General features: G+C 41.5%; 1 protein-coding gene across 3 annotated transcripts; it reads right to left on the bottom strand.

The window, feature by feature from the left end:
- Positions 1-61,298: 61,298 nt before the first annotated feature.
- CERK (ceramide kinase) lies at positions 61,299-136,716 on the bottom strand. 3 transcript variants are annotated; one of them, XM_067564394.1, is made up of 13 exons: positions 136,465-136,716; positions 119,191-119,304; positions 117,878-118,000; positions 113,353-113,478; positions 112,447-112,510; positions 98,248-98,393; positions 85,223-85,297; positions 84,093-84,245; positions 75,553-75,658; positions 73,455-73,525; positions 68,095-68,306; positions 65,511-65,719; positions 61,299-64,064 (listed from the first exon to the last, which is right to left on the bottom strand). In XM_067564394.1, the coding sequence occupies exons 1-13, from the start codon at positions 136,604-136,606 to the stop codon at positions 63,965-63,967; spliced, it is 1,641 nt and encodes a 546-aa protein (XP_067420495.1). In that variant the 5' UTR covers positions 136,607-136,716; the 3' UTR covers positions 61,299-63,964. The 3 variants fall into 3 exon arrangements, with proteins under 3 accessions (XP_067420495.1, XP_067420496.1, XP_067420497.1); XM_067564395.1 differs by having other exon boundaries at positions 73,461-73,525; XM_067564396.1 differs by lacking the exon at positions 61,299-64,064 and having other exon boundaries at positions 65,581-66,035.
- Between the last annotated feature and the right edge of the window lie 7,463 nt (positions 136,717-144,179).

Raw genomic sequence — 144,179 nt, 5'->3', positions numbered from 1 at the left:
TTTTTGTGGGTAAAGAATCTGAAGTTTGTTTGCAAAAAGAATATAGTACTGCATGCCACGAGGATTAACACTCAAGACAGCAAAAATAGTGAGTTGGAGGCATTTGCTGCCAGTTGAACTGTAGGAAATGAAAGCTTTGAGTAAGGGCCCCTGGCATGGGTAACTTGATATGTAATCCAGCTGCCATTTGATATTAGCAAACAAAAGTCATTGTTTGTCATTATTCTTCCTCTTTATTTTGAGTAGGTTTTATTTAGAATTTATCTTTCACCAGCAACGCAGCTGCTTTTATCCTTATATCTTGCAAAATCAAAACATTTTTATTTTCTCTTATTCTGATGAGAACAACAAGCACTCAAATAGCAGTTCCTGATGGCGAGACACACAAACTGTATTCAAGCCCCCAATTCTCTAATAAGACTAAGGAGAGGAATATGTAGCATGTCTCATTCATGATGTCAAATTAGGAAGATCCTCAGCTGGGGGATCTGTCCCAACATGCTTTACAAAGTGGGTAAACAGAAAGTGACCATACATCTTTCGTGTATGATGTCCCCAGGAGCTTCTTTTAGGACACCTGAGATGTCCTGGGTTTTTAAATTATTATTATTATTATTATTATTATTTCATAACTATACAATGTTTGGGTTTTTTTTTTCCAAGCTATATTATTATGTTGGGTAGAATTTGTTCTGTGCTCACCATGAACGATCAGTCAGGTAAAATGAGTGTTCACTCTGATGAACAATGGTGGGAGTGAAAAGTTGAATGAATGTAAACAATAACTAAGCTGTTCTTTTGCTTGGTATGAGTTTTAACAATGCTTGTTCAGTGTTTCATGGAAAAACTCATTCAGAACACAGTCACTGGAAACATATTCTCCATTATGAGAAATATCCATGTGTCACTACTAAGTCAGATGCTGACAGTAATGTCACCTGCACACTTCTTAAAAAACATTTTGCTTTTCTCTGACTTTTTGATCACCTTAAGAATTGCCTCCATAAAAGTGTCCTGGTTCTTGATTTTGAAAATCTTAAAGTAAGTTTTTTTTTCTATTCCATTTTAGAGGTAAAAAGAGGCACAGGCGGGTTAAGTGATTTGGCAACAGTCACAAAACTAGAGGTTGACAGAGGTAGGAGTAGAACTTGGGAGTCCTATCTGACATGGTAGCTTTATGCTGCAATTAAATACCCAGGCCTGTCCCACATCAGCTGACTTGGGCCAGCCCCAGGTATTTAATTGCAGTGTCGCCATATCCACAGTCTGGTTGCCTCTCCAGAAGACCATATCACTTGTGTTTTCTTTTAACATGAAAAATAACAATCTTCCTCTTTGCTCCTGAGCTCACAGCTAGTGCCCGTGGCCAGAACTAATCTTAAATTTTCATCTGGCAAAAATACCATAGTGATCGGTGCTATAAAAAAATCCAAGACAGTTAGAAGAGATTTGCACTGTTTTCTCTGACACATTCCCACCATGGTTATACACGTCTTCTACTGGAAAATTAGACAATTGCAGTGCCACCTGGCTGGTGCTAACTTGGAGGGACACTCAAATGCTTCAACTACTGCAGAATCTTTACCCATCTTTTAAGTAGGGTGGATACCAAGAGCATAATAAACCAGTACTCTCTACCATTGCCTATACACTTCTAAAGATGCTGGTTAAGGTTCTAGTTATCCCCAAAGATTGCTTCTTTGCCTGTTCCCAGCCACATCACATGTTTAAGTCAGGAATGCTTTGGGTGTCTGTTCTGAGGATAAAGCTAAGTCCCAGTAACAAGCTGTGACCTCTAGTTAATTCCTGTCAGACACACATCAGAGCCTGAACATTCCTAGGCCCTCATCCTGCAAGCTGCTCTGTGCACGTCCCCTTCAGTCACACAAGTCAGTATAGCTCTCTGTGGGCAGTGGGGTCAGGGGTGTGTGACAGGGAGGCAAACAGGGGCATAGGCCCCCCCAATCGAAGGGGGCACACAGCTCCTCCGGGACTGGGGCACACAGCTCCTCTGGGGCTGGGGACACAGGGGGAGAACCAGTTTCACCAGCTGTGGGGCGGGGGGGTGGACGGGGAAGTGAGTTCCATTGGCCCTGGGGCTGTGCAGGGGGAGGGGAGCTCCTCCGGCTGTGGAGGGCACAGAAAGTGCCCCTACAAAAACATCCAATTTTTTATTCCTGTGCATGCCTCTGGGTCAGCTCATATGAACCGTAACTTAGGGTCATGGCTGTAGAATTCACTGTAAAATGCCTCTCTTTTTCTAGGTCCTAGAACCTCCTGGAACTGAACCTACTGGTGACTCTATCTCAAGTCTCTGTTAATGTGGCCTCATTTGCTGCTGTGTTTAGAGCTGAAATTATAGATCTGCATTCCATGAAGCAACAGCCATAATCCTGCCCAGATCCCAAAGGGGTGAAAAATGAAGGCACAAACAAGCACTGTCTGATCACAAACAGGTATATTCCCGCTGTGTCTTGCACCCAGCATTTCCCTACTCCTGATGTTGACAATTGCTCTCGCAGGTCACCTTCCGATTGATTAGAACAAATTCATTATTTTAAAAATATAAAATAATCAAAAGATATGTTTGTTTTATGAGGAACTGTAATGCTAATAAGGATGTAATTAAAAAAATAAAACTAAGAAAATGCCATAAGGAAAGAGAAAAATATTTGAAGGTAGAAGATGTTTTTTCCTAATTAAAAAAATTAGCATTCAGGTAATGAGATCTTGGTTGCTTCCTCAGTGAGTTGTGCTAGTAGGAAACACTTGAGAATTTCTAATAAAATTATTCATTTGGGGCCGTTAACTGCTCATATTTTAAACTCCATTGTGAAGGTTACTTTTTATCATAAATAGCTAGGTACTGTGTAAAATGATTATTAAAAACCCAGAATGCAAAGCAGCTTAGAAAATATTCTGTTCTTAATAAAGTCTCCTCTTGTCTATAATGCCAAATTAAACAGACCAAAAAAATTGCAAAAAACACCAACCAACACCTCAAAAAAATTGCCTACAAAATCAGGATAATACTAAACCAAAAACCTCCCTGACTAAAATGGCCTTGCAGTATGAGTTAAACTTTTGCAAATTCAAACTCCCCTCCATTTTCTAAAAAGTATCATAGAATATTAGGGTTGGAAGAGACCTCAGGAGGTCATCTAGTCCAACCCCCTGCTCAAATCAGGACTAACCTCAGCTAAATCATCCCAGCCAGGGCTTTGTCAAGCCTCAGCTTAAAAACCAGTAAAGATGGAGATTCCACCACCTCCCTAGGTAACCCAGTCCAGTGCTTCACCACCCTCCTAGTGAAAAATGTTTTCCTAATATCCAACCTAAACTTTCCCCCACTGCAACTTGAGACCATTGCTCCTTGTTCTGTCTTCTACTGCCATTGAGAACAGCCTAGCTCCATCCTCTCTGGAACCCCCTTTCAGGTAGTTAAAGGCTGCTATCAAATCCCCTCTCATTCTTCTCTTTTGCAGACTAAACAAGTCTAGTTCCCTCAGCCTCTTCTCATAAGTCTTGTGTTCCAGCCCCCTAATATTTTTGTTGCCCTCTGCTGGACTCTCTCCAACTTGTCCACATCCTTTTTGTAGTGGGTGCCCCACAACTGGACACACTACTCCAAATGTGGCCTCACCGATGCCGAATAGAGGGGAATAATCACTTCCCTTGATTTGCTGGCAATGCTCCAACTAATGCAGCCTTCTTGGCAATCAGGGCACATTGCTAACTCATAACCAGCTTCTTATCCACTGTAATCCCCAAGTCCTTTTATGCAGAACTGCTGCCTAGCCCGTCAGTCCCCAGTCTGTAGCTGTGCATGGGATTCTTCTGTCCTAAGTGCAGGACTCTGCACTTGTCCTTGCTGAACCTCATCAGATTTCTTTTGGTTCAATCCTCCAATTTGTCTAGGTCACTCTGTATCCTATCCCTACCTTCCAGGGTATCTACCATTCCCCCTATCTTAGTATCATCTGCAAACTTGCTGAGTGTGCAATCTACCCCATCCTCTAGATCATTAATGAAGATGTTGAACAAAATTGGCCCCAGGACCGACCCCTGGGTCACTCTGCTTGTCACCGGCTGCCAGCTACACATCGAGCCATTGATCACTACGCATTGAGCCTGGTGATCTAGCCAGTTCTCTATCCATTTTATAGTCCATTCATCCAACCCATACTTCTTTAACTTGCTGATAAGTATCAAAAGTTTTGCTAAAGTCAAGGTATATCAGGTCCACCACTTTCCCCACATCCACAGAGCCAGTCACCTCTTAATAGAAGGCAATCAGGTTGGTAAGGCCTGACTTGCCCTTGGTGAATCCATGTTGACTGTTCCTGATCACCTTCCTCTCTTCCAAGTGCCTTAAAATGGATTCCTTGAAGACCTGCTCCATGATTTTTCCAGGGATTGAGGTGAGGCTGACTGGTCTGTAGTTCCCTGGCCTTCTTTCTTCTCTTTCCTAAAGATGGGCATTAGATTTGCCTTTTTCCAATCATCAGTGACCTCCCCCAATTGCCACGAGCTTTCAAAGATAATAGCCAATGGCTCTGAAATCACATCAGCCAACTCCCTCAGCACCCTTGGATGCATTACATCTGACCCCATGGACTTGTGTATGTCCAATATTTCTAAATTGCCCTGAACCTGTTCCTTCAGCACTGAGGGATGTTTACCTCCTCCCCATTCTGTGCTGCCCAGTGCAGTAGTCTGGGAGCTGACCTTATCTGCAATGAAAGAGGCAAAAAAGGCATTGAGTACCTCAGCTTCCTCCACATCCTCTGTCACTAGGTTGCCTCCCCCATTCTGTAAGGGGCCCACACTTTCCCTGGGATCGAATGAAGGCACCCTGAGTCCAAAGGTCTTCAAGGGCCGGGAGCTCCTCCTGCTCCTCCTGGCATGCTCCGCAGAGAGATGGATCCTCGGGTCTGGCAGCCAGATGCCTCTCCAGCTCTAAGACTTCCCGCTCCAGCTGCTCTATCCCCACATCCCTCCGCTGGCTGGCCCCCCGAGTATAGTCATGGCGGAAGAGCAGGGCATTCACCTTCCCCATGTCCCACCAGCGCCGCGCCGAGGGAAAGGCACACCTCCACCCTCTCCAGGCCAGCCGGAACTCCCAGAAGGATGCCACAAAGCCTACATCCTCCAGAAAATGGTTGTTAAAAGGCTAGTAGGCTGCCCCAGCCTCTCCGCCATGAAAGAGTCCATCACAGTCACCATATGGTGATCCAAGAACTGGGCCAGCAGGACGCTGGAGGAGTGGGCCCATGAAAGATGGTGACGTGATAAATAGATGTGGTCCAACTGGGAGTGGCACGGCCGATCGTTCCCCACCCGGACAAAGGTGAAAGTAGTGATGTCATCTGGGTGGTGGTCGCATCAGATGTCCACCAGAGAGTGGTGATTGATGATCTCCAGAGGACGTCTGCGGCAGCCTGGCTGTGCTTGGTTCCCGTGCGGTCCCGTTCCTCGAGGGTGGTGTTAAAGTCCCTGCCCAGGACCAGGCATTCATGAGGATCCAAGATGCCAAGGAAGGCAGACACCTGCAGAAAGAAACGCACCTGCTCCGGGCCTGAGTTCGGGGCATAGACATTGACCAAATTCAGTGCTAGCCCCTCCCTACAGACCTGGAGGTACAGTAGGCGACCCGGCAAGACCTCAGCAAGCCTCAGCACCTTGGGCTGTAGGTTGGGGGAGAACAGCGTGGTCACTCCCACCACACGGGTGGAGAGATGGCTAAAATACACCCTGTTCCCCCACTACATCTGGCCTTGGCAGCTGGATCCGTATGGGTCTCCTGCAGGAACACCACAGAGTACCCTCCTTCCTGAAAGAAAGAGAGCACCTGGCACCTCCTGGAGGAAGGAGAGAACCTGGCACCTGCAGAGACCCATCCTACAGCCCTGGGAGTTTAAGGTGGCAAAGGTGGTTGGGGCCATGAGGAGGGCTGGGGAGGATTTTCACAAGCAGGAGCACCAGCGGCCTCCGTCGGGCCCCACAGCAATCCATGACCAACCCCAAAGGTCATCAGGGAGTCACGGAAGCTGCTGGCCCGCTGGTAGGCTGCAGCGTCCTGTCACCCAGTCCCTTTGCCCTCTCTCAGTATAGCCCTCGTGATCCAGAAGAGGAGGAGATGGAAGTCCCCCCCAGCAGTGCAAGGTGAGCTGCACCCTGTGCCTGGCCCCTCAGGAGTCAGCCAGGAAAGCGCACAGCTCGTCCTGCAGAACAAGGGGGTCAGAGGTTGAAGAATCATAGAATCATAGAATATTAGAGTTGGAAGGGACCTCAGGAGGTCATCTAGTCCAACCCCCTGCTCAAAGCAGGACTAACCTCAGCTATATCATCCCAACCAGGGCTTTGTCAAGCCTTACCTTAAAAACCTCTAAGGATGGAGATTCCACCACCTCCCTAGGTAATCCATTCCAGTGCTTCACCACCCTCCTAGTAAAAAACTTTTTCCTAATGTCCAACTTAGACCTCCCACCCTGCAACTTGAGACCGTTGCTCCTTGTTCGGTCATCTGCCACCACCGAGAACAGCCTAGCCCCATCCTCCCTGGAACCCCCTTTCAGGTAGTTAAAGGCCGCTATCAAATCCCCCCTCACTCTTCTCTTTTGCAGACTAAACAAGCCCAGTTCCCTCAGCCTCTCCTCATAAGTCCTGTGCTCCAGCCCCCTAATCATTTTGGTTGCCCTCCGCTGCACTCTCTCCAACTTGTCCACATCCTTTTTGTAGTGGGGGGCCCAAAACTGGACACAATATTCTAAATGCGGCCTCACCAATGCCGAATAGAGGGGAATAATCACTTCCCGTGACCTGCTGGCAATGCCCCTCCTAATGCAGCCCAATATGCCATTATCCTTCTTGACAACCAGGGCACACTGCTGACTCATATCCAGCTTTTTATCCACCGTTACCCCCAGGTCCTTTTCTGCAGAGCTGCTGCCCAGCTCGTCGGTCCCCAGTCTATAGCTGTGCATGGGATTCTTCCTTCCTAAGTGGAGGACTCTGCACTTGTCCTTGTTGAACCTCATTAGATTTCTTTTGGCCCAATCCTCCAGTTTGTTTAGGTCACTCTGTATCCTATCCCTACCCTCCAGGGTATCTACCACTCCCCCCAGCTTAGTGTCGTCCGCAAACTTGCTGAGGGTGCAATCTACCCCATCCTCCAGATCATTAATAAAGATGTTGAACAAAACCGGCCCCAGGACTGACCCCTGGGGCACTCCGCTTGTGACCGGTTGCCAGCTAGACATGGAGCCATTGATCACTACTCGTTGAGCCCTATGCTCTAGCCAGTTCTCTATCCATTTTATAGTCCGTTCATCCAACCCATACTTCTTTAACTTGCTGATAAGAATACTGTGTGAGACAGTATCAAAAGCTTTGCTAAAGTCAAGGTATATCACATCCACGGCCTTCCCTACATCCACAGAGCCAGTCACCTCATCATAGAAAGCAATCAGGTTGGTCAGGCATGACTTTCCCTTAGTGAATCCGTGTTGACTGTTCCTGATCACCTTCCTCTCCTCCAAGTGCCTTAAAATGGATTCCTTAAGGACCTGCTCCATGATTTTTCCAGGGATTGAGGTGAGGCTGACCGGTCTGTAGTTCCCTGGATCCTCTTTCCTCCCTTTTTTGAAGATGGGCACTATATTTGCTTTTTTCCAGTCGTCAGGGACCTCCCCCTGTTCCCACGAGCTTTCAAAGATAATAGCCAACGGCTCTGAAATCACCTCAGCCAACTCCCTCAGCACCCTCGGGTGCATTGCATCCGGCCCCATGGACTTGTGAATGTCCAATCCTTCTAAATAGTCTTGGACCCGTTCCTTCAGCACTGTGGGATGTTCGCCTCCTTCCCATTCTGTGCCACCCAGTGCAGCAGTCTGAGAGCTGATCTTGTCTGTGAAGACAGAGGCAAAAAAGACATTGAGTACCTCAGCTTTCTCCACATCCTCCGTCACTAGGTCGCCTCCCTCATTCTCTAAGGGGCCCACACTTTCTCTAATCTTCCTCTTGTTGGCAACATGCCTGTAGAAACCCTTCTTGTTCCCCTTCATGTCCCTTGCTAGCTGCAACTCCAATTGTGCTTTGGCCTTCCTGATTTCATTCCTGCACGTTCGAGCAGTGTTTATATAATCCTCCCTGGTCATCTGACCAAGCTTCCACTTCTTAAACGCAAAAAAGAAGCTTACAAGTTCGCCAAGGACATCTTTGTTAAGCCAAGCTGGACGCCTACCATATTTGCTATTCTTTCTGCACATCGGGATGGTTTGCTCTTGTGCCCTCAATAAGGTCTCTTTAAAATACAGCCAGCTCTCTTGGGTTCCTTTCCCCCTCATATTAGCCTCCCAGGGAATCCTGCCCATCAGTTCCCTGAGGGAGTCACAGTCCGCTTTTGTGAAGTCCATGGTCCGTATCCTGCTGCTCTCCTTTCTTCCTTTTGTCAGGATCCTGAACTCGACCATCTCATGGTCACTGCTGCCTAGGTTGCCACCCACTTGTACTTCCCCTACCAAATCTTCCCTGTTTGTGAGCAGCAGGTCAAGAAAAGCACGGCCCCTAGTTGGTTGCTCCAGCACTTGCACCAGGAAATTGTCTGCAACACTCTCCAAAAACTTCCTGGATTGTTTGTGCTCTGCTGTATTGCTCTTCCAGCAGATGTCAGGGTGATTGAAGTCTCCCATGAGAATCAGGCCCTGTGAACTGGAAACTTTCCCTAGATGAGTAAAGAAAGCCTCATCCACCTCCCGGCTGTCCTCTGGCAAGGTCTCTGTGGTGGCCCCGCAGCCAGCCAAGATGGGCAGACGGGGGGCTGATCTGCAATGCGGTGCCAATGTAGTGGGTGCTGCGCTGTCCGGCTTGACCCCTGGCACAAGGGATGGCAGTGGAGAGAAAACAGTAGCCCCTCGTGGAAGGGGGAACTTGAATACCGCTTCCTGGGAGTTGGCAGATGTGAGGGGGAAGGAACTGGAGTGATATCAAGGGTGGGGTGGTATCAGGGATGGTGACGGGAATAGAGGCAGGGGAAGGGCTGGGATCAGGGGCCCCAGCGGCCGAGCTACCAGGATGCCCGCTCCACTTCACCCTGCACAGGGATCTAGGGCGTGTGTTCAAGGGAAGGGACCTCACTGATGCTGGCAACAGTTGGGAGGTGATTTAGGTCAGGGGCCCTGGGAGTGGATAGAGGCAGCTCTCCTGCCGCAGATGTGGCCCCAGAGCCTGGCTGCTCAGCGCCGGCCATCGCCTTGAAAGGCTCGGTGGCTGCAGGTGGAATGCCATCTGCAGCTGGGCAGGTGGAAGGGTCCAGGGATGACTCAAACGCAAAGGCGAGGACATCAGTTTGGGGAAGGGGAGAGGGGAGGAGGATGAGGGGGCGGTGTGAGGCAACCCCGATTGAGGCCCACTGGCAGACCCAGGGACTCGATCTCCGCAAAAATGGAGCCAAAGTCTTCCTCCACCACCCTGGGGTGCCACCCCCTCCAGAAGCCGAGGTGGCTATAGTCTCGGCACCAACGGGGGACACAGATGACAAGTGGCAGGGGCAGCTCCTTCCAAGGCCTCCCCAGGGAGGGAATGCAAAAGGGCCTCCAAAAGGGGGTCTGTGCTGCCTCTCCTTGCTGCTGCAGCTTCCTCCTCGACAAGCACCGCCTGGTGGATCTCGTCGAGGGGTGTGGCAGAGGGCTCATCAATGGCAGCCCCCCTAAAGACTTTTGGGGGGCTTCATCCCTGTCTGAGGTGGTGGGGAGGTTCTGAGCCTTTTTCTGCTTGCCATGCTTCCCCTCAATGAGCACCCAGCCCTCCAAGGTGTTAGAGGAGGGCTGGCCAGCGGGAGTGGGGCCAGCCGGCAAGGGTGATGGTGTTGGAGGTTGAGGGTGCAGGGACAGGGTGGCAAAGGGACGAGTAACCTCCCCCTGGGGTAAGCCATCTCCCAAACTCGGGGCCAGTCCAGCCACCCTCTCCCCCATGGGCCCTGCCCCAGAAATTGCTGTGGCAGTGACGGGGCCCAGCTGCTCACCTGGACATGAGGGGGGGCTGCCCACTTGTCCCACGCATAGGTGGAAGCAAGCGCAGGCGAAGGAGGAGAGGCGGTCACAGAGGCTGGGCAGTTAGGGTCGCTGGCGGTGACAGGGCCGGTGCCCACTGGGACCTCGGGGGGCCCGAGTGCTCCTCTGTGCCGGGCCAGGGGGCAGTCCTTCCAGACGTGCCCTGTCGCCCAGCAGAGGAAGCATCGGACCTCACCCGAGAAATAATGAATCTGGTATTGGGCCCCTTGATGGGGCACCAAGAAGGACCCCTCGAGGACATCCCCATCACGCACCGCTGCCGGCAGCAGATGGCTCTGGACCTTCCAGTAGAAGGATAAAACATGACGGAGGGCGAGGTTCTTGCAGTCCAGCAGGACCGGGCTGATGACAGAAATGGGTTTCCCCAGGTGGAGAGAAAGGTGAGCAGGACGGTGTTAAGGAGGAAGGGCGGGATGGAGGTAAAAAGTGATGCCACTGATTTCAGTGATCGCAAAAGTGGGCCCAAATGATAGACAGAGAAAGGCAACAGCACCATAGAAATGTAGACTGCTGCTTTTCATAAACAAGATGAGACCATTGTTTTTGACATGTCAAAGTCGTTACTCAGGCAAAAATCTCACCTGTATGCAAACAAATGCAGTTGCCACTCACATAAGCTATGTGCTCTGGAGTCCAGAACTCTTCTTTTAAACATTTAGGGCTAAATGATAGCTGCTTAACTGTAGAACACTGACAGAGGGGCATTCATGCACCCAGAGCAGAGCAGAAGGAAACATTAAGGTTTCTGCTATCAAAGGACCAGTTGCCTAACTGCATTTTTAGGCACCTAAATAATTTTTCAAATCTGGCCTAGAGTGCTTCCAGGCTGGCTTGTGTGCTGAGTACAGTGCCTTTTGCTACACCTGTCAGAAAGGGTGTATACTCTATGCTCAGTCTCATGCTACCAAGCAGATGCTTGCAGATGTGCTATTAAGAGTAGTGTCTCCCCTACATGGCTTCTGCCCTGTGTGCTGAGGACAGGGCAAGGTCTCGCAGCATCCTCTCCCTTTCCGATCACACCCATGCAGAGCTGGACATAACATGGCCTTTAAACTCCCTAATCAACATTCTTTTCTATTGTCTCACCAACTTACTTGGGTATTTCCTAGTGAATGATGCACATTTAATTTCATTCAATTAATTGAGACCCATGTGCCATGTATTTATTTATCTATTTGCCCACAGTATATTAAAATAGCCACCTTTATTTGTATTGGCATGTCCTACCCCTTTTAACAATGTGACACCAACCAGTAAATAACAATAGAGAAATCTTTAGTATTTTCCTCCCATCCTTGTTAATATCCAAAAAAGCTACAGTCAAATTCAAATAGCATGTTAACAAAAGAATAGTACTGTAAGCTCTTCAGGGTAGGGACTGTCTCTTAGTCTGCTTGTATGGCCCCTAGCACACTGTTACTCTGTTCTCCTATGTAAGGAAACAAGTTATATACAGCCTTATAGAAACAGCTTTTGATGCCAGTTAGACCAGCCTTTTGGAAATTTTTACATATGACGATGCAGCAGACTTTTTGCATTGTTTTTCATTTAAAAATAAATAAACATCATTTGTACATTTGAATGAAGCTAGTGTTTTGTTATCAGCTACCTTTCTCTCCTTTTCGTGATATGTTCCCTGCAGACCTGGAAAGTTATTGTGCAAAGAGAGAAAAGGAATATGAAATATTAAAAGCAGTCACTATACAGGTACCTGTTCTCTATCTCTCATTTTCTCTCTGAGTAAACTCTATAGCAAAGCATGAAGAAAGATAGGAAATTAAAAAGTGAGTTGATCTTAAAATGACTATGTAACAGACTTATTAATAATTCCTTCAACATCAGATGGAAAAAATACAGGTCTTGGTTTTGCTAAGTACATTGCTGATCAGGCCCAACTGAGTAATTACTATTTCTAATTGCAAAAATTAAAAATGCAGGCATCCTTTATAGTTTTTTTAACATAGTTTTAAGTCTTTTATCATCAGCAGGCACGGAATTTGGATGAAAGTTGATTAAACCATAGTGGTTAGAGCAGTGGACTAAGAATTTAGGCCAGATTCTCAGCTGGCATACGTTATCTTCAGTGAAGCTGCATTGATTTACTCTAGTTGATTATATCACCCTCTGAATCCTGGATTCTTTTCCTGACTCAGCATCTGATTCTCTGGCTGACCTGGGGCAAGTCACTTAACTTCTCAGGGGTTGTCTACAATGGAATGCTTTTTCCAAATATTCATCAGTGGCAGCAGTATATATTGACAAAGTAGCATCAGTGGCCACTAGTGTTTTAATCACTATACCATCTAGATTGCCCAATCCTGCTCAGAGCCAATGTGGATATGAATAATACTCATATTATGCACTGAACTACCATTATCTTCACACCCCCATTGAGTGTTGGCAGCATGTGTGGTTCTCCTGGGTTTTTATGCTGACTGTGTGCACCATTCAAAAGCCCTTGGCTAAGTTAATAAAATTAAGTGCAGTTTCTGAAATCATAGTTTAACAGCTTGTTCTTGCCTATACTTTCAGCTAAACTGTGTTTAGCAATGGTTCATCTGCATCATTGTTCAACCTATTGACAGCAACAATACATTTTCATAATGCAGACAAGGCATTCAAGAGAAAACTATTACGTGTAATCAGAAGATTCTACTAACTCATTCACTTTTCTGCTGTCCCTCACCTTTCTTTGTGTCCACCTATTGAAAGACCTAGCGTACGAATTTGTGCTCCTCTGTGTTCTTGCTATGACGTGTCTTGGACTCTCATCCAGCCTTGCCTCTGGTCATCTCCATTCACCTGAGTTGTCAGCATCAGCATGTACAGAGGTTTGCTGTGGCTCTAGGCCCTCATAAGGCAAATTAAAGTTGCTGGAAAGCTGCTTTAGAATTTCCACATCTCTAGTCTAGGCAGGCCATTCATCTGGTTTTAAGCCTGACAGTGTTGCTTTTCTAAGGTTTGTCCCCCATCCGGCACTGAGATAAAACTAGACATTGTATTGGATGGGAGACACCATTCTGAAGAATGCACTGCCTCACCCTCTCTGGTGTGGCACAGTGTATTCGAGGTCACACTGGCGGGGGCGGGGTGGCACACTCTCCAAAATGGTGTCTCCTGTGCAGCATCACCTCACATGCACTGTGCATGCGAGGTCACACTGCCGGAAGTGGGGGTCACACCATTTCAGAAACAGCAGACTCTCCAGTATTCTGGGGATGAGTGAGTGGCCACTCTGTATCTACTCAAGTTTTCATGCCATGCCTGTCACCCCGGTATCAGTAAGTGAATAAACTAGTTTCAGCCACATAAGGTTTTCCTTCCCTCTCTCTCTCCCTCTCACTTTTTACTTGTTTCAAGGTAGCCAGTTTATTGCGGCTGCATGTGATTTCAGTGTTTTCTGGATGAGCTCCCTCTCATTTATACAGATTACCACCTTCTGAGATGGGATGATATATCTGCATTTTGCCATAAGTTGGAGCCTGACAGAATTCTCCTTGAACAGTTTTGGAGTGTATTTCCAAATTACCCAGCTTGACAGGGCAGTATATACCAGTGTATTTCTTTACACCACAGGTTGGACCAAGGCTGAATCAAGTCTGTTTTCTTGAGAAGCATCTCACACAAAAATCAAATGTAATAGTCTACACAATGAGAAAGACAGGAAAGCTCTGTGGGCTGGAAACTGACCAGACCATAGAAATTTAGTTTGAGAAACTACATGAGGAAAAACCCTTGTGGTGTTTGCTACCTTAGTGGTGTTTACAGCTGCAACAACAGGCACTATAGAAATTGTAAGTAAAAGTTGATTGGGATAATTTACTAATTCTATGATTTTGTCCAGCCATTTCTTTCTAAAAAATAGAATAAAACACTTCTGAGTGTACCGGGCTGCTTTGAATCACTACAGTAATTGTGACATCAAGGGCACAGTGCATATCTAAGACTTTAGTGCAAATGTAGGAGGAATGATTATTCATATGACATGAGACACATTTTACTTTCAACCATCCATTCATATACTGAAGCCTGAAATTCATCACTGGGCAAAATCCATCCATTCTTGAACTGAAGTGTGCAGTGACCCTGTACTGGCCACGGCACATGGCTGAATTTCACCCAATGCACATACGTTCATAATACTCCACTTGTAAACTAATGAAATTTGGAATTTATTTTCAATCAAAATACATTTAGGAAAAATACTCTAAAAAATGTAAGAGCAATGTATTAAGGCATTTATCAGCTTGACATAGCTGAATGGCTAGTCAAAGTTCAGAGTCCTGGGAATGCTCCAGTTGGGGGTAGAAATTCACGATAGTGTATGATATTTGATCGGATGAATTCCTGTTTATTTTCAAGGTGTGACATTAAGCCAGAAAGAGTTATGCCTAGCAGGCTCAATGATCCAAACTCGACCTTCAAAAACATGTTGAAAGGAAATACAAATGTTAATTAGGACCATTCACTGCAAGTAATTAAAACTTTGAACTTATATTGTTAGGAGTTTTGGAAGTAAATAGTGGCTATATATGACTGTATTCACCTACAATCTTGTTAGTGATTATCAATGTAACCAAATAACTCCTGTCTGACATTATATTCTGTTAATTTAGGAATCAAAAGAAGATATTAACTTTTAGATGAGACTTGTTTGTAGTAACGTTGTTTTTATTTCACTTTGAAGTTTAAGTAGTGACTACCTGTAAATGGTAGCACCTTGTGCTAATATAGCTTGTTACCAGTGTTCATAGGAAATAGGGGGTTTTTACTTCAAAAGCCACAGTAATCCACTATTAATTTTTCAAGGAGATGCCAATATGCCTACCAGAGATCTAAGAAAGGTCTTTATGGCCCCAAAACTGTTCATTTTAGGATTGCTTAAGACTTAATAGGGAAGGTTTGAGGTGCAGGTCTCAGATCCCAGCTTGTCTGGATTACTCTGATGCTACTAATGGAAGAAATTATACAGGAGCTATATACTGTCTACCTATTGGACTATAACCCGTTAAACTGATCCTGAAAGAACACAATTTATCATCTCTACTATGAAATTGACCTATGGACTTTATCCTCATCAGTATGTACAATAATCTTTTAACAAATATTCTTTCCTTTTTTTAAAAAAAAAATTAGTTTAGTTAATAGGTATTGGCTAGAAGCATGTATTTGGGTGAGATCTGAAATATTCATTGACCTGACTGATAATGTGCCTGATCCTTTAAGATTAGTAGAACTCTTTTTTACATATGATGGACAAAGATTTTCAGGAATCTCCATCATATTTGACTTGGCTGTCTGGGTGGAAGCCAGAGGACTGGATGGCTTTAAAGGAACTATGGTTTTGACTTCAGGATGACCAATCAGATAATCAGAAGTTGTTTGTTGCTGGCTTGGTGAATCTCAGTTGTAGAAATAGCCACCAGTATTTTGGGGTTTGCCTGCCCCTTTCTTTGCTTAATTAAGGCAAACCTGCAATCTCAGCGTGCCTCCTCTAGAGGCCAATGTCACACAAAGGATGAAAAAAGTCCTGCTTCTGTAATCAAAAGAGGCAATTACTTACCTTGCAGGCACAAGCTTCTTTCAGTCAGTACCCCTGATCTTTCTCTAAGCTTCTCCCAGGGACATCTCATACTAAAGCTGAGTGCCTGGGTCAATTGACTCATACTCCTGGTGTGAAAGTCTGCAGAGCTAGAACCTGGGACCCTGGAGGTTATGGGCTGCTGAATATCACCACAGAAGGCTTAGAGGGGACTGGCACTGATACTTAAGCCAGAAAGCCATGACAGGAAGTTGTTTCAAGAGGGTGATGGTGCAGGTGGGGTGGTGCTGGGTCATCACCCACACCAGCCCCTACTCAGTTGGGGCCACCTCCTACCTGCATCATGCGGCTGCAGCTCCCAGCCCTGACTCCACAGGCAAATCTCTCCTGACATGGGTGGAGGGGGGGCGAGCGGGAGCAAGGGAGAAGAGGAGCGAATGTGGGGCAGGGCCTTGAGGGAAGCAGTGGTGCAGGGGCAGGGTCTTGGAGAATAGACTGAGCAAGGCAGAGCATCAGGGAGAAGAGGTGAGGTGAGGTGAGGTGGGGTGGGGGAGGGTTCTGGCACTCCTGCACTGTTTTAAAATATTATAAAGCTGACAACCCTATACAGACTGCCTGCCTGTCTTGCGTCAGACCCTGTGCATGAGTGATCCTGAACTCCAGCTTCTGACCCTGCCTGCCTCCTGATGCCTTACTCTTAGTTTACCCTCTGGCCTATCTTGTACTCAGACCTCCCGGTAACTGGACCTGCCTGCCTACTGACGCCTGACTTTTGTTTTGCCCTCTGATCTGTCCCAGACTCTGACCTTGTGGTACCCCACTTGGCCTGTTCCTGCTCTGACCACTAGGTCTGACTGTCCATGACCCAATTGTGATACATGGAGCTTTGGCTAAAAACAGCAGTGTAGACATTCCCACTTGGACTGGAGCCTGGGTTCTGAAATCCAGCAATGGGGGGAGGGTCTCAGAGCTCAGGTTGCAATCTGAGTGGGAACATCTACACTACTATTTTTAGTCCCATAGCTCAAGCCGTGAACTGTGAACCTGAACCACCTCAGCTGACCTGGGCTCTGAGACTTGGTGCCAGAGGGTTTTCTTTGCAGGTAGATATACCCTTTATGCTGTGTTTTAGGTGTGGCCCCTTAACTTCTCTTACAGCAATCCTGAGTGATGGGGGTGCATTCACACATCAGTTTCAATGAGGTTTTAACTCAACACATTACAAAGTTTAACCAAGCTCATAATTATAGTTTAGACATAGTAAGTAATAGTTTAGGCAGATGGGACTTCCTCAAAGTAAGCAAATTCATTCACGCTATCCTAAATGGGATCCAAGCACAACTGCTAGGCCCCAAATTCAGCAAATCTCTTAAGCATGTGCTTAACTGTAAACGTGTTTAAGTCTATTTTTATTCAATAAAGCACAACTTCAAGGGTATGTTTAAGTCCCAATGACTTCAGTATGACTTAGGCACATGTTTAAATGCTTTGTTGAATCCGGGCCTTAATAGCCATCCTCTATGAACTTTTATAAACAAACGCAAACAAAACATCAGACTGATTTTATATATATTGTATTTTATATATATATAAAGACAAAGGTGATAGTGATAACTTAATGGAGTTCTGGTTTTTTTTTGTTTTTTGGTATGAACTGGGTTTTTTAAAATTGTCTCTGAAGTGAAAATACAAACAGTGAAGGATGCATAACTTTTCTATCTGCAAAGGAGATCAGCACTTCCTGAATATCAGGCTCTTTTAAGGTGTCTCAGATTGAATACTGAAAAACTGAGATACGCAAAATCACAAATCCCTTTGGAAAAGTATGGATCAATTACTGTATCATTGGTGATCTTTGCTATACCTGCATAAGAATAAGTGGCCTGATTAAAGAGAGAGTAAATTTGGTAATTTCTCTGCAGTTTAAACTGCTATCCTGGGTAGTCCCAAAAATCAATCCTTCTGTATACCAATGGAGTTACAAGTGATGATGAATTTGAGAAGCAATAATAAGAATATTGTCTTATTGTCTATCTTGATACATTGGGTTCTAACCTCAATGGGAGACCAAAGTAGTAACTGCAATTATTCCTAACAGAATGGTAGAGATTTTCCTGCTCTAATACCTACTGCCACAATAATAGCCCAGAGATGATAATGTCAGCGAATTATAGTTTTTGCTCAAATGTTATTAGACTGGTCTTTGGCTTCAGAAAATTGCACTTTTTATGTAATAGATGATGAAAATATCAAAAAAGCATGCATTCTAAATAAAGTCAATTATTAACTGGCTGCCTGCACTTGCCTTTAATATCTGAGGCAATTCTAGTCAAGTAACATCATGGTTCATTTAATAGAGACGTCATAGCAAAAAAGTACTGTGTGTGTTTGTCTAATCTTTTTCCAACTTTTCTCATTTACTTGGATAAGACATAAGTTGCCTGGTTTTTGTTTTTGAGTTATTTAGTTTGGCAAATAACTTGAGTTATTTTCAGAATTAAAGTATAAGTGAGCAAGGTAGCCCTGTACCATGCTATTATATCTACAGAGACTGGGAGTTCTGTACTCTTTCTTTGTGAAACAAGAGTTTTTTAGTTGAACATTCATAGCTAAGTAAAGGTCATCTCTTCCTTTTTTGATGTGTAATTGACTTGTTTGCTTATGCTCTTTGCCAAACAGGACCTTAATTAAATTCACAGATTGTGTTAACCTGGCAAAACCCAGTGTGGATGGCAAAATAATAAAAAGGGAGCAAAAGAGTTTAGAGATGCGGGCAGGTAAGAAAATGAGGTTCAACCTGGAAAAAAATGTAAACCGGGAAAAAGAAACCAAAATATTTCCAGATATTCCACAGGAGCAAGCTACATGGCAATCAGTAATGCTGATAAAAACCCTAAGGAACACAGTAAATTAGATATGAATTTATAAATTGTGGCAGCCACTCCAAAAAGTCCCCCGTGATTCTGGGCTGTAGAAGCAGATCAATCACAGAGGAGACCATGTCTACATATCTCTTCTATGAGGTGACCAGCACAGCTTTGGATTCAGTACAAATACATTCATAATTAGCTATTCCTTGGAACTTAACATCACATATACATGGCTATTTTTATTATTTATAATATTAGTATTTATTGCATCACGCATTGTTATGGTGCTTCACACACAAAAAAAGGAATGTTCCCTGTACAGAAGAGCTTGCAATCTAAATAAGAAAGATACCAGAAATGATGTCAAGGAAGTGTGAAGGCTCCAAAAATAATGAATATGCAAAGTGAATGAGGAGGAATACAAGCACCGGAGCCAATATCAACAGTGGAAAGCTAGCTGGAGTTGTAGGCTTTAAAAAGAAGTTAGAAGAGATTCGGGAAGAGGATGATTTGGGGGTGAAATCCTCTCGTGTGCAGAACACCAGGAAAAGGCCTAGGCACCATTTAAGTTTCACCTCAGTCCTTTTGTAATTATGAACTTAAATGGGACTTAAATGTTCGCACAGACCCCGTGCTGGGTCTCTGCACAAGGTGAATTTCTCCCTGGAAAAGTCAGAGAGGTTCCAGACAGAAGCTTTCAGCATGAGAAGAAGCCTGGAGGGTGAAGGAGACAAAAAGCAGCAAGGATAGGAGAGTGGGCAGCACATAGGGAATGAGGAGGGGTGTTAGTAGAAACAGGACTGAGATGTAGATAGGGCAAAGATGTGCAACATCCTGTAAGTGCAGATGAAACATTTGCATTTGATGTGGAAAGAGATGAGGAGCTAATGAAGGCATTTGACAATACATACCTGGGCAACACGACTATAGCTGGCAAATCTAGAATGTAGTATTTGTACATGTGGAAGTTCAAAACTTGGTGGCCATTAAATAACTTAGTGCTGTTCTGCTGCTACAACTTTGGTATCCAATCATAGTCATGCATACAAAAGTAACTAAAAGTGTCGCCTTTGTTGATCTATGTTACGTTAAAATTTTGCCATGAGAAAATTTTTTCTCTTGTATTTTGAATTTGAATCATCCAAGTCAGCAGAAATAGAATAATATTTCTTATCTAATAGGTAATAAACACTAGCCAATGGAGAAGAATCTCTGTATACATTCCAAACATATCAACTAAGCAAATTTTAAGGATTACTTGAGGATCTTGTCCTACGTGTGAGAAAGCATAGTCTACATAGATTATTGTCTTTTGCCAGCTTGTTGTTTTTGTACATAGATAAATATCCCTGTAATTGTCTGAAAGGAATTGTCTTTAAACCTGTTCATATTCAATTTCACCAAGCAGTTTAGCATTCTGACCAATTTTATCCAAGCTCTGCTCTTTTTTAATAAAAGATTGCAATAAATTCATCTTTCAGGAAAAACTCATTTTTATTTGCTACATGCTCCAACACAACATATTAGTATGTAATTTTCTCTTCTGCTGTATAATCTGCTGATCAGATATATGGGTTTTCATTATATTTCCAAGGGCCTTGCTGCCTAAAGCATGGATCCACAGTGTATGGAACACTGGGACCTAAGTGTGGCTGGCAAACCTTCTCTCTACCATGTTCGACTTGTTAATGTCAGTAGAGGATGCATTCGCTTATGCTGTTTTTCATCAGCTTTCTTCCATGTTTGTACTGGAGATTCCTCTCGGTCATGCCTGCTTTTGGCCTAACAGAACCCCTCCTTTTACTTATGAACTTGCACAGTACCCATAAAGTTACAGAGCAGAAACCACCACACACACATCCTGATACGAGCCTTCTAGTCTTCTCTGCAGCCTTTCTTTTCAACTCTGTTATGTCTTTGTTTGCACTGTGCCTGAGCAGCACTTGGGAACAGAGGAGCCTCAGTAATGCCAATTTTGTCTTAAATTTTCTTATATTTTTACTTACTTTTCTTTAAAACCAGGCAGGAGTGAGCGGCGCTGCTGAGTTTTACAGCATTAAACAAACTGAAGGACAACCTTTTAGTGTTTCTAAATCAAAATGGATTTCCCTCTTAGAAACTGTTTAAATGTGTCAAAAGCTGAAGTAGTGTAGTAGATCCTACTTAGATAATTGTGAAATGATCAATCCCTTTTGCACTATCTGGTTTGTGTCATTAAAATATTTATTAATAATAAATACATACATGGAGACCTTATTCCCAAAGGTCCTTGGGTTCCTTAACAAAAGATAACATAGTAAAAATTTATCAGAAGCCAAAAAGAATGTGATTAAGTAACTATATAAATAAAATATCTCTGCAGGTGAAGGAACAAAACCCCAAACTTCCTCACCCACAGAGTCTCCTGACGTAGGCCAGGTTCAGACCAATTTTAATTTTGGTCAAATTTTTTCAGTTTTCAATGTTTTCAGTTTCTAAAAATTGAAATTAAAGGAGGTTTGGTTTCATTTTGAAGTGAAATAAAATGATTTTTTTTTGTTTAATTTAGTAAAACCAAAAAAATTCATTACATCATGACGGACACATTGAGCAGATCTTTTTCTCGAGAACACAAATAAGAACTAGACATCAGAGTACTATGACCCATATTCCAACAATAGGGCTATCCTACCATAGACCTTTTGACACCCAACAGAACATCCGTTGCCCACAGTTTTGCTCCAGAGCAGGACTGGGACACGGGATCAATGGGGAATGTTTTCCTTATGATTTGGACCGAACCGTTGCTTTATGCATTTCCCCCCTTTTCTTCTCCTCTTCCGAGTCTTGCATAACATTCAGGATCAATCCCACATTATACTAATATCTCCAACCTGGCCTCAACAAGTATGGTACACCTATCTGCTTCGGAAGTCACTAGGCTGACCCATCATCCTTCCTCCGACACACTGGCTCCTCTCACAGGACCATGGAAGTGTACATCACCACAATCCACAAATGCTGCACCTGAAATCATGGCTCCTTTTTGGTTCAGGGATCCAGAAATAAAATGCTCTGATCAACTAAAATATATTCTACTACATTGCAGATGTAACACTATCTGATGCATGTACACTCACAAATGGAATAGATTCCAATACGGGTGCATCCCAAAGTGTATAGAGACAGTTCATGCTCCATTATCTAATCCACTCATTCTTGACTAGATCCTCCAGTTCAAACAGAATGGACTAGCTAACAGCTCGGTTAGAGTACACTTGGCCGCTATCACCACCTTTCACTTTCCTATCAACGGGTACTTATATTCACACATTCCCTTGTTAAACATTTCATAAAGGGCATTCAAAATCTCTACATACAGATATGATCTTCCCCCTCCTAGCACCCAAATCAAGTCCTATGATCTTAGATGAGGTCCTCTTTTGAACCTATGGATACACGCTTGCTCCTACATCTAGCTGTGAAAACTGCCTTCCTTGTTGCCCTCACCTTGTCCCGATGTGGAGAAATCTCAGACCTCATGGCTCCTCCTCCCTATACCATGTTTTTGAAAGGACAAAATAATGCTCCGCTCACATCCCAAATTTCTTCCTAAAGTCATAACACTTTTTCATCTAAACCAACCCATTAACTTTTGCATTTTTTTTCCCAAACATCATAGCAACCAACGAGATGTAGCTCTCCACACACTTGACTTACGATGTGCACTTGCTTTCTACCTCAATAGAACAAAACCATTCAGGAAATCACTGCATCAATTCCTATCCGCCACTGAGAGGTCCAAGGGCGAATATTGAAACAATGCTTTTCTAAATGGATCTCACAATGCACACGTCTCTCATACGAGCTTCATAATGAACAAACTCGTACCTCAATAAGGACACATTCCACAGGCGCACTGTCTACCTTCACTGCGTTCCTGATTAATGTTCCAATTACTAATATATGTAAGGTAGCCAGATGGGCGTCCTCAGATACATTCACCCAACATTATGTCATTATGCATGATTTCGCTGCAGACACTACCCTTGGATGCACACTCCTGTTCTCAGCTATACACGCCACGCCGAAGCCCCAACTTTCCCACTAGGGCACTGCTTTGTAGTCACCTACAGGGGAGCGCCCATTGTGACATCACTCGAAGAAGAAGAGGAGAGAGTTACTCACCTTGTGCAGTAACTGAGGTTCTCTGAGATGTGTCCCCCCATGGGTGCTTCACTACCTGCCCTCCTCCCCTCTGCTTCGGAGTATAACATATAGTTTCTGCGGTAGAGAAGGAACTGAGAATAGCTGGACCACACAGCATTATATATACTTCCCACGCACCTTATGAGGCAGGGGAGGTGCACATGTGCAGTCGGACGGGCACTGCTATTGAAGATCTCTGAGTCCAGAGGCAAAGGCGCTGCAGCATCTACAGTGGCGCATTCATGAGGACACACATATCGAACCTCAGTTACTGCACAAGGTGAGTAACCCTCTCTTACCAGACTTGGTTAATCTTAGCAGGTGATCCCAACACCCTAGTCACCAGTCTTGAGCCTTCCCAAATCTGTGCGCTCTGCAATGTCTAGGCCTCTCCTGCAACATCATAATACAGTCTATTTGTTCCTTTAAAGTGACAAAACCTAACAGCTTGGCACATTAACTGGTGTTAACATTCCCTTTAATTCACTGTCAGTTTAGATTAATAGTAAAACAAGTTCATTAACAAAAGAAGATAGGATTTTAAGTGAATTCAGGTATAAGAGCTAAAGTTAGAAATGGTTACAAGCAAATAAACATGAAAATATGCATTGAAAAGTTTAAAACTTAATCTAGCAAGGTACAGGCTTTGTTCAAGCTGGCTTTTCTCACCCACAGTCTTCCAGCAAGATGGTGACTGATCCCTCCCCACATCAGGATCTCTTCCAGAAACCCAAAGTGCTGGTTCCTTTGTCTTCTTAGGTAAAAGAGAACTCAGGGTTTTCTGCCCCTTTCTTTTATAGTTCTTTGAAGTGGATTCTTCTGAAAGTTATCCTCAAATTAAAGTTTATTCATGATAGACCTGCTTAACAACTCCCCCTGACATGCTTGCTTTAAACACACTTTAGTCATAATTCCAATATATATCCAAAACTCTTAATACACACCATGTACATACATTATGCAAGACTATTGATGATCAATGAATTATTAGTTTTCAGATGATACCTCACAAGGCATATTTTGTACAAAGATTATTACAATAGTGTGTAGGGTGTGAATACAGGGGTGCTTAGGGGCACACAGTGAACAGTGATTTATAATGCAGTCATTTTGGAATATGCATACTGACACATCAGCATAGTTTTGAGGCAGAGCAGCCTTAGTTTAAAGAAACAGCAAGTTAAATTCCCCCTCGAGATGTGGACTGGATTTGTTCATTTTTTAAATGACAGAGCTTGTTCAACAAGTAAGTGTAATCTATCTACATCATCCACTAATCAGATGTACAATGTTTCTACCGAGAAGATTCAAGTTGACTTTAAAGCTATCTTACCAGGGCTTGTGTCCTTGAGTCTACAATTAAAGACATATGATAGGGAATAACGTGGACCTTTGAGACAACATCATTTATGACAATGATGACAGCCGGTGTAGGAATTGCTGTTTTGTAAAGCACATTAATTGTCCTCCAGGGCAAGATGTGGCAGAAGTCACATAACGTAATCCTGTTAAATATACCAGTGGCACAAAAAGGATTAACATTTAGGAGAGACAGAAAGCCTGGGCAAAACAGCAGTTTAGTAGGGGGACAGTGTGATAGAAATAAGCCCATATATTATTGGGTTGATTATAATAGAACTCTGCTTAGGTTCCTACACTTATGCAATACACTGTTAACAGGTGCAGCATAATTAGATCTTTAAATAAACTCCTGAATTTTACATCTAAGGGTGTAGCCCTATTGCCTTTGAAATTAATGGCAAAATTCCTAATGACTTCATAGGCCTTGACTCAACAAAGCTTAAGCACAAGAGTAATTCCATTGTAATTAATGGGATACTTGTGTGCTTGAAGTCAAGCTTGTGCTTACGTGCTTTGCTGGGCCAGGACCATATGGAGCATGAGTTTGCTCAAAGAGTTGTAGGGTTTCCTAGTTTTACAACTCTACTGACTTTAATGGATGTCATAGAGGGTCAGCCTTGTTCAATGCTGCGATTGATCAATATGTAACTGATCCTAGCTTCCTTTGACAAGGGTGACATTATGAGTTGTTTGGGCAGCCTTTTCTGTAGTTTTATGACAGAGCTTTTATCTACAGCAGCTTCCTTCCTGGAGTAGAGAGGTTACATTCAGAAGATGGCAAATTATTAACAAAGAATAACCTGCAATATACAGGCTTTATTTCAGGTTACTTGATTTTCAGGAGGTTACTGGCTTCAGTGCCTTACTATTTCAGTTCAGCGTATCCCTCCTTATTAGAGATGACCACATTATCTGTCAAGTATCCCTAATTGCTGTACTGAGAAGCTTGTGTGTGTTCTTCATTAAATTGCTTCTAAGGCTGATGGTCATTTTCTCTTTATAGGCAAATGTAGTTCCAAAAGGACCAATTGTTTAAATTTGTGCTAGATATTTAAAGCATTCAGTGGCTGCTTTGAGGATCTGCCTAGTAGCAGGCTAGCTGTAGTCCATCTATTGACTTCCCTTGCATCTACTGAAGAAATGAGTAAATGTATAGTTTTTATAAATGCCATCTGCCCATAGATGTTACCTTTTGGCTAGAAATTTAGTGTGCTGTGCAGGCCTTAAATTCATCTGGAGCTGTCCAGAGCAGAGCTCTGGTAACTATTTTCAGACCTGCAGGGCAGGCCCCAGGGCCTCCTGGGGGCTGAAGCCCTGAGACCCTGCCGCCCCGCAGCTGAAGCCTGGTGCTCTGAATATGGGAGGACATGGGAGGCTCCAGGAAATAGTATATGAGAATGTATATTCTGGTGCTATGTATCTGAAGTGTATTGTCTGTATGATTTAGGGCTAGGTCCTGCTCCCAATGATATTGTTAAGCTCCCATTATCTGCAATGGAAGTAGCATCTGACCCTTTGGTTGTGAATGCTATGAACACTGACAGGGAGCAATATATAATATCAAATTAATTGTGATGATAACATTTCTATTCATATATGTTTAAGCATAGTTGTTACTAGCATAGTTTCAACTCCTGTGTCAACAAGACCTTGATGTGCATGGTTCAAAGGGAGCTGTATTAGGAGAGATGGGAAAACAATTTAGTCTTGTTTCCTGGAATGTATCTGTTCCTTGAGCTCATCAAAGTTCTGAATCCTGCAACTTGGTACAGAATACCTGTAGTATGTACTAAAAATGCTATAATTGCTTTTGCTCTAAACTGTACTCTAAGGCAACTGAGTGAAATATGATTAGGAAATTTTAGTGACAGAAGAATTTTTTTTTGTGTGCAAAAATATACATGAAGGCAATGGGGAATGAGGTAGGGAGTGAAAGTGTCAACTAACGATAGCTTGGGGGTTAAGATGCTAGTATACAGGTTAATTTATTTCTTGAGTTTATGCAAGCCCAGTTTATATATGGACCAGGAAATCTTCCCCTGCCACTCAATTGTTCTGTGGACAAGAACTAATGGACTTAAGCTATATCAAGAAGAATGTAAATTATGTATTAAGAGAAATCTTTTAAAGTATCAGAACAGTTTAATCACAGTTCTCTCCTATAGATTCCCGTTACCATGGCTTGCTAAGCGCTCAATTCTAGTTGACTTGGCAGAGATAAACTGTCCTTTCTAAGGGACAGAAGTGAAGGTGCAGCTTTTCCTGTGTTTGTCTATTTTATTAGGTGGCCAGCTGACAATTGCTTGATTTACTAGCCTATAAGATCTAATAATGTCCGGCTCTTCTGTAATGCATTTAATCTGTATATCTAAAGTTCTTTACAAGGCAGGTAAGTGTCTTTAACCCCATTTTACAGACGATGAAACTGAGGCACAAGGCGATAACGTGACTTGTCTAAGGTAATACAGCAGGCCAGTGATGAAGTCAGGAGTAGAATCCAGGCCTCCAAATTCTCAATACAATACTCAGTCCACTGGCACAAATTGTCACAGACATCTCAGACTGAATGGAAATATTCCACTCTATCTGAAAGTACATGACATTTTTTGCAAGTTTCTTTGCATCTGTGCATTGATGGTAAACAGTTCTCTGTAATTTCTTCTTTATTCGAGAAGTGCTGGTTGATTGTGATTGGTCAAATAAGTCACATGGTATTAGTTATGATCCTTGACTGGATGAGTGTGGAAGCACTTTCAACATAAATACTCTTTCATGCAAATTTAAAGGTTGGTTTCCAAGAATATGAGTTCATGTGACTTTGAAACTAATATTCTAGTCTGAGCACAATCTAAAGTCAGGCCAGGACATTGAACTGAATCCACTTTAGTGTTACTGATTCATGATTTTCCACTGCTAATGGATAGAGGGCAGATATCCATTCTCATTCTTCTGGTTCTCTCTTCAGCATTCAGTGCTGTCAACCATAAGATATTGCTGTCTCACCTGAGAGAAGGTGCAGAGGTCCAGGATAATGCACTAAAATGGTTGGAGTCCTTCCTGGAAGTATGTACCCCATGAGTAGTGATCGGAAACTGCACCTTCACCACCAGCTCCCTAATTTGTGCAGTCCCACAATGATCAATTTGCTCTCCAGTCCTCATCAATAACTACATGCAGCTACTAGATGAACTGGTCAGACAACATGGAATCAAGAGCCAGCAATATGCGCATGACACACAGTTTGGCCTATCCATCACCACATTCTACCATATCACTCCCACTGTGATGGCCCAAGGTCAGCTCAGAGATGAAGAACAGCTGGTTGAAGCTGAAACTGAACAAGCTATCTCTTTATCATTAAATAAACTTGTTTTATTCTTTAATTAAAACTGATCCAGTGTTGGAACAAAGCTGGATAACTTTATTTGAGGTAGCAGACTGTTGTATGTTGATCCTCTTAGAGGGCCTAATATATCTGGATTGTCCAGGAGAGGGCTGGACAGTGTAGAACACATGTTTTTTGGGTGGGAGGGAGAGATCAGTGACTGGGAGAGAGTTGGGGTCACTCTGCAAGAAGTAACCAAGGATACTGGAAGCCACAATGTGGCTGGTATTTGCTGACAGCAGAGTTGCTGGACCAGGGCCGTAGCTATACACAGACATTGAGGGTGTACCTGCATGTTGTTTGTGAGGAGTCCAAGTGGGAACTACAGCAGCAGAGCGTTGTGAGGCACGCGAGAGAGGGTGACCATACGTCCTGTTTTGGCTGGGACACTCCCTTTTTCAAGCCCTGTCCTGGATGTCCTGACTTTTTGGCGAATACTGGGCATTTGTCCCATTTGCCCTCCTGTGGGGTGTGTGAAGGAAAATTCGGGGGGGAAGGGGCAAGCAGCAGTGCTGGGCAGTGGGGCTCAGGCTGTCAGCCCCAGTCCCAGACAACAGGGTAAGTGGCGATGCCAGGCAGCTCAGGCCAGCCCGGCGTGGGAGTGGGGAATGGTCTCAGGCCAGCCCTGTGTTGGGGTTGGGAGAGGGTCAAGCTTCCTCCCGAGCTCCCGCAATGTGTCCTGTTTTCACTTTGGGAAATCTGGTCACCCTAACCCCGATTGCAGAGCAGGGGTGACACAGCCCCTCATTAGTCTGGACTGCACTCCTGAATGTCAGACCCGCCAAAAGACTAGGAAGGGAAATGCTCTCATTTCAAAAACAAGCTTTTGCTTTAAAAGTAATTCTCACCTCTCGTCCTCAGGTAGCCTGATGTCTAAATGCCTTCTCGGCAGCCCGGTGCACCATGTTCTAAGAGAAGGCAGCAGAATGAAGACAAAAGGTTTGTCTGTGCTTTAATCGGATTGTCTCCTGACATCACAGTCTTTATTCATCTTGTTATAGGAGCAGCTTTTACCTTCTACCCTTGACTAGACTGGTGATAAATCACAATGTGGGCCGTAGTCAGCTCCCATTGTGTAATACATGGTTAATTCAAGAAGCAGCTGAAGAAATCTTCACTCTGGGGTCTGGCTGGTGTTCCTCTCTGACCTACCTTATTTGGATGAAAAAGGGCCTGTGTAAAAGGGGGGAAGGTGCACGGAATTAAGACAGATCAGTAACTCTGAGTGGGCTGGAATTTTCAGAAAGGATTTTAGATTAGGGACGTCAATCATTAGCAGCACCTCAATAAGACAGACTCCAGACGGCAGAAAATGAATATTGAGGAGACTGGAATTGTATTGAAAAGGTCAGCGGTTCAAACATTTTCAAGTTATTACCTCTTTCTACTGTACTTGAGAATGTTTTAAAGAGATGGCTTTTCAAAAGTTTGATTCTACCATGCTATTCATAAAAGATCTCATCTGGGATTTCATATTTTTCCCTCACATGCTTGTTCATCTTTTTTTAACTCAAAGTATTGAATGGGGGGAGTAGATGGATGTGATGCCAGCTGTGCTTAAAGCCGTTCAAAAATACTGCTTGCCCAAAGGAAAAAAAATAGCTATGCTAGTTCCTGATAGAAATGTAATATGAGAATCACTTCGGTAACATGGTCCTGTGTGTGACAATAATATGTATGTACAGGACAATGGGGCCCTGCTCCCAGGATAGAATGCTATATTAGTATTGTATATTTTTCAGTCTTATGTTTATATTAGTAGTAACTACCATTAATAATATTTAAAGAGGGGCTTAGTCTGCAAACTTGGCATCTAGATCCTGATTTGGACCATTCCAGAGTCCAGGAGGGTTCAGTCCTAGAGAAAAAATTGCAAAATTTGGCTCTGAATCTCCATGCAGATTTTGAACACATCCTTCCATATTTCAAGGGTGTTTGCATTCAATATTATAGCCCAGGCCCATCTCAAATCCACATGAGTGACTGATATCAGTGCAGATATGTAGATTTTCAGAGAAACAGTACCATTTACAGATTCTGCACCAGACAGACACTGCTACCAAAATGTTATAACCAATGACATCTATAAACCCTTCACACATCCTGTTACAAGGAAATGCCTCCTACAATGCAATGACACCTAATGTCAGGTATATTAGCAGATAGCATTCTGCTTGTGACATCTGACTGACACGTTGTCATGAGGAAACTTTAGTTGGCAATATGAATCTGTGTATGTAGTTTATTTTAGGAAGTGGGATGACATTTTTATATTTCTGCCCGGTATTGTAAAATGAATAACACTGTGCTTTTTTTTTTTTTTTTTTAAGATCCCATCTAAGATTTCTTCTGTTTTTTAAGCAAAATTAAAAAATTGCCACCGATATGCTGTAGATACCCAGAAAATCTTTTAACCTTGCAAATCTTACAGTGCTGTACATTGAAGTGTCAGACACTAAAATAATTAAACTGAAAAGCTGCTCACTTCTCTCATTCTACACACACACACACAGACACACACACAAACAAACAAAATGGCTCTGAATGGAATTTAAAACTATATGCAACCTAGGAGCAATATGAAATCTTTGATGTATAAATTCCAGACTACATATAGTTCTGGACACCTAGCTATTAGAACAATGATGACAAATTACAGGAAATTCAGTGAACAATAAAAAATAACTGAGGGGCTGATGGATTTATAGCAGGGGTTCTCAAACTTTTTGCTTGGACCCCTTGAAAATATTTCAGGCTGTGACAACCCTCCCCCCCCCCCAAAAAAAGTGATGACCCCCCTCTTAATGGCATGTGCAGGGGCTGACAGCTTGCAACCTGCCCCGCCCAAATAACCTCACGATCTCCTGAGGGGTTACAACCCCTAGTGTCAGAACCCCTGATTTATAGGGCAAGATTAAAAGAGCTAAATATTTTAAACTGCCCCAAACAATGTCTAAGGAGCTATAACTCTACAAGTATTTGAACAATGTAAACAGCAAGGAGGCAAAGAGACTGTTTAGAGTTCTAAGAGGTATAATTAGGAATAATAGTATGATATTGAGCAAAGGGAGATTAAAGTTGATGAAATATCTAACAGTTAGGTCTAACAGGCTGTGAAATAGCTTCCCAGGGAAAGTGATGAAAGCCCCATCTCTTGAATGATTTGAAAACAGGCTGGACATAATACTTTCAAACATGTGTGGGGAATAGAAAAAATGACCCAGTATATCTTTTCTATCTCTAGTTTACATAATCCTCCAATTTTTTGACAGTGTGGACCACCTCCTCTCCCATTTGTGATTACGTGGATCATGTAACCTCCCATTGGCTATTGAATAACATCCCTGTGCAACTAACATGGACAATTAGCATAAGGAAAGATGTAATGCATTGTTAGCATGTAGAAAAAGGAGGAGGAGCCATCAGTATGTGTCAAATCAGCTACCATACTTCAGAACTTCTACTGAAGCTTCTATTTAGTTTCTCCTTCTGAATCCTACAGCCCGTAAAATGACTGCAAAAATTCTGAAAACAAAGAGGAGAAAGAAGAAAAATAAAGCTATCATCCCATGGACGTTCATTTGAAATGTCTAATGAATATGCTGTGTTTGCTCCCTTTTTGTGTTCTGTTTCTGCACACACTCAGATAGAGTCACTGGCACACATGCTTGGCAAAACAGGACATTTTAAGTACATATTGCAGAATGCACATTTTGTATTTGTCATTCTCCCCCAAATCCTGGTTATATTAAGCCTGTTCTGGGAGGCTTAATATAACCAGGCACTTTCCATTGATATCAACATGATGACTGGCACCAGTAAGCACTATACATTGGGTCCTTCAAGAAGAAAGGTGTTACAAGCCTTAAGGCGGTAGTAGTCCTTAGTGATAGTGCCGTACTGAAAGCCGTGTGAAATTATAGTGTTGTGGCTAAAATACAAAACCAGGAGACTGGCTTCTACTCCTGGCTCAGCCACAGGTTTTCCTTTGTGGCCTTTAACAAGTAGATAAATCTCTCTCTGAGCCTGAGTGCATTCATCTGTAAAATGGGGATAATGTCTAACTCCAAAGAGGGGTGTTGTGAGGCTCAGTTGATTAATGCTTTCCCTGAAGTTAGATCCAAATAGTTAATGTTAGCTGGGATAACTATTACATTACAAAATTCTTTAAGATCCTCAGGTGAGAAATGCTATGGAAGTGAAGAGGATTATTTAATGTCTCTTTTACAGCCTATTAGGCCGGCTGCTATGTGGCAAGATCCCTTTTGGTACCTATAAAGAGATGAATCACCTTGCTTGTTAGTAGTAGCGTAATGTTAGACCAGACAGATCATGCTGGGAAGCAAATCTTGGTCCTTGGCAGCAGCAGGATGCTCTAGGCAAGTGATGTCCTTGACCATAGCAACAAGAGCTGGCTGAGAGTTAGATGTTGTACATCTGAAAACAAAAAGAAAAAAATGAAAAAGTGATTAGCCTTAAAGCCTTAAAACAATCTTTGCAAGGTAAAAACAGTTATCTCATCTGACACTAACTACTTGGATCTAAATACAGGCAAAGCAGGCTGTACCTATTTAAAAAAAGAGAACAGTCAAGTAAAGCAATGGCAGCAATTCTGAAGGATAGACAACATCATTACTTTATGTTACTAAACTGCAACCACAGAGAATAATGAATTAGTGTTGGAAAAACAGAAATACAAAACAAGGTTTGAGTCCTCACTACACCAATCAACCTTCTGCAAGCCAAAAAAGAGAGAGACTGCTTAGGCGATCTCTACAAGTGAGCAATACTTGGACTCCATTTAATAAATATTCCGTAACATTGGAAATACATGTCTAAGCTGCAAGATGCTGCTATCCACTGGAAACATGAGCCATTGGAAATGTAGGCCTGTCAAAGAGCAAATTGGGGAGGTTCTTGCAATTACGTGTTTAATTTTTTTTTTTAAGTAGAGGCAGTAAAGTCTGTCTGGGAAGCAAGTCAGAAGAGAAGAGATGCCTAATAAAGATTCTGATGATGGATGAATGTTATTTTTCTACCTGCATTCCATCATCACCACCACCAGCACATAGTGCCAGATTATTGCTGCTGAAGTCCACGTGTCTTAGAGAGCCTCCTTCTTCCCAAATATTTCCAACAGGGGGACTCTCCAGTGCTGCTGCATTGCTCAGTGAACCACAGGGGGTATTTCTGATTGAGATGGCATATAAGCATAGCCTCCCACCACCACTAGATAATAAACAGCACCTTGAAAGCTGTCCTGGGGAGAACACACACTACATGTATTCAAAAGGTTAGTTAAAGACCTTCTAAAACAATACCAGCCTGGCTCAAGCTCTAGGAAACTTTGAGGCAGTTTTTTTCTGTTCAGTTCCACTCACTTTGCACAGCTAAGGTGCAGGGCGATTGCTGGGGCAGAGAGGGGGAGCATGGTGGTTGGTGACTATAGATAGCTGGCACAAGCTAGAGCAACACCCAAGCTGTTTTAAACTAGGCCAGGGCCATGGCTGGGGCAAAGGCCCAGGAAGCTATTACCAGGTCTCTGGGATTCCTCTTCTTGCTATCCCCCTCAGCACTGCATTGTGCTGATATTGCTTTTGGGGAACTTCTCTGTGTATTAGGGCTTGTCTAGATGGACTCTTAGTTTGCAGCAAGCTGGGGTATAAATTTACTATTCCTGTTTCAAAGTGAGGTAAATTAAAGTGCATTACAGAACTTTTAGTGTGTGGCAGCAGGGTCCACATGGACACTCAGTGTGCAGCAGGCTAGTGCAAGGTAGATTTACAACCCAGATTGCCATGTCTATCTAAACAAACCCTGGCCTTTGCTCTGTCTTCTAGTGTAATAAACACCATGGTTTTGAGAAAAGGCTCTCCATCGCAGTCCTTCCTTATCCCATTACTTCTGTGATAGGCAGGGCCATTTTGATAGCCCACTGGGGACTGTACTGCAAAGGCAACAGGGATTTGCCAAGTCCTCGTCTAAGAGAACTTTACCATCAGCCTCAGAGTGCACCAGCTGAGCAGCCAAAACCAAGAACATCCCTGATACCCTGGGGCTGTGGGGCACATACGCACCTAGATAAGACCCGTCAGGGCCTTTCTTGCTTCATCATCTTGTCTCTGACAGGAACCCAGGTGCTTCTGAGGTGATCAGGATCCGGTGATCCCTCTGTCCTGGAGTTTTCCTAAGGCCACTGCAGGCAGTACCACTCAGAAAGGAGCTCGCTGAATGTTTTTGTAAGGACTCATGGTGAGACCTCAGTTCCCCTCAGGATTTCCTGCCTGACTACCTCACTCAGGGCAGCCAGTCCTTGACTTTCCTCCAGGACTCTATCGTTTCCCATCAGGGAAGAGTCCTTGGTTTTTGATTAGTTCAAAAAGTGTCCTTTCCAATTCTCCAGAGCAGAGCTGGTGCTAGGTATAAACAGACTAAGCAATTGCTTAGGGCACTGAGCAGCTCAAGGGGGCACCCCATTAATTTTTAGTCTGTTTAAAACATTTGTTTTAGGGGGAGGGAGACATATTCTTGCTTAGGGCCTCCAATGGGCTAGCACTGGCACTGCTGAAAAGGATACTTTTTGAAGACACAGGCTGTGGCTGATAAAGCAATTGGATCCCAAATCCAGAACTCTAATTAGAAAAATTGTGGAGGCTGTTTCTGCGCTGGGGTCACCATTTTACAAGAGATGGTCTTTACTCGCAGAATCTCCTGGCTCTGCAAGGAGAAATTGTCAGGGCTGACAAACGAACCTCCAGAAGTTACCAACAGCTATATATGCACTGCGTATGTTGAGGTGATGTCGCTGTAAGAAATTGCAGAGGCATATAACTGAATTTATAACGCACCTTTGCCCACTTCATCTTCCCATCTCTCCATCTCACTTTATTATGCCAACATTCCAAACCTGAGCATCTGCAAATAGCCAACATTTCCTCTCTCACCCTGCAAATATGGAATTTCCCTCCTAAAATTACACCTGCATGAGACCCTGGATGGGCAAGAGTCAATTCTGCAACAGGGATAGGTTATCAAAATATTATGCAGCTGCATGATCAGAAATGGGAGCTTTTATACTAGTGGATAGGAGAAATTCTCAGTCTCCCAGCATATTCTTCTAATTCTGACTGCTCAATCTGACATATTTTACAGTCCAGAAAACCTATTTTAGGTCATCTTTTGAGCTGTTATGGCTAATTCTGAGTCATGGACATACGGACTTGCAGTCACTATAGCAACTGTCTTGGATTGGTGGTTGGATATGAAACATATACTCAGTCAAATGTTATGAAACGCTAAAAAACTTACCTAAAATAGTTTTTCAGTGATAAGCCCAAGGCCTGCATCAGTATAAAAAGTCACAGGATTAAAACTAAGCCAAAACTTCTAGATTTGGCCATCAGCACTTAAACAGGAAATGATGTTATATAGACTTGAAATTGCCTCTAGCAGAGAGAGGAGAAATCTATTGAGATGTTCTCCTACATCTCCCAATCTTAACTTCATACAAACTAGGACAAATAGAAACCCACAATGAGAAAAGTTTGCGCATGACAACTGTAAAACTTCACTTAAACTTTCTTGTGACAAACTTCTACTTGTTCTGAAGGTCTTCATGCATTGGTTATTATTTGCAGTATGATGACAATATATATATATACATCTATTGGGGGAAGTGGAAATATTTCATGTTATGGTATGTTAACGGGTACCACTGATGCCTTAGCTTTATTAATGAATTGAGGAGAGATTATTTGGAACCTCAGAACATTGTGTTTTCATAAATTTCTAGTTCTTTTCAATAGAAACTCCTTATCACTATTTGGCTATTCTTTATCCTCAAGATATTATTTTCTGAAGCAGGAAGATACTTCCAGTAACTTTGCAAAATGTTTCTTTCCACATTATGAATGAGAAGAAGCCAACAGAATATCTCTGCTTTCCTTGCACATGAGAGCGAGAGTAAAAAATTAGGTCAGTTCCTTCTATACATTGAAGGTAAACTAATGCAAACTTTAAAAAAAATCCTTAAACAAAACAAACATAAAAAATGTATACTCGCATTTTGACAGATTGTTATGTTGTGATTTATCAAAAACAGAAAAAGTTGAACCAGTGTACCTTGAAGGATCATATCACAGCAGTCATCAGATCATCTTGGCTGCTTCAGCTACTTAATCAAGCATGAGTCCATGAAACCACCCGGGTGGTTAAGAAATGTAAGTGACTATGTGAAGATTAAAGGAGCACATCAACACTAAAACAGTTGGACAGTGATGCATCCTGATACTTTTTCGAATATGACCCCCAACTACCACAGCTGCAGAACCCGTCATGTTGCCTTAGTGACAAGTATCTACCTAATGTAATTTTTCACTTTTGAAGGTAGTCTGCAGTGACAGGCAGAGGCTGTTTATTGTGGCACTTCTGCTGCACATTGTTACACTTTACATGTCTTGCTACATATTTTTGATGTCCCAACTGACAGATGCATGTCTTAATAAGTTCTACCAGGGGCAGGAATTAATAGATAAGAGAGCTTGAAGCAGTGGAAGCATCTGGTAGAAAGAAAAAATGTCTTGTATTCTGTATTCTGTCAAGTGTAACTAGAGTTGCCAGTTGTCATTGCTGCCAGCACTTAGCTAAATAAGTTACTCTGATGTTATCTATCTGACAAAAGTCAACACGTCTATAAACTCAAAAAGAAAGATCATCACAAAAAATGTTAATAGTTAGTCTAATTATTTACTGCCTCACAAGTTAATTGGTGAATAGATAAGTTTAGTGAGTTGCAAAAGAGTTTTAATAAGTGTGCTTTCAAAAAAATGTTACAGTCAGCAACAGATACATTAGTGGTAAGAGGATTGGGTCAAAGATATTCTTTGCCCCAGCTAAGAAGTATAAAATATGTTGTAATATATCTAATTTAATTTCTTTTAGAATATAATATACATGATATAAAGGAACATGTGTATCCCACAGCCCCAGAATTTATTGTAGATCCTCCTTTATAACAGAACTGTGCTTCAGATACTAAAGCTTTAATTTCAAACCATGTTATATTTGGTTATGAAGAAAGCCCTTTTTATATGAACTAAGCATAAAACCAGTGCAGTTCCATGCAATACAGTCTTTCAGATCTGCAGACAATCTGATACAATAGCTCTGACAGTGGAGAGCTGCTCGCTCATCTTCATGGGACTCATGAAGACAATATAAGAGTCAACACTGCTACTGCTGATCAGCTTGACATTCACTCCAAGCTTTCTGGAACCTGAGAGGAATGCAGCAGGAAGGGGCACCCTCATGGTGGGGAGCTGGCTAGAATGACTTCATGTCACCCAAAAGGAATATTTGTTAGAATAGTAATATTTGACAGCCACCCGATAAGCCTTGCTTGATGAAACTGATTAGAGTCAGTAATTTCACTCATTTTATTAAAACCACTGAAAGTAACACATCCTAGATGGTGCAAAAGAGGCTCACTCTGTAATACGGTTACACAGAGCTATATAATTATTATATTACTGCACAATGGTTCTCTAAATAAAAAGATTACACACTGTTGTAATGAAAATTGTTTTGTTTCTGATATTTACATGGTAATGATTTGTAAACCTGTTTAAACTTTCTAAATAAATAAATAGTGATTAAGAAAGAAAGAAAGAAAGAAAGAAAGAAAGAAAGAAAGAAAGGATAGCTAGTAGTGGGTGAGTAGTGCTGAGTCCTCCTCTGAGCACAAGGACATTTGGCACATATTGTTGCAGTAAACAAATAATTTGGTTTTGTTTTGTTTTTCACCTTTAATGTAATCATCACATCTTCACAGAATCATAGAAGATGAGGGTTGGAAGGGACCTCAGGGCCAACCCTCTGCTCAAAGCAGGACCAACCCCAACTAAATCATCCCAACCAGGGCTTTGTCAAGCTGGGATTTAAAAAACCTCTAAGGATGGAGACTCTACCACCTCCCTAGGTAACCCATTCCAGTGCTTCACCACCCTCCTAGTGAAAAAGTTTTTCCTAATACCCAACCTAGACCTCCCACACTGCAACTTGAGACCATTGCTTCTTTTTCTGTAATCTACCACCACTGAGAACAGTCTAGCTCCATCCTCTTTGGAACCCCCCTTCAAGTCATTGAAGGCTTCTATCAATTCCCCCCCTCACTCTTCTCTTCTGCAGACTACATAAGTCCTGTTCCCTCAACCTCTCCTTGTAAGTCATGTGCCCCAATCCCCTAATCATTTTTGTTGTCCTCCACTGGAATCTCTCCAACTGTCCACATCCTTTCTATGGTGGGGGGGGGACCCAAAACTGGACACAATACTCCAGATGTGGCCTCACCAGTGCCGAATAGAGGGAAATAATCACTTCCCTCCATCTTCTGAACTGTCCTTTTAAAACATGGATGAGTTTTTAGAGTGATTCATGAGCAGCAATTGCACACAAAAATTGAGCCTGGTACAAGCAGAGCAGCTCCTATTGAGGTCAATGGGAGTTAGCCCTGCTTCTGCTAGGGTTGAATTAGGCCCTTCATTCCTTCTGTTGCACTGAGCTTGTTCTTGTCAGTAGTTTCTCCATCATTCCTAATTGGCTATTAATGAGCTGTCAGTAATGTGTGATCATTAGGTGGCAGCACATATTGAAAGGTTGCTGTAACTAGACTTAAAGTTTATCTGAAATATTACAGAATAAATGTCAAACTGATAACAGTCATTAACCTTTTGTCCTGATGTATGGTACACATATTATGCGATCGACCCGATAGCTGAGGTGACTCTAAGTGCCTTTAAATATATTTAAAGACGTGAACAAGGATTTATAATTCATATAAATGCTGTTCCAAAACGCTGTTTTGATATACGTTACAGTACAGTTTTGTATAATCCTGTATTAACAAAATGATATAAAGTATCTCTTGTGGCCATTTATTATTTAATACCAAGAAATTGGCCAAATGATAGTGTATTGGCTGAGAGGCAGACAAATGTGTACTTCTTAAAAAAAGGATTAGATAGATGATAGATAGATACTCCACCCTTCCTCTGTTCCTTATCTTCTTAGATTGTCAGTTCTTCAGAGTAAGGGACCAAGTCTCCCTAAATTTTTGTTCAATGGAAGCCTGATCCTGGTTGGTGCCTTTGAAGCTACTGCAATATATTAATGAACAATTAATAATTACAAAGTTCCATCATTGTCAAAGGGAAGATATAGAATCCAGACTAAAAGCCAGGAAGGGGACAGTTCATTCTCAAGAAACAACTCACATTTTGAGCAAGTTTGAGATTAAATGTGCCATAAAGCAAGATAGCAATCATTTACAAAGGCCCTTTTCCAGATGATAGGAAAATCTTGAAGATTTCCAGAAGACAAGAAAAAAATCCTATTGTCATACACTAGAAGAGACCCAAAAGCGAGGTGCTGAACCACTTGTAGTTATTAAAGGTTCCATGGCACTTTCGCTGTGGACATGCAGGAAGAAAGACAAGATATAAGGGATGTGACTTAATTAGACCTCAGCTTTAACTTAACTCAACTGGGAGGGCCCCATTTGGAGGGACAGGGTTTATTTACCCTTATTCAGAGTCACAGGGGCCAATAGCTTATCTTCAGCCAGCCCAGCAGCTCGGATGATGCCTCCTCCTTCATCCAGTCACCCTCCAACTGCCCACCCAAGTGTTGTGGGGAACCCTTAAAGTAGCCACAACCCCTCTCTTCCTGCTGACTGGAAAAAGAGCCCCTTCCCCCTCTCCCCCCCCTCCCCCCCAACACACACACACATAGAGGTTGCAGGGAATCTTTTTTCAAGAATGAGGATGTTGGACTGGGTGCCCTGGCAAGATTTCAGATCAGATAATGATGCGCTGACCTGCCCAAGTTTTTCCTGTGCATTCACTTTCTATCCTAACCTGATGTTTAGTGTTGCTGGACAGGCAGAGGAAAGGGTTTGTGGAAAAACTCATGTATGCTCTAGGGTTGTATAAAACAGCAATAAATAAAGTAGGAATAAAAGAGGCTTATGGGGATAAGCAAGGATGATCCTGGTATGATGTTTGAGGAACATGATTGGCTTATTAAACAATACAGAGATCAAGGCAAGGACATGATGAAAAAGAACCTGGGCAAAAATTATTAAAGCATACAAAATTAATAAATGGTAAAGTAGCAAATGCAGTACAACTAGCAAAGAGAGTAAAGACAAACAGTAGTGTCTTTAAATACACGCTATTGGCTGGCTCAGTGCCTGTGCACAGGAGTTTTGGGCTCTGAAACAACTTCAGTTCTTTTGCTAGAGCTTGGAAAGTCTTTGGAGAGGGCAAGATGAAGACACAGTAATTATCATTTTTTCAGCAATCCCTTCCCTCCCCCCAGCTACTGGATAGCAATGTCGGCTGGTGAACATTTCTTGTCTGCCAGATACAGAGTAAAGTGAAGCTATCATAGCTAACGTGGTAGATACTATTTAAGGATGTGATTTAAAAATGATGATATGGAAAAAATGTTAATGTAGAGAAAAAGTTGGAGGTGAAAGGCTTTGGTTTACAATGCAACTGGCAAAAATGTAGCAGTCTAGTCATTCCGCTGGGAAAATGGTGGTTCCCTTCAGCAGTTATCCCTTGCCAGGATCAGTAGGAGTGGGACGCTCAGCACACTGAGATGTGAGCCTCAGGAACAGGTTAAAATAGTTATTTCAGTACATGCATAAACACAGTAGGGCAAAAGCTGAAAGTTAATGAGAGATGAATGATACTGATGAGGGCTAGGGAGGGAACAGTGGTTCAGCGAGTAAGATACAGGCCTGAGAATTGGGAGACATGAGTGCTAAGTGGTTGTGGCGTTTGTTACAATATTTAAAAGCTTCATTAGCATTTTACTAAAACCCAAGGAGGTGCTACTGTGACAATAAAACCAGCTCCCCTGCTTTGTATGTCTCCCCTTCCATCCCGAGAGCTACAGCGGCAATCTGTTTAGCTGCAGGGGATGAAAGAATAATCTTGTCTGTTTCAAAAGACCCTGCTTTGGTTGATTCAGGAATGGGACTTCAAGCTCTGGAGAGAACCATGTCCAGCCTTCCAAAGCCTTTGAGAGTTGGGAGTCACTTTGGGGTTCTAAGAGAAGCTTGTGACACACTGCACCACCATGTACACCTTTATGGTTTATCATTCATGTTCACCCTTATAGTGTAATCCTGTATTTAATGCAAAGTATGTCATGTAAGATGTTTTTGGAATGATCATGGCATACTGATTATTGTTATAGTGATATGTTTGTTGGAAGGTCATGTGTATGGTTATGAGGCTTCACTATGTAATATTCCCAGATATGTGTCTCATGGCTTGAGACAGATCTAGGCAAAACTCTACAGAGCTGAGTAGCTCATTAGGACTTTTATAGAACAACCCAGCTCAGCATTCCAGGAACAAAGGACTGGCCCAGATGTCAACAAACAAATCCACAAAGGATCACAGTGACTCAGGACATGAAGGGAACCATACATGGACACTGTTTGTCACCTGACCCTGACCGGGGGGGGAGGGGACGGGGGGGGGGGGGGAGGGGGAGGAAGGTGGGGGACGGCAAGGCCCGAGTGGGGAGAAGAAACATTTTAGAAAGGAAAGACAGTTTGCAAGCTCTCTCTCTTCCACCTCCGTCTACAAACATCATTAAGTAACTGAAGTGCTGATCACAGGGTAAAAGTCTGACTGAAGGAATCCAGCCAGCCTGTGAATCTGACTTGTTTTCCTCTGACTTATAATCACCTAAAATCCTTCTGTAGTTTAATAACTTTGTTTGTTTACTTTACCTAAAGCAGTGCATTTGTTTTAAGATGTGTTAGAGACTCCATTTGAAGTGACAAGGCTGGTACATATCAATTTCTCTGATAAATTGACGAACATATGAGCTTGCATTGTTCAGTGGGCAGCACTAAAATGGCAATTCCTAGGGTTGCAATTGGGACTGGGGATAGTGGTTGGTGGCCATACCATTGCATAATCCCATGAGTGGCTGGCTAGAGGTACTCATTCACTGAGTTGGGAGCAACTCACTTGCTATACATTGTGCATGAGCTGCCCAAAAGTGGGTATTCTCACAGCAAAGCAGGGTAAGACAGGCTCCAAGAGTGAGAGATCTGGGGTGACACAGCAATTCACTAGTCCAAATTGCAGAGGGGAATGTCACAAAGCTCAAAAGACTCTCTTCAAAGGGAGGAAAAGTTGTCTTTGATCACTCCAGGAGACACCGTTTCTAGGGCTGCTGATTCAGCACATAAGCAAAAAGCTTTATTCAGCCCCAAACATCCGTAGAGCTAAGACACAGAGACCCTTCAAAATCATCAAGAAAAAACACACACAGAAAAGGAATGGAAAGACAAGGGAGACATATCTTGCTTATTTTCTATTACAAAATGCAACAGGCTAATAGCTAATGGGCTATTTTTTTTTATATCCAATAGGTCATGTGTCTTCATTTTCGAAAACTGGACCGAGTAACAGCTGGGAGATGATAAACACAAAAGGGCAACTATTTTGGTCACAGTATTCTAGGCAGGCAGAACATCTCAAAAAATGGGGTGTTTGGGGAATGAGAGCTGCAGAGAAAACAATCCATTAGCCAGACATGAGCTATAGCTCAGATACTGAGGGTACCTTTCTTACATAAAATACACGTGTACTGTAGCTGTTGACAACATTACGGGGAACAACATACATAACAATCACTGCTTTACTGGGTCAAAACACCCTTAAGAAAGGATCTTATGAAGCATTGTTTTGGGACAGGAACAGAATAATGCAAATAAGTGATATAAAATGGCACCCAGTTTCAAAACAAGGAGTGCAATCCTAACCTCCCTGTACTCCCATTGACTTCAGTCAGGCCAGGATTCAACCTAAGAGATCACAGCCTGCAGTAGAGAGAGAAGAATTTCATTAACTTGAAGTCATTTGAAAAACCTGTCGGAGACACTCAAAGTACCCAATGTTTGTCAGACGAAGTTTGAGCGAACATAATTTTACTATCTTCCTCTTAAGAAACCTCTGTGTTCATACAGCTTGTGCTGAAGCAGTCTGGGGTTAAACACTTGGAATGAGGTATTAGTCTTGTTTTTAAAAAGTATTTTTTTAATTTTACACCCACACATTTTGGGTGCTCACACCAGTTTTTTTAGTTAGCCATCTAATTGCCTTTGTGCTTTTAGCTTTAGGATGTTATGTACATTCATCTTTAACAAAAGCTGCATGAAGTTTAATAACTTAACTGGTTCATCACTCTGAGTGGTCTGGTTGGTCTAGCTTTCTTTTTTATGAGGCTGAAGCAAGAGATCTGGCAAAATATCCATTTCCAGAACAAAAGCACAATGTGTGTAAAAACCTTCCAAATGAGTAAGCTTGGATTTAAACGTTCTTGCAAAGAAAACCGATCTTTTTTTTTAAAAGTGTTGCTGAAAAGTAATTGAAGAGCTTGTTTTAAAAAAAAAAAAAGCCAGCAAGCGCTTGTGCAGTAGGGTGAAACTGTGTAGAAGAAGAAAGGCAGTTTGAGGAGAGTAGCCATTCAATCCCTCCGGATTTTTTTTCTTCTGTAAGTGTACATGCTAACAAGCTAATGCAGGATTTTGACTGACCGTACTAAAGCTGCTGGCATTCAGTATCAAGATAGAATGGACTGATTAAACTGTCTAAAGAGTGGAGCAGCTGTGCTAAAGCTTATTCAGAGAGACTATAGCGCCAAGGCTAATTGGCAGTTACATTTATCTGTCTATGTTGCTGTGTTGAATGAACGTTTAAGAACTGAAATTTCCCAGCAGGTAGATCCCCCTGTTGCCCCTTTAATTAAAACTCTCATCTGCACTGCCTTGGATATAGAAAATAAACGTCGGACCTGTTATTGAATGGTGCTGTAGAGGACATTGGTTATTTTTGTTTCACAACAGCCTGGCTTCCACTTATATTCTGTAGCCATTGGAGATAATTTCTGGGAGAAATGAGGAAAGAATAGGACTAGAAGACAGGAGACCTGGACCCCAATCCTGGCCTTGGCATAATATTCCTCTGTGTCCTAGACCAAGTCACACAGGCCAATTTGTTTCAGACTTGGGTGGCTAATGTCAGGCATCTAAATCCACATTAGGCAATGAAATTGAGCGGCCTGGTTTTCCAGATGCGCTGAGCACTCACAGCTGCCACTGAAATCAAGTTTGAAACAATGGGCCCTAATCGCTCAAGGTAACTTGTGTTTTCACACAGAAGCTCCTTGCAGTCTATATGTGACATAAGCCCCAAACGTGGGGCTGTGAATTCTGACCTCTAGGCTTCATTTTCTTTTCCTCTGTAAATGTAGATAATTGTGCTTTATTCTCTGGATAAACTGACTAACATTTATAAAACAATGGCGATTCCCTGATGGAAGGTGATACAAAATATTATAGCCTGTCTGTGAGCATCAAGACACATCAGCAGGTCTGGTAGTAATGGTAAGGGAAGAACAGACAGTTCACTTCCTTGTAACAATGAACGCCACTAGGATAAGGGAGTGAGCATTATCCCTAAAATGCTTATGTCTCGTCACCTACTTCACAGGTAGGTTCTTGCTCAGAACCTTCCAAAGCCTGCCTCCCACCTGGCTTCCAGCTATAGATTTAAAGAAAGCATACTCAGAACCTCACACACACTGTAGTAGTTAACTATCAATGTACACGTGATAGAGTGAAATGGAATTAAACGCATCATATTCACAACTCCCCAAACACAACATTTAAATAAGGATAGAACTGGGGAAAAACTACAAAGGAAAAAAAAAAGTCAGAGTCATTCTTAGACCTACGTAGCTGCATAGTCACCTGTGCGTGCACACACACACACACAGCTCCAACAGTCAGAGCACCATCTTAATTCTCTGTCTAAATTCAGAGGCAATGGACTATGGTAGAGAATGACCTTTGCTTTCCTGGTCTTGAGCAGCACTCTTATGTAACACAGATGCATCACTAGCAACCATGACATCTCAATCAGGTGAAGAGCTGGGAGGACCGGTTGCTACAGCACAGTTGCCAACTCTTGCCATATGTGGTATTTTGTTTAAAATTCCTAGAGATGTGTGATTAGGTGAGAATCTCAGCTTTCACTTTAAACAAGTGTAAAGTTTTTTTTGCCCTCATGGTTGCGGAGCAAACTTGAAAATGTAACCCAGGGGAACTGTAAAGATCCCAAAACCAGCCCTCAAATGGAAAGAAGCCCACATTTTATATTATTATTTTAAAATCTCATGCTTTTTATGCTATTGTCATGATTTTTATGGGTCCTGACTCATGATTTTTGTATTCTGCTTAGTGCCCCAAAGAGATCGTGGTCTCACTGTACACACACATAGTAAAAGACAGTCCTTGTCCCAGAGAGCTTACAATTTAATAGGCATGACAGACAAAGGGCTGGAGGGGAACAGAGGCAGAGAACAGTGAAGTGTCCTGCTCAAGGTCACACAGCATCCTGTATTAGGTCTTTTTGGACTTAATATTTACAGTTTAGTAGTGGACTGATATGCTATCCCAGGCAGAGACCGATTTATAGTTCAGTGATGGTCTGACATGCTATCCCAGGAAGAGCTTGATCCGGGAGGATTCAGAAAAAGGCAGAAAATACCCCCCAATTAATCTAATTTTGCAAGACTATATGCAGTTCATGGTGGGTGGAAACAATGGAGGACAGCTTTTGAGCATTTAGGTCAAAATTACTATGCTTTGTTGTGGTTGTTGTTTAGATCCTGTCACTTCATCACCATGCAGTTAACTTTGTTATGTATAGTTCATTACTTTACTGAATAATTATTGCTTTACTGAATAATTAGTACCCCCTTTTGATAGATAAGGGGAAATAATGTACATGTGATATATTACAAGAGTGAGATAGATAGATTTGTTTGTTTTTATAAGTTGAACTTTTATACATTCTCTCAGCGGATTGTGTAGACCATATACACTCTGATTCATAATAAGCAGACTCAAGCTAATACCACAGGCTCACACTGTCTCATTTTTGACAGGGTGTTGTGTCTTCAATGCTGTGTATTAAAGTTCTGTTTTTTTCTTGGTCACAAAAGATGACAATATTAAGGAAACTACCTATTACTGCACAGTAGTTATGTCTATGTGCAGTGTTCCTGCTCGCATTCTTAGCACCCTGCCATCTAAGCTGACTCAGAGAAGGCCAAGATGACACAATGGTACAAATGGTGGTAGCTACTCTACACATGCAGAACATCCAGTGTGTGTATGGGTGTGGTAGTGGTGGTGAGGGAGTTAGGGGTACATATTCCCCATCTCCAACTTTTTTAGTCCTGTACTGATGTCTCTCTCAATTAGCCTGTACTTCCAAAAACAGCAGGCCACTTAATTGGGGGTGTTGAATAGGGACTTAAGTGCCTAACTTTACACACCCAAGTTTGAAAATGTTGATTCCCTGCTCGGTGCAGTTGCTGGTCTCCTGCATTCTTATCCCCCCTTCCTCCAAAATTAATAAGGATATCAGGGATGCTTGCTCTCTCTATATATAAGTATCAGGGAAATGAATTAGTTTATGCCTGCATGGGTATACATTTGATTTTATGGCTTTCCTTTTGTATGTCACTTGCCTTCTTAGAGTCTAAGGTCTTCTAAGCAGAGACTGTGTCTTGCTACATGTTTATACAAGTCTTAATACAATGGATCCCTGATTCTGATTAGTGTCAGTATTAAATAAGAGCACTAGTGCTACTTCTAAATATTTGCACTCCTGCAGCAGCCAGTTGCAAGCACAATAAGCATTGCAACAAATCAAGCTCACAAAAAAGGAGGCCATGATTTTGAAAACATCACTCACAATATCTATAAAAATTGCCATGTTGGTGAAGGGTTATCCATATGCATGAGCACATTCAACCAGGCAAAAACAGGGCTGTATTAATCTCCCATGCTGATTCTGAGCTCAGGTTGTTAGTATGAGCATAAACTTGTTAGGGGTCTGTACAGTTAATTCATTTCTCCACAAACAGTAAATAGGTAGTGGGACACTGGACAGGTGTTGGATGATGAAATTCCTTAACTCTGAAATTGTGCCAGTGGGCTGGGGAGGGGCAGAAGAGCTGGGGAGGCATCCCCAGTAGAAAGGCATTTCTTGGACTGACGAAGCCATGCAGACTTCTAAACACCAGGTGCTTGTTGCACCTGTAAGTAATTGCTGTGCTGCTGAAAAACAGAATTGCTCTTTGGCGATGCAAGTGTTCTTTACTCTGAACCCTGGGAAAATAAATGGTTTCTTTCTCTAAAAAACCCAAAGTGTCATTTAGAGCTCAGCAATCAGTCTTAAAAGGTGGCACTTGTCTGACACAGCTACAGAAGTGGCATTCTCCTCAGGAAGGAGTTTGCATTGTTATTATCATAATTCTTGCAGGTCCAGCTGGCTGGCTGGCAGAATGCAGTGCAGCTTTAATCACAGTTTTAAACAAAAGTGGCAGAAATTTATGATAGGAACGACAGTGGTGTCAGCTGTGTTGGATGCTGTTAAAAACTAACAGTCAGCTGTCAGATATGCTGACAAAATGAAAAAAAAGCAGGCCCATTTTAAAATGCTGAGGTAATTTAAAAAAAAACCATAAAGAACACAATTAAATGTAATCAAAGGTTTGCACTTATAAACGACTACCATGGAGGCTTCCTGGGGCTTTGATAAACACGTTCATATTGTCAAGTGTGTCTGCAGGAAGATTAGATGGAGAAGTATTGTAATGATAAGGGAACGGAGGAAAAGGTAGGTACCTTCTCCTGCAATACTTACTCTGCCCTCATCCCATCAGACGGGTATACTCCCCAATTCTGTAATATATGAATTATATCCCTTGGCTGCTCACTGCTACCTCTCTCCCTTGTGCTGATCGATAATCAAAGACACTTGGTACTGCAAAAAGGAGACAAACAGCCAGAAACAGTGAGAAGTCCTCTACCATTTTGCTCTAATGAGTCAGGTCCTAAAAATAACCTCTGAGTAATTATCAGCTGGTATTGAACATCCTTCTACAGTCTCTCAAGGTGGTAGCAATGCGCTATTGCACCTTGTCGGCATTTTCTTCTTGCTCTGACTCTCACTCCATTGTCCTGATTCTGCTGGACTGTGACCACCAGTAGCAGAGTTTCTTGTCAATCACTGACAGGAACAGCTGTCTCCTGAAGGGCAAGTTTCACATGGCAAGGTAGTTCAAGAGTTCACAGGGAAACTGATTACAATATAATATGTCTTCTTAAGTAAATAAGAATATGTATCAATAACAGATAAGACTTGAAGGTTCTTTTTCTAAGTAAACAAGCAGCCTGGCTAATACTGGCTAAGCAATAATCATCTAATGTAAGAACCCCGCACCTTTTAGAGGCCAGAAAATGAATGTCAAATGCAGAAAGAATTTTAGAAGCACTGAAAGCATGCTGCTGGTGGGATGGAATTTAACCCCCCAGTGTTCGTTACAGTCATGTGGAGCACTCCTTGAATCATCCACACATATTGTAAGTTTATGGATTGTCACAAGCCCTTTCCCCTCATGCTTTTTTTCACTGTGGTGGCCACATTCCATACCTTCAGATCTCCCCATAGTCTCACCTCCCAAACCTAAGACCACTAAATAGGCTACTACTTCACTGTAGATGTTCTCTTTTAGGGGCTAATCCTGCCCTGTGCCAAGGCCAGGTATAGAGGATCAGGGTAAGCGAACAATCCTGCAGCTGGAGAGAAGGAATTCTCTCTCCAAGGCTCCACTGCTGAACTCTTAGGGCTGCATTGGCTTCCACATTCCTGAGCCATCCAGCCAGGGTGGGAAATGGCTGGTGGATCCGCACAGTCATGGGGCCACTGGTCCTGCCCATACTTTTTCACCACAACCCCATCCCCAGTTCAGTAGTGTAGGAGAAGTCACAAGCTGAGTTCAACAGGCAGACTCCCAGAATACTTTTACCACTTTCCTAAGTCCTCCTTTCCCCTCCCTCTCCCCTCTCATGTAGCAGCACCACAGGGTATGTCTACACTGCATCTGGAAGTGAGCATCCTAGCCTGAATAGACAGACTCACAATAGCAGGCCTCAAGCTAGTATGCTAAAAATAGCAGTGTGGATGCTGCGGCTTTGGCAGAGACTCAGGCTAGCCACATGAGCTCAGGCCCAGGCAGACTTGGGAGTCTAATCTGCAGCATCCACATTGCTATTTTTAGCACACTAGGCTTGAGCCCAGCTAACAGGAGTCTGCCTACCTGGGCTGGGAGGCTCGCTCCCAGCTGCAGTGTAGACATAACCCCACCACATCCTCCATAGCAGTGGTGTGGGGCTGGATTTTGAGCAGGGCTGTTCTTTGTTCTGGGTGTGAACAAGTAGCACCATAGGGACATAATAATAGTATCCACAATATAGTAATAACAGGGAGAACAAGCTGTAGGGAAATAATCTGATTAATTTAAAAAAAGAACCACACTTTTCACTCTTTCTGTATAGTTTTTTTAAATAATACAGAGGAAGCAGAAAATGAAGTGGGCTGGCTACTTGCTGCCCTGCGGGTTACTCTGGAGAATGCAGTATGTGGAAGCGAGCAAATATTGTTGTTTCAAAAAGAAAGATTCAATGCAGCAGAATAAAACTCTTTAGAAAATCATTTGTATCTTACTGCTGAGAAAACAACTAAAACTGTTTGTCCTAGTTCATGTCCCTCTGTATTTTTTCAGCCTCAGACCTGTTAACTCCTCAACTCACCCCTAGCATTGAAAGTTGAGATATGCCCACCCCTTAGCTTTTGATCTTGGGCGTGGTCTACATTGTCGGTGGATTTCGGTGGCAGTCAACAGGTGATACGCAAGCTACATAGAGCATTACTTTTTTTGCGGGGGGTGGATTAATGCCGTCGACTTCCAGATCAATTGAGTGGGTCTCCACTGCCAATCAATTGATCCCGCAGAATCAATCTGGCAGCGCCGACAGTACTGCTGTCAATTTAGACATACCCTGGGTTAAATATTAATGCCACAATCTAGCTCTTTCTACACCTTAACCTTTCATGCATCTTCTGGGGACATCTAATTTCCCTCGGTGTAACCCTCAACATTTATTTCTTCCTATTGGTGATATAGTTAAGTACACACACTTCACTGAGTTACAAGCAAGAATAACAACAATAGAATAATAACAGGGAATTTATCTTTGTCAGTTCTACACAGGTAATTAAATAGTCTCCTTCAGTCTCTTCTGAGCAAATAGGACCCTTTAAACAGATATGCTGCTTTAACATAATGTCAATAAATTCTCTTCTGCTTTCCTCTGTTGAGATGAGTTTGTGTATTCCCCAGAAAATGGAGATATACCTAGCCCAAGACGGGCCTGGGGATTAAATTAATATTTCCATTAGACTATAAAGTGTCATTGACAGGATATCAAGACAGAAGTGAAAAGTTAGTTCTCAGCTAAAGTTAACAGAAAACAATTCTATGTGTAATACAGTAGATACAAATGACAGTTACACAAATCAATTCTGGTGAAAAGTGGTTTGAAAAAATCACTTGGGTTAGATGCATATTGGCCAAAACAGATTGCGCCAAATTCTTAGCTGGTGTAAACTGACGTATCACCATTAAAATCAAAGGAGCTATTCTGATTTACATCTGCTGAGAATGTGGCCCTTAATGCTCACTTGTTTTTGTCCATGGCATCTACAAAGGAAGAGAATAGCAGGTTGCTTGCAGTACCACCAACATTTAAGTGGCCTGACGAGGCTGTGTTAAGATTTCCTTGGATTTCAAAACTTTTATGTAAGATTGTTAAACTGGAGTGGTCATATGCCGAAGGCTTCAAAGCACAGTCAGCTTGGATTTTATTATCAACATGCCATGGGCCAAGCCTTCAATGCAAATCTGAGTAAACTCAGAGAGGCCTTGCCTTTGACTGGCAGTTTTTTTGCGTTGTATATCTTTATTCTACTGTCCCCCCCAGGGCAGAAGGAAAGGTTCTCCTCGCTATCTTTTTGATGGCCTCGCTCATCATTTCTGATACAGATCTGAAGGACCTTAGTACTACCAAATTTAATAATGTCCATGCTCAGCAAAATGTCCATACTCAAAAGTCCTTCCGGCAGTATAAACAGCTATTTTCCTATTTACAGGCATTTCCTATTCCATTTATAGATGGTCTCTGACAAACCCCAGATACAAACATTAGGATGCTCTTCAGTCAAGTGTTGTGTAAATTAGGAATCCCATTGTAAACAAGCCACCCCACGGCAATAAATGTTAGGAACATTTGCATTGTAATCACTCTATGCTATTTTCTACAAAATCGCTTTTATGAATATATCATTGCTTTCCTATACAGGAAACAATATATAGAGCATGAAAATTGACATTTATATTATCCATACATTTAGACATGCTAAAGAAACTGTGATTTTTAAAAGTTCCAGAGGGGTAGCCGTGTTAGTCTGTATACAGCAAAAACAACGAGAGGCCTATAGCACTTTAACGACTAACAAATTTAATTTCTGCAGGCATAAGCTTTTGTGGACTGCAACCCACTTCGTCAGATACACGACGAAGTGGGTTGCAGCCCACAAAAACGTATGCCTGCAGAAATTAAATTTGTTAGTCTTTAAAGTGCTACAGGCCTCTCATTGTTTTTGCTGTGATTTTTAAAGGCTTTAAATAAAGACTGGCTGTGGGAAGGTTAAGTAGAGTGGTAAGAAACATCTTAACAGTATAGTATAGTACTTCTGTTTCCTTGGAGACGCGCTTAGATGTAAAAAAAAAAATAAGGAAAAATTATTGTTCACAGTATAAGAATCAGTTTCCTTTAACCCTCTCTTACTGCACATTAGGTAGATGCAATGCAGGTATGACAATGCCCCTGTGTTACCAAAGATACCTATTGTTCTGTACATCTGTACCAGATATGAACTGACTACAAAGCTTGTTTATACACACCAGACGTGTTCATCATAAGATCCTTTACTGCTCTTCCAGGTATGGCTCATATTACCTTAAACAAGGTATTTTACACACAGTGCCACCTAGTGGCTGAACAGCATAATAAATTCCACTACAGTAATGTTGCGTAATTTTATGACATGGCGCGGGACAGTTCAATATTCTGGTATTTAAATATTCTCAAATATAGCACCTACCACCTTGTCTATTGAACTCCTTACACCTCATATTGTTTTCACATTATCATGTTAACTCAGATGCTGTGCCCTCAAGATATCTATCTGACAAAGGGTTTTCAAAAGAAAATTGTATAAATATACAGCAATACAGGTCATAGTTACAAATAAAAACCTGGTCTGTGTGACTTGTTTTATGGCTTCTATTTTAATTGTTGTTTAGATAGAACAATGTACCATAACATAAAAGATTCCTTTCTCACAGGGACACTTCCAGAGGCCAAACAATTATAATACCCCTTCTCTGGCATATCAGAGAATACCCTTTGTACCAAATTCAGGTCCATCAGAACTTGGAGTATCTTTATCATCGGAAGGTCAAGAAGAAAATATATGGAATAAAGGGAGCACAGTGAAGGACTAGAAAGACTGTCTGCTAGAGTGGCAGAGAACTGGGCCACAGGAATAACAAAGGAGGGACAAAAGAATAAGGGTGGTAAAGACAATTCTATAACATCCAGATTAAAACTCAAGGAGGGACCACTGGAGGAGGGCAAGTGAAGAAGTAAAAGGTCAGGATAGCATGAAGTAAAGCAAGAAGAGAAAGGCTCAGAGAAAAGCCAGACAGAAAAGCAGGGGACAGATGTGGCACAGAAGAAGGCTGGACAAGCACTAGGAAAAGCTAAGGCAGAACAGTAGAGCTCAGAAATGATTCCCGGCATACAAGAGCCCAAGAGGGCTGGGCGTAGAATGCCAGGAATTTACATAGAGAGGAAAACAAGAGTTTCACTTTCGGGAATTCCTGATTTCAAACTGGCAGGTTTCACACAAGTTTGCCAAAGTGACTTCAGATGAAAAGCTAACAAGTGAGGGAGTGATTTTATGATGGGTTTCCTGAAAGGTGCTGGAGTGAGAGAACTAGAAACTAATCTTCAGTATTAACTCACATTCTGCCAGTGTGCCTCAGGATGAACTACCATCAGGGATGAAACAGTAGCCCAGCTTCAGAGACTGTTCAGTTCTTACCCTCTCTGTTGAGACTGCCAACAAAAGTGCTAATTAGGACTGGTGATGGGGGTTCCAGTACGTGGACACTTGGCAAATATGAATTGGACTGAGATCACAGGCTCATTTCACACAGGTAATTGCAGAGTACTGTGCACTGCTGTGGACAAGAAGCTGCCCTAACCAACTTGTGGATTGGCAGCTGAATCAGACCATGAGAATCATCATAGGAACTTTAAAATCAACACCTCTGCTGTGGCTTTCTGTATTACCAAACATCAAACTTCCAGCTGTCTGTTGAGGTACAGACATAGCACATAAACTTAAACACTCCGAAGACTACCCAGAACTTCTCAAGTTATGGATAACGTACCCCAACAATACCTGAAATCGTGAAAGCCACTATAGACCACATGTGACTACCTCATGTGTCTGGATCCAGCCAGAGAATAGCAAAGTGTCTGGACCTCCACTACCATTCCAAACAAGCACATTATTAGTGACCCAACAAGCCACCCTCCTGGTTTCACCCTACCATGCAGATTTAGAACCACACTGAACTGCATCTGAACAGACCATGGAAGATGTGGCTACTTGAAACAAAAGAGGAAAATCTAAGAACATCCAAGCCATCTAACTCATCATAACACAGTGCCCTAAGTATGGATTCAAAGGTGAATTGGATGATATCCACAGCATCACAGAGGAGGCCTTGAAGTGGTGGACCTACAGCTGAATCTATAGAATGTTGCTCTGCAGATGCCATATGTGTGAGACAGATTGAACAGCAATTGCTGTAAAATAGCAAATGCTGTAAATAAGCATTTATATTAGCTTGATGCAGGTTTTGTAGAATTATTATACCAGGTATTATTAGGTTTATGATCAGATAAATGATTTTTAATGCTTGAGTATCTTTAAGACTTGGAGGTAACAGAGAACCCACATGTATATATGACCTATGATATATAGGCATCATGTAATGACATCACATTGAAACTGATGAAAGTGTCCCTCCCACATTTTGTAGGGACAGATTTGGGGTATAAATGTGTTGCTAGGGAACAGGAATATTTAATTTATGTATGTATTTCATGATTTATAAGATAAGATATTCAGGGCAATTTTTACAAAGATAATATAGATGCCTAAATTGTGCCTGCAAAATTTGTGCAGAGTCAAACTGTAATTGCAGGCTGCAAATATGGATATTCAAACCAGCTAATATGCACATCAAAGGATATACATAGAAGTATCCATGCTGCACACATGGGTTTATAGCTGTGTGTGCAATTAATTGCTTGTGTTCAAATGCACGGATTTTTGTAGGTGCAATTTCCTATAGATGTCAAATACAATCTACATTTCTCTGAGTTTTTTAAATTATATTTTCCCACTGTTGCTGTTGGCACAGCTCCACCACTGCTAGCAATATGTCAATTAGCCAGCTTGCTTAGACCAACTGTCAACATTTTACCATTGTGCAGCCAGCCCTAGTGTTAGAGAGCCTTGTCTGCCAAAGTGCTTTAGGGAATATCAAAAGCCAAGGCTGTGGCACATGCTTGTTCAGAGGAAGATGAGGTTAAAGCAAAATACCCAGTTTCCCACATATCAGAACACATCCAAACATATGTTCAATCTAGTTATCTGCGTGGCGATTGATCTGTTTGCCCTTTTCTGCTATACGGCTGCAGAAAGACACTTTAAAGAATTAGCTCAACTGAGCTTTTTGTTAAATTACGGGTTTTACCTTTTGTCAAATTAGTGAACAAAAAAATGAAGAGATGGGCAATTCCATCCATCTCTCCCTTTGGGGGGTATCAGACAGAGACTCTGGGGAGAAATATGAACAGACAGATCTGAAATGCTGGCTGACTGAAAGGGTGAAGGGAAAGGAGCAAGATTTCCCATTATGGCTTCACCAACACTGTTACCTGCAACCTTGGATCTTCTTCATCCTAATCCTGGCAATGTCATGATCAGCCCAGGCCAGAGAGCACGAGCCAGATGACACCGCAACTTCCACTGATAGCAAAATCCCAAACACCACCTGGGATGTGACATTTTGTCACACACACACCAGTGTGTATTTTTCCTTCCCCACCTTATTACTTCTCTTTCCTATCGCTCCTTTTCCTTGCTCTCTAATAAGAGTCTGATTTAGCGGGCCAAGACTATAGTTTGCAACACTGCTGTAAGCCTGTGACCAGAAAGCCAGCTACATGGAATACCCTAAGCAGCACCAGCACTGGTACAAATTGGCCAAGTCATGGAGTGGCTGATAAATCTGGGTACTGTGCCTGAGTTTTTCCAGCAGGGAGGCTGCAAGTGAGAGTCAAGACCAGAGACAGGAGTTGGATTTCTATCTTTGCTGTTCTTTTCCTTTCCCCTTTTGTGTGTGTATTTGTTTTGTTTTGCCTTCTAGGCCTGGGCTTTAACAACAGCAACAACCACAGGCCCATCCCATCTCAACTTACTTTTCTTTTCACCAAAAGGGCAGTTAGTACCATCTTTAATTCCAACTAAGAGACTGCCCAATCAGGGGGTTTCTTTCTAAAAACACTCTCCAGCTAATGGACAAGGGAACTAGGACACTGTTAAAATGAAAGCCTTACTTAACACTTTACATTATAAATGCTCTAACTGGTTTTCCTTCTTTTCTGTATCTTTGATAAAGGTTAAAAGATTTTTAATGGTGTGTTTGCCATGGAACTACATAGGCTGCAGTCTCTGTACCCCAAACCTTGTATAAAATGCTTGTCATGTTGGACAATTTTAGGTTCATGTTAACATCTTTAACTTTTGGTTCCCATATGTTCCTCTAAATCAGTGATGCTCAGACTGAGGCTGGTGAGCTGCAAGAGGCTCTCTAATGTGTCTCCTGCAGCTCTTTGCAGTGCATGATACTAAAACACTGTGTGATTTAATTATTAACCAGACTAAGCTATTAACCAATCAGGATGCTTGTACTATGTTTTTAACCAACTGTAGTTGATAAAATAATAATACTTGGTAAGTCATTTTGCTGTGAGAATTATATATATATATATATGTATATACATATATAAAAACTAAATATTTCCCATCATACTGTTTAAATATGAATATAGCACTATAGTGAATGAAACAATGAAGTCACACTACTGTGGCTCTTTTGGGTAATGTTGATTGCTAATTTGGCTCCTGAATCACTGAGGTATGAGTATCCCTGCTCTAAATTAATACAGCAGGACTCTGGGAGGCATTTAACTGAGGAACAGAAAGGAAGGAAAGGTCAAACCTGAGACGGGCAGAAGGGGTTTTGTTTGTAGTGTGATATAGCAAGGGCAGAAAGCTGTAGGAAAGTGATCCTATTTACAAACCATGACGCCCGCCCACCGCTCAAGGCCCCTCCCCCAGCCTAAGGGGAGGAGCCACTAGACCTAGAATGTAACTAATTGCTTGGGACAAAAAATGTAAAAACAGGAAAGGGCGTGAGGGTCAGAGGTATAAACGAAGGGAACCGGAAGGGGACACCGAGCAGAGAGCCTCGGACAGCGCCCACTGCTCCCGGATAGGAAAGTGATTTACGGCAGATACTTAAGCCTCAGAATGCTCAGAGCTCTGTTCCCTGCAGATTAGCTGAGTCTCGTTAGGGGGCAATTAGGAGCAGCTGAGCCAATTAGGGACCAGCCAGGTGCTCCATAAAAGCCCCCCCCCCCTCCCCCCCCCCCACAACAGACAGGGCATGAGCTAGGAGGAGTAGGAGTGCTGTGCTGCGCTGCGAGGAGGACCAGACCAGACCAGACCAGACCAGACCAGACCAGACCGAGTGCAGAGATTCTGTGGAGGAACAGGCTGGAGGAAGGTACCAGGCTCAAGAAGCCAGAAGGAGGGGGAACATTAGCCCAGGGGAAGAGAAGTACAGTTGGGAACACAGTGCCAGCAGCACCTAGTTGTTTCTCATAGGGCCCCTGGGCTGGGACCCGGAGGAGTGGGTGGGCCCGGGTCCCTACTCCCTCCTCGGGGAAGATGGGGTGACTAGAGATGCCCTGGCCCACTACAAGCAACCAGCGTGTGAGACCTGCTAGGGGGAAGTTGGCTGCCTGCCACAGTAGGTTTGGGATTTTGTTGGGGGATTCCAGCGGAGCACCCTTGAGGCCTGGCCCTGAGAGAAGGGTGTGAGAACCATGGAGCCCAGTGTCAGGGCTGAAGACCTGTTATAAGGATATTGGACTATTTATTTGTTGCATTTTCTGTCACCCTTGAAGAGGAGAAATGTTTAATGTGACCTGGCCAGAGAGCTAAACTTTGGGAAGGGCACAGGGCAGAAGCAGCTGTGGGTAAGGGGTGCCAGACTGAGACAGAGCCTCTTATGCTATGCCCAGCCATGCAGGGGCACTCCAGCAGTAAGCCCGCTTCTACACCCTGGAGTGGAACTCAACCTGCTAGCCAAGCTAAAAGCTGAGTTGCCCTGTCTTTACTGCTATTTTAACCCCAGTTACTTGACATGGATTAGCTAACCCAAGTTAAGAACATGCCTCTTTTTTTGCAGCGTAGACCTACCCTGAGACTAACAATGGTGGGGGCCTTAGTGGAGGCTGGAAGCCAGATAGTCACCACCATCTTGTCTAGAGCGGCTCTGGTGTTTCAGCAATACATTGTCAGATTATCCAGTTATGATGATAGGCTGAATTAAACATTCAATGACTGTTACGCCTTTCCAGCACTGAGGGGGTAGGGTGGTGTTGACCATCTGTTGGGAGCTCCGGCAGGCATCATGTCTGATGAAGGCATCCTGGAGCTCTAAGGAGAGTCTAGCCCAAAATGCTGCCATTTTGAAGGGTGCAGCATCCATTCCCTTCACACCCAACCAGCTCCAATAAGGAAAGAGTCAGGAACCATGGCTCTGCTCTCTCACCAGCCTTTCCTAGGCCCTTCGGAGAAGTGAACACAAGCAGGACTAGCCTCACATAGATCTTGTACTTGAAGTGCAGGGGCTGTTGTTGTGCCTGACTCCCACACAACTACACAGTGGGGGATGAGGGCGCTTCCTTGCCTCCTTACCACCTCCCATTCCCTCCTCACAAGCCCAGGCAGAGGCTAGCACTATCTAGTCCTAGAGAAGTTACTGGCGTTTACTCAGAGCAGGTGCAATTCACCCGATTCCACAAAGCACCAGTGATTGGTTAAGCCTGGAGCAATCGGGCTGTCTGCAGCAAATTAAACAGGGGCAGTGTGTAATGGAGTTGCCCCCACATTCATGGGCAAATGGCAGGGCTGCAACTCAACCTCTCTGTGACTGCTACAAATTGGAATAGTAGCTACAACACCTCTTGCGCACTGGCTTAGTCAGAACTGGCAAGGAACTCCTTTCTCAATGCACTGGGGAAGTGCAAAACTGTAGCCCAGCCACTCTCCTTTTGGGTCCCTGTGACACCCTATGTCTGAAAACAACACCCCAAAACCCCCATATTCACCAATGTCATATAATTATGATATGTTCTGTACAAAGTATACCTTGTTTGGTATTATTTTAAAAGTCTTGAGCTGCTAAACATTAATATCCTGTTGGATTGTATGTGCTACTGAAGTATGCAAAGTTATAAAATATTGTTGAACATGAACATGTAGAACATGTGAGGTAGGCACCACCTGAACCAGCTTTTCAGATACAGCAATGAAGTGGCCAGACATGCAATGATCTATCAAAAAAAGATTCCACTATCTGGGATTGCATACAGTGAAGGGTTCACTGTAGGATGCATATTCACAATGGGGTTGTTTGACCAACGGGAAACAGTTGCCTTGTCACATGCATGGACTGTTCTAGTAAGCTGAAACAGACTGTAAAAGGGGGAGCATGACATCATCACTTAGCTCCACTCCCATTCAGCTGAACACATGACGGGTCATCTGGAAGGAAAAAGGACTTTGAAAGTGGAAAGGGGAGTCCCAAGCAGGGAAGGCTGCCCAACCTGCGTTTAAGAAACTGCTTGTACCGAGAAATTGCTAATCCAAATCGTTAGTATGTAGATCTTAGCCTGTGATTTTGTTTATTTCTTTTGTTAATTACTTTTAATCTCTTTATACTTGCAATTTATAATCACTAAAAATCTATTTTTCTCTAGTTAATAAACTTGTTTAATGTTTTATCTTAACCAGTGTGTTTTTGAGGGAAGTGTTTAGACAAACTTTACTCAGTAACAAAAGCTGGTGCATGTTCGTTCCACTTTGAGGGAAAGGCAGATTGGATAATAATCTTCACTGGTGAGGCTTTTTGACCAGGCTAGAAGGTATAGTCCTGGGATGGGACTATTGTTGGTTCGTGAATGGCTAGGGAAAATGTTCATTGAACTAAGTTGTGTCTGGCGTCACCTGCTGTCAGGCTGGGTGAAAACAGGGTCTGGAGGGATGCCTGTGTGTCAGCAGCCACAGCCTGGTGGAGAGTTCACCCCAAGCTAAATATCTGATAAAGGGTACACAGTGGTTCCACAGCACACAGACAGTACCCCAGGGGTTCTGCATACCATCACAGTCCCCCTTATACAGCCTCATGATGAAGTTGTCATAGGCTAACTCATTGGCTAACTCTCTGTCACAGGATCAGTTTCATCCACTGAGACTAAAATCTTTTCCTGGGGAAAAGTCAACTAACAGAACAAACTTTTAGCGCCAAATTACTGAAGAGGCCTCAACTCTGCCTCCATTTGTTGGTGTGCGCACGTGTACACACACACCCCAGCAAGGAGCATATAATTGGTGATGGAGGGGGTTAAAAGCTCTTTATAAGCCCCCGATTCCACTACCAGTGTATATAGAGCAGGGAAAATGATTGCACCTCACACCAGAGGTTCTGACCACAGGTTTTGAAAATATGGCACACAAAGACTAAGAACAGTACATGATCTGTCTGAAGACCCTACGCGAATGTGCACTGCAATTTCTGCAACTGCCAGATAAATACCAGTGAATCATGTTTCAGGATCACTTGTTTGGTGGCATAATACTGCTCAGCTTCAAGCAGTATTCAGTTAATACTGATTCTGCTCTAGCTCTGCTTTTTCCATCTGAGCAAACTGACCTTTTGTTTACATAACTACATAGATAAATACCATGGCATGTAGAATTTGCAGCAATAGGCATCTTGGAAATACAGCAGATAGTAGATAGAAATAAGGAAATATCAAAAGAACAGATGGTGTCTTTCCCAAAAAGAATTCTGAGAATTGTATTCCCATTCTGGGCCTAATGTGTTTCCATATGGGATATACAGAAAACATGTTTCATTTCCTAATGTTAAACAGTGGTAGAGTTACTTATTATAGCGACATGTTAAAAATCCATGTTTAGATGGATTTTTAGATGTCTAGAAGATATTTAGATGGATTTTTGATCCATACTTAGACATATTTAGATGGATTTTTAGATATCTACAAGATATTTTCTGTGTTCACTGATACTGTGGTTCACTTTGGTTTTACAAGTTAGAGGACAATAGAGTTAGTGAATCCAAATACTTAATTGCATTGCATCTAAAGCTTTGTTACTTTACAGTATGTATCTTATACAATATGTTATTTAAACAGATATCTAAAATTATTTTCAGTAGAAGACCACGTTCTGGAAACGTAATTTTAAGTGACATTTTTAAAAGAAGTTGCTATTGGTGTTGTGGCAATTGTGTGCAAACTCAAAGAACTGGTAGATATCTGCAACCATCTTAGTAATGGAATTTATACTAGATTGTGCACATTTTTCTTATATTTGGCTTTTGGAAAGTTATTGTTATTCACATGTCTTCATATTAGATAAACTAGCTGGTGAGGTAATATTTTTTATTTGACCAATTTCATATTGTCATTTGTAATTTATGCATACTGTAAACTTAAACTTTATAGATTTGTTATACTCATTTCTTTCTCCAGTGTGAATCAATATGGTACTAGGCACTGAAAAAGTCCTGTAGTCAGTTTTTATTAGATGCAACATTGACCAACAAATGATCTGAGAACTGCATTACCTAAAATTCAACCATGTTTCTTCTGGTTTTTAATCCAGGGCAAATCATCAGTATAATGGCTTAGTTAAAATGTAGGACATCCTTTTTATTTCATACACAAACATACTACATGGCTAAGGTGAAAAACGGATGTCAGGATTTTACTAAATAAATGAGCCATGATCAAATTACTTTTTCAGCAATGTCACAGAGATTACAAAATAAACTGTGAACTTCAGAGTCACCACCCACAAAAGTAAAATCCACTAATGTGCCAGTTCCTTGTTCCTCTACTTCTCAGAACACTTCTGTATCTCTACTGGCAGGCAGGCTCACATGTATAAATAATGCATATTCTTCTGTATTTGTTGCTCTGCATCAAACTGGCTGCATGGTAACATAGTTATATTCACTATTTTGAATCTAGATATCCCAGATGGAAGCCTGTTAATTCTTTATTTGGCTAAATCTGCTTATGTTGGTGCCAACTTGCTCTTGCTATCACAAATCTACTATACAGAGATCTGGTGATGAGCGAATGTGGGTGGGTGAACTGGTTAGCACTAAAGTTTTTGATAGTTCATTTAATACACAAGTTATTCTGAATTTTGAAGCTCTGCTGTGCAGATCAGAGTAGCTAAAGAGTAGGGGGAATTAGTATTACTAAAATAGATTGGACTCATATGTGTGGAAAGAACAGGGTCGCTGAAACACAAACTTATGACAAAAGAAAATCTGCCATATTGTGTACAACATAACTTTATTTTTCATAAGAATTCACTTCAACACATCAGAACAAAATGTACTTTTCTAATCTTGAAGCCAGCAAGATTTAAAAAGTTAAACTTCATTTTTCCATCTGTAATTTCCATAATGTGATGGTTTTTAAAAAAGAACAATCCTATTCTAGTATTAACTAAGACATAAGCAGACACTACTCACACAGCTCGCGCTCTCTCTCGCTACATCACACAATCATATATGGTGTTTTAACAGTAAACTACACAGAAAGTTATTCAGATGAAACATCATAATTTGTCAATTAGCTATATTTTTGCTATCTATGTTGCAACAGCCCAATTATTTTCTAATTTACTTTTCATCTCTACACCAGACTATACAACTCCCTCTCTGCTTTCTTCTTGTGGCTTGTTCCGCACAATAGGGACTTCATAATAGGATTCTTTTGGAAACACGGCTTCAGGTAGTAGGAGTTCTCAAAGGTTTCAGTGTAAATTCATGACAGGCTTTTACCTATGCAGCCCTCTTTTCTCAGCCTTACACCTCTCATTTGGGGCAGTTGGATAATGCTCACTTTGCGAACATAAATTACACTTCTGACCACCTACAACAGATACTTTACTCTAGAGCATGACGGGTGTCCCTATCTGCCTGTGAACTGAATGTGGCATATCCACAGTGCTGTGAGACATTGCCTGCCCAAAGATCAAATGAATTGAAACGTGGGTTTCCCACTAGATGCCTATCACCAGGTCACTGAAGTGGCCTGCTAACTTTACACTAACGTGATACTTTTACAAAACATGTATTTCTAAACTGGATTACTATATTTCCAGAGGAGGTTTTACTTCAAATACAGTTAGTAAATGTGGCTTTAAAAATATAGTGTAAATATCATTTTTATATTAAATATGTGTGAACAACATTGATTCAATCAATTTTCCAACCGATCCCATTACAGAACAGTGTAAAATGGTACTACTTTTGGAAAAGTATTCAAGTATTTCACTGAAATAGTACATAATGAAAAATAGAGTCTAAGCTTTATATTACTGTATATTAAAGGAAATTTGTTTGCATATGTTTTATCGGACTACCGCAGTACAAATATTACTATAGCAATGATACAGCACACAATTTAGCAATTACACTTAAATGTAATTGCCTCTGTTGAAAAAAAAATCAGCCATCTATAATAACTGTTCTTCAAGTGCTTCAGCAGTACAATGAAAAATTACCAAAGTTGAAACAATACGAACAGGTGGGGAAAAAGAAACTAATATAGCTAAACAACTGAAGTTTCAATAAATTATGTAAATACAGTACTGTTAGTTGTTCAGACACAACACAAACACAAACAAAACATTTTAAAGCAAAGCATACACTCATCAAAAGGCAGCATAGAGAGAGGGTGCTAAATTCTGACCTTCATTATATAGGTACAAGACTGAAATGACTAAACAGAATTCAGTCCAAAATCTATAACCAGCACAAATTAATACATATGTTTAAATAATCATTCCATATCTGTACAGGATAATCAATTTTCTTTGCTACAATAGCAAGCAACCAATGCAGTGAATTTGTGATTTATCAAAGGCCAGTTTCTCCCCATGATTTCACACAGCAAATTAAGTTTTATTTTATTTGTTTCCACATTTCACTAATTAAAAATACTTAAAACGTTCAGTCAATTAAATCATGTGTTTAAGCTGAAAATTTGGGCTCTTGTTCTAAAGAGAAGTTTCACCTTGTATAATGGACTCTCCAAAGGACTGTGCCATGGTCACTGCTAAGGAGTATTAATTTAAAATATTTTTTAAAATGTAAAATTTGCTGGTGCTTTATGGATTTTTGTCTTGCCTATGCCTTTCTGGCATTATAAAATGCCCATATGAGTGGCCTGCACGATATTTCAGCTGCAGTTTGTGGTACTTAGTATCACCCAAACAATTCATGAAAGCCTTTTATAATCCCACAAAGATCCAGGCTGGGGAATTTATAAATACAGTGTGTAAGAGCAGGTATGCTTTATATACAGATGTGCTTTTTATTTACTAAGATATTTATAAACTCTTAAAATTATTACTTAAAGCCAGGAATGTATGTTTGAACTGCATTGATAAGTTGCTAGATACAGTCAGAATCAAATAATGAAAGATTAATAAAAAACTGTGATGAAGTAAATGAAGACATAATATCACTACTTCCCTGGTTTTTTTTTTCACATGCAGCTACAGAATAATTCTACCAAAGCAGATCTTTTCAAACTGACATTGCAAATATCTTATTTTGATCTATTCCAATGGTGTGATTTCATTGGAAAGTACCCACAATACTTTAACATGTCTATAATTATTATTACAACACAGCCAGTCAATTAGTTCTTTAAAAATGGAATGAACATCAATCATCATGAAAATGTAAGTCAATTAATCCTCCTCCCACCACACACATAATTTAGGTTGTTTCTCTGAAATATCTCCTGATGACTCAGAGAAAGTTTAAAATCCTTAAAAATGTACAAAGATGAAATAAAATAAGTATAAAATTATATTTTACCAGAAAAATGCTTTCCAATTTTAAAATATTTATTAACTTGAATGAAATTTGTATTTACTCAAGTAATTTTCTTTAACTTTTTTTTTTAAACAGTGTGGAAGGATATCTACAGTAATTGCTCAACTGTACTCTGGTTGTAAATAGCTTCATTGTTGGGGTTCTCCTCTATTCCTCTTGCAAAGAGTTTCATTAACTGACAGTGAACCCTGCAAAATAAAGAAATCATATATTCAAGATCTTTTTCTTTTTTACTAAAATGTAATCCCATTTGCGATGGGCCTAATTTGGCATCGTTGTGCATTCTACATGGCTGGGCTAAACATTCGGCACTGCAGCACAAAACTATTGCCCTATCCTGCTGGGGCACTCCCTTTCTGCAGAGGATGTTAGATGGTGGACTGCATATTCACAAGATCACCAGCCCTGCGACCACCTCTCCCCACAGAGAGCATTCAGTGGGAGTTTTGCATGCAGGCTTCATTTGATAGGTCACATCTGTTTATACAAGTCACTATGGAATAATGATTGATTCATAGATTAGGCCAGAAGAGACCTTTGTGATCATCTAGTCATTTGATTACTGTTTAATGGAAATATGTTCTATGGGCAGACTTCTGTACTGTATTTCTGGTTCCTTTTACCAATTACAAAAACAAACTCCAGTCTCCCACACTCCCACCTGATTTGAACATTTACATATTTGTAAACATAATTCTCTACCAGCTAAGGCCTGAAAGTCAGATACAATATCTGACAAAGACTCAAAATCAGGGATACAAAGTGTCTTCATGTAGATTACCTAAAATGATATGGAATTCATTCCTTTAGAGAATGTAGTTTCTATAATCTCAGTTTGATGATCCTTTATTTCTGATGTAAGTAATTTTTAACAATAAAAGTAAGGAGATAACAAATTTGTGTGTAATGTTGATAACTTTGAGACATATATGAATGACAGCCCTCAAAATGAAGGACAATGGAAGGGTACAGTACAAAACCAAAAGTGTGTTTTAAGATACTTTCTATTCCTGAAAACGTGGCATAAAATAATGAAAATTAGGAAATACCAATGTGGATATTATCAATCCTTATATAACATAACCAGAAGTTTGGCAAACTTATGATGTCGCATGGGACTAGTTCCTTACTAGCCAAAATGAGCACTGGAAGTGCTCTTTGTATCTGTATTGTGGAATTCTGGACATTGTGGAAGCAACTAATAGCTATGTAAGCTTTTAGATGAAGCAGGAATAAAAGAATTAAACCAGCTTCTTTTTCAACCACTGCTATTCGGGCACATTTACATTCAGTTTTACTTAGCAAACAAGAAGGCCCATGAAGAAAAGCAAATGATCCCTGACACTGAAATTGCTGTCAGTATGTGATTTGAATCTGCTGTGAGATACATTTTTGTGTATTCTAGTGAAAGAGAAAGGGTGCATTTAATATTTTCCTGTAAAGTATCTGGTAAAAAGCAAAGGCTAGCATTCAAAATAATTCTTTACACTGATTCTAAAAAACATCCCTGAAGTGCTTTAGGCATATAACGTCAGCTATAACCTATTAACTTCTTAAAACTGACTGACTTAAAAAGCAAGTATCTTAAAAGGATCATCTTGCTACACACTGTATACACTGGGAAAGTTACCCACCTAACTTCAATTGCCGAGCTATCCAAAGGTTCTCCATCACAGTTCCAGATGCTGTTACTAAGATTGCAGCAACAAGCTGGATGGTCCCTGCAGATCTGGCCAAAACGTTTCTTTCCTATATCCTTCACATCACTGCCATTGTCTTCTAAATGCTTTGATGTAAACTGAAACTTCTTTACTCGATAAACCTCCACAAATGTAAAGTCAAACTACAAAGAGAAATTAAAACCGGCATTCTACAAAGCTTTGTATTTAAATTAATCAGTAAAGCTCCACACAGAAAGCAGCATTTTGTTTTCACTGAGGTCTCCAATTTTCCAGCGGGGCTAATCGCAGCATGAAGTACATGTGATATTTTCCCAATGTTACACAACAAGTCAATGGTTCTTGTCACATAAAACACATGGTCATATGATCCTCCTGGCTTTCAGGCCTTTGCTTTCATCACCAGAACATGGATTCTCCAGGGACATTTTTTCTAAGACTCTGCCCTTCTTTATGGCTCTATGGGGTAGGATCCTGAAACTATGAGTAGGAGGAGATTCCAAAATTATGTTATGTTGTGTCATAGGGTCACACAATATGAATAAGGTTGAGGCCCACTGCCATATTGGCCTCTGATTCTCAACTTCCAGACCCTGTACAACTGCACTCACTTTTCTGCAGCTCCCCTGCCTCTGTGCTGTGTAACCTTCCCCTGACGGCGAGATCCAGGGATTGCCACATCTAGAGAAGTACATTGCAGTATAGGCACTGTGATGGAGCTGGGAATGTCAGGGGAGGGGAGAGGACAGTAATATTTATTCTCCAATGAAGTAAAATCTTTTTAAATAGCCAACCCCACTGGAAACAAATGTGGAATTAAGAGATTGTCTTAATTTCCAGAGACTTACAGGTTTATGCTGTGATAGTATACTGTTACTTATTTCACAAAGTTGTTTAAAATAGGCTTTGTACAAAATATTAAGGGACCAATCAATTTGCTGACTGCCCTCAGCTGCCGGGGGAGGGGGGGGGCCACTTAGAGAATCTGGTCTAAAATGTTTAGAAAGCTATAATAATGTAAAGTACTCAGTTTAGCAATTGTAATACAGGTAGGAAACAACAAAAGTGAGCAAAGGAACAACCAATAAAATAGCAAATATCAAGTCAGACTTGTTGACTAGTCTATATTAACGCACAGACAACTCAATGTATCTAGGTTTCTGTACCATGCTCATCCCCATGGTATCTGAGAACCTAAATCAGTATTTCTCAACAGGGGAATGCTAGATTAATCCCGGGACAGCCCAGGAAAGAGGAGATGAGCAGAGAGTGGTATGGGGCATATCACTCTAGGTAGGCAGAGGAAAGAACAGAGCAGCTGGCAGGGGTGGGAGAGGATAGCTGCATGACCCTGGATCCATTCTGACGTCCCACTGCAAAGGTGTGGGCAGCTTCTCAAAGCCTATCTTTCCTCCCTGCTGATGCTGTGGTCCTTAATATAGCAAGCCACAACAGCAGCTCATGAGTACAGGGCTATAGGCTCAGTGAGCAGCTCACTAGTAACTTGTATTCATGGCCAGAGAGAGCCACCACTGGATGCCTCCCCCACCAGCAGCATGTTGCCTTGTGATAAGTGATGGAATATGTGGGGGGGGAATAATCAGGGACAGGGAGCAAGAAACAAGCAAAAATGATTGAGAATATTAAGGAAAAATAAAGAAAAAGGAAGATGGGGTGGGGGCAAATGGAGGAGGGAAAGGAAGAGAGCTACAATAGTACAAGGAAATACAGGGTGTTATAGCCACTTATGTTGGGGAGAGGAGTGGAAATAGAAAGAAAAAGGTGGGTCTAAATAAGCACTTTACAATTAGGTGTAGCATTAATCCATTGCTTAGTTATCATCAGAACATGGCATTAAAGTCAGTTGTCTGGCAATCATTCCAGGTAAGTAGGCATGCTGGCAGCCATAAATATACTACATTTTAAACAAGACAGGCACACTTCCATTGGAATTAATCCTGTAAAAATGTAATAGCATAATCAGGAGAAATTTTGATGTAGGACACGTAAAGCCCATATTCTGATCATTTATGGTCATTGAAAATCTTTTGAAAGCCTGTGTCATGTCCAAATTACAGTTTTGGTAACTACATTCTGCTAACCTACATGTTTTATGCAGTTTCCAATGTGTAAATTATTCTTCATTTTCTGTTCTGAACAATTGTGTGATATTGCTGCAGGGCAGAAGCTGGTGCATTTCAGTGTTTGCTGAAAGAGACATGTATGTGCATGCAAGCATTTTGGGATGAAATCAAATCTATATCAAATCCAAATAAAAGGGAAATTTTAGAAAGGCCTAATGTAAGTAATAAAATTGGAATATGGCTAAGGAGACCATGATAGAAGCACCCCTGCTCTTACATAAAATGTCTTGAGATCATTGATGGTCACATGTATTCAGAATATCTCATCCAAATTGCATAAATGTTCTTGTTTATCAGTTCCATCACTGACGATCTTCATGCCAGATAGTTCCACAACATTTAAACCCCATTCAGCCCCTGAACAGAACATGGTCTTAGAAAGTGAGAATACATACCTGATCATCTTGGTTTGTATGCCTGATGAGATACCTTAGAAAATTGAATCTGGAGCATTTGCGAACTAGAATGAGGTCAGCAGAGCCATCTGCTAAGTGAGCTGCTGGTGAAAGGCCTTTAGGACTCCGCGGACAGGCACAGCTCATATTGACTGAATTGATGGCCAGAAACTTTCCTTTAATAACCTTCCAATCTTCTCCTCCTTCATCCTCTGAAACACACAGACAAGCATGTCATTAAGACTATTACCATATACTTACAAAAGAAGTGAGATACAACCATGCCTAACAAGTTTCAGCTATTTAATAAACATTTTAATGCATTATAGATACATTGTATTAACTTAAGTTAGAAATATATTTTCTGTATTTTATCATGCATTCTCACACAAAGTTGATATTGTTTTTTTCCCTACAAATATTTAATACTTCTTTCTACTAAACATTCTTTTATGAGTCTATAGCACCAGAAGGGTACATGCTTTTCTTCTTTCATAAATGTTTGACACTTCTACTACATGGATATCAAATACACTCAACATCCATGGTACTGGGATTAACATACATCAAAGCAAAAAAAAAAAAAAAAAAAGGATTGGAACCTGCTAAAAAAAGAGGGAGCAGGGGGAGAGTCAGCAATTTTTGCAGTTTAACTTTTAATTTATTAAGTTGCTGATCCCAGAAAATTAAGAATGCGTGTGGGTGGTGGTTTGCTGTTCCATTCTGTTTTGTGTTTTTAATTGGTGCCATTTTTTCCCATGCCACAAAATGTATTCAAGTAAATATAAAAAAGGTGGCATGGAGGATAAATGATTCAGGGGTCGGTGATGGCCTAAGTGTTGGAGGAGGAAACAATGAAAATCTGAACATTTTTCTGGCATCTGTAGTTGCATGGGATTAACTGAGGGCAAAATTGGTCCCTGTGTGTTTATTGGTATTACAAGCCCGACCAGGTAACTGGAAGGTAGAGAAGCTTGTTTTCATCAAGCCTAAACTATGGTATTAGATTATAACAGACTCAGTTTAAATGTCTGGATGCATCAGTTTTACTACCAGATAGTAGTATTTTTTACCTGACACAATGGACTGTTATACTGGAAACCCTGCATAAAAATGGCATTTTTGGGGGGGAAAAAATGTAAAGAAAGGCAATAGATGCTTGCAGATTATGGAGATGAGCACTAAGAATCTCCCTAGACAGAAAAGCAGCACTATAGATGATTAGGGTAGAGAATGATAAAGGAAATGTTAAGGAACCAACAAAGAAGATAAACTTGATAATCAAACTTGTTGTTAAATAGCAGTAATACACTGTATCAATGAAAAGGGGGGAGATGGAGGCATTCACATATCTACTTGTAGGGATTCAGCAATATAACATTCTTCCCCTCTACCTGTTTTGGTAAATTAACAACTAATGGTTTTCACTCTGAGTTGGTTTTCTGGACCTTACAATGTAATATTTTAGGACCTTCATCTCTTTGATGAAGAGATTTGAGATTTCCTTCATCAGTACTATAATTCTGATATGCTTTGTATAACTTGATCAAATGGTTCCACGCTTGTTTTAGAGGAGAATTAACCAGATCATCCAGCTTGCATAGCTTGTACTCTAAAGCAGTAGCTGTTGTCTGTATTGGATAAATTTTGAACTGATCTTCCTCCAATCTAAACAGCAACACAGAGAAAGCAAGAGCTTGGAGGCAGCTATTTCTTGAAAACGTGAATTTTTCTAACTTCACTTGAATTTTCCACTTTTTGGAATCTTCCACTCAGCAGAGTCTTTCCCAACTGAACTAAAGGAAACATAGCTACAGAATGATACAATAGAAGTGTTCAATGTGGAGATGTTTTGGAGTTATCTGACTGCAATATTGACTCCGCAGGCTGTTGAGAGCTGATAAAATTACTTGTGCAGACACAAAGTGCTAGCACTCAACATTTGCTCAGCACCTGCACAGAGAGACTTCTACATAGTGCTGAGAAATGCATTCAGCGCTCAGCAAGGTGAGCATATTGCTAAACCTGTGCTGAACTGAACAGGGGGAAGCGGGCATGATGTAAGGTCAGGAGAGCAACCCAGTGAATCTGAAACGTGTGCAGTAGCCTTTTTAATCTTTACAGATTTTTACTGCAAACCAAGAGTTAGCAGATTATTCTACTTTGCTTATCAGCTTCACTTAGAGAAGAGCTGGGAAAGCCATGAAAACCAGCTGCTGACAGTATCTGTGTTCTAAGAAAACAGTATTCTATATAACCAGAGGCTTAAACACATGCTGGCCACAGTATTCCTGATGGCTCACTAACTTGCTGGTCCTACTTGCCTGAGCCAATGTTTACTGAATCATAACTAACATAACACCAGGCTTATTGGCCCTCATGTTGGCCCTGAACTACTCTTTCACAACTGTCTTCTAAAGCCTTGCAGGGTCGAGTCTTTGATCAACACATCAGTTAATTTTCTTCTCGTGTGACATGACACGTTACCATCATCTTGCCACTTCTTTCTGCGCATAAAGACGATGAGTTAATATAGGTTTATAAGGAAAAACTGAAATTTGAAACAACTTTGGAATTCTAATAAAGTATGATAAGCTCCAAAAACTGATTAAAATAAAGCACTTCCTCAATAGCATGGTACATTTTGTGCAATTCCAGCTTACCAGGGACGATGCAATGATAAGTAAGTTACATGACCATAAACAGCACAAGAAAACCTGTGCCCTTGGTTCAGGAAGGAGAAGGACAGCAATGCAATAAAAAACAAGAAGGCAAGAGAAAGGAAGAGCTGACAGTTTTCTCAGCACAGCTTACGTCTCAAAATGGACATGGTTTCTTTCTTAGAAAAGATAGCTGCTGTCACTACAGTCAGAGTTTCTGGGTCCTCCAACTGAACAGAGCAAGTGTTTTATAAAGCAATTGTCTCAGCTATAGGTGGGGTGCATGCCCATAGGAAGAGCAATGATACGAGATACTGAATGAAAAAAAGTGCTAAAAATACTCCTTTGCTCCTGATTTTGGGGATTCTGGGCCTGATCCAGTGCCCAGAGAAGACTCCTATTGCCTTCAGCAAGCACTTGCTCAGGTACTCTGTGAGCAGGGTTGGTTCCCAGGCATAAGTCAAAGCAGTCAGAGAGTTCTTCTGATGTAAGAAGTTGAAATGACAGCTAGGGATCTGTGCAGGATGAAAACATCCCAACTCTTACACTGGCAGCTGGAGGTGGACGTGTCATATAAGTTGACACTGTGACGCTGGCTGGATTGGGGGGGCACTTATATTATTTAACATCAATATGTCAAAATCATAATAATTCATATGAGATATGCTGTGTCAAGTACCGTTAGAAAGGCTGTAATATGTTAAGTAAGATGATAATGTTTATGTTCATGTGCTATGTGTGTAATGGAAGTTATGGGTATGTTTATATCTATATTTCAACATCTACTGTGTTTCTGGGCAACACCCCAGACAGGATGGCTGCAGCACTAGCTTGCTTAATGGCCCATTAAGGAAATTCACAGGTACAATGGGCCCAGGGGGAGAAGCCAGGGATATACCTTATAAGTCACCAGGACTTACTCATGTGACTCTGGACTCCATCTTATTCCTTATTCAAATTTCCACAAGCAGCATGGCAAAGGCCAAAGGACATAAAAGGCAGCTGCACAACATCCATTTTGTCTTCAGTCTTCAGCTACCTACCTCTGGATCAACTGATCTACAACTGAACTGAAGCTATAAAACAAAGGACTGAGGCCCATCCAGGTACTGGATGTACACAGAGGGACTATTCAAGCCTGCAAACACCATAATTCTACTAGAAACCTGAAATATATGGACTTTCAAATCAATTGTATGTGTCTGATTGCTTTAATCATTTAACATTTCTCTTATAGTTTGTTTCTTTCCTTCTATAATAAACCTTTAGTTTTAGTTACTAAAGGATTGGCTGGCAGCAAGGTATTTTGGATAAGATCCAAACTTATATTGATCCGGTACTGTGGCTGACCCTTTGGGGTCAGGAGAAACCTTTTTGGTAAAGAGCATAGAGTTTTAAATAACTGATCTCTTTACTGGACCTAGTGGCTGACTGGGAGACAGAGACTGAAATACAGTACAGAGGGCTGTGTACATTTATTTTTTAGCTTCTTGATAACTAGTGTGGGGAATCAGAAGCATTGTTTGTTGCTGGTTGGGAAGTCCGACTTCAGTGTCACCCACTAGTGTTGGGAGAATCTGCTCTCCTTTTGCAGCCTGCCCTGACCTCGGCATTTTCAGGTGGCTACCCTAGGCACGGACAGGTCACAGACACGCTTGATTTTAGATATGTTAGTTTTATGACTGGACTCTACCAGTGATGTTGCACAAAATGATGACTACAGTATACTGTAGGATCTGATCCATTATGTTTAATGTTTAAGGCCTTGAAGCCAGGCTTTGGATCAGGCCCTAAGGAAACAAAGAACAGAAATGGAGGTCAGCACTGGAAATCCGTCCAAAAGTGGACAGCATTAAGGAAGGATTTACATGAGGAGATAGAGGCCTGACGCTAGTTTCCAGTCAAACAGAATTGCACCAATTAAATTAGTCTGAATTTGGCTTTAATAAAGATTCAGGGTTTGCCAAGACTGCAGAGCACAAATGAGGGAATAACAGGCTACAGGAGAAGTGATGCAGCTAGGAACAGATCTGCACAGTCTTGCAGGTGAGGAGCAGTAGTCTGAATGTTCTGTGTGGAAGAAGATTGAAAGTCAATGCAGGAATTCAAGGAGTTGTGTATGTGTGTAGGTGGAGTTGACATGATTGGAGCATCAGGTGAGGAACATCACATGTAATCTGTCCAGGGACTGGTAGGTTATCACTGGAAAAGATTTTAAGTAGGTTATTAATAGTTCATGTTCACAGAATGCTATTTACAATTTTTAAAACATATAACTGTTTATTTAGAATGAACTTCAGTTCTGACAAAGTACAAAACCTTAACTCCTATCTGCCCAGACAGCTATCTAGGAGGCAATTCAGCTTCCACACTAGCTCAGGGCATGTCAATTAAGTGTTATTTTCTGATCAAGAATACAGATGATTTAGAATTTAGTTGAGATACAAAATAAACTCTTTTTCTCAGGCAGGAAAATCCTGATCCACTGAACTGTTCAAGGAATTAGTATATTTATTAGCAGGATTATTGGAGGGTGGTAATTTCTTATTGTTTTTCTTTAAATTTTTCTTTTCAACTTAACCCCTGAATTCTCTGCCAGTTTATAATAACTACAACAAAGTGAAACTGATCTAGGCTTTTATGAAGTTTTTTGTAATGGAACACTACACATTTTTTACATTTATCACTCCAGTATGTTACCATTACGTTCTAATCCGTATTTCTTCTGTAGCTCCTCTGGTTGTTGCTTACTTTGCCTGCAAATGTAGCACCTGAAAAACATGAATATTCAGTTTAACATTAGTATATTTTTTTCAACTACTAAAATAAGTTACTTTGATTATTTCACATTAGGAAAATGTTACTTTTACCCCAGCCTACATTTATTGTTCTTTAGCAGACAAAGATTCCAGGTGCTTAAACAGAGTTCAAAGCTTGGATTTACACTAAATAAATCTGTAAGAAATCTCCAGCCCCTAAAAGGGATACATACACAATAATGGATTATTTTAGTACTTAAACTATGCAAAAGTCACACTAAAACTTTTATTTTCTGCTAGTGATCAGAATCAAAGTGCGATCCATTCCAAGAAATCTGTAATGCACTCCCAAGACCACAGCAGACTACAGATAACATAGTAGGATTGTAAGCACGAGTGCAATATGACACCTTCCCCCACATCCACATCTCTGATCCTATTCCTCCAACTGAATCCACACAGATGGTTTCTTGTGCCCATACAGAGTTTCACTGATTTCAATGGTGATCTGTCCTAATGGAGTGGCCTGCAGGACCAGGGCTCACATTAAGTCTGTAGGGAGGGGCTGAGTAAAGTCTGATCCCCATTTTAGACAACTTTTTTTTGTTTAAATGTAAATTTGTTTGGAAACTCTTGTTTAGCTTTTACATGATTTTTTAATTTCATAATTATTTTCAGGTTTGACATTTTTAAATGGAAAAAAGGGAAACACCTTAAAAATTTAGGTAGAAATAAAAATGTCTGTACAAAATTACAGAATTTCATAAGGTCCCAACATGACATTGATGTTCTACTGCCTTTCTGTTATGTTTCATTAAGACTACCCATGACAGTTGAGAAGGAACAGCTGAGTGCTAATATCACAGTGGGAGGGGACTCTCCCAGGACCCCAGGGTAGATCTTCAGCAGAAAGGTCAAGACCCAGGACCCTGGATCTGAAGCCATGAGCCTCTATTGTCTGAGCTCAAAGAGCCATGTCTTTTATTTCAAAGCCAGTAACAGATTCTTAAACCTTAATGACAATTGACAAAGACAGTTCAAACTTTGAGCAAATTATTAATAGAACTGGAAAAAAGGAAACCAGTGATTAATTAAAATGCATTTGGTTGTATTAGGGGGCCCAATCCTGCCCCCCAATTAAAATGGTTTTGAGTTTTGCCATTTACTTCAATGAGAGCAGAACAAGGCCCCAACACTGAGAAGACTGAATCATGTATGTAGTCACATTATCCTCAGGTTTTATCTAACGATAATTGAAAAGATTGTTACTCAATGGGACTACTCACATACTTAAGTCTTTCCAGGATCTGAGGACTCATACTGTAATAACACATACTGGAATTGTTTAAACACATATGTCATGTCATGTTAAAAGAGGATAGAAAAAAAATGGAAAAATCTTAACCAGTGCTTACAGTATGATTAATTCTGGTTGCTTTCTGTCTGATGACTCAATAAGTAGAGTTGCCAGAATGCAATTAAAACTTGAAAAAAAACCACTTCTTTTTTCAAAAAAGCATGTTTGGTTGAAAATTTTCTTAGAAGTGTAATTACTTCCTTGTTTGTTGAAGCTAGAAGGCTTTTGGACTAGTCATTTGCTAGTGTTTACATGACATGCCCTTGAGTGTCTCTTTGGTATCTAAGCACTACATCATTGCTTTATTTTGCATCACTTAATAATGCAGGATGAAATATGTTGGTTGCTCAACAGACCCACATTTTTGTAATGCAAGTCAGTTCTAACGTTTCTTTTTGTTTTGTAGAGTTTATTTTGTTTATTGACCTAGGAAAATTAAGATAATCAAGGAATTTCACTTCTTTTTACTGAACTCATCTCTTCCATAGCATGTTTCTGGATACGGAGAAAACAAAATAGCCTTTTATCTGTACCTAAAATAAATAAATAAATAAATGCTCTGTTTTACTTTTCCTTGTTAGACCATGCAGAATAGGCAATATTCTATTAAAATTGAAACTCTTATTTTGGAGCCTTTTTAAAACAGTTTGTGTGTAATATCAACAGAGAACTATTAACCTACCCTGTCCTGCATCTTTTTTTATCTCTTGGAGATCCCACTGTGTGTTTTGCTGGTAGAAAGGAAACTGTTCCCTCATAGTAATGATGAGAAAGAAACGTCTTGAAACCTTAAAAGAAAGAAAAAAAGAGCATTATATGGCTGTTAGTTATTTTAACCCTGCATTTCATCCATCCCTTTGTTGTTTCTCCATTTCCTCCTCCAGGAATTGCAAGAGAACAGTTGCTCTCCACAAATCCACATCTCTTTGTTCTTTTGGACCTTTTAGAACAGGTGAAGGGTGAAAAGTACCTCTCCTTCATTTTCCTTAATTATTACATGAATAACAAAAATTGCGGCTGAGATTTTTAAAGCCAGCTATGATGCTTACCTAATACAACTCCCATGAATTTCAATGGCCTAGACGGGGCAAAAACATTAATTTTTATTTTTAAAGGAGGGGGGAATATAAACAATACTTCCCAGTAGCATAACAGTTGCATTTATAGGGTTAGAGTACAATCAAAATTAAAATTCAGATATTAATTCCAAAATGTGTGCGAAAGTGAGGAGCACTACAATACAAAGGTCAAATACAAAATTGAATGAGTATATTCCTGAATTTACAAACACACTGGCAAACAGTCTTAAGAAAGGGGGATGATGAAGAAAAACCCAGAGTGGAAACATTTGAAAAACACTAGTTCACCTGCCCTAAAAAAATAACAATAATAAAAAAAAATTCAAATCAAAACTTATTTTTTCTGGCCAACATGATGTACAGAATTTGGGAAAATAACATTTTGTAGGTATAGACGTGTCCTCCACATTACTGTAGTTCCACTGCTCTTTCAAGCCCAACAGCCTCATTCTTTACATCTAATCCAACACCTAAACTCTAATATCATATTTTCTATGAGAAGTGGAACACTTGTGTTCACTGGTTCCTCTTCTAATCTCAAATGTTACTTCTTACCCTTAATCCTTTTATCACTGTCATTACTTGTTCTCAGACGAAAAACATCAACAATCTCCCCACCAAAATTGGGTACTGAATATTAAGGTTGATATGTGATATCATTCTTACAAACAGCACATTAACAACAACATTGCTATTAATAAAACCTGGACAATAACTACCATGGAAACTATCAGATGTTGACATTTAACAAATTTTGTTAAACCTGTCACCTTCCATTATGTGAATGGAAACAATTGTGATGAAAAATACTAGCAACTTTGTTTACTTTATTCACTGAGTTAGCCTATGAATGAAGTTTTGGTTGTAGAGAAGGAGATTACTTGCCTGTAACTGGAGGTTTTTCGAGATGTGTGGTACCTATCTGTATTCCACTCTGGGTATGCATGTGCACCATGGACTCAGAAAATTTGAAAGTCGTGTCCATTGGTCCACGCATGCACCCTGAGACTTGCCTCATGCTTCCAACCGAGGCGATAAAGGGTGGGCGGACAGACTGCATCTCCAGTTCCTTCTCCACCATGAATCTGACAGATCAGAAGAAGAGGGAAAGGAGGGTAGGAAGGGGAATACTGATAAGGACCACACATCTCAAAGAATCTCCAGTTATAAGTACACAACCTCCTTTTCTTCTTCGAGTGATGGTCCCTATTATATGCCACTATGGGTGATTGACAAGCTGTACCTAAGTGGGAGGAAGACGGAGGATGAGGACGGAATGGTCATGTGGAGACCTGCCATGCCAAAGAAGGCATCTGTCACTAAGACCTGCACCAAGGTGTAATGTGTTGCAAATGTGCAGACAGAACTCCAGATGGCTGCTCTACATGTCTGACTATGACAGGCATGTCCTGGAGGGATGCCATGTCATTGCTTCAGTTCTAGTGGAGTGAGCCCATACCCTAGTGAGGGGCGGTAGATTCAACAGCTGGTGGCAGAGTTTAATGCAGCCAGAAATCCATTTGGAGAGTCTCTGGATGAAGATGGCCTGTCTCCTGATTCTCTCTGTTTCCACAATAAACAGTCCTGGGGACTTCCTGACTGTTTTTGTTCTCTGCAGGTAAAAGGCCAAAGCTTGTCAGACATCAAGGGAACAGAATCTACGTTTTTCTGCAGATGTATGCAGTTTTGGGAAGAAAACAGCTAAGTGAATGGATTGGTTAATATAAAACTGGGAGACCATCTTTGGTAAAAATTTCAGTATAGGCATAAGGACACCTTATCCTTGTGGAATACTGTAAACAGCAGATTCAGGTCCCATTGAGGCGTGGTTGCTTGGAGTGGGAGAATATTCTTAAGAGGTTTTCCAAAATCTAGTAGTTAACGGGTGTGTAAAATTGGAGTAACCCTCCATAGGAGGATGGAATGTGCTAATTGCTGCTAGGTGGCCTCCAAAGAGCTGAGGGTGAGACTCAGTATCTCTAAAGATAGAATATAGTCCAGGATTAGGGAAACTCTGCAGCTTCTGGTATAACACCTTTATGCTGTGCCCAAGATGAAAACTAGTAACATTGTCTTGTGAAGTCTTTCCTGCTGTTAGAGAGACTGTCCTGTACTGCCGAGGAACGTGCCCCTTTTAGGGTTGATGCCCATGCAAATAACACATTTTGAGGTGGAGTGGTCATGGATGGGGATGCTTGATCCTGCTGGTGTACTGGATGAGAAGACTGGGGAAGTTCAGGATGGCAATCAGTGAATGAGATGACATGTGCAGGAGACTGGGGAACCAGAATTGTCAGAAGGGATTGACCAGAATGACCTTATCTTGCTGGATTTTACGTAGCACCTGAGGTAGGAACGGTAGTGGAGGGAAGATGTAGTTGAATTGGTCTAACCAGGAGAGAAGAAGAGCATCACCCTGGGAACAGTAACACTTGTAGCACTTGTCTGAGGTGATGAGTCTCCAAGATGGGAAGAACGGAGGTAGGTGGTAGGCAAACTGATGGAACATCAAAGACGGTGGGAATGACTGAAAGAGGGGGAGGCTTCTTGGGGCCTCAACCGTACTTTCAAAAATTGTTGCTTCGGTGGTGCAGTGTGAGAGATAAACCGCTGAGAAGTGGACTGTCTACGTTTAGGAGGAGGTCTTTGTCATCGGCACTAGGTATCATAATGCTGTTGAGGAGTGTATTGTTGTGTCTGGGAACACAGGGAAAGTTGATACTTCCCCAAGCATCTTTTTTGGTGCTGGCATGTATATCCCAAGATAACGAAGTGTAGCTCAGGAATCCTTAAGGAAGTGCAAAGACTTTTACATGCGCTCTGAGAACAGTTTCTGGCCCTCAAATGGTAAGTCTTCTACTGTGATTTGTACGTCCTTAGGAAAACCTGAGTGGTGGAGCCATAAGGTGCGCGTAATAACCACAGCAGTTGCAATGGATCAAGCAGTGGTGTCTGCAGAGTCTAGCGAGACTTGTAGGGCTGAACGGACTAGGAAGTGTACTTCCAATATTAAGGTTTGGAATTTCTCCTTCTTGGTCTCTGGTAGATCATGGCAAAGTTCCTCCAATTTGGAGTGGTTTAGGTAGTTATATTTCACCATGAGAGCATCAGAGATCAAAATCCTAAACTGGAGTGTGGCTGATGAATACGCTTTGCATCCATAAAGGTCCAGGCATTTCCAATCTCTGTCTGGAATATTAGGATGGGATTGGAACTGACCGCTTCTCTCTTGCACTGCATTGACCACCAGAGAACACGGGGTGAGGTGTGAATATAAGAATTCAGCATCTTTCACCAGAATGTAGTACTTTTTGTGATAAGAACATAAGAATGGCCATACTGGATCAGACCAATGGTCCATCTAGCCCAGTATCTTGTCTTCCAACAGTGGCCAATGCCAGATGCTTCAGAGGGAATTAATAGAGCAGGAGATCCATCCCGTTGGCCATTCCTAGCCTCTGATAAACAGCAATCCCTGCCTATCCTGGCTAATAGCCATTGATGGGCCTCTCTTCCATGAACTTACCTAGTTCTTTTTTGAACCCTGTTATACTGTCGGCATTCAAAACATCCTCTGTCAAGGAGTTCCACAGGTTGACTGTGTGTTGTGTGAAGAAATACTTCCTTTTATTCATTTTAAACCTGCTGCCTATTCATTTCATTTGATGCCTCTTGTTTTTGTGTTATGAGAAGGAGTAAATAACACTTACTTATTTATTTTTTCCACACCAGTCATGATTTATAGACCTCTATCATGACCGCCTTTAATCGTCTCTTTTCCAAGCTGAAAAGTCCCAGTGTTGTTAATCTCTTCTCTAATGGAAGCTATTCCATACCCCTAATCATTTTAGTTCCTCTTTTCTGTACTTTTTCCAATTCCAATATATCTTGTTAGAGATGGGGCGAACAGATCTGTATGCAGCATTCAAGATATCGGTGTACCAGTGATTTATAAAGACGCAATACGATACTTTCTGCCTTATTATCTACCCCTTTCCTAATGAGTCCCAACATTGTTAGCTTTTTTGACTGCAACTGTATTCAGAGAACTATCCACAATGACTCTAAGATCTCTTTCTTGAGTGATAACAGCTAACTTAAACACTATCATTTTATAGGTATAGTTGGGATTTTGTTTTCCAAAGTGCATTACTTTGCATTTATCAACATTAGGCAACAAAATGGCAGATGAAATTCAATCACCCACTTCTGTGAGATCCATTTGTAACTCTTTGCAGTCTGCTTTGGACTTAATTACTTTGAGTAGTTTTGTATCATCTGCAAATTTTGCTACCTCACTGTTTACCCCTTTTTCCAGATCATTTATGAATGTGCTGAACAGTACTGGTCCCGGTACAGACCGCTGGGGAACACCACTATTTACCTCTCTCCTGTCTGAAAACTGACCATTTATTCCTACTCCTTGTTTCCTGTCTTTTAACCAGTTACTGATCCAGGAGAAGACCTACCCATGACGGCTTACTTTGCTTGAAAGTCATTGGTGAGGGATGTTGTCAAAGGCTTTCTGAAAATCTAAGTATACTATATCCATTGGATCACCCTTGTCCACATGTGTGTTGACACCTTCAAAGAATTCTAGTAAAATGGTGAGGCATGATTTCCCTTTACAAAAACCATGTTGACTTTTCCCCAACAAATCGTATTCATCTATGTGTCTGATAATTCTGTTCTTTACTATTATTTCAACCAATTTGCTAAGTATTGAAGTTAGGCTTCCTGGCCTGTAATTGTCAGGATTGCCTCTGAAGTCTTTTTAAAAAATTGACGTCACATTAGCTATGCTCCAGACACCTGGTACAGAAGCTTGTTTTAAATGATAGGTTACATACCACATTTAGTATTTCTACAATTTCACATTTGAGTTCCTTCAGAACTTTTGGGTGGATACCACCTGATCCTGGTGACTTATTACTATTTAATTTATCAATTTCTTCCAAAACTTCCTCTAATGACACCTCAATCTGGGATAGTTTCTCAGATTTGTCACCTAAAAAGAATGGTTCAGGTTTGGGAATCTCCCTCACATCCTCAGCCGTGAAGACCGATGCAAAGAATTAATTTAGTTTCTCTACAATTACCTTATCTTTCTTGAGTGTTCCTTTAGCATCTCAATCATTCAGTGGCCCCACTAGTTGTTTAGCAGGCTTCCTGCTTCTCATATACTTAAAAAACATTTTGCTGTTACTTTTTGAATCTTTGGCTAGCTGTTCTTCAAATTCTTTTTTGGTCTTCCTAATTATATTTTTACATTTCATTTGCCAGAGTTTATATGCCTTTCTATTTTCCTCAATAGTATTTAACTTCCACTTTTTAAAGGATGCCTTTTTGCCTCTACCTGCTTCTTTTATTTTGTTGTTTAGCCACGGTGGCACTTTTCTGGTCCTCTTACTATGCTTTTTAATTTGGGATATACATTTAAATTGAGCCTCTATTATGGTGTCTTTAAAAAGTTTCCATGCAGCTTGCAGGGATTTCACTTTTGGCACCTTTTTATTTTGATTTAATTAACTTCCTCATTTTTGAGTAGTTCCCCTTTCTGAAATAAAATGTTATAATGGTGGGCTGCCCAACAGGGATGTTAAATGTTATGTTATGGTCACTATTAGCTACATTCACCTTTTGGAACAGATCCTGTGCTCCACTTAGGACTAAATCTAGAATTTGTGTCTCCTCTTGTGGATTCCAGGACTAGCTGCTCCATAAGCAGTTTGGTTAAGGTGCATTTAAGGTCAAGAAACTTTTATCTCTGCATCCCGTTTGCACAGCACCTTTCAGGGGTCAAGAAGAGCCTCGCTGATCAACAGTGCAATCTTGGAGGAAGAGGATATATGGAGGATATCCAGCAGTTTATGCTGCTGGTCTTTAACTTCCTCCAAAGGGATCCGCAAGGATTCTGCAATCTGAATAAATCTTGATAGCGTCTGAAGTCGTTGGCAGACATAGAGGGTGGAAGTATGACAGCCTTGTCACATCAAAACCCTCACTAAAGTCAAGATATACCGCATCTACCAGCTTCCCCTCTATCCACAAGGCTTGTTACCCTGTCAAAGAAAGCTATCAGGTTGGTTTGACATGATTTGTTTGTGACAAATCCATGCTGACTGTTATTTATCACCTTATTATCTTCTAGGTGTTTGCAAACTGATTGCTTAATTATTAGCTTTATTATCTTAGCGGGTATTGAAGTTAAACTGATTGGTCTATAATTCCCCGGGTTGTCCTTATTTCCCTTTTCATAGATTGGCACTATATCTGTCCTTTTCCAGTTCTCTGGAATCTCTCCTGTCTTCCATAACTTTTCAAAGATAATTGCTAATGGCTCAGATATCTCCTCAGTCAGCTCCTTGAGTATTGTAAGATGTATTTCATCAGGCTCTAGTGACTTAAAGACATCTATCTTGTCTAAGTAATTTTTAACTTGGTCCTTCCCTATTTTAGCCTCATATCCTACCTTATTTTCACTGACATTCACTATGTTAGACACCCAATCACTACTAACCTTTTCGGTGACAACAAAAAAAAAAAAGTCATTTAGCACTTCTGGATATGAAGATGGAGGGACCCGATGGTGGAGGGGACTTTGCATCAAGTAAAGGGTGGACATCTTAGGATGCAGCAATGGATCTGGATCGCCTCGACATAAGGGGCCCTCTCTACTTTCTGGCTGTTGGTACCGGTGATGAAATCCTTACTAATGCTGGAGGGTTTAGCATTTTGTGAGGCACCGGAGATGGCAGTACTAACAGATTGCCACCTGGAACCAGTGGACCCTGTGTCTGTGGGACTTGGAACAAGCTTGGGTGGAGGGAATGTTCAGTTTCTCTGTGGTGGACTTGGAGGAAGACTTAGTCCCAATGTTTAATCTCACAAGTAGGCCTGCTATAGGATCTGTGGGGGTGGCTCCTTCGGTACCAGAATCGGATATAGTAGCATCAGGAGGCGTATTCCTCACTGATTCAGGTCAATTTAAGGGGGATTCCCCTACCTGGGTCCAGTTGTGGTCTCATGGCCATTTCCATGACATATTTCTGGAGACGAAATGCTCAACCTTCTCGGATACAGCTGGGGAAAGACTGACAAATACTGCACAAAGCCGTGATGTGAGCTTCTCCCAGCTAGTAGACATAGTTTTGGCAGTTGTCGTTGATTGAGAAGGATCACAGACAGGAGGAGGCTCAGAGCTTGAAGACCGGCGTTCTGGGCATAGTCCAATACTCAAAAAAGGGGTGTGGGAGACAGATGGGGGAAGCCCCCAAACTTTATTCTAAGCTGTTAAAAACTAGTAAACTACAAAAACTAGGAAAAGAAGTAAAACTATTAAAACTTATGACTAAAAACTAATAAAACTATGTACAATTAAAAGCATTAGAGCTGAGTCAGAGACAAGGACACTGGAGGTTCCGAACTGGAGCATGCAGCAGTGAGAAGGAACTGGAGACTTGGTTAGTCCGCCCTGACCTTTATCAGATGGAAACACGAGGTGAGTCTGGGCACATGCACAGATCAATGGACACTATTTTCAATTTCTCTGACACTGGGCACATGGAATTCATGCATAACCCACAGTGGAATAAAATAGGGACTATCACTCAAAGAACTCTAACTATATACAATTTCAAGTGTTAAAACAAAGCCACCTGTTAATTACAACAGATTAGACAGCAGCTGCAACTTTTCAAAAAGCAAGTCCTTTTAAACTCCTTCCATTTCCCAAAATATTGAAAATATTAACATAACTTTCCAGGAAATCAAATTGGTATAATCAGAGTAAGTGGTTCACAATTTTGGTTATTTGAAACACTTATTTTTTTCTTAGACAAAATATTAAGAAATAAAGAGATTGAAGCCCAGTGTTAAACCAAAAAACTCAGTGTAACCTTAATTTTAGAAGTATTAGGATACCTTCATGTTATGGTGCGTTAAGTGTACATGAAGCTTTACAGTAGGCTAGTCTATTAATGAGATCTAACGTGCTTGGTGCTGCCCTGGGGAATTTCGGTCTGATTCAGTCTGACTTTTATTTTTCAAAAGCTTTACATAAGTTTACTTAGAGAGAGGTTATCCAGCATTCCGTTATTTTTAGATTTTCTACAAAAGAAAGTAGTAATAACACAAAAGTTACCTGAAAAGTCGTATCTGACTGTACCCATCCACCGCTTCTTTTCACTGTCTTTTAATATGTCCCCATAAAAACCATAACCCAACAGTGACACAGAGTACTTCAGAAATGTGTTGTTGTGATGTATGGAGGAGACATCCAGAGGCTGAGAGTCACCTGTTAACAGAAATTCCAGGTTTTTATCTCACTTAAAAGTTTCTTTGTTTCAAACCTGATACTAATTTTTAACATTAAACTTTTTTTTTTTTTTTTTGCTGAGAGCTATCTTGTAAAACATGCAACATAGAAAACAAGAAACAATGTCATATATTGTTAAATGAGGAAAAATAATGAAGACAAAAGGAGGCTAGTGTACCAAAGGGAGACAATGGAGTGGGATGGAAAACTCAATAGCAGCATCTTGCTGACTCCTACTATTTTTGAAGTTGCTTACTGTAGCATATTTGGGAAAATTCTATATTTTAGCTTAAGCAAATAAGCAATACTTAAAAAATATAAACATACACCTGCATTTAATAATCTAAGCCAAACACTATGTCTAGAGCACATTAGAGCCCTAATCCTGCAAAGAGGTCCACAGGTGCTTAACTTTATGTTCAGTTTGGTGTGACTGCTCACAGTGCAGGCAGTTCATTATTTGCATAAATATTTGCAAGATCAGGTTAAGCTTCTGAAAGCCAAGAAATGCTGAAATTAAGATTGTATGCAAATTCTTAATGCTGCTCTTTATAGTTCTGCATTACAATGGTCTTCAAGAACATAATCATTTATTATTTCTTGTTTACATTATAACACAATATTTTCTACAACTTTGTCAGTCTATTACTGCATTATTGCCCTGTGCATGCCAGACAGAATCCTGCAAAAATGCATTTACCAAAAGTTAAAGTTTCAGAAAGATATGATCATTTGAAAGCAGTGTGTTAAAACAGAAATGCTCATTCAGTCTTAACTCTCTTTAGCACCATAATTGTATGTATATATTTCAAGCAAACATCTTATACTATATTTATCTATTATAATCAAACTATATTATTACACATGTAAATAAAGACCTGAACAGAAATGATGATCACGTCTGGATATGTTAAGGTCTTGAAAAGGGGTTAATAACCTGTTAGCTGAATACCTACCTACAATAATATGTAGTGCTGATGTTACTGGATCAGTGACACCAACTGTTGCATAGCATATGCAGTCTGTTGAACCTGTAAAAAATGAATGCTTTTCATTTTTCTTTTATTAATAGAGAGAATATTGCTCGATATCTGTGGTCTTTCAGATTAAAAACTTTACATCCTCTCGTCCCTTTTTATTCCCTTTTCTTAAATGCAGACACAGAATAAAACCAAGGAATAACATGGATATGAAAATCATAACAGTGTGATCAAATTAGAACATTAATTTTCTCTCTGAGTGAAATGTACTCCTCTCTGCACAAAGTCCACGTACTTTCACTTTATGCACTGAAGTATGCTGAATTTGGGGAGATAGACTCAGCTCCTACCTCAATGAAAGGTTTTAGGACAACAGCACAGTCCTTGCATTTCAGCCTATAGACAGGAATGACAGCTGCTGCCACTTTGAACCCCCAGTTCAGAAATTCCTGCTCATTAAACCTCATTAAAAAAAAAAAAGATTAAGTAGCCCACTTTATAGCAGTCAATTCACAGCCAACCTCCTTAGTGCATAGGGATGCACCTCTAGGAATTGCTTTCATCACTAACCCATGAACCACTATTATATGCATCATCACCCTACTCCTCTAACCCTCACTTTTGCTTGAGAGGGTGGGTTGAATGTGGGGCAAACAGCCTGTGTAAAGACCTTGAATATGTACTAAATACATTTAGGTTACTTATAGTTGTACCTATGAATTTGATCAAGTCCTTCCAGAACATACTTGCAGTCTTACTTTTTTTGGTACAAAAATCCCTCCTTTCCCACTTAAAAAAATTGTTACCACAGTATGAAATTACTGGTTTCTAGACTCTGTACAGTTAGTCAGTAACTTTATATAAGCATCTGAATTGTACAAATGTTTGTCAGGAGCAAAGATACAACAAACACTCTAAAAGCTAGTAGATATACCCATGCCTTTATATTAAAGTAGCATATTTATTATTTATTTATTATTAATACAGATTTTTGTTTGGAAGAGGAGCAGCTTGTGATAAACTCAACACCCTGGAATAGAGCTGTGGTAACACAGAAGCTTCTGGGCAAAGGATCCTCCCTGTTCTTTGCAAACAACTCTCAACTCAGACCTGACAAACTCACTACCCCAAACATGTCTTACAGGATATTTATCCATGTAAGGTATCTACAGGAAACTCATAACTTGTCAAGATTCATAATTGTGATATTTATGTACAGATAATATTTAAGGAATAATGTAAGTATAATGAAAGTATGCTTTATGGAGTAAAAATCAGTTACCAGGGGATAATATGTGTTGATGATGGCCTATTCAGGCAGGAGGGAGGTGTCACGCTGCCTGTTTTGCTGGTGATACAATACAAGGGTCAATTGTTTGGCCTTGTTCAACCCCAAGACTTTCAATGGAAAACCATCAGAGGCAATGGCAAACAATCAAAACCTCCTGAAGGTAAAAAAAGGAACATTACAAGACAGGAGTTTGGCTGATCTATGAAAAGAAATAAAAGACTATTTCATTATAACACAGAGGAAGGGGAGATATCCTGAATCCTTTCACTGAGGAGACACCTAGAGCAGCAAGGTGTTCTCGTGAAAAATTGGATCTTGGTTCCTGTGAAGCCAGCCATCTCTTTTTAGATAGGAAAAGTAACTATTAATAAGTGTAGACCCAGGTTCATATTTTATGATTTTGTTTTGCATTGTAACTTTGTTTTCACTCTCTCTTGCTTTTAGCAGAATCTTTATTCTTAAATAAACTTTTGTTTTATTACAAGTGCTGGGTGTTATACAGAGGCAATAGATTAAGGTAAAACTGGAAAACTGCTCCTCGGGGGGGGAGGGGAGGGAGGAGACGGGACGGGACGACAGAGGATCTGGAATTTATGTTAGGGTATGTCTATACTGACGGCAGCAAAGTCCCTGCTGCCAGATCGATCTTTCTGGATTGACTGAGCAGTCAGTGTAGACCCGCTCAATCGAGCAGGAAGTCAACTGAATAAAACCACCCCCTCAAGTGCAGTGAAGACGGCGCGCAGAAGGGAAGCACAGCAGTCGACGGGAGTTACGCAAGCTACTCTGCATGGTTTGTGTAACTCCCGTTGACTGCCACCAAATCTCCAGATAAGTGTAGACCAGGGCTTAGTAGCCAGTGTCAAGGACTGGATATCACAAGGGAACAATTCTAAAGGACATGAGGACTAGGTGTACCCACTGTTAATCTGTAAGGTGGAGTCAGTGACACTAGGCAGCTGACACACTCCAAGGCAAGACACCTCATGCTGGAGGCAGGGGGTAACAAGGTGACTCACATTTCTGGTTACCAAGAACTGTCACAATAGTTAATACCAAATTTTGCTCCTTATAGGAAAGCAAATAATTCTTATTCTACTTTCTTCTCTACATAGGGCTGAGAAGGGGGGAAAAGGATTATTTTAGCTTTGTATAAATGGCTTTTGATATTTTAAAAGGACACGGACAGTGAAATTTTGCTCAATATTTAGGTTTTGTAAAAACAAACCTTTACAAAATCTAAGCCTAAGAGATTTGTTTTTATGCATTTTTAAAGATTCCAATAGAACCAGTTTTTTTAAAAAAAGTAGCTCCCTGTAGTGCTTAAAATCCAACACTTCAATATTGTACAAACACATGTAAATCTGCAACTGCAGTTGACTAGCAAAGCAAAGTGTAAAAGAAATGAAATTGACTCTAGTGTATTTTTCCTCTGCTCATTAATGCAAAATAAAAACAACAAACACATAGTGAGGAGTACATTTGATATTTTCATCTTTAATAACCAAAGGTGTTTGCAGTAGCACAGATATGGAGATTTTATTCAAAATATTTTTTATTATGACAGCATCCCTTGAATTTTCAGCCCACTTTTTCTGTACATGTAGATATTTAACATACCAAACACATTGAGTATTAGAAGACAAAAGCATAAAAAGATCTATTTGATTAATGAAATCTATTTTATGCTGTTTGAAACATTTCACAGGATTAATTTAAAACCATAATATAAAGGATGTATAATATACATCCAAACTGAAATTATAAAAGACTGTGAATTTTTGCCTGCAGGTGAGGAACCAGCTTTTAATGCAGACTGAGCAAGTGGAAACCAGCCTATGTGGGCGCAAATAAGGTGTGTTACGGAATATCAAGGAACATTAAATTAGCCAAATCAAAGAAAAGATCCTGCCAGGAACCAACACCTAGGAGAAATTTGCTAAGGGTCTGTAGGCCCTTCCCCGCTGCCAGACCCTCCAAAATTGAAACAATAAGTCATGCCAAACACCTTTGTTCACTTGCCTGTTTTCAGATACACCAGACACACTGGACTGCGGCCTAGTCAGACTGCTCCATTTTCCCAAGGCTCATTCGGACTCTGAGAAACATGCCAAAGGATGAATGATTCATTGATTTCAAATCCACACTCCATTCTTTTTCTCACTTCACAGGAAGTGAGGGCATACAAGGCTGGTAGACAGGGGCAGGGAAAATCCTGTCTCACTTTCCAGGAGACTGTCGCCACCACTACCACTTAAGGCCATGAAAGAAGGCCACCTCATCTCATATGATCTTTTAGATCAGGGATTTTGCAGTAGCTGAATAGAAATTTAGTTCCAAATTCAAACCTGGTGTAAACAGATGCAACTGCAAGTCAGTCAGTCCTCACATAAGGTCTGAACAGTAAACGTCAGTAAAGAACAGTAAAGCATCACTAATTTAATGCTCTCAGGTACTGAGTAAAGCCATCTCAGATAAACAAAACACATGATATAGCACAGGGCTAGCTAGCTCCTTTATTAATTCTTCACATTATTCCAAGAGGGTATTGTGAGGATGACAAATCAGCTCAGGTTAGAATTAACAGGCCAGTTCACCTGTGTGTAAAGGCATGTGAAGAGGCATAGCAATGTAATTGGGCCAATTTAATTGTATATGTGTATCAAAGGGATGTTAAATGGGTTAGCAAATACCAGCTCATTCACTTGTGTTGATAAGAAATCAAGGAAAATGTTGTCTGTGTATTTACATCTGTCTATATCCTGTATTCAATTAACCTTAAGATCAAAGATGCATATATACTGCACTGAACTAATGAATATTTCTTAATATGTCCTCACTTATCTGTCCATGTTTTAATGAATGGGCAACCATTGCCTAATGTAAATCAGTGTAACTGAATTATTTGTGTCTGCATAGGAAGTAGGTAGTTAAACCAGTGACCCTGGCTTTGAAGTTAACAATAGAGATTCACAAACTATCTATATTACCTATCCTTCCTTACAGAAAAACTCATGCTGCTGTGCCAATAACCCTCCTTGAGCTGCTTTCAACCACAAATACTGGACCATGGAAACAATCATGCTATCTCTGATTCATTTGTGGACTGCTTGAACACTGGCAGGGGGAGTTCTCAGCATACAGCTGGAGATCCTTGAATTCATTTTCAGAACGCTCGGAGGACGTCCAAAAAAACTCTAACCGAGTCTACATCTACGCTATCATTTGAACTACAACCTCTAATTCACCTGTAATGTATATTGTTTGCTTTAATCTCACCTCAATTCTTGTCTTAATTAATAAATCTCTAGTTAATATACTAGATTGGCTAATAGCGTTGTTTTTGGTAAAATCTTGAAGTATCAAGTGAGCTGGCATAAGTGACTGGTCCTTTGCAACTGAAAGAACCTAACGAGTGACGTTTTTGGTTTTAAAAACCTTACATCATAAAGTCCCGTTTGCCTGGGTAAAAAACAGGGGCTAGAATACCAAGGGGATTATCTACATTCTATGGCAAAACTAGCATAGTGGTGCAGGAATACTCTTATTACTGGCTTGGTAATGCTAATGAGAGAATATACCACCAGTTTGGGGGTGTCTGCTCTATGCTCTGACCATCTGTCCTGAGTTTGGTGTTCTCAGCTGTGACCCACTCTAGGCACCGCAACAGGTAGAATTAGCCTTTAGAACACAGGAATTGCTACAGCTGATCAGACCAATCATCCATCAAGTTTGGCTCCCATCATGGCTAATTCCAGAGGAAGGTGCAAGAAACCACAGGGTAACTTTTATGGCAAAACAGGCTAATAGGGAAAGCTCCTTCCTATGCCTTGGGTGAGCTGTTAGTACATGCCATAAAGTGTGAGAGTTTGTAACTGTTTTTTAATAAAGTTTTATTTTTATTTATTTTGACTGTGGTCGAACTCATTATCTATAAATACGTCAAGCCCATTTTTGGACTGAAAGTACTTTCTTTCATCAGTTTTAAATTAGGCTGCCTCTGGATAAGTTTGGAACCCATTACTTCCAAAGCAGCACTGGCAGCAGCTGCATAGAAAGAATCAGTGATTGTAATGGGACTCAGAAATTGATGAGTGTTTCAACCACAAACCTAGGTGCTTGTATTCTGCCCCCATTCCATATTTAAATTTGATACAATTTAAACTTATCTCCCTTCTACTCCCTGAACACAATAGCTTGGATTTGCCAGCTCAACACTGAATTAGACCAGGAAGCTTACAAAGCTGCCGTTGGGACCTGGTCTTTTACACAGTAATGACTCAAAAATGGATTTAGTACAGCTAAGCTGACAGGAAACATCTGACAGAGCCAGAAAGAATTTTGCTGTATTTAGAGGACAGCAGCCTAACACAGTGACGGAAAACCAGTAGTGTTAAGTATGGCCACTGGAAACCACTATTGTGTGTTCAGCCCTTTGATAAAGGTGAGTGTAAAGAGAAGTCCTTTATCCAGCTTTAAATAACCACTCCCACTTTAAACCAGTTAGGCACCTATGCTACAATCTATGCTACAAGCTAGCGACGTGACTCCTAGCTTTCATACACACTACCCACAATAGATTAATGAAAGCTAGTATGAGTATTAGTGTAGCCACAGTAGGAGCAGCAGCCAGGGCTTAGCCATTCTAAGTACATACCCATAAGGTTCAGGTGGTTCAGGCCTGTGCTATCACAGCTCACTATTATTTATACACACTTAGTGAACTAGCGCACATATGTTCATTCAAGTAAGGAACCACAGCCCTCACTCATATTATAGATGTAGCATTACAATTCTTTCTTTGTCAATGGGCTAAATTTCTCTCTATTTTGTAGGAAGGGAAGGAATAATTTTCTAGGTTTCTTTCACCTAAATAGGCAGGGCCTAGTACAATTTCACCCTTGCTATTATGTTATTGAACATATCTGGTATGTGGGGGGCCAGCATGAGAAGAAATGAAATGAAAGAAAGAAATGAAAACCCTGGTCCATTGCTCTTTATGGTAGATAATCCTTGCTAAGAAAGAAACATCACTTGTATATCTGGGAGGTCAGGGAATTAGAGGGTTGAGCAAGAGAGTTTAAGAGTCAAATAGCTGCAAAGGGCATATCTAATGGTTTGTCCACAGTGTATGTAAACTGACTTGAGAGGGAATGATGGCATCACTACATGTGCCTAGACCCGGACAGTTACTTGAGGTTATGGCTGGAGCAGGATATGGCAATTGGCCACCTTTGTGAAAAGGTGCTCCCTAGCAATTGTGTAGGTGCAGGGCTTCAGTATTCAAGTCTGAGGTTGTACAGTATACTAATGCTTATCCAAATAGCATGCGGGACAGATTTTATTTGAATAATCAGGAGTTCAGATAATTGAGAGGACAGGAGCTACTCAGCAGGAGGGTAGCCGCCTCCCAACTGGCCAAGGGCTCCTTCTCTTTCTTCCTGGCAGCCTCAGCTGCAGGTCTCTGCCCTTCCCCAGTGACAGCGGGGCTGCAGAAGGCTCCCTATGCTACTCACAGCAGGTGCTAAATATAGGGCAAAGTAGAAACCCCCTCCCCCTCAGAACTAAAGCCTTAGCCTTACACCTTGTGTCTGCAGGGTGGCACCAGGCCTAGGGCAGCATAGTGAGTACTATACAGTTCTGCTGTCATGACATTGCTCAATCACTCCCCTGAGAACAGAGCTGTAGAGAGCTCTCTATCCTGCTGTACGAGACATACATAAGTCACCAGGAAAGGCACCCTTCTCCACCTCAGAGAGTCCTGGCTAGGGTTTTCTGCTCTGTTAGACAGACAGACACATTAGAAGTCCCTACCTTACCCTTCAGCATGAGATGCAGGTAGAACAAGGAGAGGCTAGGGATAATGCAAACGTTTCAGATAACTAGGAGTAGACTGTATATGATGAATGATCAATGCTGAAGTCATTTAAGTCACACAGCATACACAAAGTCAACAGGAGTTTTGGCTGGAGAAAGATTGCAGCTTCAGGGACTGATCTGACATGACAGGCTTGTGTTAGTATCTTATTTCTTCAGCAGAAGTTGTCTCCATACAATTATTGTTTCACTGAATTTTTCCAATAAAATGTACAATATTTTACAGTCAAGATAATTTTCCCTTTGAGTTATCGGTATTGAAGAACTGGTCACAACATACAGTTCATAGAGTCAGATGTGTAGATGGTGTTCATACTACAGATCACAGAGGAAACAGAGAAAAAGATTTCCTAATTTGAGGTAAAGAGAAGCCATAGGATAACACTGCATATTAAACAAAATATGACATCTAAAGTAAGAAACCCAACTTTTTCCTTTCAATCACCTACCAAAGTGTTTTTAAGACAGGTAGTAGACAGGTACAATACACTTTTTAAATTACTCAATCTAATGAGTGAACAAATGAGAATAGATGAACTCCTTGGAAACTGGTCTTACTGTTAGCACAGAAGAACTCATGCTATTGCTCTCTGAACATAGCGTAGCACCACAGTAAGTGCTATGTTTGCTTTCTTCCAGTCTCTGATGACATTGGCAGAAGGTAATATAGTGTTTCAAGAGAAGTTTTCAGACAGGTCGCTCCATTGTTACTGCATTGCAACATAAAAGTCTTTTGTCAAGTTGTTAACTTGTGCTGAAATACTCCTAAAACAGCGAAATAGACTCCAGCATAAAGAAAAACAAAATGAACCGATTCACGTGGACAAAATTGTAGGACAATATGTAAATTCAGCAACCAGGGTAGCAATTTGAACAGCAGGCTTCGTTCATGCCAGTAAATGCAAAAGTCATTTTTAAGATCATTAATTGTATATTGAAGTTAAATAAATACAAGGGAGTGGTGATGTTTTGGCCAACAAGGGACATGTCAAAGAAATATGCTAATTCGCCATACAACAATTGATTACATAGTCAACTGCCAACACACGCATTGTTCATCATAATAAAAAAAAAATCACAGTTCACACTACAGCAATCAATAAAGTTCTGAACAGCAGGTTTGGTTTCTGCTAGTGGAACACAGAAAAAAACTCCTTTAGAGGCCCAGGTGGGTGAGTTTATGCGATGTTATTAGCTTGCCTACATCCATGCATTAAGTTGACAGTTAATGAATATACAAAGGACTTTTGAATTTCCAGGCATGTATTACGCCTGGTGAAGTGCATGCTATTCTAAATGCTGAGCTATCAGCTTAAGTAGTGGGCTGGAGACTGATAGTGTGATCAATCTCTGCATACTATTTCCAAATTTAACAGGATGTACAGAGAATAAGGTTAACTTCTATTGCTATCTAAACAATATTTGGGGGGGGTGGGGTATGTCTGTAACAGAAAGAGGGGAGGGATTCAGAACTATGTGGGCTCCCTGTGTTTGTAAGAGACATCTATATGGAGAAGAAAATGGAAGAAAGTGCACTGGCAGAAGCAGGACTCCTTTAAGGAGGAAGTTTGTAAGTAAAATGTACTAGGAAGCAGGGTGAAGGGTGCAAGAAAACTGGGGACGGTGTAAGAGAGGAAACCAACGGAGCAGGGGAGAGGAGCAGTCCAAGAAGCTTGTCTGAAAGAAAGGGGTGACCCTGTTAGCACTAAGGTCAAGGGCACACCTACCACCGCCAAATAGGGCTCTCCATATTTTACTTCTGATTAATCTGAACTGGTCTCCAACTATCCTTAGATAGGACTATTATTCTGTTTTAAAACATGAAATATGACCCACATAAGAAGCATTGTATGAAGGTCAGCATTGTTCTCCCCCCCCCCCCCGAAAGGCTTCTCAGACAGCTTTTCTTCCTTGCTTCATTGGTTCCCTCTTACATTATCTCCAGTTTTCTTAAACATTTTACCCTGTTTCCTATTACATTTTCCTTACTGACTGCCTCCTTAAGGATATCCTGCTATCATCACAGCACCTTCTTCAGTGTTCTGAGCACCCACAGGGGCATGTTCTGTATAGGTGAAAACAAAAAAGAAATAGTGTGGTCACAAGGGAGAAGAAAGACAGCTAAAGGGCAGGATGAGGGCAAAGATATAGATGAATGAAGTTATGAGGAGTTTTGAAAGCAAGGAGCTTGAATATGATGTGAAAGAAAATCTGAACTTTTTTCAAAGCAACATACGTTTAAGTTAGAATGGGATATTTTAAGTGAAAGCTGTGTGAAGGAGGGAAGGGAAAAGGAAAGGTTTGTAAGTAGTATGAACATTTAAGTTTCCAACCTAGAGTTAAAAGTAAAATAAAAGCTTCAACTAGAATAATGGTTCCTGCTATAACTCATCTTATTTTATCTGCTCTTAAATGGTTTGTTTCAATTCTGTGGTACATTCTGAACTTCCAGCTAAACTTTAATTGCACACGCTCTCTTACTTCATATTAATTGGAAAGTTGGCACAGCACGATGGACTATATTGTAAAGTTTTCCTTTTGTTCCATAACACAAGGGAAACAACACAGAATACACTATACACAAGTTAATATCTAACAGCAATTTCCAAACTTTTTCATGCTGCAGTTCCCTTGGGTTCACTTCTTAACACAACCTCCCTGGTACTTGGTATTCAGGTTAGCGTTGCACAAATGAACGCTTCATCTTAACAGTCTACTTTGAAAACAATGGGTGAGTGGCCAGCACAGATGAATCAACGTGCACTCATTTAGTACACTTACACAGGGCCTACATCTCAGGGGAGCCCTACAACCACCAGATCCAAAATAAAAGAATGGGCAACTGGTAGCCTGCAGGCCACATCCAGCCCGCCAAACTGATCACCATATCACTCCTGCACCCTCCACATGGAGCTTGTGACCTGCTGCAGGCCACATGTTGCTGAAGAGTCAGAGCTCTATTCCTCCAATAGTGGTTGGTTCTGCCTAGCTGCCCTGTCCCACTGCAGCTGTGAAAGCAACCTATTGCTTCAGTAGTGGATGGCACTGCCTAGCTACACAGGGACCTGTTTGTTTAGAAGTTTTGTTGCATTTTTCTCCCACTCCTCCATAGTCTCATGACCCCCTCCTTTTCCCCCCATACCACACTTTGGGAACCACTGCTCTAACATAAAGGACTTTGAATAAAGATTTTTGGATAAAAATAGCAGATATTAGCCAGTATGCCTTTACCTGCCACTTTTAAGATTTTAATTCCTCACCAACATGGCCCAAAACACCCATTGGCAGATTATGCTTTTGTTTTAATTAAACGGAGAACTGGTTAGTAATAAAAATAAATTGAGAACTGGTTGTCTGTAATACGTAAAAGGAAAAATCAATGCTATATGCACATTACAAATTATGATTTCAGAAACAGCTTTCCATTTGCAATATGACAATATATAAGATTTTTGTAGCCATAGTTCTGTTTCATCAGTGGAAGACAGCATTACAGCAGCTCTAATCTAGTAGACATTGAACTCAGATGAGCACCAGGACTACCACTGCAAGTGGGTTCGCAAGGGGCTAGGGGAGAATTCCTGAAACCTTTCCCCAAGTATGTCACTGTTTCACACGTGGCCATCTGGTCCCTACAATTTAGGACCTGAAATTGAACCTTAAGATTTGTACAGTGCACAGACTGATAAATTACTGAAAATATTAATGCATACACTATACACATGCATTCCTTTATCAATTTCCTGTCTTTGTTAAGTAATAAAACAAAGAATATACTCCCTACCTTCTCCCCTCTTATTGCCAACACTAAATTGCTGTTAACATATGTACCTCCAAAAAAAATTTTTTTTAATTGCATGCATAGCCTATTACACATAAGGCTTTATATTTTTTAAGTTTGTTCTCCAGAAGAATGTGTTGGTTTCCTTAAACATGTTCATTAAATATATTTTTCAAAAAAGTCACCATTCAGAGCCAAATGTAAAATTATGACCATGTTAACAGAATGTGTTTAATATAAAACCTTGCAAAATAGAGGACAAGAACACAGTGTAAATTCACATATAACAAATGGCTATAGAGTGAACAAAATGAATGTAAAAAGAAAAAACAACTCACGTTTATAACAGATTATAAAGGATAGCACAAGAAAGGAACTTAAGCTTAATACAGTTTTAACATAAGTGAATATTGTTTTAAACTGAGACAGGAAAATGATAACCCTAAGTATGTACATTTAACAAAATGTCAGATGGTGACAAACTGATACGCTGCAAAAAACAAAAACATATCAACTCCATTTTAACTTATTCCTCTCCCCAAAGTTTAACTGTGCCATAACCTCAAGATCAGAGTTGTGCCTTTTTATCTGAATCTTCTTTAGGTCACCAACACCATAAATAAATTAATGTTTTCAGATGAGCATGTGTCAAACCCAGAACACCTTACTCAGGCAAAAAAACCTTTACTGAAGTCAACAGAAATTTTTTTCAAGAAAAGAGTAAGGAATGAGAAAGCAATTTGGACTGTATTCCTACAGGTTTAATTGAGTTGCAAATGGATTCAAGTGTGTATCATCATTAATATTAATAAGAGGAGCATATGCAAATCTTTCTGCAGAGTGATTTATATAAAGTAGCTCTGATATACAGTGCTTTTTAAAATCTTTCTAGACTATAGGACTAAATGGGGTAAAATTTGGGTAAAATTTAACACTTAAAATAGTAAATGGGGAAATTTAATATTTATGTTCACTAAAAAATACTAAATTTCAGAGATTTTCGTGATTTACCATCAGCAGACTCAGTGTTTTGTCTCTTATTACTACTCTAATTTAACATTTTAATCATTTAGACAAAAGCATGTGACTGTCAACACAGGATAATTCTGTGCCTTACCTGAACAATTGTATGCCTACATTCATCTGCAGTTCTGGAGACACCCGAGTATTACTAATGTTAACGCTAATACTGGAAGAGAGAGCTCTCCCTCTAGCCTGTACCACATTTTGAATGGAGCCTGAGGGATCTCCTTTTTTGGCCATATGGTCATTGATTTTTAAGTGCCACAGATACTCTTCGGATAAGTTTTTGAAGCTAAATCGACTTTGTCAAAGGACTGCACTCTGAAGGAGAATTTTTGAACAATACTTCTCATTAACAGTGGTCAGAATTAGCCTGCAAAGGATGGCTATCATAGAGAAATGGAATGGACCAGCACCTCACTGAGATATAGAAGGAAACTAACAGCAGGGATTCTGCAGCCCTTATGACTGCAGAGCAGCAAGAAGAACGTAAGATACACCTGTTTCAGGAACCTGTGGACTGGCTTCCCAATGGTTCTCTGCTTGTGACAGAAGCATTGAGAGAGACGGTGAGGCTGTGTTTCTATCGCACAAAAGGAATTTCAACACTTGCATAGTTTGCCAATGATGAAAACAGAGACAGAATACTGGGCTCCTTTTACTATGCAGAGTAAAGTGTTTCAACCGATAATGCTTTTATTTAGTATTTGTTAGTGTGAATTTATATTTTCCTTCACCACTTCTTTCTTATAACATTTGTATTAGCATATGTAAGCCTCAGAACACTAAACAAGAAAGCAGTTCCTAGGCACTCCAGTAATAATTTTATTGTATATTTTAATTTTTGCTTTCTCTCCGCCATGTAAATTCCCTCCCCTGAACAAGGCATTGCAGCCATCACTATTTATATTGGCCCACCAATAGCTTTATGGAGCATTACTGTTCATGTTGAATTCTACACGTAGACCTAACTACAGAAAGTTATTATATTAATAAGTAAACTGAAAGTTAAGCCTTTTTCATTCTTACCAGCAGGGATAATGCCAATCCTTATATTGCACTGGACTAACGGTGCTTTGGGATTATTTTGATCTATGCCAGAATCCTTCTGTATTCTTCCAATTAGACCATGCATCACTTCACTGAACATGCCGTCCCCACCAACACAAACAATACTGCCAGAAAACACAAGTTAGAATGCATGCTGACAATCAATAAACACATAAATGTTCCATTTAGAGCAGACACCACTTATAGAAAGTCATCACTTTGTTCTCCCTATTCACCTTCATGATTTATAAAAAGAGACACAGCCAACTTAAAATATTCTATTTTTTAAAAGAAACACATAGCTGCGGAAGCTACATAAGCTCTTGAGTCCCCCTGCCGAATTTTGTAATTTTACCATCAGTAAAAATCTCCTATTTTTTAAATGTGCTTTCTCTTTCCCCTATTGCTGGGTGAACATAGACACAAATGCTAGTGGAAACTAATGATACAAGTAAAACACTGAAACAGACTGTACACAAAGAGTCCTCAGATACAAAGGTAAACAAAACAGGAATTCTCCCTCCTTTGAATTGCTATGTTTATAAGTAACTTGTAAATTAACCTATGTAGTTTTAAATAGAAGCGTTATTTAAGTTGTCACTTTAACATGCAGTATGATTCCATTTAATCTATGTTTTTCCTCACTATTAATTTGATCAGCTTTACTTAGTATGATACATCAACACATGGAATTACTATCAAAAGACACTTGGAATTCTTAACTGAACATTTATACGTTTAAAACATTTACATTATAGGTTTATAAAATGGTAGACAATTGGAGGCTCAAGTCTCAAAAGTATAAAGGCTTATATACTAAAATGACTTATTCTTCCTAATGTGGCTGAATCCTGAAACCTTAAATTGTCCCGTTACACAGAAGAATAAAAGAGTTGGATATATCAAGATTACAATTCTACAATCTGACAAAAAGTTGTTTTAAATGTCTTCAGAAGCAAGAGTGTTTTGCAAAATTAAACCAGTGTAGCTGGAGGAGCAAATATATACGTTCCTTATTAAAGCTCACAACAGATCTCTTGGCTACAAACTTGGAGTCAAAACACCAGAAACAAAATTTTACATGACTGTAAATAATATCTGGTCTGTTCATAAATATTAACAAAATACACGCCCTTAAAAATTGTAAAAGGGCATAAGTTAATTAAAAAAATTTTCTCCAATCGGATGCACTATGAGAATGAACCCAGTCTAATCTTCAGAAAATTGCATATATAGAGTCCCCAACATACACATAAAACTTTAGAAATTAATATATAAAAAGAAGTGGATTAGTACAAATTACTCTAAGTTTGTTCAGTGTGTAATCTAACCTGCAGCACCCATTTCTATTTTGCACTCATTTCTTGTGCAGAATACCCCTACTGAATTCTGCACCATCTGTTTCATACAGACCTATATGGGGAATAGGCACTCCACAGTACAGATCAGAACAGAATTTGTCCTCACTATCATTCAAACACATGTAGGTCATTATATCAATATACTTTTTCATGTTATTTGTTGATCATTTAAGTATTTAAATTTTGTCATCACTGAACTGCTGCGTTCTCAATCTGATCAAACTCTTCACACATAATAGAAAAATAAGCAGTTAAGGGAAACTCATATATAGGCAATCCACAAATGACATTTATCCTTTCAGAGAACCATCTTTTTGCTCCTGTATTGGAGTTGCAGTCTTAGAGATATGTTATCCTCTGCTCAATACTTGCCCTATATGACAAACACCTTGTTTCAAAAGTAAAAGAAAGATACAGTTTCTCATTTGAGTATTATTGAGGTACATTATACCTCAATAGAGAAGGCAATTGCCAGTTTCTCACCTCCTTAAGTATATTCTAAACCCAATCAGACCCTTGACAAATTCCTGTCCCAATTCTAGATTGGATTTAAGACACAGTGAAGGCAAGGGAATTGGTTTAGAATAAATGCAGGACTGATATGAAGATAATATTGTCCCGTTGTCAACCAACAGATTCAATATTGCCAGGATGAAAAAAATGCCTTTCCCTTCCAAGGATAAACCCCTTGGCCAATGTGATAGAGACCAAGAAATTCATGGTATATTACGTTGACTCCAACTGGAAGTGAATACCAGAAGTTCAACGTGCAAAGCATGTGCCTTAGTGAAGAGTTTCCTGACCACTAGAGCGGCTGCTCATTTTAATTAAATTCTTATGAACTAGCATCACAGGGCATGGCTATTACGGAGATAATAGCTAGCACTCACAATTTTTATGCTTAAGTATCTAAGACAAATAGGTTTAAAAGGATATTTTTCTAATTGGAAAAAACACGAAACAGTTGAACAAAGATTTGAGGCTGTCACATATGCAGTGGGAACCAGGAAGGGTCAGAAATGCAGTCAGCTTGGTAACTGTCACACTTTCTTCTAAAAATAAGACTTTTGCTGTATCTGAATTATTTACTGAATTACTGCAAGACACTGAACTATTTTTGCCCTCTTTTTTTGGTCTTGTTTCTTTTTGACAGACACTTCAGACTTCTCTCAGCTAGATCAAAGAAGTTCCAATTAAAATCTAATGTTCTATCTAGTTAGAAATATCAGATGAGATATTCATGAATAATGAAGTCTACATATCTGGCTCTCTCTTAAGGAAGTCTTTGCACAAAATATCAGGAGTGATTTTTTCTGGGGATAGGTCCTAAGCTGCACTAGCAGCTACTATGTTTGGTCACTGCCAGGCTTCCTGAAAACAAAGGGAGAAAATTCACTGAGGATTGGTGGGTGAGATTTACAACATATACTAAACTACGTATTCAAAAAGGTCAGTTTCCCTTTCTACAGGCGTAGAGATTTACCCCAAGAACTGGCTTCCAAACAGGAGAATAGCGCCTCAACCCACCTGTAAATTCACCTCTGTATTTTGGAGCTGAGGTAGCCATTCAGTCCATAGCAAAGGTTGAACCTAGCTTCAAGTTACAATTTCATGTTATTTTCAAATATCCACTCCATAACTTCTCCAAAATACCCAGTTCTCCTAAACTAAACATGCCTCATTTTATCCTAGGGTAAAATTTTTCTGGGAAGTCAGAAAAGGAGTTTTAAAATTTGTGGTGCTGAAAAGTTATTTCTGTTGAGATCATAAAAATTAAATATTTTGGTTCCTCTCTCCAAAATGGCTTTGGCTAGAAAGCCCAGGTTTTATTTTATTTTTCTGGGCCCCTGAAGACAAATATCTTAGTATTTTGATAGCGTGATGAGTGGAATTAATAGTAGAGTTTAAAAATATACAGAGTTTGTGATAGGATGCATATAGCTCACATTAACATTTGGGATGTAGAAGTGGAAGAGAGGGACAGGGAAAGCAGAGCCGTTTATCCATGTTAAACTTTACAGGGGAAATTTTCAAGGGTGTTTAAGGGATTGAGGATTTGTATTCTAAATTATCCTTCTGTAGGAAGGCGCTGTGGCCTCCCCCTGAGTCTGGACCCGAGGGAGGGCCCCAGCAGCCTGAGTGGACCAAAACAGGTAGAGTGGATAAGTCTGCCCGGCAACAGAAGGGCCGGGCTGTGATAGGACCGCCCAGCCAGCCCAATCAGCGACCACGGGGCAGAGCCCCGACAGGAAGGGGCGGTATAAAGGACAGGCCCCAGAGCTCAATCTGGGAGAGACCACCGCCAGAGGCAGACGTACTGCCCCGCCAGCTAAGGCCTAGGCCGGAGCGAAGACTCTGACCATCCCCAGACCAACCTGGGCCTAGAGACTGGGTAGGACCTTCCCGTAGCTGGGCCTGGCAACCCAGCCAAAGAGACTGGGCCGAGATACCAGAGCCCCAGGGCCAGACTGAGTCCCCTGAACTCCGGGACTGGACCGAGCCCCCGGAGCAACCCAGGTGGGAGATCCCCCCCTGAGGCCGGACGGGACCTGGAGGAGCTGCCGGCCGCTGAACCCCCAGAGTCGGGGCAGGACCTGGACGAGCTGTCTGACGCTGGGCCATTCCCCCAACCCTGTGACCTAGAGGAGCTGCCCCTCGCCGAGGAGCTTCCCGCATTACCGCTTGTGGATGAGGAGGGACAGACAGGCCTACCATGGACAGAGTGCTCCAGCAACCCTGAGGAGTCAGGTATCGAGGGATACGGGGAGGAAGGGGCCCAGGGACAGCCACAAGCCCCGTCGGCATGCTGTGGCGGGAGCCCCGCCGACTGAGTGGCAACACCTTTGCCACTACTAAGGCCCTGGGCTGGGATGCAGTGGAGATGGGTGGGCCTGCATCCCCCTCCTCCTGTTCCTGAGCCACCCCGGGATAGCCTCCTCGTCCTGACCACTCCCAAGAGCGGAGCCACGGCTTGCTCGCCCTGTCTAAGGGTTGGAGCAATAGGCTGCTGGCTCACCCACCCCTGCCAGAGGGCCGGGCTAAGCCCCACCTGAGCTAACTATCCCTCCCTCCCCCGTTTTTGGAAGGCGCTGTGGCCTCTCCTGGAGTCTGGACCCGAGGGAGAGCCCCAGCGGCCGGGCCGGAGAGGACGACCTTGTAACACTTCTTAATGCTTTCTTTTCCTAGATATAGAACATTAAAAGCTAAAAGTTTGCAATATTACAACTTTTGGCTAAAGGAGTTGTTTTTTAGTACTGGAAATCAAAATCAAGTTCAATGCTTAAAAAATGGCATAGTGATATGGCAGTGATGGAAAGGATCTCCTTCCATAATAAAAATGATAGAAGTTCATTGACATACGGGTACACTTTATAGAAATTGTGGAATAAGTTGGTGGGTCATGTTAGGACTCCTCCTTCTTTTCTTCTCTATATTGTTTCTCTCTCAGTCTCCTCTATTTTTATTGCCTTTTTGGTCATTTGTATTTAATTGTGTGTGTAAAAGTTAATGATTGGTAGTTTTATCCTCTGCACAGTAACTGTCACTGTAGTGTTTGGGTCATTTTAAATTATGTTTTTATATAAATGGTCAATAAAAATGGGGGGGAAAGACACAGTAAGTAACCATTTCTTAACTGTGGTTCTTCAAGATGTGATGCCAATGTGTATTCCACTTAGGTATGTGCGAACTCAGAGCCCCAAAGACAGAGACTTGTGCCTGGCAGTATCCATAAAGGGGCAGTGGTCATGCCTCATAGCTGTAGCCCTGCCCCTGGCTATGTGAGATGGCACTGCCCTGACCCCCCTCAGTTCCATCACATTGAAAATCCCTGAGAGGAGACGCCAAGGCAAAGGGGACAGAGGGTGGGTCATGAAATACATGACTGCATCACATCTTGAAGAACTACAGTTACAGTAAGTAACTCTTCTTCTTCTTCAAGTAGATGTGTATTCCACTTGCGTGACTCGTGAATGGTACACCAAACCAGAGGCGGGGCTCAGAGTCTACTGCAGTGGGGATTGCAGGACCACCCTTCCAAGGCCTGTATCCCGTCTGGAAGATGTGGTAATAGCAGAATGATCTGTAAACATATGTATGGATGACCAGGTGGCTGCCTGCAAACACCCAGTATGGAAATGTCAGAGGAACCCTATCGACATTACTTGCATCCTCATGGAGTGAGCCTGTATCCTCTGAGGACATGCAGTGAAAGGTATCTCATATGAAGCCTTGATATAGGATGTTATCCATCTAAAGAGAGAGTCTGTAGAGATACCTTTTGTCCTTTCATGCAGTCCACATATGACACAAACAGGTGAGGCAAACGTGAAACGGTTTAGTCTTGTCTCGCTAAAAGGCTAGATATCATCTGACATCCAGAGTATGGGAGGTGCTGTTCTTCCAAGGAAGACTGCAGCTCAGGGAAAAAACCCAGGTAAATACACTGCCTGATTCAGAAGAAACTGAGAGACCACCTTGGATAAAAACTTTGATCACAGCATTACCTTGTCCTTGGAGAACTGAGTACAGGGGGGCTCAGCCAAGAGGGCCTGCAACTCTCACACCATTCTTCTCAAAAGGATGGTTATCAGGAACACGGTTTTCTGAGACAGAAGAGATAGACAGGATGCAAGGGGGCTCGAACGGAGGACCCATCAGAGCCACCAGAACCTTGTTTAGGTCCCACACAAGGGAACCAGTTCTTGAAGTGGACAAGTCTCTTCAGAAATATCACCATGATATTAGAAAAGACTGACTTCCCTTGAATTGCGGGACGGAATGCTGACATCACTCCCAAATGCACTATGAGTGAACTGAGCGCAAGGCCCGATTTCCGAAGATGTAACAGGTGCTCCAAGATGTACTGGATGGAGACCTCTAATCAGTTGGTTTGCATGGGCCAAGGAACACACTGAAAACCTGTTTCATTTCACTCATTAGGCCATCCCAGTGGAGAACTTCCTGTTATGGAGTAGGACTTGATAGACAGCATCCAAGCACTGCTCTTCCTCTTCATTTAGCCATCCAAAAGCCATGCTATGAGGTGCAGGGAGCTGACTGCAGAATGGAAGGTGCAGACGTGGTTCTGAGTGAGCAGGGTGGGATGGAGAGGAAGCGATATGGGAGGTTCAACTGACAGAGCAAGGAGAGCTGAAAACCAGCACTGTCTTGGCCATGCTGGTGCAACGAAGATAATCTTGGCCTGATCCACTTTGAGCTTGAGGATGATCTGAGGAATCACCAGAATACATGGAAAGGCATACAGAAGAGTCTACTGCTAGTTGAAGCAGAGGCGTTGGAGAGCGAGTTCGGGATGAGGCCCCCTCAAGAGCAAAATAGTCGACACTTCCTGTTTTCCTTTACCACAAACAGGTTGATCATGGTGATGCCCCATGTTGTAAAAAAAAATGACCTGGAGAACACTTGTGGCTCAGGGAAAAGCCATGCTGAGATGGTCCACGAGACAATTTTGCACCTCCAACAAATGAACGGCAACCAGAATGATGCAAAATTGCCACAGGTTGATCACCTCCAGGCACAGTAACCCCTTTGCTTGTTCACATAGTAAATCGTGGTGGTATTATCAGTGAGCATGTAAACCACGGAGGGTCTGATGCAGTCTCAGAAGGCACGATATGCATTGTGGATGGCCCAAAGTTCCAACACGTTGAAATAGATTGAGGTTTCCTGTTCTGACCACAGGCTCTGCACCCTTAACAAGTCCAGATACACCCCCAACCCAGAAGGGAACTGTCAGTAACCACTGACTTCGCTGGAGAAGACCAAGTGAAAGGGACTCTTTGGTGCACATTGCGTGGGAACTCCCACCAGTGCAAGGAATATAAGACTGGTGGAGGAAAGTGAACCAATTTTTCCAGAGAACACATGGCAGGGCGTTAAACCATCCTGAGCCACATCTGAGGAAGGCACAACCTGATGAACTGGACCACCTGTGTGCAAACAGACTTGTGGCCTAACAGGCTCAGGCACACGGACATATGGTCATAGAAGCAGAGCAGAGCAGTTAAACTGCCTGGAAGTGGTCGATTGGCAGGAATGTCTGTGATCTTGTGGAATCTAACAGGGCCCCAACAAACTCGATTTTTTGAGTTAGGGCCAAGATTGACTTTCTGGTGTTTAAAACGAGTCCCAGACAGTTGAGCAAACAACGTAGTGTTGATGTGAGTGAGAACCTCCTTTCTGGAGCCACTACCATGCATTTGGTGAATACTCAGGGGGCAGAAGAGAGGCCAAACGGGAGAACCATACACTGAAATTGGGGTCCCTCCTTCCTCATAACATAGAAACTTCCTGTGGCTCAGCAGAATCACCACATGTAAGCAAGCATCCGGACAATCCAGAGCAGAAAACCAGTCACCCAGACAGCACAGGTTGAATAGCAGATAGAATGACCATGAGAAATCTCATGTACTTGATGAGAACTGTTCTCAAACTTTGGGGCCTCAACAAATTCATTCTGTCCTTGTATTTTGGTATAAGGAAGCACTTGGAGTAAAAGCAGTGGCCCTGGTGTTCCTGCAGAACTTCCTCCACTGCTCTCAACTTCAGAGACCTGATCTGCTCGTTGAGCAGTGTCTCGTGAAAGGGATCCCTGAAGAAGGATGGGGGAGGGGGAGCGAGAAGGGGGCGTTGAAAGGAAATGGATTGTGCATCCCCATCTGACAGTGTCTAGGATCCAGCTGTTGAAGGTAATCAACTCCCAAGCATTGTAAAAACAGGTTAGTCTGTCTTCAAAGGAACAGGGGAAGGAGGGAGTGGAACAACAACTAAACCAGTGCCCTGGACAAAAGAAGTCAAAATTGGGTGCTTGGCCTGTGCCCAGGGAGGGCGTATGAACTATCAGAAGCCTGTGCCAGACTGCTTCCTACCGTGGGATCTATCCCTCTTTCTAGGGTAGTCCTGTTGTTTTTGGGGGAGGGGAAGGTTGCACAAAGGAATGCTGCAGGCTTGCTGCTGTGCCTCATAGTGGCGTCTTCGTGTTGATGGCATGTATACTCCCAAAGACCTTAAGGTAGCCCTGGAATCTTTGAAGGAGTGTAATGTCATCAATCTTATCCAAGAACAAGACTCTGCCATCAAAAGGACTCTGCAAGTCCTTGATGGCTTGCTGGAAGTCCAGAGTGATCCCAGAATTTTGCAACCAGGATGTCCTCCTCATGGTTACTGCCGAGGCCATGACCCTGGCTGAGATGTAACATCAAGGTTGTACTGCTGGGATGTTCTGGCCACCATGCAATCTTCTGCAATGAACTCCTCACACAAAGCCTTGGGCAACTGATCCTAAAATTTAACCAGGTTTGACCAATTGAGGAAATCATACTTGGCCAGCAAAGCTTGTTGATTTGTGATCCTCATCTGTAGGGTTGATGATCCTCATCTGTAGGGTTGATGGAGGTATAGATCATTTTGCCCAGAAGATCAAACCGCTTGGAGTCTCTGTCATGGGGGCAGACCTGAACCTACCCTGCCGGACCCTGTTTACCACAATTACGTTCAGGGAATTTGGGAGCAAGTAGGAACAGAACTCCTCAAATGCCTGCATGGGAGCAAAGTAGCACTTTTCCATGTGTTTGACTACTGGCAGTACCCAGATCAGTGTACTTCACAGGGCTCTTGACAGATCAAGGAGCGTATCACTGATCGTGAGGGCCACTCTCCCAGGGATGGTGGGCTGCAAAATATCCACTAGTTTGTGTGTGTTCTCGGAGAAAATCACCTAAATGCCCAGGACGCAGCTACGCAGTTTAAAAGGTTCTGGTATACCTTAAAGTCCTTTGTACTAGAAGGAGAAGATGAACCAGGCAGCATGGCATCATCCGGCAATGAGGACGAAGGTCGCAGCAGAGCCGCAACCAGCTCTCACTCCCAAGAAGACATACTCAGAAGGGAGGACTCTGTTGGCTCCACAGAAGACCACCAACACCTGGGATTCTGATTGATCCAAAGCCACTACTGTCGACTTGGCGGGTGACTTTGCCTTCAAATGGGACAAAAAACGGGATCACCGCAAATGGAGTGTCCAACTGAGTCCAAGGCCACTGATACAGGTAGGGCAATGGTGGCCAGTAGGAGGCCGAGCCAGGGACCACCGTCCGGAACACAGGGCACACACCAACCCTGTCCAATTGGCGTACCCTGAGATCATCAGGTGATGGAAAATGGGAGGATGACGTCTGAATCAGAGTCCCGAGATCTCAGGGACATTGGCAGAGTGACGGCCAAGAGCCAATAGGCAGTTTGATTCATTCGTCACCCAGAATGAGGCAGAAACCGGTGCTCCCGATGAGGTCCCAGAGCAAACAAACAGCAGTACCAGAGTGCATCGACATCAGGGGTGGTGAAAGCCACCAGAGGAACACCTACAGCGTTGAATGCAGCGGAGCCAAAGAGGGTCCCATGCCAAGGTTCCCTTACAAGTTCTGATACTGACTCCCTCCCCATGATGCGGAGGATGCTTGCCGACAGACAGGAGGGTTCAGCAACTCACTCCATTGGAGGGGCTATAGATGGCACATCCCTGGACCAAACTTGTGAGGTCAGGACCAAACAGCAGAGGAAATCTGCAGCTGCATGATATGCTGACAACATGGACACGGTTGGTACCAGCATCTCCCTTGTCAGTACTAGATTCAACAGATGCCAAAACCGGAATCAATGGTACTGGGTTTCTGCCTTTCCCACATGGTACTGACGAAGGGTCAGAGGTACCTGTGACATCCAGTGCATCAGAACTGGTGCCACTCCAGTCCATGCTTTTCCTGGGGAAGGAGTCACCCATGACCTGGGGCAGTCCTGATTGTACTTATGAGACCTCTTCCTCAGTGCTGACAACAGAGAATGGCTTCTCCGTGTCTTCAGAGAGACGCTTGCCCCAGAATGAGAGACAGCAGCGCTTTCCAAGCCCCAGGACAACCTTTGTCCCAAGGAGGGCCTCAGTACTGGATAAGGGCGCATGTCTTCTTCAAGCAGGTGTTACCTGAGGCGAAGGGCTGCACCATTGGAGTCCACTTCTTGAATGATCTACAGATGGAACACTGCTTGGATGAACTACAGATCAAGGTGGGCCTCACCGAGATAAAGCAAGCACGACGTATGGGGGTCACTGTTGAGCATCACCCCTCCACACAAAGGACAATGTTTAAACCCTGGTGCAGGAATCACCGAGGACACTATCTATTGACTACAAATGAGCACCAACTACATACAATAAACTAGATTAAATATGAGGTTGTGAGACTACAACCACACACAGCTCAGACTCCAGCCATGGGAGCTGAGAAGGAACTGAGGAGGGGTGGGGAGGTGCTGCCTCATATAGCCAGGGAAGTTGACCACAGTCAGAAGGCATGAGCACCTCCCCTCTAAAGGTACTGCTCTGCAAAATCTCCAGTTCCAGCTCACTGGGCATGGACCCACCTAAGTGGAATACCTATCTGCATCTACTTTTGGTGCCCATTTAAAAACCTAAACTGAGCAATTAAAAAAACAACAGCACTTGGTTAAACAACAACAAAAGGCGAAGTTTCAATGGAGTACTGCCAATATTCAATACTAATGTTTTTTACAAAATTTTACCCCTTTTTGAGGCAGTTAAAGTGTCAGAAAGTTGACAAGGCCATTTAAATGATTAAGCCAATTATCTTTTTCCATATAAGCTTTCTCCATTATCCCCTCACCTGATTTATACCATCCATCCACCATTAGATTTCCCCCCTTAACTACTTCACTGGTAAGTTCTGAATTCCCTCTCGGGGATCCATTTTCAGTATACTGTAATACTAGCCTCTCTCACACTACAGATATGTTAAATAGTTGCTACACAATATAGTTAATATATTGTAGTTAAAAAGTATATGCTTGCATAGTCTGAATACATTTCCATGAAACTATATTACCAAATAATCCACATATTTCATACCACCAAATAGATCAATCTTTCCAATTCTATTTTAATATATTTTAACTTCCCCAACACATCACACTATAAGAAAACAGAACTCTGATATACATGAACACAATCTCTTTTGAATTCTTTCCTATACATTTAATACAAAGTCAACAGTGTGCATCCAAAAGCATAATTCCACTACAGACAAGTCAGGGGGGCAAAATTAAAATGGAGTGGGTGGCTAAGTAAGGTAAGATGTACCTACTGATAAAGGATTACATGGCGTGCTCCGCAGAGACAGAGGGTTTGTAATTTGAGATCTTGGTGACAAGAAAGTGGCAGCCAGACGAGGAAGTGCCCACACAAGCAGGTTATTCAAGCAGCACTTTAAGCTATGAGAGTTGAGAGTTACAAATCTTAAACAATTGCAAGTTGTTTACAGTTAGGAATCAGGCGCTTACCACAAAGAGGATAGGGAGGCTCATTCTCCACCCTAATAAGCGAGTTGCAACCAGGGAGCTGACCAACCCAGAGCATCCTCTAGTACCTCCACAGATCCACGGAAAGCTCAGGCAAGGCGGCACCTGGGGGTCCCTAATATAGCCCTTCCCCTAGCAATAAGCTTATTGGTTTACATATCAATCCCTTTGGGGATTGGGCCTTAACACTTGGTTTTTGTTATTCTATTGGCAGTTAGCTAGGGGCCAATCCGCAATAAGATGACATTAGTTGCTCATTGCTAAAGCTGACCTTTAGCGCTGGTCTTGTGGTCAGCCTACTTCCATTTTCATCCCAAGGGTATTTCCAGGCCCAGGGGGTAGCTCCTCTTATCCTCTAGGGACTTTCCAGAGGATAATTCCAAGCCTGGCCCTTGAGAGGCCTACCACTGCTCCTAAAGTCTGCAGCTGATTTTAGGGCCTAGTCTTGCCATGCTAAGATGTCCTCACTTTACAATACTTTTGCGCACCCTACACATGGTAATGGGAAAAAAATGGCTGGATCCTGTAGTTATTCTTTCCCAGGCTTTTTAAAGTTTTTGCTTTTAAAACAAAGTATAGAAATTTGGAAGGAAATGTATACTGAGTGCTGGCTGAATTCTGCTGAAACATGCTTATATATGTATCTGGTTTTAGGCCCTGATTAAAAATAATACTTAAGCATGAGTTAATTGAGTTGGGGCCTTAAAAGTAAGTGTTTTGGTGTGTTTATTTGGCACACAAGCTGTAGACTAACTTAGCATATAAAATTCATGTATTAGCTCTTTTGGCTATAGTGTCACATAGGGAGCTCATGTTCATCTGATTAAGACGAGGTTGCTTTCCTGTAACTTGAGGTTCTTCGAGATGTGTGGTTCCTATCTGTATGCCACTGAGTTTACACAAGTGCACAATATGTCTGAAGCCAGAGAATTTGAAAGTAGTGTCCATTAGTCTATGCATATGCCCTGGTTCACCTCATGCCTCTGACCGAGGTGATAAAGAGCTAAACAGACTGACCGCTTCTCCAGTTCCTTCTCCACCGCAAATCAGAAAAGATCCAAAGCAGAAGAGAAGGAGGTCGGGTAGTGGAATACAGATAAGGACCACACATCTTGAAGAATCTCCAGTTACATACAAGTAACCACCTCTTCTTCTTTGAGTGATGGTCCCTATCATATTCCACTGTGGGTAATTGACCAGCAGTACCTATGTAGGAGGAGGGTATGAGGTTGTGGATGGTAGGGTTGAGCAGAAACCCGTTGTCACAAAGGAGGCATCAGTAATAGAGTCCTGCACCAGGGCATAATGCCTTGCAAACGTGTGAATGGAATTCCATGTGGCCACTTTACAGATGTTCAGAAGGGGTACGTCTTGAAGAAATGGTTTAGTTGTTGCTTGCACTCCTTTGCGGTCAAGGAGGAGGTGGAGACAGGGAGTTCAAGAGTGGAAGGCAGAGTAGAATGCATCCAGATATCCATTTGGAAATTCTCTGTGTGGAGATTGGGTGCTCTGATTCTCTCTGCTATGGCATCAAATAGTCTTAGAGATTTCCTGATTGGTTTTTTTCTCTGCAGATAAAAGGTCAAGGCTTATCAAACATCAAGAGAATGGTGTCTTCATTCTTCTGCAGAAGCATGTGATTTTGGAAAGAACACAGATAAGTGAATGGACTCATTAAGGTGAAATTCCAAAACTATTTAAGGATAAATTTGGGGTGTAGATGTAAAGAAACTTTATGCTTATGGAACACAGTGTATGGGGGGTCTGCCATCATTACTCCGAGTTCACCAACCCTTCTCACTGACATGGCAACTACGAGAAAGGCAACCTTCACATCAAAAGGAGGGACATGGAGAAAGTAGCTAAAGGCTCAAAAGGGGGCTTTGTTAGTATTGACAGAACAAGATTCAGGTCCCATTGAGGCAGAATCCTCTGAGTAGGCAGGAAAGTCCAGAATCTATGGTTAAAGGGTGAGAGAAAATGAAGTAGCCCTGAGCAAATGGATGGCATGCACTGATTGCCACTAAACAGACTCATAAGGAGCTGATGGATATCGCTGATGTCTTCAAAGACAGGATATAGCCTAAGATGAAAGATTGTGGATACTAAAGATTCCAACCCAGACCATGTGACTGAGAAGGAACTGGAGAAGCGGTTGGTCCATCCCACCCTTTATCTCCTCAGTTGGAGACATGAGGCGAGCCAACATGCATGCGCAGACTAACAGACACTACTTTCTCATTCTCCGGCTCTGGGTATATGTGTAATCCTGTGTCTTGAAATCCTGTTTATTACAATGATCTCACCATCAAATCAAGGTACCCCATTACCATAAACTATCCTGTTAAAATAGTCTCTTCTCTAGAAATTAAGCTACACAATCCAGGAAAAAACAGACATGTGAACTACTATGAATGAAATCACTTACCCATCATACTTGTATATATTAACTTCAAATAAGTCGTCCTTAGCATGGTTAGCATGTTCAGTTACTATGGAGAAAAACAAACACTTATTCTCTTAAGCTTTCCTACTAAGCTAAGTTCCATAAACTTATCAAACAATGTTTCGTAAATTCCATAAACAAAAAATGAATGAATGTGGCTGTCAAGCAGAAAACGAGAGACACAAGGTGGATGAGGGAATATCTTTTATTGGACCTCTCACCAACAGAACTTGGTCCAATAAAAGACATTCCCTCACCCACCCTGTCTCCCTAATATCCTGAGGCCGATGACACAGCTACAACTACATTGCATACAAGCAGAAAACAAACCCATTACAATGTCTCAAGCTTACCAAAAATGGTCATTTCAATGAATTTTACAACAAGGAAATAACTGAGAAATACATGTACTACATACAAGGAAAATTCTTTGTTTACAAAACAAAAAATTAAACGTAAATTTAAGTGTCACATACAAATATCTTTCACTGTGACTCACTATCATTTAGTAATTATTTCATCAGGGTAACATCCTATGCAGTTTTAAATGTCTTAATTAGTTTTAATTTTTTTTTTTTTAAAAGAGGAAAGAGCAGGATAACTGTTTTATAAATTTAAGGGCTTAAATAGCTCCGATGCATTACAACCAACAAAATGCTTACCAGTGCACTGAAATAAATGGTGCATTGCCACATCACCCTCATTTGTGAACTGCAGGGCTACAACTGCATTAGCTAGAAATCAGTTACTACTTCATTTCATATACTTATGAATGCAGAAAGCTGTGCTCTAAAAAGGTATTTTCTTAGAGTTGTAAGGATAAATTGCTTTAAAGAATTTCAGTTTATATTTAATAAGAGATTGAAGTAGAATATTAACATTACTCACTAACGACATCAGTTGAGATGGAAGCTAGACTAAACAATGGAGCCACTTTTTGTTCATAGATCCTCTTCCCTTGCCGCTTTCCTCCATAAGGGTTAATATATACAAGCAGTTGCTTTGGTCTAGATTCTGGGCGGGGGTAAAAAACAAACAAATGCCACCATAGTTATGCACTTCAATATAAAAACAAGCCAGTTTTGATAAATTTGTTTTTCAATTCTATTATACTTAAATATTTGTGTGGTTTACATATTCTTATAAAATATGTTGTTAGCAAATAGAGGCAATCTGAATAAAATATTTTATTAGAACTCCTTAGTGTGTAGGTTAAATGGGTTCCTTATTATATGGAAAAAACAGCAGAAGGTTCATATTATTTTCAGGCAGTTCTGCATTCACCTTGCCTTTCCACTAGGTGAAATGACAATTGCATCAGAGCTATAAATAAGATACAAGCTAAGATGGCAACTGGAAAGAGACATATGATCTTCTCCTTGGTAAACAATCAGCATAGCAACTGCATGCATCCTGTAGATGAGATGAATATAGAAATATCCCTGTATAGAAGGTATTACATGAATAGAATTCTAGAAAACAGCTTTTATAACAGGCAATTGAATGATCATCCTTCAAATGATAGAGAAGTGGTAAGTATATTTTGTGTAAGTGTAACCTGAACTGCAGGAAACTGCTCTGCTGATCTGAACTAAAAAATAAGCTAAGAATATCTATCGTTACTGTCTGAACTCTGGTTGAATGAACTCCAATTTGACTTCAAAGAGTCAATGGAGTAAAGGAACCAAAAACACCTATCACAACAGGTCTATCCAACTAGGCACCTTACATGAAAATGCTTTCCACTGCTAGAGGGCCTTAGGGATATCTGTGCTTTACTAACATTAATAAATTGAGTCAAAGTATCCCTAGAGAAGTATGGATTTTCATCCCTATTTTAAAAAAGGTAAGATTAACTAAAATAGACATTAGTAAACTGGCCAAGTACTAAGAGGAAATCTGTGACTGAGCTGGAAATAGAATCCAGATCTCTGCCTTTCAACCACATTGTCCCTTTCTAAAACAGCTGGTAACCTCAAGTTAGCCCAAATTTTGAGACTCCTAGCTTTTCACAGCTTTATATGTTTCAACAACAACAAAATAGGACTCCCTTTTCCTCCAAGATTCAAATTTTGGATTTTTCAGGAACACTTTTTTTTGGCCAAAAAAAAAAAAAAAAAAAAAAAAAAAAAACCCACAAAATTCATATTTTTTTACCAGCTTTATCACAAAGATTATCTCCACTGGAACATGGTGAAAAGCACCAGGTTGGCTGAATTGAGACAGCTTTTGACAGGAACATAAGGTGAATACTGAACATATTATCTAGGTTTTTGCAAAGAATCAAGGTTATCCATTTTATAGTAGGAGGTTTCGTATATAACCAAATCTGACATTGCATACTGACAAGTCTTTTTTCCAGCACAGACTGTATACTGCAATTCATTCACTGGCCCTTGGAATCAGTCCTGCAAACCTAACATTTTATTCATTCTTCGGCATCAACAGAATAGTTTTACAGGCTGCACCAGAGAGATCATAGAATTATAGAGTTGGAAGGGACCTCAGGTGGTCATCTAATCCAACCCCCTGTTCAAAGCAGGACTAACCAGGACTAACCTTAGCTAAATAATCCCTATTTATGCAATCACCTTCTTACACCAAACATGTGTCCTGTGTGATTATTCGAGGTCAAAACAACTAAAAAAAGATAAGAAACTGGATTATACGCTGTTTTCTGCATCAACATCACCGTTTACTACAGTTCAGTTATTTACACACATGCAAATCCATTGTAACTGGAGTTACACATAGGTTGCTGAGGGCACAGTCTAAACATAAAGCTGCATAAATAATTTTGAGTATAATCGGGCCTGCAGAGCCTTTATTAATGGTTCTGTTGTATGAGAAGAAAAGCACCCAGCTTGACATTCAGAGCACAGGCTCAGTATGCAGGGTGATCGTTACATTTACTAGTATTTTTAAACGGAGTACATTTAATACAGAAATAATTTAGACAAAACAAGAAAATCCAAAGGGTTATTTTTACAAATACACTTTGAGGCCAACCACATTTGAAATCATAATTTTGTCAATCCCAGAAAAGAAACACTAGCTTCTCTCTCAGGGACCTATTCCAATAGTATAGATTTAAAACTATAGAATTCAGTCACTTGGTCCAACTACAAACGGGGCACTCATCCAGTTTACCTTTCTCAATGTCTCTAACCTAGCAGTTAATGTAGTATTATAATAATAAATTAGTATTTATTACAGCAGCATCCATTGGTCCTGATCAGGATTGGGGCCCCAATTTCTGGTTTTAGATGCAAAATTTCACCACTGTCTAGAGGAAGACATGGTCCCTGTCCTGAAGAGCTTATCAGTATGTGTTCGATCTGAGAGGAAAGTTGCACCTCTTCACTCAGTAGAGAAACTCTCCAGACAGTATCAATTATACTTATTCATGTGTGTGCCCTTATGCAGCTATCCCATAAGACTTAAGCAAACTATTGGGCTCCACACTAGGGTAAGTAGGTGAAATTACTCTGACCTGTGTTATACATGAGGTCAGACTAGATGAGCCAATGGTCAAAAGTCTATGAAAGCAAAACTGTTCACATTTTCAAGCTTCTGGACAGTTCACAATTAGTACTGGGATAACATTAAAACCATTCAACAACAGAGGAATTATCTTATTTTTAAAAGTAGTTTTAAGCAACATTAAGATTCTGAACAAACACACAAAACAAGCTAATTCCTAGTTATGACAGGAACACCTAGCCACAATAGGTTCAGAAAAGGAAAACTGAGTAGGGTTTTTGTCTCTTTGGTCTCCTCATTTCATAAGTAATGCATACAAAGTGATTTTAAAACAAAGCAATATTGGTAATACAGTAACTACCAAACACTCGTAAGTAACAACTGACACTGGTGTGGGCACTTAAACTTGTTTTATTGGAAGAAACATAGTTATCTATAAGATGTTTTTCCCAGTGCCTAAGACTCTAGGACATTTATTATTACTAAATAATTATACTGGGCTTGTAGTTAAAGGCCCATCATGCTAGGTGTTTTACAAACACATAGGCCTGGTCTACACAGGGAAATTAGGTTAGCATAGCTATGTTGCTCAGGTGTGAAAAATCCACGCCCTGAGCGACACAGTTAAACTGACCTAACTCCAGTGCACTAGGTCAACAGGAGAATTTTCCCATTGACACACCTACTGCCTATCAGGCAAGTGGATTACCTACACCAACGGAGAACCCATGCTGTCAGCACAGGCAGCATCTTCACTGAAGCGGTGCAGCTGTGCCAGTGCAGCATTTAAAGTGTAGACAAGCCCATTTCCATGCCCCAAAGGGTTTTTGATCAAAGACAAGTAACATGTGAAGGGGCAGGGGGGGAGGGGGGGAAAGAGGGACAAGGTGCTTAAGCAGCAATGTGTTTCTAAATATAATGAAGTTTCGGGAGGTGGCAGGAGATGCTATGGATGGAATGGCTATTTTGTAGCAGCATCACCCCTGGCTAAACTACAAAATGTTTGTGCAGTGGTCATTGATTCCTTGTCAGCATGAATGCATGCAAAAAACCAGACCACACCAAATCTTCTAAACCTCTTGAAGAAGTAGGCTAAGGCACAGGTGAGAGTCCCAGGAATGACTAATAGGAGCACAGTTCCCATGTGCAGGGCCACCTTATGGATGGGTGATGTGGGCGACCACCCAGGGCACTGTAGTTGGGGGAACACCATGATCAAGAGGCAAGGAGCAGGGCGGGTCTGGGATGGGAGGCCATGGAAGGGAGCTCAGGGAAATGGGAAGAGAGGGGGGCAGCAGAGCCCAGTGGTGATGGGAAGGTGGGGAGCCCAGGCAGGGGTGCTGCGGAGGCGCCTATGTAGGCAGCGGAGGCCAGGGGCACCAAAATACAAGTTCAACCAGGGCACCATGTTCTCTAAGGTCGGCCCTGCCCATGTGACCCATAATGCTGAAGGAACAGCCTCATCTTGTTGTTGCTTCAGCCCTCCACACAGAGGTCTTTTCTGATCTCAAGACATCCGAGAAATCTGAAAGCAACACCCACTGCTTACTCAGCAGAAAGGTAACCTCTCTCATCCATTCAAATCACAATACTGTGGAAAGTCTGCAGGCCCCACATTCTCCAATGCTTTGCAATCTTTTACAGTTGGACAAATCAATAAGAACCCTACTATTCTGATCCGTTAGGGTTTGACATTCACTTTCCATAGGTATTAATGGCTTATCTGCCTTGCACCTTGTGGCAGTGGAGAATCAGACACTGCTAGTTTCAAATGCAGTACATCTCCTATCCCCAACTGCCCTCCGTTGGGAGAGCATGAGCTAGCCTCAAGGGCTTGAGGTAGCCACATTAATAGACTTAACTAAACTGCTGTAGATGCCATGAAAAGAATGTTGTATATTTCAGTAATTTAACCATTCAAACAACTTACTCTGTAACTCAAGTAATTCTTTAAGTGCCTGTATCCACTGGTTACACAGCTGCTCATCAGTGCACCAAAATGTTACTTCGCTGCACCGCCAGCGGTGTTTTTGTGCTCTTTTCACGTAATACACTATAAAAGAAAAACATTTATACATTCTATATTTTTGCAACAATTCTGAAATGTACTTAATTGTGGGGTGAAGCCCTAGTTTTAAAAACCCATGAAACTTATTTAAAAGACAACATGTTAATGGACCAAAAGACACTATTACCCCTTCTGGAATATTTTTATTTCTCATAATTCTATATATGAAAACTTTGTGTGTACGCGCACGTGTTTGTAAGAGGACAACATTTAAAGTATTTTTCACAATTTAAAAACAATTCCCTCCCCCACACATTTTAGCTTAAAGTAACTGCTCAAATTTGAAAATGACGATTTAAAGATATTGTCCCTTCATCTGGGCATGTTGAGAAGTGAGTTATTACATGCTTGGTCACACAAAATACAACAGTCGCAGCACTCATATGTACCCAAATTCCTTGTTTTGAAAAATTATAGACAGTATAAAGTTTGTAAAGTCCATGACAGAAAAAATACAGGCCTCAATACCCCTTTTAAATATCACATCAGCTTACAGGAAACTGAAAGGAAGAGGGTGAATCTCCAAGCCAATTTCAGTCTTTTGACAAACAGATGTGTGGGTGGAAGAGAACCATTGAAATATTTCCATTTTTCTAGTTTGAACAATGGCTATCTCACATCATGAGAGATTATTTCCTGGCATTTAGTCCATCCTTAAAGTCTTTGACAAGAACACTCAAGTCCCCTTTCCAGGGTTAGCAATACAGGAGTTGCTATGATATCACTAAGCAGGTTAGAGTATTGTTGTACCTCACTTGATTGTACAGCTGAAGTGCTTACATAAAAGAGAAAACTTTCACACTTCAAAAAGCTTGTGAAAGATCTGTTCTCAACACAGTTTAATCATTAATAAAGATCTGAGTTTTTAGTGAGAACTCATTTTCGCAGCATCTCTTATTTAATTCTCCAGTTAAGTAATATAGAATCTATGATGCCACAATATTTACTTAACAACAGCAAGATGTAGTAAGCAAGGATTATGACTTCATTGTGGGACCAAACAAAAGAAAGTGAGCCATGAAGGAAAGATTTTATTAAAACAGCAAAAAGTGGGACCCTTGACCAATAGTTTTGTCTATAAAAACTCTTTGTACAGCTCCTAGATTCGAGTCCCCCTTGAAGTATCTACAGATTACTCCAGTTAAGGAATTACTGTAGCATTCTGAAAATCCTACCTGTGAAAGCATGCGGTTTTGCCATTTTTTGCCATTTTCCACTACTACATTGCTTCTCATCAATTTCAGTTTCTTCTACAGCAATAATCTCAGAGGCAGGTACAAAACGATTTCCTGTACAAACACAACATCCATACATGACAAATGAATGTTAACAATACAAACACATTAAAGTAGCCTCAAAACATTTATATATAAAATGTGTATTTCATACAAAACGTAAAGACTATGTAAGTGAATATCAGAGAAGCAGCTTTGAACAAAGCCAGGCACAACCAAGGACATAAATCAGGAATATGGGGTCACACCACCACTCACTCAAAACTGGCTCACCACATTCCCCTCACCCTCCCTCCCCACAGTCATGACAGAAGGGCAGTCAGGCCAAATCTGAGTGACACTGCAACCCCATGTGTCAGGTCGCAATGCCCAGCAGGCAGCTGGCCTAGCCCCAGAGGGAAAAAGCCCTGCTGCAAGAAGAGTATCGGGTGGCTTGCTCTCACCCCCCTCCCAGGGTTGGATCCATTCCCACCCCCCATATACCAACCCACACTTTAAATGGTGCTCCCATGACTTTGTATAACTTCCCCCTAAACCTGAGTCTTAATAAATTTACCTTGACTGTGCTGGGGATTTTTGATCAAAATGCCATGACAAATCTGCAGCTCTGATTAGGAGAAAAGCACCCCATTTGCTATTTCTATACTTCTGTCATGTCCCCTCTTATTCATCTCTTTCAAAACATTCCCACTCTTCTCAATTTCTTTCAGATAAATTCCTTCCATGCCTCATCATTTTCACTGAATGTTTCTGATCCCCCTCTATTGCTACTGCATCTTTTTTGAGATATGGAGACCAGATCTGATCATAGTACTTCAGATTAAGTCATACCACTAATTTATATTAGGGCAGGATAATATTTTTGTTATCTATCCAACTCTTTATATTATTATTTATTTATTTTTAAAGAGAAGCAGTTGCACAATGAGCAGAGGTTTTCACTGAGCCATCCTTAATGATGGATAAGGGTATGTCTATATTGCAATTAAACACCCACAACTGACTAGGGTTTGCACCAACAGTCTGTTTAATTGTGGTGTAGACATTGGGGCATGTGTTCCAGCCTGAGCTCAGGGACCCCACGAGGTGAGAGGGTTGTAGTGTAGAAATACCCTAAGTCTTTTTCCCATAGCTCCATGTATGATTAGTTCAAATTATTGTTTTGTATACACACTACTTGGCATGGTGGTTTTCCTTTACCGAAATTGTGCTGTTATGCCTCATTCATATTATATTCATTTAAGTTTTTTATCATTCTAATTTTGATTGTTGTTTCAATCCTATCCCCGGTATTGAAGAAAGGCTCACTGGTGTCTAAATTCTAGATCATCCTTGCACCATAATGATCTTATTTCAGAAGCCTGGCTATTTAAAAAAAAAGTACCGGAAAACAGATTTCACTGTAAAAATAATTAAATTTATCAAGTCTAAAGCATGAAGTGTGTGCTAGGCCAACCATAGCTATTTTTGTTTCTAACAGACTCTAGAGCATAGACATAACTTAATTTATTGTTTAAAGGGTACAGCTAGCTGCAGTTTAACCAAGGTTAAGTTGTAATATCAAATGGTCAGCTCTCTTGGTAATCAAAGAATAGAACCATTTATGTATGGGGATTTTAAAATTTAGTTGCTTTGACCTGGCTAAACATGAAGTAGCTGAGGAGAGGAGAGGAAAGAAACAAAGTTATGTTTACTTCTACTCTGCTTGTTTTTGTTTTTCATTCCATTACAAAATTGTATAAGTTACTCATATTCTTCGATATCGATGACAATTCTGTGTTGTATTTATAATAATCAAACTTTTAATGATTGCTCATTTTGCTCTCTCTTGGATATGTTAAAATTAAAATAAGAAATTCCGGTTAGATCAAATTTAAATGCTTGTTTATTATAAATGTAGATTTTGGATAGGATACTTGTTGGCATGTTTGCTAGGAGTAGTAAAAGAAGACTTGTTGCTTTATCACACATTTTCTATACACTAAAGAGACATGAAAGCTGTCTAACCCCGTAAGTAATAAGAAGTTCATACAAGCTTTCAAATATATATTATTGCAAGCATTTATATGGCACCAGCCTAGTATCATGTCTCATTTTACATAGTTTAGATTAAAGATAAGCCTACATCACAACCACCACCAATTTTAAGGACACATGAAGAAAGTTTCACTAATCAAAAATGACAGAGGAAACTGAGCCAGCAGTGGGTACAAAGCCAGCCAAAGACAAGTTTTACAATTCCTTTTGAATGGGGCCAGTCTTAGTCTCAGATGTATTTCTGGCATGAGCAAATTCCAAAGACATACCTGCTACTAAAAATATTCTGCCCAACAATCCCTTAGTCCTTAATCTTGGGAGTTTAGTTTACGTATTCCAGAGAAAAGCAAGCAGGCAGCATGGCAGGTCAGAGGAGGAATGGCACCTTCTCAGGTATCCAAGCCGTAGGACCTATATATAGATTTAACTGGAAACAGTGACTCATCCAGAAGTTGACTGGCAGCCAGTACCATGTGTGGTGCAAAAATACAAAAATGTTTGTCACAGCCTCGTCCAGTCCCACTCTCCGGACAAACATCTGTCTATTGTGATGGGCTCCAACTACTGAATCCAACATGCAGTTAAGCTCCTTGAGTATGGACAGCAATTCATCACTGTTCCTAAATCTGGATCTCAGGAATACCCTCCAGGTGCAGACCCTGTGTCAGACACCCTTCTTGGGCAGTGAGATTCCATCTATATCATGGAAGCAGTGCCTCAGTCCTCCTGAGCCTTCAGATATTAAGATACATCCTCCACACAGTCCACCTGGCTGTGGAAGCTCTGGTTTCCTTGTTAAACTCTTCAATGACAACATGGCAGTAAACCAAGAAATACGGGCTTAGCAAAGGAGTTTCTAAAATGCACAGTTTACTCTTAACCCAGAGAGTTACAGATTTATGGAAAACCGACTCCTGAACATACCACCCTCAGTGTGATCTTACCTTTCTTTACCCATGCCTGGGTTTGGTCCAAGTTCTTTAGAGGAGACATAGTGGAGGTGGGAAGGAGCGCTCTCTCCAGCTAGTCTTTCATGTCTGGCAATGAAATGGCTTCTTTTGCTTGTCTCTTAAAACAGGCTCCAACACCTTTTCTGTCCCCACTTTTTCCATACTCCAAATGTGATGCTTCCAGGGTTGTGAGGCACCTTGCTACCACGTATCTGTAGCATGAGGAAGCCTTGCCTGTGCCTGCCAGGTGTCTACCTGACTCCACCATCCACAAGCAACATAAGCACTCTCCTCTCAGCCTTCACAGGCTCTGCTGTCTGGCACAGTTCAACCTCAGAGTCCTCATGTGTCCCCCTGGAGCATCCAGCTCCTGTCCCACTAGACACTTGTAGAATTCACACAGACCCACTACTCCAAAAGGAACAGGACACACCAGCTTACCAGTTTCACCTCAGCATCACCACTCCACTTAACACACAGAACTTAGATATGTGTATAGTGAAATCAAGTTTATGTAACAAAGAATAGAGATACAAGCAGCAGCAAATAGAATTAATGGAAACAAGTGGTTACATATAAAATAAAATCATAACACATTTTAAACCAGAGGCTTATCTAACAAGATCTTTTTAGGTCTTGTAGAGTCTCTTATTCCAAAGTCTCTCTCCCCGCATTTTACAGTCTAGACAAAGGATACCAGGTACATCTGTATTCTGAGATATATTCTAACAATTCACTGCTTTCCTCAAACTGGATGGACTTTAGGGACCTCACACCCAGGGCATCCCTTTAAATCCTATGCACCCATAGGCCCCCCTCTCAGTTGGTATCAAGGGGCCCCTGAGTGACACCAACCGCTTAGTAGGCTTCTGGGAAAAGAGTCATTCAAAGTCAGTTGCCCTGCCAGTAGACCGACCCCTCCCCCACTGCTAGTAGGGAAGAGTAATTCAATATTGCTGTCCCTTAATTGCTCTGTCACAATTTTCCTGACAGTCTGAGCTACACATCAAGCGCCTGCTACACAAAGAATGCTCAAAGGTACACTTAAGATTACATTCAAAACAGAGGTTGTAATACAACAGGCATTCTCAAAGAAAAATGGAGTTCATAAGCTGACACAGAAATCACTCAAACTGTTACATCGTTCTCTCTCATTAACCTTGCCCTGAATGCAAGAGACACATTCTGAATTAGGAAAGCTTCCAGGTCCCTATAAACAAGCCTATATATTGTTAGCCCTTAGAAGGAAAGCAAAGTGCAGGCACTGGCCTTTCAGGCAGTCTGGCTTGCTGGGAATATCAGTGTCAGGCAGGGAACCGCACAGCCTTAAAATCCCTGGTCAGGAGGTAGACACCACTCTTCCCCAAGAGACGTGATGGCTGGTAGCTGGAAACCTAAGGTGGGAGCCCTTGCTGAACCACAGAGAGGAAATACACGTGCAACTGCCTTAAAACTGTGACATATATACACAAGGACCAGAAAAATGCTACAAACGCTGGCTACTATGATGTGTCCAAACCCTTCCACATCAACTCTTCAAAACCAGACTGTTAGGATAATTACCTAATATAATTGAAGTTCTTTATAGGTATATCCATTTCAAGAACAAGGGTCTCAGCATACAGCCATTTTGACAAATGACGATATTTGGGATTATTTCTCTCTTTTATATGTAAAGAAAATGAACACGGTTTCATTGTGACACACAAGAAAAGCAAGCACACAGAAGGTTGGTGTGGCATTCTAATCACAAAAAGTGCAATTTTAAAGGTTGTAGAATCATAGGAATATAGGGCTGGAAAGGTCCTCGAGAAGTCATCGAGTCCAGCCCCCTGCACTAAGATAGCACCAAGTAAACCTAGACCATCCCTAACAAGTGTTTGTCCAAACTGTTCTCAACAAACCTCCAATTAATGGTGATTCAACAACTTCCCTTGGAAGTCTGTTTCAGAGTTTAACTACCCTTGGAATTAGGAAAATTTTTCTAATATCTAACCTAAAGCTCCCTGGTGCAGATGACGGTAGGATAAGTAGTAATGGGGTTAAAGGGATATAGCAAACAATTGATCACAATACTCTGAATAATAGTCCTTACCATATTTGAAGACTTATCAGGTCTCCTCTCAGTCTTCTTTTCTAAAGACTAAACATGCCCAGTTTTTTTAACTGGTTTTCAAAACCTTTTATCATTTTTGTTGCTCTCCCTTGGATTCTCTCCAATTTGCCTACATTGTTCCTAAAGTATGGTGCACAAAACTGGACACAGTACTCCAGCTGAGGCAATCACCATACCAAGCAGAGCAAAACAATTACCTCCTATGTTTTACATATGCACAGCCGCATCACATTGCTGACACACATTTGGTTTGTGATCCTGTCAGGAATGTTCTAGTTATTACTTAGTTCTGCCCTGAGTGCAGGGGACCAGACTAGATGACTTGTTAAGGTCCCTTCCAATTCTGTTCTTCTATGATTCTATAATCCCCAGATCTTTTTCAGCATCTAACCTGGTATTACCCATTGTGTAGCTGTGCATTTCATTTTTTCTTCCTAAGCAAAGTACTTTGCACTTGGTCTTTATTGAATTTCATCTGGCTGAATCTAGACAAGTTCTCCAATTTGTCAAAGTAGTTCTGAATTATAATCCTGTCCTCCAACGTGCCTGCAACATATAACTATAAGCTATAACTAAGATATTTTTCATAATACTAAATGTTTCCTAACTGCCACCATAACTTTGGAATCACCATGATTCTGGGTTCAATTTTTAAAAGTTTGTACTTTAGGTTGCTATATGTTATGTCTAACATAACTGCAGCACTGCAGTGTAGACCTACCTATGCCAGTGGGAGGAGTTCACCTCTCAGCATAGGTACTCCACCTTACAGAGAGACGGTAGCTAGATCAATGGAAGAGTTATTTTGTTGACGTAGCACTATCTATGCTGAGGGTTAGGTTGGCATAGTTACGTCTCTCAAGGGGTGTAGGTTTTTCCACAACCCCAAGAGATGTTACTATGCCAATATAAGTTCCCCATACAGAGCAGCGCCAAGTGAATGGCATGAAAGTGCTGTGTGGTGTTTTATTTTTTATACTCTTTACTCACACAATGGGCAGATGAAAATCTTTTCAATATGACAACTGTACAGTCATCACTGTGTCACAGTGCTCTTCCTCTCATAGTCCTTGCAGATATTTTACTACCCTGTCCATCGCAGTCCCAAAGAAAAATAACAGAAGAAAAAAATGTGTGCTGGAGGAGTACTGTGTTCATCTCCTACCCAGAGCAAGAGTAGAAGGAAAAACAGGTTTCTCTGTGGATCCCTCTTTTGGCATGGATGATAGGAACAGAGTTCAGAAACATACTTTGCCCCACCCACCTGGTCTTCTTTTCTTTGCATAGCCATAAAAAAAATCAGTACTGGCACACATTTATAAAAAGAATATTTACTAGTTAGATATATACAGTAAATGAACTACTTGTGAAAGAGGAACTGACAGCTTTGAAGCATGGGTGTACGCTGTAACAGAGGTGTTCCGGTGCTCTACAGCTGTCACAGGGACTTTCACAGCAAACTTGCTTAGTTTACAAGAAAATTCACTCAGCATATGAAAGTCATGTTTAGTTTGGTTCCTTCATGACTGCCAGTAACAAATATTCTGCAAGGCAAATTCCGCCCTCAGTTACAGTTGTGGCAATCTCATTTTCTTCATTGTGCGATGAAGTGAAAAGTCTAAAAAAAAATTTCAGTGTCAGTGCTAAACAGTTTGGTTGATATTTGTACATCAGGAAATAATTCCTGTAAATGCAGTTGCACAAAGCCATTATCTCATTATCATGTAGAAGAATAGTGTATTATATTTGAAAAAGCATTGATTTTGCTATACCTTCGAGTAATTCATAGAGACTCTATAGTGCATTAATACCTAATCACCAAAAGCATTTTGTTTCAACATGTCCTTACTATTAAGTGTAATTCAGTAACTGAAATAACATCTCCCACCTCAAGCCCATCTTTTTTTTTTTCCTTCTTTTTTTAAAGTTTCCAAGTGTGACAACTTGAGTAACAGCTTCTGGATTTGATACGGAGAGCTCTTTATGTGCATCCATGTCAAATTGCAGACCTTATTTTGAATATGGTGATGGCCTACCTTTGTTCTCTTTGCCTCTGTGATGGACTGAAATGCCAAGGGTAATGGCACAGGGATAAAAATAGAGGGCTGTTGATCTTCTATTCACAGAGACGTACCCATGGACCAAAAAAAGCACCCATGGACAAAAAGTTGGCAACTGCCTAGAACAGCAGTTCTCAACCGGTGGTACACCGCCAGTGGTACTTACCGGACAGCTGGGTGGTACGCGCGCCGCTGAAGCCACCGCCGCTGGAAGGGCCCTCCCTCCCGCCCCTGCGAAACTCTGTCGCCGAAAATGGGGCAATGGCGGAAGGGTTTCGGCGGCGGGTATTGTTTCCGCCGCAAAACCCCGCCGTCTGTCTCTCCCCGCCGCAAATCCCTCCCGCCGCCGCCGCGAAACCCCGCCGTAAGTCCCCTTCCTTTTTTTTCCCCGAGTGGTACTCGGGTCGGGTACAGTCGGGTCAAGTGGTACTTGACCTGACTGTACCCGGCCCGAGTGGTACTCGGGGAAAAAAAGGTTGAGAACTGCTGGCCTAGAAGAATCAGTCTGCCTGGATTGGTTAACTAAGAAATGTATCACCTGGTAGTGGATTTTGATCACCTGATCAGGAAGTCACCTGACAGAGTATGGAGGTTATAAAAGAGAAGGTCTCAACAGCAATTTGAGAAAGAGAGCAGGACTTCATGTTCTAGATATGAGGCCACACACAGGAGGATGGGGACGAGGATCATAGACATCTTAGAAGATTCTGGCTTACAGTCTACAGCCAAACATGTTCTACAGTGGTGAGGAAACTGAGGCAGGGAAATGCATAGTTATACTTATTTTGTCTAGATCTGTGGATCTCTTCTGTTATCTCAATAAAGAATAATGTTTAGAATCTTGTACAAAGTCTGCATGTCTGCTGGCTTCACTATCACATGCCCCTGAAAAGTGAAACCCAATCCAGAGAGCCCATACAGCTGGAATCCTGGGACAGGGTGTGCTTCCACTACAAAGGAGCTTGGGGAGGGGGCGGGGAGGAGGAACGGTGAGATCAAGCACTGGTTCCAAAGGCTAGGCAGATGGACTTTGGGGTTGCAGCTCTCAGAAGTGGGTGCTAGATAGAACACCTGTACCATGACAGTGTGCCTAGAGCCCTCAGCCAGGGGCAATGCCGAGACTCTGTTCAGACTCAGCAGCTTAAAGCTCACAAAGCCCAGTGAGGTGGGACCCAAACACAGCGGCCTAGTGAATGTCAAGCTAGGAGCTCTACCAGGGCTGTAAATGTGACACCAATAGTAAAACTGTTTTCATGCTCATTTACTTCACGGTGTGTTTCCATTAAGAAAAATTCTAGAGATGAAAGTAGTAGGAAAGAATACATATGCATATTGCACTGAGTGCTTAGTATGACACTTTCTTCCATCAACAGAAACATCAGCTTGTAGAAACTTCTCAATACACACATCCTACCAGTTTTATTTTAGATTATTCACAGGTATATAAGGAAAAAGTGATGAGCAACCTACAACATAGGGGCTGCTGACACATTTCCCCATAATTTTCCACCTACCCATTAGTAACATTAGCAATCCATTTGAGCTTTATTAGCTGACTTGATTTTTGTCCAAAGACCTATTGTCCCATAGACTTTGAAAGAATGTGAAATCAGAGACTGGACAGCAAATTGCATATTTATATTAATTTGTACCTTAGAGATTCCAAGTAAGTGTGAGGCCACTTTGTGCTAAGCACTATACAAAGTGCAATATCAGAGTCTACAATCTAAAACACAAGGGAAGGAAAGAAGGGCAAGAGGTGAAGAAATGTGCCCAAGGTCACATAACAGAGGTCAGTGGCAGGGCCAGAAATAGAACCCAGATTTTCTGGCTCTTCGTCTGGTACCGTTTGCTAAACAATGCTCTCCATTGTAGAAGTGCGGTCAAAAAGTCTACACATTTGAGTTTGGTTTGCCAATATAGAAGTTTCACATGAAATATCAGGGAAATTATAGCTCCTCACCAAACGACTGTCAAAGTCAGACTTAAATGCTGAACTGATTAAAGGCACTTAAACCAGGGAAACATCAATAGGGTATAGCAATTTTTTTTCCCCAAAAGAGAATGATTGAAGATCTGGAGGAATTGACAAGAAGAAATATTAAATGTGAAGCTTGGCTAGTCAATAACTAAGGACTATATGTGATTCTGAGGTGGGGTCGTAGGAAAAGAACCCCTGTTCTTTTGTATTTGAAGAGCATTAATATACCAAGGAAGAAGTAGTATAACTAGAAGTAATGGGAGGAGCAAAGAGATAATTTAAGCTAAATTTGAGGGGGGAAAATTTCCTAAACAGTGAAATGTATTAGACTGTACAATAGGCTCCCAAAGAAAGCGAAAGTCTCGTTGCATTACTTGTTTAAACTAAACTGAAGAAAGCTCTTGAAAATATATTGTAGTTAATAACCCTGCACTGGCAGGGAGAGGAGAAACTAATAGGCCTATTCATTTGTAAAGCCTATTTATTTGTAATGCCTATTATTTAAATCCTACATGTACATGATAGTATGAACATTGATATAAAACTCATCTAACAGTTCATTAGAGGTCTTTAAAAGTACTAAATATAACAAAGGTCAATACACTTTTCCTGACAAAAGGAATTGTTCACAGAGTGGACATATAAGCCTCAAGACTTTGCACAAATTCTCCTAATCTGAAGACTTTAAAGTTGTTAGTTTTTCAGATTAAGCTTTATTTTTAATCTCTGAACATGGGAGAAATTCCCCTCTCCTCTTCTGCAACTATTCCCTTTTGGGAAGTTTGAACAAATTCTCTTTAGCACTTGTATTTGGGTGGGATGGAGACAAGTGGATATTTAACTTTCTTTATGAGGAATCAATTCCTACTTCTGCCCACCAGTGTTTTCCTATTTTACAGAAGTACCAAATAATTTTCACAACAGATATCTTAACTTTTGGACGTGGCTATAATAATTGGAAGTTAAATACCCCTCAATTGCCTTTGCTAAATTTGAGATTATTGACCATGTGATAACTGCAAACTAATAATGAAAATGCATAATTTTATACAGCTGTACATAGGTATAATTAGACATACTGCACAGTAATGCCCTGATCATGAAGAATCAGCTTTTAAAAGGCAGTCCATCTTTACCAAATTACTGCTTCTTAACTCAGATACTTCTGGTTGGCTGCCAATCCTCCTCATTGTCGCCATAAATGTTCATTTGTATGTGACCAGCACACATTTCATTCATATTCCCAAGTCCTTGTATAGACTGTGCTGAGGCCTCCAGAACACAGACGACCAGTACAGCTCCAGTGAATATTGGCTCAGCAGCTAACTGCACACTCCACAAATCACACATATCAAGCAGTAAAAAGCAAGCACTTCAGACGCTGAATTATTTTCTTCATAAAGTGCACAATTGCAATTTTCCTTCTTTTTAATCTTTATTTACCAGTGTGTATTAAATAGACTTTTGCAGGACTGCAGCCAAATTTGAAGACAGGGCCTGCCATGATTCTCCAGCCTAACTAGCACTTTGGAAGCTGTATCAAGAAAAGTCCAGTTCATTTTATTTTTTTCACAACCAGCCAACCTCAATTTTTGCATGTAGAATGACCAGAGACTCCAGTCTCTTTAGTAAGGATTATAGGGTATACCATCTGCTTTGCAGCAGCCATCTTATCCAGTCCACATCCCATGCCAGCAGGAAATAGTCAAGCATAAATAGCAGCATATAAGCAGCTATTGGTCTCTAAGCTACACAGCGTACTGAGAACAGGGCCAGTAGGTTCTGTGGCTCTTTCATGGTCTGGAGGAAGTACATCATCTACACAGGAGCCAGTTCAAAAGCAGCTCCACCCTAACCTATGAATCAACTAACTTTTAAGGGTATGTCTACACAGCAATGTGAGTCCAGGCTCAAGCCTAACCATCCCTTGTGTCCACACATCAAGGCTAGGGCTCGGACCTATGGTCCCAGGACCCCGCAGAGCTGGAGGGTCTGAGCCCCTGTTAAGATGGGACCTAGGGTCCAAGCCCTATTGTTTTCCTGTGCATATGTGGCCCTGGCAGTCTTCCAGACATATCCCAGAATTCCCGGTGGCAGAGGAGCAGCATTGCTGGCAGCCAGCACAGCAGCCGGTAGCAGCATTATTGCCTGACTGAGTGCACTCCCTCTTCTGGCTCCAGCTCTTCCTCGATGCTGCGTGGAACTTCTCTAGAGCAGGGAGCAAAGCTGACAGGCAGGAGGCAACTCCTAGCTCCCAGGATGTTTGGGGTCATCCCTGCCCTGACTGTACTGAGCTGGAGTGCTGCCAATCCCCCTACCTACAGCCCCTTAGCCCCTGCTCCATTCTCTGTCCCTTGCTCCCAAGGCCCACCTGCCCCTCCTGGGGCTGCATGTGCAGAGGTGCCCAGGAAGCATGTTCTGTGAGGGCAGTGAATGGAAGCCAGACCCAAAACTGCCCCACTGCTTCCTGGGGATCCTGGGGTACAGCAGGGACTAGACATCATGGGGAGAGCACACTGCATCCCAAGCCTTGGAGATAGAGCCCTGCGCAAATACAAAATTTGGATCTGCATCTGATTCACAAGTATGATGAATAATACATCTTTATCTGCAGTTGTGGATATCTGTGGATACAAAACAGACGTCCGCGAACATAAAGCGGATTTGTAGATGGAAGATGCACTTCATCGCTTTGCAGCCAGGCTAAGGTAGGAGGGGTGTGTGTGTTTTTTCCTCTGAAACCTACATTTTGTGTCAAACTTCAAAACAGACAAAAATAAATTAAAAAACAAACGAAGACACCTTCACTGAACATCCGATTTTAAAAATTAAGAATTACAAAGTTCCATTTTAATAGTTTGGCAATCCTGGAGACTGATATCCTAATTATCCTCAGAACAGGTGCACATGGGCATGTTCCTGCCAGTGTGACTCAGCCTAGAGGTGGAAAACCCATTTCTCAGATTAGATGGTAGTTCAATATAAAGTCTTCTCAAACTGCAGTTATTCTATTCAGACAGCCACCAAAGGAGCTAATTATGCAGTTTATGTCCTCATGCTCCTTATGGGCACCTGAGTCCCATCAATAGCACTACCACAGTTAGGAGAGAGAGTGGGCAATAGTTTTCCTCACAGTACATCACGTTTTTAGGGGAAGAGTATCGACAAAAGGGGGAGGCACTAGGCACTTTGGGATATATTTACTTTGGCTCGGATCTGTGCACTTCAGTGTGGATGCCAGAGCCCTAGGTTCAAGCCTGAGTCAGAAATTCATAACCTAGGGTTAAAATGCAGTCTAGACGCTCAAACCCAGAGTTCTCTGACACGGGTCGGTTGACTCGAGTCCCACTGACCATAGGCTTACATTGCTGTGTAGACATACCCTTAGGCCCAGTTTAAACTACAGAGTTAAGTCGACTCCCAGCAGCTTACATCGACCTAACTATGGAAACGTCTACACTTAAATTTCGCTCCCACCGATGTAACTGCCTCGCTATGCCAACTTAACTTGACCTCCACAAGCAGCATAGAGTCACGGTCGATACAGTTAGGTTGATGTAAGTGACAGTGACTGACACTGCATCAACTGTTACTGGTTTTCAGGCGTCATCCCACAATGCTGTATTCTGATAGTATAGTCAATACAAATGTTCCTGGTGACAGCCCACACAAGGAGCAAAATGCAGATGCACAAAAGCAATATATTTACTGCAGCAGCTGTATGCTGATGTAAGTTAGGTCAACTTAATTTTGTAAAGTAGATATGGCCTAAGTCCGGAAATTCTTTCGGCTCAGGATTTGCAGGTTCAACATTATGCACCCAATTGGCGGGGGTATCACTCACTCCCTCTGCTGGGATGGGTCATGGTTTATAAAACTTTACATTTCATACTTCAATTTAGGATCATGTTTTCTGATTACAGATCCTGCCCAGGCAAGAACAGGAACAGATGAATTCCATGACAACCTCCAGAGCCCCTCCAAACTCCCCCTACTGGCAAAGCCCCTTCAGGGTGTTTCACTAGCCCTCACACACAAATTATACAACCCCCCACCTGCCAACCCCACACTATATAATCCCCCAATTCTAGAGCCCCTCCAGTCCCGCTCGTTATATCCCCACCTCTAGAGCCTCTGCAACCCCACACTATACAACCCCTGCACTTACCAGAGTCCCCTCCAATGTCCTCCCATTAAATCGTCCCACTAAATCCCCAGCCCCCTCAAGTCTTTCAATCCCCCGCTACTGGCCAGAGCCCTTCCAGTCCATCCCTCACTATGCCCTCACGCTCAGCCAAGCCCCTCCAACCCCTCACTGTATAATCCCCACCCCCTTGCTGTCTCCCCCAGCCCTTCCTCCTCCTCCTCTCCCCATCGGCCGGCTCCTGAGGCCCCATTACTCATCCCACCAGGATAGCAGCCCCCGCTCCAAGGTGACCTCCCAGGCACGCCAGCGAGGAGACAAGCTGGGGCCGCCAGCTGCCCACGGGCTGCTCCATGAGCACTCAGGGCCTGGCCATGGCTGTCCCGCTATACATGGCCCAGGCAATTCTTTTTGTTTTGTTTTGTATCTTACATACACAGCAGAAACATGGCAAACATTATTGAGCATTTAAACCTATTTCAAGGGTAAAGTTCATTAAGTGCAGCCTGGTTTGCACTGAGGCATACCATTTTTGTAGAGGATTAGTTTGTGTTTATAAATTTGGCACTGCATCTAAACAAAGAAATATTTTTATTTAAATGTTAACACTAACACAATGTTGTAAGAGTTAATGTAAAGTTAACCAATTAGATCCCCACAACCTTGCATTCCTTTGTGCATATGTAGTGTATACAGCATATAATTTGTTTGAATATGCAACGTCAGTTAACAACAAAGAAAACCATAAGTCTAACCAATGTAAATCCAGAGTAACTATTTCGAACGTACAGGCCTCAGTCAGAATTCCACTGTGGTAGGCACAGTACAGACATGTAATAAAAAAGCCATTTTCTGCCCTGAAGAGCTCACAATATAGGAGTCACTCTGGATTTGCATTTTTGCAACATACAGCACTTGACCACATAACTTAATTCCTTGACCTATGTGCACTACATTTGCTTTCTGAGGCAGGTTTTTGCCTCAACATGGAAAAAAGATCATATTACAATGTGTGGACAAAAATATATTCAGTTATTTTAAAGAGCAGTAAAAACATAATTGGTCAGAGTGCAAGGATCATTTAATGGTTAGGGCACTAGGACTTGAGATAGCCAGGTTCAACTCAGCTGTGCCACAGACTTCTTGTGTGATTTTGTCAAGTTACTTAATCATTCTCAGTAACTCAAGTCCCCCCGGAACAATCTGTAAAATGCGGATAACAGCACTTGCCTACTTCACAGGGATGTTGCCTACTTCACATTAAAGATTGTGAGGCACTTACGGTGGCAACAAGGCCATGAACACCATGAGATAAATAAAATTGTTGAAATAACCACGACACTACAAAAAGGGCAAAGTACTAGCTATGCACACTATTTAAAATTTAATAGGAAATTTGACACCATTCATATGCAGGAAGTTCTAAAAGATAACTATTATTTCTCATAGCAAATTTTTTCAAACTTATCAGACACTTTTCTTCCAATGAGTCAAACGCCAAGTTTGAAGTTAAGGTTTTTTTTACATACAAATGGATAAACAATCTTAATTTTCTTACCATGTGAAGAACTTCACTTATCCCACAGTGATATCTCCCATGATCTAGAGGACTTCCCTCAGCTGAAAAGTGAAACTTCTTTTGCAAAGTCTTGTGATCATGCAATAGCTCAAAGGATAAACTTATCTGGAAGGCAATAAGTGCCCGAACCTATAGTGGCTTAGCATGAAAGTGCTTCCTCAACCATAACCAAGTCAGCTAACAAAAAGGAAAGGAATGTTTTCATCGTGGTTTGAAAGCAACAGTGATTCTACCATGTCCAACTACAACTAAATTTGAATATGAAACAGAAAAACAGGTAAAATACTAAAACACAATTTAACCCTTTGAGGTTTTCAGAAAATAATGTAATCATATTAGCCTGTGATTTTGTACTCCAGCAATACTGGCATGTGTTCTTGTGGTTGACAGAAAGAGGCAATATTCATACAAGGGATGCTCAAATCATGTGATCTGAAAATTAGTGTACTTACAAGTAACCACTTCAGTTGCTATAACTGATTAATTTAAGACATTTTTTCAATTTTAAGGAGTATAAATTGGCTAAAGTTGGTGTGTTGTGACTGCTGATTATACTAAACATGATAATAGTAAAACTATCTTGTCCTTCCTCCATTTCCCACTTCTCCCATTTATCCATTACTTTGAAGCCAAAGAAGAATATAGGCACAGTAGCATCTGCATTGATACACTTGCAAGATTTAACGTCACAACTCTAAGGTCTTTGTGGCAAAAACTGTCTTATCACATGGGTATAGCACCTAGCATAACAGGGCCTCAACCCTCAGTTATGTGTGGTAGTGTTTAGAGGCCTCATAACTCCAGGCAATTGTACCACTTCACTCTGAAGAGGAAAGCATGCTTGAGAAATACTGGAATTATTAAGCAGTCAGCCCTGCAGACACACTCTACATTTCAATTTAAACTGCAAACACACTACTATTTCACATATTCAGTTTTTCTGAAGTCTCAAATGACATCCATTAAGTGATAAAAGTATTAAATTAAATTGTGGCTTGTACATTTTAATAAATAAATATTCTGATTTTAGTCGGCTAGTTGCTATAACATAGTCCAGCTAAAGCCCCTAACTCCAATGGCTCTCAAAGTGACTGAAAGACACCTGCAGATCCTGAGCACTTTTTTCAACTATTACAATCTATGTATAGTGTACAGAAACAGGACTATGCACACTTGGCTTTATTTCTCCTGACAAGCTCTTAAGGTTGAGGGGGAAAAAAATCCCTTGCTAGTGCCTTGTCAAATCACCATGAGCTTTTACTAAATGTGGTCCAAAGTCTATGCATGCAGCCTTTCCCATAGGTATGAAGAAACTTCCTAAGGAACCCAGGAGCAGAAGTTTGCAATGCTGTTTTACTATTAATGCTCACGAACTGTTTAATCTGTTTTTAACACTGAACCCCATAATCCTGCCCTAAATATACGGCTTTCCTACTTTGCTCTCAGCATGTCATCTGCTGCTTAAACTGTTAGTTAAGAAAGAGTTGCTGTGTAAACTAATCTGTACCGCACACACTTTTAAAATCTATTTTCCAGCAACTTTTGAGAAACTTCTAGTAAATAGCCTACAGTAGTATATTTGGTGCAGTAAACACCACAACATTTACAAAGAACTAGAACCTCCTGAGAAGAGAACAATGTTTCTGAACCCGATATGGGACCCACGAGAGAGGAAAGAGCAAGAACCTTTGGAACTTTATGTCGCTTTAGAGAAGGCGGAACTGTTCACAGCAGTTTGCACTGTTAACTAGCCTACCCCCCTTTTCCTAAGAGCTGGCTGGGCATATGAAGACCATACCTTATCTTTAGAACATGTATATTACTTCCCCTGTGCATCTCAGTGACACACATGCCAAGGGCACAAGCAGGCAAGAACAGGAACAGGTGAATTCTAGGACAACCGCCAGAGCCCCTCCAAACTCCCCCCAATTATACAACCCTCCACTTCTCAGAGCCCCTCCAAACTCCCCCTACTGGCAGAGCCCCTTCAGTGTGTCCCACTAGACTCCCAACCCACACACATTACACAACCCCCCACCTGCCAGAGCCCCTCCAACCCCACACTATATAGCCCCCCCATCTCTAGAGCCCCTCCAGAGTGCCCCTCATTATATCCCCACCCCTAGAGCCTCTGCAACCCCACATTATACAACCCCTGCACCTACCAGAGTCCCTCCAATGTCCCCCATTAAGTCCCCCCACCAAATCCCCACACCCCTTAAGCCTTTCAACCCCCCGCTATTGCCAGAGCCCTTCCAGTCCGCCCCTCACTATACCCCCACCCTCAGCCAAGCCCCCCACCCCCTTGCTGTCTCCCCCAGCCGACTTGCGAGACCCCAGCACTCACCGCCGCTCCGGCCCCGGGGAGGCTGCGGATCCCGCCAGGATAGCAGCCCCCGCTCGCGCTCTAAGGTGACTTCCCAGGCGCGCTGCCCCAGCGCCAGCGAGGAGACGAGCCGGGGCCGCCGGCTACCGGCGGGCTGCTCCATGAGCGCTCAGGGCCTGGCCGCGGCTGTTCCGCTACGCATGGCCCGGGCGGCAGGCGCGCCCCGCAGCCGGGCAGCGGGATGACGGCAGCTAGCGGCTAACGGGGCCCAGCCTCACCGCTACCCGGCTATTGCCCCGCCAGGGGGCGGGGGCGGCAGCACGTAGGCAAATTAACGCAGGGCGGGGCACGTATGCAAATCACTGACCAGGGGTTGGAGGGGCCTCAGCCCCCGACCCGCCAATCACCAGCGCGCCACCCCTCCCCCCACCCGAAGGGAAAAAGCAGCTGTGGCCAAGCGTCAGGTCGTGCCCGGCGTGCCGTACCAGTGCGCCCTGTGCACCACGGCAGCCCAGCGCCACCTAGGACTCTCACAGCTTGAGGCCACGCCTGGCTTGCCTTGACCATGCACCATTGCGGCACAACGCCTCTGAGATCTCTCATAGCATCAGACCAGGCCCAGTGTACTATGCCCTTGGGCTCTTGCAGCCCAGCCCCAGCCCTGACTCATAACATCAGGCAACACCCAGTGAACCCTGCCTGTGCACCCTCTGCACCATTGGAGCCCAGCACTGCATAGGCCTCTCATAGCTTCAGGCCATGGCTTGCTTGCTTGCTTGCTGTGCCCATGCACCCTCTGTATCATTGCAGCACAACACGGCTGAGATCTCTCATAGCATCAAACCATGCCCAGTGTACTATGCCCGAGGGTGCTCTGCCCCATTGCAGCCCAGTACTTGTTAGGGCTCTCCTACAGGCTCTCCTGTCTTGTACCCTTAAAAGCTCATGTATATTATCACCTAGTGCTGAACGGGATCCTACTGTACATGTGAAAGGAAGAGCCCCTGAAATCATTGTTGAGAGAAGTATGCAATAAACCAGCCTTACACTGTGCTGTGAGCAGGCACCTTTCCTAATCTGCAGTAAAACACAATCCACTCACTGCACAGAATGATTCCATCCCTACCTGAGTCTGGCTTTATGAACAAAGAAATAAACCATTAAGCTCTCCTCAGGCTTGTATGCTCTTAGGGCTGTCAGAGCTACCAAGAATCTTCCCTGTCCCACCACCATGCATGTGAGGTAATGAGCCAGTTGCTTACCTAAAAGAGCAGAACCCAGTGGACACTGCTGCCAGAGAGTTAACGTCTGCTGACAGGACCAGCTGTGTCATGCAAATACTGCTTGCGTGTTACCTTAAACCATGTAAAGATTAACTATAATAGCTGAGTAATGGTACCAGTTTGTCTCTGTATAAAGGTCATTCATGTTCACAGCTGAATTAGTTTATTGTTAACTGTTTCATGTCTGAATGGACTTCTCTTCTACATCAGTTTGCATTTAAAGAGGGCAGTAGCAGTGGATAAATAAAAAAGCATCCAATACTTAGGTACTGACAAGATTATGTAGACCTTACAGGCAAAGTTCATAAAACTGTGACCCATGGTCTACAGCAAAGTGGCTGCTCACATGGGGTGGGATCTATGAAAGTGCTTAGGTGCCAAAAGTCTCCATTTTGCCACCACTGTGATCCACAAAACTCCTGCTAGACCCTGTAGGTGTCTAAACTCACTTAGTGCCTAAGTTTTTCAGAATAAAAGTTCCCTTGGTGCCTATGTGTCTGCCTCTGGGCATCCAGGCACTTACCTCCCCCATAAGCCCTAAAGCAATTCACAAACCAGGAGAAGATAAGCATTTGGCTGCCTAACTTGCATGCAGGGCCTGACCCAGTAGGTCTGCTCAGGGGGACTCTAGCAAATTGGATCCCATACAGACTGCAGCTGAAGGAGGTAGGGCTGCTGATGCTGGCTTTATATCTCAGTGGTTAACCTGGGGTGTGGGAGACCTAGGTTCAGTTCCCCCCACTTCTGCCAACAGGTGAGAAAGGATTTGAATAGGTGTCTCCCACCTCTTAGAAGAGTGCTGTAATCACTGAGATTGATGGGGAGGAAACTCCCTCAGTCTCTCCTATTGAAGTTGTTACATTGTAGATCAATATTAATGAAAAGCAGGGGGACTATACCTGAGGCATCCCAACTTCCAGGTGGGTGCCCTACCCACTGGATTACATAGTCATTCATACTCTCTGGCCCTGTGATTCTTCCACTGTGGATAAATACTTAAAAAGTCATTGGGCCAGAGAGAGTAAATGAGAAAGTGGGAGTTATTCTGTAGCCTAGCAGTTAGGGCATGCAGGTGGGAGATGGGAGACCTTGGGTCCAGTCCCACTCTTTTAGTATTTAGCCACAAACAGTTTAAAAAAAGAGAGTGAGTGAGTGAGTGAGCCCACCAGCAGATTATCTCATAGCTTGATGGCTAGAGCATCCCTGTGGGAGGCCCCTTTTCAAATCCTCTCCCCCCAGTTTGGCAGAGAAGTGGGGACTGAACCTGGATATCCCACGAGTGCTATAAGGTGGATTTCTCCTCTAGCCATTTTGTGTGGCACAAGACAAGCACCCAACTTATTCCTGCAAGAAATGCCTTAGCTGTTTGACTCCAGGTGGAGGGACTCCATTTGTGGATGGCTAAGAAGAGTTAGGCACTTCCTGGCAACCTGGACTTAGACACATATCTTCAAGACGGTGCCATCTTCTTGTCAGCATCTCTCACTGAGCTTAGGTGGCTCCCTGCCTAGCATGCTGGGTTTGATGGATTGTATTCTTCAGTGCCTAGCTCTTCCTGTTCATTCTATAGGGAGCCTTGGCACCTAACGTGGCTTTGTGGATCTCAGTGTTGTTCCTTGATTGTGTAGGCCCCTGTAAGTTAGGTGCCATGATGCTCAGCATTGCAACACCTAAGTCCCTTCTTGGTTCCCAGCCATGGTGCTGGCTCTCCTTGTTTGCACCTGCTAAGACATATTTAAAGACATCTAAAATGCATATATCTTCTTAATTATCCATGTAGACAGAGGGGAGGGAAACTGGCCTCAAGATCATTTCTTTAATTAAGGAGTGAGTCACATATGTGAATATTGACAACTCCTGGTTTAAAAGGAAACATTTAAAAAGCCTGATTCAACAGAGATTATTTTCATTTGCTTTAACAGCAGAAGAATAAAAAATAGTTGCAAGCTGCTGCACAATGCAAGTCAGTGGAGTTATAATGAATATGGCCCAAACCTTTATCAAATCATTATCCCTCATTTTCTGGATTTGAGTTGTACAGCCCCCAAAGCATGGCTCCTCATCGGGTTATAAGAAAATCAGGGTAAACTGGTGTAACATAACTGTCCCAAAGAACCTGATTAAATCCTGACAAATTAGGGGGACTTCAAATTTACCTGCTATTATTTCTATTTGCTCAAGGATTGACACTTTCCATATGTGCTATTATTAGACTTTCCTTAAATTAGCATGTCTCTTTTAGGTTAATGGTACTATAAAGTAACACCATTTTCACTGGTAAACAGCTATAAGGTCTGTTTACTTATATTACATAGTACCAAACTTACAAAGAGACACATTCAAAATAAAGTGACTGCTCTTCTTCCTAAGAGAAATGACAGAGTAATTTTTGGAACATTTATCAATAACATACACTGATCTATAGCTACTCAGAACTTACAATATAGCAAAGAGATGTATAACGTAGAAGGAACCCTTTCCCCATAAGCATCTTACTTGTGTTCATTGTCCCTACTAATTCCTTTTTGCACAGAGTTGCTCTATCATCTGGTCTCTCTCACATGCTTTTCTCAGGTTGGCTCTTTCAATACAGCAGAACCAAAGTGCTGCAACTCTAAAGTGGGTATTTTGTAAGTAGTAGCTGCATCTTTCTATCTTCCAATAGTAAGTGCTTGTATATTTCTCCTCGCTGCCTACTTTCCCTTTCTTATTCCTGAGGTGACAGCATATTCTTACCGTGAGTTAACTTAGTTGCCTCCTAAAATAAGATTCTTCTGTCTGAACTGTTACGAGAGTGTTCTACAAAAGAAATGTCTAAATATGCTATAGCCAGTTAATAGCTAATTTCATTTGCCAGTAGCTGACATGCAAGAAATTGTTGGCATTCGCCATTGTTCTTGGGTTTTCTAGAACCAAAAAAAGTTGTTGCTGTGCACTGCAAATGGCTTCTAGTGTACAGCTATTTATGTCAAGCTCTTACCATCAATCACTCGCATTTAACTAGCAGGTATTGGTCCTGACTCAAAGACTGTACTTGCTGAGTTGAAAACAGTCCATTTGCTTCAGTAAAGTGCAGTGAAGTTGCAGCCACTTACACCAGTGGAGAAATTGGCCTCTACACTCTAAATTAAAAGTCACTTGAACGGGAGAAAAGTGGGATGTTTGCAGCCCTTTTTTTCTTTATAGTGAAAGCCTGAATTTTTTAAAGTTGAGTTTTATTCTGATTGTTTTTTATTTTAAAAATATCAGGAGCATTAAGTCTTGCATTTCCTGATTTTGCTGTAGGTCTTCCTTGGAAGATGCCAAGAAATGATTTGGGAGTTCTCAGACCTTGAGTGATGGCCCAGTATATTTAATCTTTAAGAAAGGAAGTTTTTCACCCTATAGTTTGTTTCCCTGAAGTTTAGTTAAGCAGTTGTTTGTTTTTTAAAGTGTAACAGTCTGAATAAAAATCCTTTCTCCCCCTCAGTGATCAGGTTTCGCTTCCTTGGTATCTGTGATATCATTAACGCAAGCTCTCCAGCTGTCCATACAGTTTTCTAGGAGAAACAAATTAGATAAGGCCTGAATATCTATTGTAAAATTATTCAGAAAACAAATCTTTTGTGAACAAAAATTGAAAAAAACAACAGCAAGCTTTCATTATGCATCATAAGAAATGGGAGAGAGAGGGAGGCACAAACTCATTTTTTTTTCTCTCTGCAGGTGACTTTTAGCATCTAACATTTCTTCTCTTTCCCAAAATCAAACCCATAGTAACTACTGTAAAACTAGTAGTACTATATATAGTGAAGGGGCAGGGTGGGTAGCAGGAAAAGCAGCTAACCAGAGGGTAAAAGATAAAGTAGGCCCCCACTTCATCATGTTACCCACAAGTCTGAGGAACAAATTTTACCCTGGTGTAAACAGATATAACTCCATTGACTTCTGTCAACAGCTGTTTACACAGGGACTAAATTTAGAAGATATCAGAGATGAAAGAATGATTGAATCCCACCACCATCATAGACTTGAGTGAGTCTTGCATTGGAGGTAGTGTATATGTCAAACTGGCTAGAGTGGCTCATGATCATGGGTGCCAACCTCAGAGCAGATTATTAAGAAACGGCACAAATCCCAAACTGGTTGTATGCTCTATACTTAGATTTCATCAACCAAGTATCAAGTCTGAACTCCTCAAACACTGTGACAGCCTTAATGTGGAATCACAGATAGTCCCCTTGGGTACTCCAGTCTATCTTGTCACTTAGGCAAGCTTGCCTTTATGATAGATGGTCCCTTATACCAAAAATCACAATAATACTCAGGTTAATCCCAGTCCCAAAGGACCAGTCACTTACCCCAAGACAGTTGTACCTTAGATCTCTCACCAATGACAATGCTTGTCGCCAATCCTATAATTAACTAAAGATTTCTTAACTAAGAAAAAGAAATGAGAAAGAAATATGCCCTATAGGGCTAATCTAAACTAAGCAGCTTGATGATCGCTTGCTTAAGCTTTGAAATATCTCCTCTTCATGTGTGTGTATATGGGATGGGGAGAGGCAATCAACAAAGCTTTGTCCTTTGATGTTTCACAATGGCTCCTTTGGTTTCAATGGACCTTCTTGTGTGCAGGCCCAGCACTTTACATTAATTAATGTATTAATTTCCTGTTTGGTGTGTTACACAATTACAGAGGTTTATGATGCAATCAATCAATGTAACCTCATACCACGGGCTACAGATGTTATGAATGAAATCAATACATACAGCATTCTACAGGCATTTCATCAAGTTGAAACACATTCTTATCAACTTAACATCTGTTTTAACAATGCTAACACATAGGTGAGCCAGACTGGTTTTCAGCTATGCATTTGTCAGTGTTCAGTGAAGCCTAGAGGCTTTGGCATGGGCTGGCATCTGGTCTGCCAGCATCACAGTGTGGACTCATACTACTTCAGCAGGTGCACCAGGAGGCTTTGTGATGGAGCTCCAAGGTAGCTCAACCTTTCTTTTATAGGGTGCAGTACGTACTCTCCTTTGAGCCAGGCTGGTTGGTATAGAGTGAGGTGGGGCTAAGGCCCTGACTCCTCCTTTTCCAGCTCTTTTGGGTAGTTTATATCACTAGTCAGCTGCAATTGTGCTCAGTCCCTGTGCACGGGTCAATCTTACTATCCTCATTTTACAGATAGGGAAGTGAGGCACAGAGTGAAGTGATTTGCCCAAAGTTACCTAGCTGGCCTATGGCAGAGCCAGGTACGGAACCCAAGTCTCTGGAGTCCCATACCAGGTCTGTAGCCATTAGACCACAGTGCCTGGCTCCCTGGGCATGGGTGCAGTTGGGTGAGAGGTTCCTTCCATCTGCTCTTGCACACTCACATAATGGCCAGTGTAGTTTGGCCCAATAGAGAGAAAGGTGATATATATCCTGGAATTTAATGGGCAGTCCCAGTTTCAAATTTCTAAGTGGTAAGACTCACAGCTCACTGTGAACATCTTTTGGCACGGGTGTTTTCCACTCTCCATTGGCAATTCCAGCAAATTTCTTTAAGTAACCTCCTGGGAAATGTATCCCGCAAAGCACCGCAAGAAAAGTGAAAGGTGTACACTTGGGCCAAATTCTTCTGTGCGCGCGCGCGCGCGCGCGCGCGCACGCACGCACGCACGCACACAATTAAAATTGTGCACTTCTATCTGAGGGTAGAACTTTGTCCTTTAAATGCTTCTAAAGAAAGAAAACTAATGGCAAAGGAATAATGTGGAGACAAAAATGCATTTTGACATTAAAATGCTGAATGAGACTCCAAACTGATGAGCAAACAATGACCTAAATACTAAGTGAAACTGCTTTCAGCTGATGAATGGGATGACACCATTCTCTCTGAAAATTCTTCTGAGTCATTTTACAGTCTTTTTATGCTTATATTTTAAAATATCAATTACAGTAATTATTGGAAACAGTCTGGAAAAACAAACCCTGAAAGCTTGTCAAGAAGGCATCTTTGCCTCTGGCCTTTTTTCATGCCTTTTTCATTTGAACTGAAAGGTAATTGAGGGAAAGTTATTGACATACTGGAGGGTCTGGGAATAGATCCAAAAGATAATTTGCTTTTCTGTGAACAGCAGTGCTGCACTTGATCATGATCCATAGAGATTTGGAGAGTAGCCTACTTTCTTTTTCTTCTAAAGTCTATTAGGTCCCAAAGAGGTAGTTTTAGAGGCTAAATGGAAACTTGTGGAATTCTGTGTTAAGGATTTAACAAGAACTTTAAATTAGACTCCATATTCTCAGCATGATACCATACACATCCATTGCACTGTAATTAATCATTACAAATAATAGTGATGATTTCTTTTGGGTTGTCTGTGGCTCCCATTCGTAGGTACACATACCAGTACTTGAGCCTCCAGACTTTTATGGCAGGGTCCCTATCCCTATTTAATCAGAAACTTTTTTACTGGACTCCA

The sequence above is a fragment of the Emydura macquarii genome, unplaced genomic scaffold (genome assembly GCF_026122565.2).
Source record: "Emydura macquarii macquarii isolate MOO-44397 ecotype Brisbane River unplaced genomic scaffold, CSIRO-AGI_Emac_v2 contig_2636, whole genome shotgun sequence".
Classification (NCBI taxonomy): domain Eukaryota; kingdom Metazoa; phylum Chordata; order Testudines; family Chelidae; genus Emydura; species Emydura macquarii.
Note: the sequence above shows the minus strand (reverse complement) of the source record. Positions and strands in the feature narration are given on the sequence as shown.

Coding starts and splice junctions, on each gene's coding strand:
- CERK (XM_067564394.1), bottom strand. CDS start 136,606: ATGGAGCAGCCCGCCGGTAGCCGGCGGCCCCGGCTCGTCTCCTCGCTG. Junction 119,305..136,464: donor TCCCCGGGGCCGGAGCGGCG/GTGAGTGCTGGG, acceptor GTGTTTGTACAG/GAAATCGTTTTGTACCTGCC. Junction 113,479..117,877: donor AGAATTACTTGAGTTACAGA/GTAAGTTGTTTG, acceptor ACCCCCGCCCAG/AATCTAGACCAAAGCAACTG.